General features: G+C 35.6%; 4 protein-coding genes across 4 annotated transcripts in view; 1 reads left to right on the forward strand and 3 right to left on the reverse strand.

Annotated features, from left to right (window-relative positions):
• The first annotated feature begins 24665 nt into the window (after nucleotides 1-24665).
• LOC123664607 (photoreceptor-specific nuclear receptor-like) lies at nucleotides 24666-87424 on the forward strand. Its single transcript, XM_045599124.1, is given in 11 exon segments — nucleotides 24666-24726; nucleotides 33607-33735; nucleotides 35664-35778; nucleotides 41459-41562; nucleotides 55478-55592; nucleotides 68981-69129; nucleotides 69928-70018; nucleotides 70848-70956; nucleotides 71619-71751; nucleotides 79259-79372; nucleotides 86772-87424. Coding segments are annotated over 11 exon segments (1359 nt in total). The 3' UTR covers nucleotides 87011-87424.
• Nucleotides 56755-58267, reverse strand: LOC123664685 (serine protease inhibitor 77Ba-like). Its single transcript, XM_045599194.1, has one exon. The coding sequence runs from the start codon at nucleotides 58194-58196 to the stop codon at nucleotides 57027-57029; it is 1170 nt and encodes a 389-aa protein (XP_045455150.1). The 5' UTR covers nucleotides 58197-58267; the 3' UTR covers nucleotides 56755-57026.
• Nucleotides 87425-96540: 9116 nt separating the features above from the next.
• Nucleotides 96541-98858, reverse strand: LOC123664545 (serine protease inhibitor 77Ba-like). The gene has a single exon (XM_045599078.1). It carries the CDS (start codon nucleotides 98345-98347, stop codon nucleotides 97112-97114), a length of 1236 nt encoding a protein of 411 aa, XP_045455034.1. The 5' UTR covers nucleotides 98348-98858; the 3' UTR covers nucleotides 96541-97111.
• Nucleotides 98859-115837: 16979 nt separating this feature from the next.
• Nucleotides 115838-144179, reverse strand: part of LOC123664721 (ATP-dependent RNA helicase DHX30-like) — a 42593-nt gene continuing 14251 nt past the window's right edge. The window contains exons 8-23 of the mRNA XM_045599219.1: nucleotides 143664-143805; nucleotides 138661-138856; nucleotides 137668-137785; nucleotides 136252-136408; nucleotides 134607-134766; nucleotides 133393-133547; nucleotides 132748-132911; nucleotides 131385-131465; nucleotides 130115-130187; nucleotides 129546-129682; nucleotides 125566-125754; nucleotides 124845-125009; nucleotides 123918-124119; nucleotides 117338-117533; nucleotides 116808-116875; nucleotides 115838-116055 (exon numbers count right to left, since the gene is read on the reverse strand). Of these exons, the coding sequence (XP_045455175.1) occupies nucleotides 115857-116055; nucleotides 116808-116875; nucleotides 117338-117533; nucleotides 123918-124119; nucleotides 124845-125009; nucleotides 125566-125754; nucleotides 129546-129682; nucleotides 130115-130187; nucleotides 131385-131465; nucleotides 132748-132911; nucleotides 133393-133547; nucleotides 134607-134766; nucleotides 136252-136408; nucleotides 137668-137785; nucleotides 138661-138856; nucleotides 143664-143805 (2402 nt within the window). The 3' untranslated portion in view covers nucleotides 115838-115856. The remainder of the gene's footprint in view (nucleotides 116056-116807; nucleotides 116876-117337; nucleotides 117534-123917; nucleotides 124120-124844; nucleotides 125010-125565; nucleotides 125755-129545; nucleotides 129683-130114; nucleotides 130188-131384; nucleotides 131466-132747; nucleotides 132912-133392; nucleotides 133548-134606; nucleotides 134767-136251; nucleotides 136409-137667; nucleotides 137786-138660; nucleotides 138857-143663; nucleotides 143806-144179) is intronic.

Raw genomic sequence — 144179 nt, forward strand, 5'->3', positions numbered from 1 at the left:
CGCATTATTAGATATAATTCGAAAAGTAGTTGTTAGATCTCAAATAAATTTAAATGGGACCAATCGGCACACACCACCTTTCGATTAAAACAAAATTTGTCGAAATCGGTCTACCTGGTCAAAAGTTCTGATGTAACATACATAAAAAAAAAAAAAAAAAAAAAAAAAAAAAAAAAAATACAGTCGAATTGAGAACCTTCTCCTTTTTTGGAAGTCGGTTAAAAAGGAGATAGTACACAATTCGACTGTATTTTTTAGTGACTAAACAAACTCGTTACTTTTTAGTGAGTGTAGCGAATTTGATTGTTTTTTAATTGAAAGTTGGTGCTTGTCTTGGTGGTCATTTTAAATTTGAGCGAGATCTGACTTGATATCTCCAAAAATGCATATTTAATAAACTTCCGTTATGTTAATCATATTCTCATTTTATTACTTGACATCCAAACCGGAAAGAGATATTTGTACAAGTACAAATGTCCATCCCGAGCGGGAATCGAACCCGCAAACCGTAGATGATTTAGGTGACTACTTGCACCACTACACCAGAGCGGTTATTGATATATATAGATTTATCTAACCTCATATTCCTCATAGCGTAGAACGGCGCTAATAAAGGTAGATCAAGCATAGGCGAAGGCAAAACCGGCGGCGGGACATGCGGTGGGCTGGGTCCTATTAATGCACCGAGACCTATAATACAAAATATGTTGTAAAGCAAGTTTATTTGTTTTCTATGTCTATTGTTCTGATTATAAATCCTTTTTTTTTTTCAAAAAGTATACCATTAAATAACATAAAAATATATTGCTATGATTAATTTCAATAATGTTGTATCTTCACGTCTGAATAGCATCTTAGACAAACCAACTTAATAGATCTTGAAAAAGGGCAAACTTAAAAATTGAAGCCAAAAGGATCCAAACTAATTGCAATCGCATTATCTATGTACTTAGGGTATTTGACTTTTTAATTCATTTACTTTAAATACATCACAATAAACAATACGTTTTAGACACATGCAAATATAATATGTAAAACTCTAGCATACCGAGATTGAATGGCGTGTTTTCGTGTAAAAAAGACACATCCACGTTCAATGGATTCGGAGGAGGTCGGTTTCTCATCAACAAACTCATCTGTCTCGCCAATTCTTGCTGCCTCATGAGAGCTTGTTGGGCATTATCTCGACCCAAACTATCGAAATTAGTTCGTTCAACATTATTACTATTCTGAAAACCCTCCCGAGACAATAATTGGTTAACATCACGTCTTTGAACGAAATCATTCTGTTGGTAACCGTTTAACTTGAAATTCATCGAATTCGACTGGTTTGGGAAATCGTAATTCTGACCTACATTTCTGTCAGACATTTGCATCAGATCATTTGCGAAAAAATTATCTCCATTAAAACTCTTATTCGGAACTTGGTAACTTCGGTTATTGAAGAAAAGTTTGTTCCTTTCATCTTGAATCTTATTGAAATCTTCATTTTGGTAAGGGCTATTCATTTCGATTGGTAGCTTAAAATCACTAAGCAAGGGATCATCCCTTGTCCTATCATTGGACAAGTTTAACTGGTTTAAATAGGCGAGCAAATCCGTCGAATCCTGGCTCTGATCTTTCATAAAACCATTCTCATACTTGCTTGGGTATCTTTGCGCATTGTAATCGAAATTTGAGTTGAAGTTCATATCTAAATTGAGGCTGTTCGGTCTATTGTAACTTCCGGAAAACATATTCGTTTCCGGGAGGGAATTTCTTTGGTTTGGCTCGAAGAAATTGTAATACTTATCGTCGAATTTATTTGGACTCGTAAATTGGGCACCACCGATCTCTTGGGCCGCCAATCGTAGGAGATTCAATTGTTCCGGAGTAACAGAGTCATCACTGACTGTGTCTAAACCTATGAGCGAATTTACATCGTTTTCTGGATAATTGACGAAACCGTTCGAATTAAAGCCATTCGGGATGTTGAAGTTGTAACCGTTTTCACTTTGGTTGAAATTGTACAGATTATTGTTATAGTTGTATGGTGAGGATGGCATAAATGAGTTGGTCGTGTCATTTTTGGGATATTGGCTTATACTTGGTAAACTGTTTATACTTTTTTCCGGTGGTGGTATAGAACTGTAATAAAAAAAAACAACATAATTGTAGCCTACATGCAATCATTAATGTACAAAACATGAAAGACCTACTTAAAAATGCTTTTTACAGAAATATTGTAAGTATTTTACGAATTCTGTTCTATGCTGTTTATTGATCTACAATCTTGAAGTAAGTTATTTTTAACACTAGTTCAAGGATTACATGAAAGAATACTTTGTGCATATATTTGGCGTTGCATGCGTCATACTTTGTAAGATGTGTGATAACAGTAAGGCAACAATGTGTACCATAGAAAATAACTATTATCAGAATACATTTATGTAAAATAAATTCACATAACCTATGTTATGTCTTCTGACCTATTTACATTACAAAACCAATGCGTTCGTGAATCAACAAACTAATGATATATTTTTATTGTTTTGAAATTTTCTTTATATTTCTTTGTTGAAAAACAAAACAAAACTGAATTAAATATGGTGTTTGACTTCAAACTACGTTCCTTCAAATGGGGGGGTTCTGTAGGTGTAATAGATCATTTCCACGTGAAAAATATAAATACCTAACCTAACCTAACCTAACATAACCCATTTTTAAAAGATTTTGTTTAGAGAGTCTAGCTACTTGGATTGACTCGTTCCGCGTGATATAGTTCGTGAACACGTTAGCACGGCTATAATTTACAATTCTACGAGAAAAAGAATTCGTTTCCATATGCGTTTCTTTAGTTGTAGGTATAAAGCAGTATTAATATTTCACTTTATCGACTCTTTTAGGGTACAGAAAAATTCTATTGGACGGTTATGCAGAAATACATTGCCAGAGTGGTGTAGCGACATCATCTCGCGACATACAAAAACTAGAGAAAACTGATGTATCCTACATCGCGCTATCAAAGTTATCAGAGTGGTTGAGTATATATACAAGAACCCGACAACAACCGTTGGGGCAGTAGCCCACCCGACACAATAACCATCTGGTCGGAGGATCCTCCCTTTGCGATGGCGGACGAGGAACTCAACACCTTGTTCCTCCGCATCCCAAACTGGTGACCCCGACGTGATCACACCCCGATCCTCAATTCCCCCAAATTGGTGACCCTGGCGTGATGACAACCTTGATATAATACCCTACATGGATACGTCAGGTTTCTCTAGCTTTTGGATGTCGCGAGATAGATGTCGCTACATCAGCTAGCATAATAAAACAAAAGTTAAATTTTTAAAAGGGCTAGAATTTTTTTTTCACAAGGAACGTGATCTTTAACACAGAAAACCCCATTTGAAGCAACCCACTTAGCAATCGGACGCCATATATTTTATAAATTTAAATTATTAAACACTAATAGTAAAAGAAACGCCAAAAATTAAATTCAACGTATAATTTTCAGAAGTAATCAAAAAAATAATTCTAAGTTCCTGTTTTAAGAAGTAGCTTTTTACAAACAAGTTAACTTTTAAATGTTGTCATTAAATAGAAAAGGAAACTAAAATATACGAACCTGCTTCCTTCTGTGGTCTCATCAAGGATCTTTGTGATGAGATCCCGGACCATAGAATTCTCTTCCATAATACGTTCCGACTGGAAAAAACGATAATGAACATTATAATTATTAAATTTAAGAACTAGCTGAGCTGAAAGGTATTTTTATATACAAATATCTATAATTTCAGCATAAGCACATTATCAAAAATGCACACGTCTACATGAAAAAACATTCATCTTTGCAACACACACACTTCCAAACCAAATTGAATAGGATTAATCTAACTAATATATTTGATTAAGTCTATAAAGATGACAAACAAGCGTACCGTCCATATGACGGTAAGCAGAAACTGTATCTAGGGACGGATAGGGGGGACACCGCGTTGGCGCAACGGTCACAGCCATGGATTGTACCTGTTGCGCTGGCGGTTGCGCGTTCGATCCACGCACATGACAAACATTTGTATTGACCATACAGGTGTTTGCCGCGGTCTGGGTGTTTGTGCAGTCCTTGTGGGGTCTCCCCACCGTGCCTCGGAGAGCACGTTAAGCCGTCGGTCTCGGTTGTTATCACGTCCACCTGATAGCGATCGTTACTCCTAGTAGGGAATATATCCGCCAACCCGCATTGGAGCAGCGTGGTGGATTAAGCTCTGATCCTTCTCCTACATGGGGAAAGAGGCCTATGCTCAGTAGTGGGATATTACAGGTTGAAGCGTATCTAGGGACGCCCGCAAAACTAGATGTATTGCAAACGTGTTGACGACCCTAAACTCTCCCCCAGAGCTCCGGCTACCCTACTCATCACATGAACAAATACTACTTAAAAGAAAACTATTTAGCAGTTATGTTCTATATCTATCTTCCGTAAAGTTTAGGTATTTCCATAGTAGAGGTCCTGCAAATTTTTATCAAAATGCTCTGCCTGACCTCAATAAAGGATTAATAATAAATTATTTATCAGTATATTCAAAAAAATGAATTGTATTGTATCCGTTTTGAGTATTTCATAACATATATTTACGCATTAAGTTTGAGGCTTAATATTATTAACATTTCTTGTAAGTAAATCCATAGTAAAAAATCTTTATTAAAAGTCATAATAATGGACCCAAGTGATATAGACAATTATAAATTGCTACAAAAACATTACATACTTGTACTGTGTAAATCAGTTTTTTTTTGAGTTTAAGAAAATTTGCCAATTAATAATAATAATAATGATAATAATATTCTTTACTACACACCATTAAAAGATACAAACAAAAATAGTACAATTAGAGAAAGATGTACAAAGGCGGTCTTATCGCTACAAGAGCGATTTCTTCCAGACAACCTTTGGGTATAGGACCGGGCATAGAAAAGCAGTTAGGAAGTGTACAAATAATTGTTATAGAAATTAGAATAAATTACAATAGAATATAAAATTATACATATATACATACATACATACTTACATACACTCACATATACACATATACGTATATATATAAATATAAACAATTCATACATATTTATATCATCCAAAGGTGAAATCATGGCGAATTTAGCGACAAATAGTAATTAATATATATTCACTTTTTTTATATTCTTATTTTATATTAATTTTCTAGATTTAACATAATGTTACTGATCCTAAGATAGGCAATTTAATATTTGTTTTAAATAAAAGCCAACCAGCTGACACAGATAATTCTCTTTTAAATTTATGCATAAATGAATATATCTTACACTCAGACTCGGGTGGGAACTAAGCCTTCAAACCCTAGAGCAGTAAGTAGCACTACCAAGTGTGCTAATGAAAAAAATCAAAATCAAATACAGTGTAGCTGTAGACTAATAATAATAAATAAACAAAGGCCTTACACTTATCGGGCCCCATATACTAGTTTTTTCCCCATATCAGTATTTAAATTATAATTCACAATCATACTAAGTAACGGAATATAGAAACAAGTCAACACATTCCAACCGTAGAATGTCTATAGAACCAACATAGTTGCATGCTAATTTCCTATTATCACTGAATCCTAGTTTGATATTTATATTGAACTACTTTTGTATGTACTATTATTAAACTGTGCTGACCATTTTTAATTAAAGTTATTTTATATACTTAGTTTATGTATAATTATGACTAGCTATTGATAGTGACTGCTTTCCACTTTACAGGTTGTGGGTTTAATTACCACTCTGAGCCTGGTCTGATATTATATATTCGTATGTTATTTATAAGTATATTAATGGTAAAAAAGTGTGTGTCAAATTTATACACAGCAGAAATCAAACGTCTGAAGTCATAGGAAGGTAGGCCGTTGCGATTTGTTTTATCGACAGTGATCTCGGTCTCGTGAAAAAGGTCATAAGCACCATGCAAAATAATAATAATAATAATAATAATAAACATTTATTCATACTCACACACATTCATCGATATACAGTAAAGACAAAAAAAATAGAAATGACAACATAACAATTCTATTACAATATAACTATATAGATATGACAAATAGCTAAATTGGAAACAATGAACACAATTTACAACCGAAATAAAAGACAATGAAATTAAAAACAATAATAATAGGTAACTACCCACATAAAATCAACAATAACAATTAAAAAAACAAAAAAAAACAAAATAATGAAAAATAAGCAAAATGTATATAAAAAAAAAGAAAAAAGCGGCAACCTGTATAGCAATGTACTGATGGGAGCATTGAAATGGATGACGCTCGGCATTTGTTGGAGAATCAAGACTCCAATGCCGATTTTCAGCGTCACCCGTAAAGAGATAGGCGGAAAGCAGTTCTTATATAAAATATATTAATAAATCTATAATAATAATAAATTTTGAACATTGGTACACATATAATAAGATACTAAAATTATATACATATGATAAAGCAAAACAATTGATACGTCTTCACTTTAATGAATAAAAAAAAATGGATAAATAAATATAGAAAAATGGATTGGTGTATTAATTTTTGTTATGTAATAACACATAAAGTAACTCCTTAAACAATGACAATTCCAGTTGCGCATATTTCTGTTAACTTGTGTATATATATTTTAATACTACCTTACATATTGTCAATTACACATGTTCAAAACGCTTCGTTTACTCTTTGAGCAATAATGTATTCTGTCTATTCTGACGCCGCGTTGGCATAACTGTTACAGTCATGGATTGTGCCTGTTGCGCTGGTGGTTGTGGGTTCGATCCCCGCACATGACAAACATTTGTATTGGCCATACAGGTGTTTGCCGTGGTCTGGGTGTTTGTGCAGTCCTTGTGGGTCTCCCCACCGTGCCTCGGTGAGCACGTTAAGCCATTGGTCCCGGTTGTTATCATGTACACCTGATAGCGATCGTTACTCGTAGTAAGGAATATATCCGCCAACCCGCATTGGAGCAGCGTGGTGGATTACCATGGAGAAAGAGGCCTATGCCCAGTAGTGGGATATTACAGGCTGAAGCGTATTCTATCATTTTCTCTTATACATTTTTGTGTTTTCTTTTTTTATCATGACACATTTTCGTTTTGTCAAATTTCAACACACAACAATACCAAAACAGTTTCACTTCAAAATGTTGCTATATCAATCAACTGTTACCTATAACACAAGCATTGAGTAGCTTTAGTAACAAACAACTGTGTGTGTACATTAGAGATATTAATTTTTTGTCTTTTTTTAACATCATACTATTTTATGCATCATAAATTTAAGCTTATCATAAATATTTGTTTTGCTATTATTTAATAAAGAATTGTTTGTTTACAATGTCTATCTTGATCTTAATCTTGTTGGTTTAATATTAATTTATTTATTTGTATTAGATAAGCTACTTACTGATAAACATTTATAGCTTAAAGATAATATATCAAATATTTTTAAATGACTTCCAAAAAAGGAGGAGGTTCTCAATATGATTATAATTTTTATAGAAGAAGAAGAATGATAATTATAAATGTTATAATACTTGTTTATCACCTATTGGTATTACAGAAAAATCAAGCATTGTGATAAGGATTGTAATTGAAATGATAGAAACCCAACAAAACAAGCACAAACATCCAGAACATGGCAAATATATGTACCTATGTCCAAAACAGATGTTTATGATAAGTGGGAATTAAACCTGTGACTGCTAACTCTACAGCCAGTGCTGTGACTGTTGCACCATCAAGTTGGCATTAATTTGTGGTGCTATTAATTCTTGTTGCGTGTCTTCAATAATTTGTTATTTATTGAAATGTATTAATTTGAACATTATATATTACAGTTACCTACACTACTACTATATACATAATTTTTATTTTACTTTACAGTTGCCATATTATTATGTTCTTTAATTATTGTCATAAAACAAAAGACATAAAAAATTACTGTGTATTTAATTTTTACTGCCAAACGTGTAAAAAAAATTACTTAATAGCATAAAAAAATATATATAACACACTTTAAGTTCACTATGTTATTTATTTGTTGTATCTACAATTGTTTGACTTGATCAAGATAGGACCAGTATTATCAATGAAAACATTTCTCACCACTAACAAGATAAGTATACACTAATAAATAAAATACATGCTGTACTGTTGATCTATATGCCATATACATTTGGTTTGTGACTATTGTTGTTATTGACTTAGCAATGAAGGACGTCGTATTGTAAAAAATTGTCAGAGAAAGTGTACAATCTAACGCGTAGTACCTACACAGTTATAGAAGCAAAATATCGACGACTATTGTTAGGAACTGGCACATTTTAACAAGAATTTGATCACTATCTAAGCGCCCACGGTTGTCGGCTATACCTTTTATTATGTCCTCTAAAGAACAAACAGTATAATTCTAAAAATATTGTATGCAGTATTCATATGTCATCGTTCACCTCGAAAAAGTAAATAGGCGTTTACGGAGATTTCACAAGCATAGATTAATTTAAAACATCGTATACCTCTGACACGTATGTTTTCAAATATCAAACGTAAACTCTGGCTATTATTATTGAGGTTTTCATGGATTATGGGTCAGATTGACAGCTCCAATTGGACATTTACAACACCCATGGGAAAAGGCACTTTTCACAAACACACTCGTACTTACCTGATCAGGTTCATTTTCGACGGCTTTAAACGCGTTACTTATGTGACATAGATCACTGAAGGCCATTTAAACTTAAAAATTATGTTTTTTACCACAGTAAATAGGAGCTACGAGTGCTAAGCCATTTTTTCTTTGACCTATATGTATATAAATTTGCTATAGCTTAAACTCGCAAGTTGCGCTGGTGTTGCTGTCACGTAGTACATATTTAACCACATATCGTAACTAAATAATGAATTTAAGAAGAATAAAAATATAATTAATTATTTGTAAATGAACTCACTTTAAAAAATATTATTTTCAAGTGTAATATTAACTATTTGTAAAATGAAGCTGAAAATATTTTAGAGTTTTCGCGCGTTTACTATTTCTAATATTTTTTTTGTTTAAGAAAAAAAATTAAAGTGGCAATGAGTAAATTTCATAGATTCTACTTCTGGTAAGATTTACTAACACATATATATATATATATATATATATATATATATATATATAATCATCATTACAGCCTATACAGTCCACTGCTGGACATAGGCCTCCACAAGTTTACGCCAAAAATAACGTGAACTCATGTGTTTTGCCCATAGTCACCACGCTGGGCAGGCGGGTTGGTGACCGCAGTACTGGCTTTGTCGCACCGAAGACGCTGCTGCCCGTCTTCGGCCTGTGTATTTCAAAGCCAGCAGTTGGATGGCTATCCCGCCATCGGTCGGCTTCTTAAGTTCCAAGGTGGTTGTGGAACCTTGTTATCCCTTAGTCGCATCTTACGACACTCACGGGAAGAGAGGGGGTGGCTAAATTCTTTAGTGCCGTAGCCACACAGCACATATATATGTATATATATATATATATTTATTTATTTATTTATTGTATAGTGTACATATTAACATACTGTAGAACAGATTTATTTTAAATTTAAAATATTTCAAGATTTCTTGCGGAAGCCAGTATTTTCCCCCTGATATATGTCTGTGCCCTTGATTACGTGTAACAACAAGTTATGCCCTTAGGAATGAATTATTATTATTTTAATAGTACAAAAAAGAGCTAACAATATGAAATTTAAAACTAAAATTAACATTTAAGTGGAAAACATAAGCTGTGTCCCGTGTGTGTTCAGTTATGTGCATGCTTATGTATGTGTGTATATATCACGTCAAATTATGATTATTATTTATCTGTAAATATATTATTTTCTGGTATTTAGTATCATTAATCACTATAATCTAGCATTTTAACCAGGCAAGTTATTTTTTTTTTATCAATTAGCTGTTAAATGTTCTTTACTGCCGTAAAAACACGGTAAAGAATATAACTACCCCCTCTCTTTCCGTGGGGTCGTGAGAGGCGACTAGGGGATAACGCAGTTTCACTACCACCTTGGAACTTAAAAAGCCGACCGATGGCTGCATAACCATCTAACTGTTGGCTTTGAAATTAGCAGGCCGAAGACGGGCAGCAGCGTCTTCGGTGCGACAAAGCCAACTGCGGTCACCAACCCGCCTGCCCAGCGTGGTAAATATGGGCAACACAGATGAGTTCACGCCATTTTTAGCGCGAACTTGTAACTTGGTAGATTTTTTATGGGGGGTTAAATTTTTGTTATTTCTGACTCTACCTTAATTCCGGTGCTGCAGGAAGTGTACTCATGCTCCGTACTGCGACTATCACGTGTTATTTTCGAACAAATTTACGTAAAAATGATCTTTACTGCCAGATCAAAATACAATACGAACTGACCTTTAACGACTGACAAATAGACACTTTTAAACAAAATATCGCGTCAGACATAATATTCTAATAAAATTAGTAACATTGCGTGCTAGAATATAGGAATAGAAATTTGAAAAATACCCTAAACCGAATCGGAGCACCCCACTGTCCACGTGGTCTTGGTCTGCCCTATCTCTAGAGTGTTTTTTTAAGCCGGAGGCGCGGAGGGAGGGCAGCCCTCGCCCGCCGTGCGAAAGCGCGCGAACGAATGCGTAGAGGAGCGGCTGAGGCTGGTCCTCTGCGGAACGGAACATGAGTGAGCGTGCTTTCACACGCAAGGGCGGAAGGGCTGCACTTCCCACAGCGTCGGAGCCAAGCGTTACTCTAACCTTACAGGTGGTAGGTTAATTTTTTCCGATTTAAAAGTTGAACCTCAAAACTTCAACCACGATATCTTTATAACAACGGGGTTTACACGAAAATAGTTGTCCGGGGGGGTTAAAAACCCACACTAAACCCCCTTTTTCCCCCCAACCCCATAAATTTCTCGCCGGGATTGTACATCATTAGCGGCCTATGTCAAGCAGTGGACTGCGATAGGTTGAAATGATGTTAAAAAACGAAACTCTAGTTTTATAAAAAAAAAATCTATTAGTTTACCGTGCACTAGTCATTTCATCCACAGACATATAAGCGAAATTTCTTCTTATATGTCTGTGAAACAGATTTACCTACTTTCCGTTTTAATGAACAATACACTTCCTTACTATTTGTTATAAATATAGAATTTACGTGTTACTTGTTATTATAGAAACGTTACCATAATTAAACCAGCAATGTAATTTTAAAATGTAATAATGCTATCAACTATTTTAGGGAAATTTCACATTTTACAGACTGGCACCACACATAAATACGTCAATATCACAACATGCAAAGTGCCGCCATCTCGTGATCCACAACTAAACTCATTAACATAGATGATAATGTAGGTGTTACAAACCATACAGAATGATGTCGTGAAAATGTCGATAGATGACAGTATAACACAAAATTTTGGAGATATATCGTCGAAATTTATTATATCATTTATCTCTATTTTACGACTTTACGAATATGAAAGTCTGTGCGATCATATTATATTGTTTTTATTAATATTTAATAGAGGTAGAGCGCAGCAAGAAATATCTAGCTCCAAATTTGGAGAAAAACGACTAGGAAAGTACAACATCAACCTTATATTATATCATCAACCTTATGTTATATTCTTGATTAAAGTAAGGTAGCCAGAGCTTACTTATGAAAACCAATACATGGGTAAAACAGGTTGGCGGACTTTGTCAATTTATAATACTTCTTATTATAATAAGTAGGTACTATTATGGTAATATTATTACTATATGAGGTAGGGCATAGCAGTTTTTTTTTTTTTTTTTATATATACAACGAAGGGACTTCCGCTTGAGGCTGAGTGCTAGTTGTAAGGATTTGATAGTAAGTGTTTACGTTATTGTTGTTGTGTTTTGTATAGTTACCTGTCAGTTGTTTGTGTTGTATTATATATTGTTCACGTCATATTGTAACTGTACTCGTAAGTAGTCTTTGTTTTTTTTTAAAAAAATACAGTCGAATTGAGAACCTCCTCCTTTTTTGGAAGTCGGTTAAGAATGGATACTGATCCGCCGGACCCCGGCGGTTAAGGTATTCCACCACATTTGACCTTAAGTGTAAACGAGAACTCAAATAATCGTCTTAAACGCCCAAATACAGTATCTCTTGATTCATTTAATACTGTTAAAAATAGCTTACATAGCCCGGCTTCTTCCGTACAACTAAATTACTTAAGACTAGAATTTTAAAAAACTTAAATACAACACTGATGATCGAGCCCCTTTTATTGTACACGTCTCAAAACCTGAACCGGAACCTCGGTCTGGCACGACTCTCCATCCAATGGAGTTTGGTAGCTTAGTTTTTAAAGATAATTTCGAAAATGTGTCAATGGATGGCTTAAAAAAGATTGGCCGTAACCGAGTGTCAGTAGAGTTTAAGACAGTAACTGATGCTAATTCTTTCATTGACTCATCTGTTCTCTTAGAGGCAGGATTCTCCGCAGCTATGTTCCGTCTTACAGTGTATCTCGCATGGGCTTAGTTAGGAATGTTCCAGTGGAATGGTCAATGGAGGAATTAGCTCAGAATTTAAAAGTTCCAATGGGTTTTGATGAGGTTGTACGCGCTCTTAGATTGAGCCGTAAATCAGTCTCTGAATCCAACACTACTGTGTGGATTCCCACACAAACCATAGTCATAAATTTTTCTGGTCAAAAACTCCCTCCTCCAACGGAAGCCAACGTATACATTGGCTTCCTATATAAATAAATAAATAAACACTGCTTGAAAACAGTATTATTTATCTGTGATCTTCTGTAAGGTAGAGGTACTACCCCAGTCGGACTGCTCCATAATTTAAAAAGGAAATCTCATGCTATGCCCGCCAAAAACTCTCAAATCGACTAAGTCTAAAAATGATGTAAACTGCCGTCTATAACATACGTCACGAGGAATTTTACCGTTTTGGACCGCTATTCCACCCTCGCCCACTAAATAACTCTAAGTCATGATTTCAGTGACCCCCTACCAAATATTACGGCATAATATCTAGGATCTCCCCCATAAATAATTTTGTGAGGTAGGACACAGGATATACCTATGCTGTTCAAAATCTAGAGCAGATCGTCTGGGAAATGTTAATATTTACATTATACAAAAGTCTACTTACACGTCTTGTACATTGTAGTAACTTTTTCAAGCGAAGATTTTTTCAATTTTTAACTAAAATTTTATTGAAAGAGCATATCTATCCTTCTATTGATATAACATATATACATATAACATTTTTGTATTACTTTCTTTTAAATTATTATTAACAAAACTACAGCGTAAGCGGATATCACCGCAATTGTTTTTTTTACTCGACTTCCTAAGAAGGGTGGTAATGTTTTTCGAGTGTATGTACGTATGTAGATTTCTATGTTTCTCACTGCAGCCTAAACGGCTTGAAGGATTTAAGCGTTTTAGAGAGTAGCGTTGGAAACACATTAAAATATTTGTGTCCTGTATACACTTCACTCTAAATTGTAGAGCTTCTTTTTCCTTTGTGGTTATTTGTCGGAGTCTATAGTCGGATATTTTTTTAATAATTATTTTTTATCTGTTGACTTGTCCTTCAACTGAACTCTTTTGCCTAAAATCTTTTTATCATAACAGTTAAATACATATCTAAATATAGTCTGTTACGCTCAAGAAAAATGTAGCTTTCTGTTAGTGAAAGAATTTTTTAAATCTGTTTAGAAGTTCCTGTTCTTGTGTGATAGACCCTTATAAGATTGTTTTCCAATTCTAATTTAATAAGTTTACCACTTTATTATATTAGTCTAATCCTATAAGAAAAAGTACACACACCACCACCACCAGATGAGCTGTATACTAGAACTTTTGTGTTAAATTTTTTTGAAGGTAGTGTGTAGTTTCTGATATCATCTTTTTTTTAGTATTAAAAAAAAATTAAACTTTATTTAATGCTTTTTCATCGCTACTCTCATAAAAATCGTACTAAATATGTATTTTTTGCTGCTAAGTAGACTTTGGTAAGTTTTTTTTAATATTTCAGGCACTTTTAATTGAAATTGACATACCTACTTACAATTAGTAGTACCTATTTGCTTTTTAATTAAATTATGCTGCGGAATTACATTATTATAATGACGAAATTTATAGTGAATCGCACCAACAGTTAAGTGTAGTTTTATACAGACTAACAGGAATTATCTTATTTATTTGATTCTTTTGATCCCCAGAGAGCCCAAAAAAAGTAATTGAACATTTCACTTTTCATTAGCGTTACCACTCCGATATACTTACGGCCGAACCCAATATTCAATCTAAAGATAGAGATAGGTAGTTATCATCGACTGCTAATAACTAACTATCTATCCTTTGTAGTTGTCCCAATAATTCGCATAGGGGACTACTATCTCCAGTTAGCTGTAGATAGACCGGCTACCTGAGCTCTTCCTTACATTCCAGTAAACGCAGCGTCACAGACGGCCTCAGTTATGTTACACAGATGTTTTGTAGTATTTAAATTTGTCATACAAATTTTATTCATATTAAAGTTATCTTGTTTTATAAAAATATGGACAAATTAATTTTTACACAGACTTTTTAATTTATAATAAATGATATTATTTTAATATGGAATCCATGGTAAATCTAGTAACGGAACGTTTTAACACGACACGAAAAGACGCTACGACGCCATTACGCTTTATTGAATCGTTGTTTCGTTTGAATTTGTATAATTTTTTTACAAATCAAAATTCAAATTATACAAATCATTGCAAATTATAGGTACAATCATTCACCAAATTGTTTGTTTTATTCACAAGATGAGTAAAGTAAGTATTATTTCACAAGAAACATATTATTTTTATTCAATTAATTGTTGCAAAAGAGCAATATCATTTGAACTGCTACTTGAACTTGAGTCTGCCATTATTTTTCACTCGAAATTAATTTTATTTTAAACAAAGAAAATACTTTTTCAATTAATAAATCTTAGTTATCCCCCGAAAACTATAGATCGGATATTGTTGTTACTAAAGATAACCAACGTTACTGACAGATAGAACTCTATTATTATTGGGACGCTTACACTGTCATTTTCATACGAACTGTTATCTCTAGTAAGCTATCCTCCCTCTCGTCGATAGACAGCTTTGAAGGATAAGATTGCCTATCGTCGACAAGTTTATTGGGACAGTAAAATGAATGATAGATAGATATTTCTGTCTCTAGTAGGACATAACCAGAGATAGATTGAATATTGGGTTCGGCCGTTAATCAAACTTATTCTTATAAGAAACGCACCTAGTGTGCTATATATCTATAGTTTAAATTTGTATGCGTCATCATCATCATCATTCACAAATGTACATTTTGTGAATTTTAATCTGAGACCCTCTTTTTTATTGCTTCCAAAACCTGTGATGTATGGTTTATATGCGCAGAATAAGATTTAGAGTATATCAGAATGTCATCAATAAAATTTACTGTAAAATCTGTTAATTTGTGCTTTCTTAGTCAACTACTTAATATTCTTTGAAAAATAGCTGAAGAGGTCTTCAAACCAAAAGGTAAGCATGTCCATTGATCACCTTCCTGTGTTACAAAAGCTGTTTTTTTTTTCTATCTTTGATTCGCAAGGGAATAGACCAGAATGCAGAGTTTATATTAAATGTTGAAAAGTACTTCCAGTTTCTGGTTTTTATCACTAAGTCCTCGATTAATGGAAACGGTTGAGCCTGCGGTACCACTATTTTATTTAAATCTCTGAAATCAATACACAATCTGGTTTTTCTATTGTCTTCTTTTTTGTAAGCTAAGTTTACCGGTGCTGCAAATGGACTGTATGATTCCTCTATCAGATCTCTTTCTAGTAATTTTCTTACTTGTTCTTCTATTTCTAACTTACCCTCTATTGAACATTTGTATAGCCTTTTACCACAGTATTTGTCCACTGTCAGATCAATGCGTGCCTCGTAGTCTTTTACTGTTCCAATGTCATATTTATTTTTTGCAAAGCTTGATTTATATTTATCAATCACTTTATTTATTTCAGATTTTTATTGATTATTTATCTGATGATGATGATGATGTCTAAAATAATAATAAAAAATGTTTTTTAGTTGGATAACGAAAGATCAATAATTGTTAGTAATAATAATTGTGTTTGCTACCAAACGAAAAAAAACCGACTTCAATTACGTCAACAAGTAATACAACGTAAGTGGGCGAAAAAAATTAACAAACGCACTAGTCGCCACTACGATTTTTGAAGATACCTCTCGATTTCTCTAGGATGCCATCATCATATCCTGGTTTCTTTATCATGGACCACCCTTCGGATACCCCCTTAATTCTAATAAAAAAAGAATCAGCAAAATCGGTTCATAAATGACGAAGTTACCAGCAAACACACATAAAAAAATATATACGTCGAATTGCGAAACCTGCTCCTTTTTTGAAGTCGCTTGAAAACAAAAGATAAAAGTAATAAAAATAAAAATAAAAATAAAAATAGATAAAAAAGTGTATGTGTGTGTGTACTTATGTAGGTATGCACACACTTCACTTCATTGGCTAGCTAACTTCACGTTGCTAACTTTTTCGTTGACTAGCTAACTTCAGGATGTCGCTATTTTGTGACGATATGCGCGCGCATCGTAAAAATTTACTCTTATCAATTATCCCTAACGCGCCAAAAGACGTATAACTTTAAAAGATAAAATAATAATAATAATAATAATCTAATATATAAAATTCTCGTGTCATGGTCTTAAAAATTGAACTTCTCCGAAACGGCTTGACCGATTTTAATAAAATTTTGTGGGCATATCGGGTAGGTCTGAGAATCGGCCAACATCTATTTTTCATACCCCTAAGTTATAAGGTGGGGGGGGGGGGATTAAGCGGGTTAATAAGATATATGGCAAAGCAACGTTTGCGGGGTCAGCTAGTAATAATATAAATCTTCATAGGTATATAAAGTGTAGGTAGTAAGAATTTGAATATTAATTTTAAATATCTACTAGAATAATCCTTTTGACTACAGACTCAACAAGTTACAAAACAAAACTAGCTTTAAAATATAACATAAGTACATTACACAGTACACTCCAATGACCGTATTCCAACAATATGACGCGTGTTCATCAAATACGTGCACAGAGGTATGCACTGATACAATTTCCCCTCAATCTGGACACAAAGGGAATCCAGACCAGTGACGATATAATTTCAGTGCAGTGGCTAACCGATTAATATTGTTTATAAATCATGCCGAATTGATCATTAGCGCAATCCGATGGTCACGCATTTAGCGTCTTAATGTAGTCGATTTATGGGGTATCTATATTTTGTTTACTCGTCTATAGTGAGTAGTGCACTTCTTATTTTATTATGGTAAAATAAGTAAGTGTGTGTATTCGATTTGATTAGGTTTTTACCTATATTTTGATCAATATGATTAAAATAAAAAAGTTGACTAACATTATATCTTACATTTGAAACTAGGTAATAAAAAATTATTATGATGCACAAATATTCTACTTCTGATATTTCAGGCGTCCAAGGGTATCCGCTTACCACCAGCTGGAAACGTATGCTTGTTTGGCCTCTCTGAATCATAAGAAGAAGAAAAAATTGTGATTTCATGTTTATAAAGGAAACGTTACCAAACGTGATAGGCAGAACATTATAGCTTTTTTTATACCACTGGGTCGACAAACATGCGTACGGCTCACCTGATGGTAAGAGATTACCGTAGCTTATGACGCCTGCAACACCAGAAGCATCCCAAGCGCGTTGCCGAGCCAATCCCCAATCCCCCCCAGGAGCTCTGGTCACCTTACTCACCAACAGGAACACAATACTGCTTGAAAAAAGTATTATTTAGCTGTGATCTTCTGTAAGGTCGAGGTACTACCCCAGTCGGGCTGCTCCATATTTTGAGTAGGAAATTCCTGCTGTGCCCTACCTCAGTTATTAAATTTTTAACTCTAGTAGCTATAGTCAAATGTAGATACTTATATCCTGTATGGTTATATAATATATGATATGATGAATGTATATATGATATAAAAAAAGTTTGTGATGGCATATACCTACATATCTAATACTATTAAACGAGCAATTCTTGGATATAGATATTTGAGGGGTGTGATTTTCATGAAATATAGTATGCGTGGATTTCGGGGGCGATAAATCGATATAGCTAGGATTCATTCTTAGAAAATGTCGTTTTACCCCTGTTTTTAGGCAATGAAAAAATGGCTACAATATCGTTAGAATACGACGCAATCGTCAATAAAGTTATAATAGCTAAGGGGATATTGGCCATCGATATATTTTTATTTAAATAACCAGTTCATATTTTTTATTATTATGTCGGTAAAATCGGAAAATATTATTCATACGTTATCAATATGTAATTCGTATTTAAATATGATTTCCAAAAACACGATTTACTAAAAATACCGAGCTAAGCTCGATCACCCAGGTACTATCCCTGATAGGTAAAACATAATACGGAAAAGAAAGGCATGTCAGGCTCATAGTCTTGATTCTTGGGTCCTGTGTCACCTGTTATTACCATCTGTAATATACCACTGCTGGCCATAGGCCTCCCATGTGAGAGAAGGACCAGAGTGTAATCCACCACGCTGCTCCAATGCAGGTTGGCGGATATATTCGTTACTAAGAGTAACGATCGCTATCAGGTGTACATGATAACAACTGGGACCGACGGCTTAACGTGCTCTTCGAGCCACAGTGGGGAGACACACAAGGACTGCACATAAGTTACGAATAGATATTAACAGCAGGGCGTAGTATAGGCTATTAGGACCAGTTTCACAGGTAGATTTTCATTTCTAGATTTAAAGGTAGCGAATAGGAATATCTCGTTAACAAAGTCAACTGAGGTAGAGTATAGCAGAATTCACTACTCAAATCTGGGGCAGACACAGAAGATCACAGGTAAATAATACTGCTCGCAAACAGTGTTGTGTTCTTGTGGTAAGGTGACCAGAGCTCCTGGGAGGATTGGGGATACGGTCGGCAACGCGCTTGCGATGCTTCTGGTGTCGCCGATGTCTATAAGCTACGGTAATTGCTTACCATCAGGTGAGCCGTTTGTCGACCTACTTGTATAAAAAAAATATAATAGCTGAAAATATCGAGAATGTCTTTATTGAACTTAAAAGAACAAAAAGTATGCTAGCCTTTTTATTAGCTTATTTTATTCGTGTTTCAAAGACGAAACATAAAATGATATTTAGCACAGCATTATGAAATATAATGATGGCAGAGATCAAATAATAGATCAAATTATGTTTTGACTAATTTTAAACCCTCAATGTATTGTTAATATATTATTATTATTATTGGGATCATGTTGATATAATAAGGAATAAGCTGTAAGTATGTTTATTAGAACATTTTAGCACTATTTGCTTTAAATCTATGCAACATTTCACTCTAAAAATTTCTCTCGCCTTAGGTTGTGTATGTAAAAGATTAATTCCCTATACAATCAGAGTGCCTTTACTTGCTGTCTGTATACCTACGTACTTTTGGTTTTCTTTTTTTACAGTTATTTCTTTTAGTTATTGTCTGTCTCTGTGTGTACTTATATACAGAGTGTCCGGTAATTAATGGCTAACCCCGCAGGTGCTTATGGAGGGTCACAGGGCCAACCCAGAAAAAAATAAAAAATAAATATATCTGTAACGGTCTACGATTTATTAAAAAAAAAATAAGTACGAAATTCAATACCTTTGTTCAAACTTTTGGGCACTACGGCTGCATATTCAATAATAACGAATTGGATAATCGGCCTTGCTAACGCGCATTACCAAATATTTCTAACCACAACTGTTTCTTTTTTTTAAATACTTAAAAATGAAAAATAGTGTATTCGATTTTTTTATGATAAAGTTTGAGCACCTGTGAAAAACCTGTCAAAAACATGCCTACTTCATGAAGTTTCTTAAATGGTATTTTACTCAATTGTTTTATTGTCAAATTACCGAGTTATTGCAACCTCTGTTTCTCTAGCTCTATTTTTCTTAAAACCAAAACAAATAATAAAATAAGAATTTTATTTCGAAAATCAGTGAAAGTGCCTTAAGGTATCGAATTTCGTACTTAATTTTTTTTTTAATAAATCCTAGACCGTTGCAGATAGATTTATATTTTATTTTTTTCTGGGTTGGCCCTGTGCCCCTCCATAAGCACCTGCGGGTTTATCCATTAATTACCGGACATTCTGTATATGCATGATGTAGTACTGAATTATAATTATTATTTGGATACAATCAACTTAAAAAAAAATGTTATATCAAAGTAATTGCTTCGTAATTCCGAATCGGTAGTAGCTTAACTTTTACAAATATAATAATTTATTTTTAAAGTTTTAATTTGTAAAAAGACGAATCGAAAGTGCTCTTGGAGCCTATTTGAATAAAGCTGTTTTTGTTGTTGATTTTGCTTATTTTGCTAGCAAAAAGTTAATTATAGGGATGTTATTATAAATACTAATATTAACAGATACATTTTTGATATCAATAAATAAATGTAATAATTATAATCTATTCTCGGCAAATTGTCTGTCAAATACCCAGTCCGCCATGACAGTCCAAACGTCACCTGTCCGTGACATCGCAGCGGGACGCGCGCGCCTCCTGCGGTGTCCATTATCCAATTTGTATCCATTGAACTGCGGAGATTAAAGTAATTGTTGATGACGTATCTATTATTATTATATTTACTTAAGATATTACGTTGAGAGAGTAATTTTCTGGCCGTATGTGTGTTCCGCCTACGTATTTGTGATAAAGGGTTTTTATTAGGAAATTTTTTATTCGTCATTTATGTATTTATAACTTAAGCCCACGATCAGTGGAGGTACAGTCATAGTAGGTATAAGTAAAATTTGTAGAAAGTAAAGTAGTAGGTGAGTAAGTAAGTAGTTGGTGAGAAAAATAATGCCAGGTAAGTATGTTCTGTTTGTCAGAATCTTTCGGATCTAGTTGCACTAGCGAGTTTAGTACGCTATAAAGCCAGCTGTCGCGTGTTCTATTCTCATTTCGAACAGACTGATAGTTGCTTGAATTATACAACTATGTACGTATATTTTGTCTGTGTGTACAGACATATTTACTAAATATTATGAGTTGTCTTAAATTCATTTTGTTTCTTTATCTGTTTGGCATGAAAATTTACTGGGAGATAATGGGACTAGGCATTAAGTCCGTCTCTTAAGCTGACTTCAAAAAAAGGAGAAGGTTCTTAATTTGACCGTATTTTTTTGTGTTACTTCATAAATTTTTTTGTGGACCGATTTTGATGATTCTTTTTTTAATCGAATTTTGATGCTTGTCATGTGGTTTGTGTGCCATGGCTTTTGTATTATCTATAATAATAAGTATTTACTTGACTATTTAATAATCGACCTGCGTTGTATCTATCCCACAACTTATTACTCATATCTAACTATTTACTGGGTGTACCGATTTTGATGATTCTTTCTTTATTCGCAAAATGGTTGCTTGTAAGGTACCACTTAAATATAATTCAGATACTAGAAAGTAGAATTCGATGGTCAAAAAGAAAAATGTATCAAAAACTTTCAACTGTCGGATACTGTCATCTGTCAAATAGCGTTATCCACAGCTGGTGAAACAGAACCTTAATCCTACAAATATCTTGCGTATTATGATACGAAAGATATTTGTAGGACTAGCATACCTACTAAGAAGAATCTTTATGTAAAGACACTACTTATTATTTCGTTAAGTTAGTATTTAATTATCTAAAGCTTTCATTTAGTAAGCGTCAATTAGCTTTCCCATTCTTAAAGAACGTCATGAGACACAGCTTACAGTCCATCAACAATCGTGCCTGTGAAGACTATGAAGTGATTGATGGGTTTAATGGCTTTCGGTTGTGCCGGAAAAGGATGAAAATCTCATCAAAATCTACTTGACAGTTACATTGACAATTGTTTTAAAAATAAAACAATGATACCTACTTGTTAGTTACAGATGTAGCATGCAAGGATTAAGTACTTCAACTTATTAAAATTGTTTTTAAGCATGTAACTTTATTTATTATATAATATAATTCAAAATATTTTCACGATAAAATAATTTGTCACAAAATATTTTTCAGACATTTTCACAAACACGCCACTTACCGCCATACCATTATAAAGAACCTAATTCCACAGATAATAATCGAGACCCGCTTAACGGGATGCAAAACAAAAGAAAATTCGAATAAAGAAATCAATCGCAATCGAATCAAGAATTCGCAGACTACGGGTGCGAGCGAGACAGACATATGCAGAATGACATATAAACAATAGAGACGGAAGTAGCGTTAATCCTATTGGCTTATACCGGGCGACGTTTGCCACGATTGGTCGCCGTGCTTTATTGAACTGTCACTGAAGACCGCGGTTAAGGGGTGAGCGGTAATTCGGGGGCAAATAGGGGGAGAAAAAGGTCTGGAAACTACCACCCTGTTAGGGGGAGGGAGTCGGGTGTTTCATAGAACGGAGTTTGGCGATTGACTTGTGGGTAGTTTTTGGGGTTCCTTCAGGAATTGTAAGTGACTTTTAAATACTTAAATAGAATTGAAAAATCGGTTTGTAAATATTTAGTAACATTTCTTAAAGAAAAGTTTTCAGTATTTTTGATACCCAGAGACAAATAGGTGCCAAAAACCAAATTAATATAAGTAGGTGTAATGAACTATAACTGTACCCAATGACTTGTAATAATCTAAAAAAAATACCTATTTAAAGTAAAGATATCCTAGTAAAAACCAAAATAGACCAACTATATTTTCAAGTGTTGCTTAATCAAATTTAATCTAAAATAACTTTGTTCAGATAGGCTTGAAGCCTCGTACTGTAGATTCTGCTGAGAAGAATTGGCAAGAGACCATCATAATTTACATAAAAACTTTAATTAAACGTGTCGTGTAAAAATTGAGACATCATAATTTTCTTCCATTTACATGTAAAAGAAAATAATATGTTTTGAATATAATTATAACAATTGTATGATCGACTAAAGCTACCAATTACCTATTTTTCTTATTTTACAGTTCTAAGTATGTATATAATTTACCTAAAGAAAGAAAAAGCAACCAGAAAATATATAATTTAATTACATTAAGCTACACTTTGAATTACGTGAGTAATATTTTTATTGTTTTAGATATTTATTTATTTCTTGATACTTTATTGCACAATACATTTAAGAATTGTACAAAAGGCGGGCTTAGTGCTAAAAGCATTCTCTACCAGCCAACCTTTGATATTGTTTAGTAGGTATCTTTGAAATTGAAATGACAAACAGTTTGTGATTGGTTGACGGTTCGCGGGAAAATTGTTGACTTTTCCTCTCTGATTCCGCGTTTCGTGACACGCCACGCCTTCGCGAATGTTCCCTACATTCGCGAAGGCTTGTCATTGGAGGGTAACCTTAGTTGTCGAGTTTTATGAAATAATATGTCAAATTATTAAAATGCCCACCGACATTACAACAAAATTTATGATCCAGCTAGGTATGTATAAGTATAATTTATGTCATATATTCTATCAACTTGGCTCTACTGTTTCAACATGTTTTTTACTCCAAGAGTACATTATTAATATAATTGCTACTTTACTTATGTCTTAACCTTTTACGTTTAGAATCTGTAATTAGTTACCTACGTAGTTATTTATATATGTGTATTCTAATTATTTTTTAAAAATGTAGATACAAAAAGAAATGAAAACGGAAAAACAAAAATTTAATTAAAATTAATAGGTACGTACCTACCTACCTATTCAAAACTTAAGAAATATCGATTATTAAAAAGTGCATATAATATGAAAAATTTGTTAGCAGAAATTTCGAAACAAAAATGAGAATTTATATAGAATATTTTATATCTATTATTAAACTAAGGTTTTAGTGCAATAAACTAAACTTCTTAAATACTTCAAAATTCAGTAAATGTAACAATATTAATATTCAAATAGAAATAGCGAAATAGCAATATAATTTCGCGGAGCGTCATTATTCTAAATGGCTGGGTGACGCAGCGGCGTAATGCCACAAATTAAAGCTTAAAATACGCTTAACAGCTGACCCAAAATCGAAGTCTCCCCCAGAGGGGGCCCGGGTCAAAAGCAACGGGGCGGAGTCTCGCCCCGCCTCCGACGCCAGTTGAGATCGAGTCAAAAGTGTCCCAGCCGTAGCGACACTAGCAACGTGCTCCCGAGCTTCGGAAATTATAAACGTCAAAAGTGACATTTCCCGCGTTATCTATCTTAAATTGGGGTTTTTATAGTGTCCGGTTTTTTTTATTATTTTTTTGTGAGCTGTTAAAAACTTTTTTTTATCTTATATTAAAAAGTAGTATTCATTTAAATAATTGTATAGTATTTGACTGAAGTGTTAATCAATTTATGTCTTTTATTTCGGTGTAATTTTTACGATAGATTTTTTATTATTATTACATATACTAAAATCGCGACCACAAAAAATAATGTTTTAAAAGGGCTTTAATTGCGTTTCTAAGTTAAGTAAAATAAGGACTTTTCGAACTCCAAATTACAATGGAAGTTGCACAAACTCCTTTGCAATTGACTCAGGACCACCAAGAAGGACGAATGACAGGTAACTATAAATATTTAATACTTACTTTTATTTTTAACTTTCATCTGTACATATTATAAAAATATTGCAGAACAAGAGAGACATTATAAAAAAATATAATTATAAGTCTTTTATATGGGAAATAAAAGTCGAAACTGATATCTTAAAATTATGGTCTGTCCGTATACTTATTTTTTGTATGCAAATCTGTTACATAAAATTAGATGCAGTTTTATAATTTGTCATTTTAAAAATCGTAACTTAAATTTTTTTAATTTATTAACTTGTAATTGAATAAAAACAATTAACGTGAAGCCTCAATGATATCGTTTTGTAGAAATTTTTTCCTAAAAGATAAAATACAGAAAATACGTTCGAAAAAGGTACGAGTGAGCAATCCGATCCGATCAGATCAGATAAATTTTGTACAAAAACTAAGACTACTATTTTTTTTAAAATTATTTCCTGTCCTTATTAAAAAATCGTAAATATTTTTTAAAATGTGAGCAATTAATCGTATAAGCATTGATTTTTTAAATAATAATTATGTGTGTAAGTGCTTAAAAATGAAAACGTAATAAAAAAAGAGTGATTAGAATTTAAAATATCGAAGTTTAGATAATACTTTTTTTAAATAAACGTAGACATACTTCCTTAAGGACGCATTTTCTGTAATTTACTGATAAACAGTTTTTTTTTATTTACTCTGTAACCTGTACCTACGAAAATAAAAAGCGCAAGTGTGTTTGTTGATTTCATTCCAGTGTCTGGTTTATACCACATTAGCCGGTTTTTATTTAAGAATATATTATGATAAAGTATATTTTTTAAATTAGAATATTTATTACAGAATATTAGAGGTCATGGTAGGCGAGCCTTTATGCGTCAATGTTCAAATTTTTTAAAGCATTTCTTTAACTAACTTCTTAACTCCTTACTAGAACTTTAAGACTCCGTAGCGTAGAATCACTCGCATTCACTTGTCATAAAATACGTACATACCTACTTTAAATTAATTCTACGTGACATTGGCGAAATCATCTGTGCTCATTTGGCAATATTGAAAGACTTTAAAGAAGAAGAAGAAGAAGAAATTTAAATGAAATTTTAATTCGTAAATTAAAAAATAAAACAACCGAATGATAATGCGATTGCTATTTTCCATACTTATTCGTTAAATTTTCATTTATTTAAATCCATTAATTTTATAAATAACTCTTTGTACTACTAACTGTTTCAAAAAATCGTACACAAATTAGATTTGTAATAATAACGTTTACGTCTAAAATCAAATTTCACTGAATTGTGTTTGCTCACAAACGAAAAAAAACCGCCTTCAAATTATATCGACAAATAATACGACGTAAGTAGTCGATAAAACGCTCAATTAAAGACGCGTTATTAAGGGTAACTCAAAAAATAATCGTCAGGCCTCTATCAAAGTTTAATGGGACCTCACAACAAGCACTAGCATTCGATTAAAAGAAAAATCATAAAAATCAGTACACCCAGTAATAAGCACATAAAAAAGTACAGTTGAATTGAGAACTTTTTTTGAAGTCGGTATAGATTTTTTTTCTTAATTTATAGTCGCAAATCAAAATAAATATCAAAAATTACGTTATTCTAGTAGGTTTCAAAAACACAATTGCATCGTCATTCTACTCATTCAAATTATATTTGCCTTAATTATTTTAAGTTAAAAGTGAAGCGACCATCGATTTAGAATGTTGATTATGCAGCAGTGCATACCCTGTATTAAAATTATTTATTATATATTATTTAATATTATTGGGGGCCCAAATAAAGGGCAAAGATTTCTCACAAAAGAAACAAAAATGCTTCTTTGCATTAAATTAAAATAAATATTATTTTTTGATTATAAGTTATAACTTCCTCCTAGAATAGACAATATTGACAAGTCTGTAGCTGTTCCTGTTCCATCGAAGTCCTTGGGTAATTTTTAATCAGTATTAGTTTTGAAAAACTTTTTTCTAACTGAAAGGGTCAAGAATAGAAAGCAAGCTGTAAAAAGTGGATGCAAGGCTATTGAATTTTATCAGCAATAATTCAATGGAAATGGAATGAATTTTCTGAATTTCGGATTTTAAGCTTATTTCAAGAGCTTTTATCTCCAAGCTGGAGATTTATCAGACTTGAGCTGGACCAATAGATACGGGGATCCTTCGCTTCAGCCTGTAAGGCTAATAATAGATGCGGGGGATTCACAGGCGCATAACCTGAAGAAGAGATCCAACGCTGCCTCCAGGTCGTACAGGAAGCAAATCGCTAGGGCAAAGTTCAAACACTTTAACAGAATTGGCGAGAGACTATTGGGCTTGCCAAAGGGAACCCGTGCCTTTTGGTCTCTTGCCAAAGCTGTCGAAGATAAGTTCTTTTAGTCTTCACTTCCATCATTGCGCAAATCTAAAGGATCTCTGGCACATTCTGCGAAAGAGAAAGCAAAAATTCTTTGCACTCTTTTTGCGTTGTATTCAACTCTTGGCGATGAGGGGAAAGCACCATCGAGCATTCCACAGTGCGAGCACGCTATGCGTAATGTGCGCTTTGAGCAAAGTTGTCAAGAAGTCCAGTGATCCTGATGGTGTCCACACCACTTGGATGCATGGGTTGCAACCAATGTTCGAGCTTCGCGCGCATTCTTTCCACGTACATCCAAACTGTGGAATGACCTTCCTCAATGAGGTTTTCCCTGATCGCTATAATTTAGAGGTTTTCAAACGTCGAGTGTATACATCTTTTCTCTAAAGGCCATGGACGACGGTAGCCGTTAAACATCAGATGGCTTCGTCGGCTTGCCCCCATTGTTATAAAAAAAGATTAACTAATTATTCATAATGATTAACTGAATCCCGAAATAAACGATGCAGGATGTTATCAAATTTTTGGCGCACGCTTAACTCGGAAAAAAGGGGATTGCTTTTTAGACTTTTGTTATTTCTGAAGTGAAAACTCTGTAGGCAAATATGACAATTTCTTTTAAATGTTTTTTCTTAGGAAGCACGAGATTAAGTGACATCGTGGATAACATTTTACTAATTTTTGCTTACACACGTTAGGGGCCCCTGTAGATAGGGGGCCCCGTATCATTGATACGGCTGATACGGCGGCAGCTACGTTCCTGTTATGCAGAGAAGACTCGACAAGAAAGTCCGCAGAAAATGTTAAAAAATGTGTTTTAATATAAAATTTTGTTTTAAATTAGTTGTTATTTATTATAAATTATTTTTTTATATTTCTATTATAAGTTGGTAAAATCGTGCATGAAATACAGCTTCAATAAATCCACACATCTTTATCATGAACATACTTTTGTATATTATATCTTATCATCATTGTTATCTATATATCTTTTAGCTATTAAATTCTCTTTAATAAAACAACTTCTCAAATATTCATACAATTCGATTGTCATATTCGATTCCATGTTTTGGTTCGCCATATTGTTATTCAAGCCGCGTGATCGTAGCTCGGGTTCTAAATAGACCCTCTATTTGACTGATTTTCAGCCGCTCCATGATTTGCCACTTTACCCGGTCAGTTTACGTTTTGAATACAAAACAGGCTTGTATGGGGATTTGAATTTCATTTTCCAATAATGGTAACGCATTTTGAATAACGATTTATTGAGTTCTTACTCTGTCATTGTGTTTTATCGGTGTTTATTATGTTGTTTTAATACTATTGCTTTTAACCGACTTCCAAAAAAGGAGGAAGTTCTCAATTCGACTGTATTTTTTTATGTATGTTACTTCAGAACTTTTGACTGGGTGGACCGATTTCGACAAAAAAAAATTTAATCGAAAAGTGGTGTGTGCCAATTGGTCCCATTTAAATTTATTTGAGATCTAACAACTACTTTTCGAGTTATATCTAATAATGCGTTTTTACTTGACGCTTTTTTCCGATAAAAAATTATAAATTTAACATAACGTTATTAGAATACAGCTGATATATTTTCATTACACCATTTACATTGTAAAAGAAAGAATATAGGTACCTACAGATAAAATATTAAGTAAACAATAAGCCTGCGTTCGTTTTACCCAATTTTATTTCAATTAAATTATATAATCTATTTCTATTTTTACCGTATTAGCACTATGGCGTTGTTTTTTTTCAGAATTTCTGATCTTAATCTTATTCTTCTAAAAAAAAATAACTTAATTTTTTTTAATCACTATTGATGTAAAAAAAGTAACCTAAAAACGCCATCTTAAATCCTGGTAGACGCATACTTAAAAGAAACCTTAAAACGTAGCATTTGAAAAGCAAGGGAGGAAATTAATCAGAGCGGCTCAAGAGCTCTCGCGTCAAAAGAAAACCAAATAAAACGGCAAGCGACAAAGTTTTCCGACTCGACTCGTGGCTTCGGAATCCTATAGAGCTTTCTTACTTATTTCTTATTTAGACTAAATGATTCAAGCAGCCTTACCAACATTTTGAGTATTTTTACTATTCATATACTGTCGTTTCTTTGCAAAGTTTTTTTATGCATACATACACACACTTATACACATACAGTACATACTTACACATATAGACCTATATAATTACTCTTTTTGAAGTCAAAAGCAATCGCAGAAGTTTATGTACGCGCAAAACTGCCCAATTGGATATTTTTTTGTCCGTTATTGTAATGATCGCTGAGCCGATGATCTACGTAAGATCGCTGGCGGGGGCTGGATGAGGACTGCAGAGATTTGGAAAGTTTGGCGCGAAGTCGGGGATGCCTACGTCTAGCAGTGGACTTCGATATGCTGAAGAGATAGAAATAGAAAGAAAATATTAAAATCAACATTTTTATGAACAAAAAAATATGGTAATATAAAATTCGCCGAGTCAGCCAGTAAAAAATATTTTTAGCGACAAGTTCAACTCCACAGCGCTTCTCTAAGTGCCGTACTCGGAACAAACATTGATTTATCTTGATACCGGGATTTACTTCGCTCTCTCCCGCGACTTCCAATTTCCCAAACTGTTCTTTTTATGTGTCTCATACAATTTTCTTTTATGTCCCTTCTTCGTTTTATATAGCAATTTTATTTGCGCTATTCCTCCGCGATTTTTATGTTTTATTTGTATTTTTAAAACATTTGTTATGCTGACGTTATTGCTTAGGTACCATGTTGTATGTTTTTGAAGTAAAACTTCTTTACGCTTGACTTGGAGAGTAAGCTGGTGAATGCGAGACGAGAGCGTTACGAAAAGTGTGATCGGTTGAGGCAAACGGCGTAGGAAAGAGGCGTGAAACACATTTTCTTTCTCTCTCTCATAGCCAGTAACGTTTTGTATATCTAAGACACAGTGCAGGCCTATTGCTAAAGAATTTTTACTTCAGTCGTGTGGTCTAAAGCACATTCGTTTTTTTTGTATTCTTCCACATATGAATACTGCGATACTATATCTAGTATCTAGTACAATCAAGAAGTATTTTTTTTCTAAGTAATGAACTAATTAGTTATTTTTGGCGTAAACTTGTGGAGGCCTATGTCCAGCAGTGGACTGTATAGGCTGTAATGATGATAATGATGAACTAATTAGAAAATAGATACCATAGAGGTACCTTACCGTACAATTTGTGGGAGTAAAGTTATAAAAAAAATTTCTTAACAGTTTTTGTTAACTAAAAACTATTTACTATTAAGTAAAAAAAAATACACGTAATATGTAAATTAACTACCAATCTTGTGAACTGTAATTGCAATTGTTCTTCTATAATGCTTCAGGGGCATAAACTTTTATATATCTTTTATTATAATACCTCATTTATGCAAAAAGAAAGTCTGTACGTTCCGATGTGAGTAGATATTTGCATGTGTATATATATTTATTTCTGGTCTGGGAGTGTGTATAAAATATCTTATGTTGCTGAGTAAGCAATTTAAACAATGCTTGTGTAATACATAATAGCCGTTTGATAGTTTATTAATAGATAAATTATCTACTATCCCACATTGGAGCAGTGTGATGGATTACGCTCCAAAGCTTTTTCTATGCGGGGAAAGAGGTTTTTGTCCAGCAGTGAAATATTAAAAGCTTAATGAATAAATCACATTTTAATTGAAATATTTCTTATGACAATAAATATTTTTAAATCTGACGATAACAATGTTTGGTTTATTAAGTGTGACGTCAGTGGATTTGTATTGCAGTGATGATATAATTGAATAAGCCCTCCCGGAGAGTAATTTTTTTTTTAAATCTAGTAAGCTTTATTTACTTTCAAACAAAATAAAAAACCTAATTGGACCTAATGGAATAAACTATTGATTTTTTGTAACAATAAAAAAATTAAGAGTTTCTCAGTTCGACTGTATTTTCTTTTTTTTTATGGGTTTACCTCGTGACTTTTTACTGGGTATACCGAATACAAGGATTCTTTTTTAACCAAAAACTGGGGCTTGTCTTGTTTCCTTTTAAATTTGTTCGAGATCAGACGATAACTTTTTTAACTATCCGTAATAATGTTTATTTAGTTCACCATTTTCACGAGTACCTACGTTGTGTTACTTGTCGATATAAATTGAAGTCGGTTTTTTTTCGTTTGCGACTACACACAATTTTTTTTTTTACTTTAAATACTCTTTAGAAGGTCGTAATATATTCAATATGCACTCCTACGAGCACGGGAATTCCGGTAGCCCTTTACCAGTAAATCGAGTTACAGAGACGGTAGTTGGACATAATTGCCATTCGACAATCAGCGCCGACATTATTGTGTTTGTTTATTTACCCACGGGGGATGTGCACTTTATCATATCATAGACAGAGCTATATAAATATTTTTATTTTTTTTTTTGTAATATCCGATTTTGTGTTTTTATTTCTATCTAATTTATATAAATGACTACTAACTGTATTGATAGGAAAAAATGTTACGTATACTGTTGTATCTATGCGAGAATAATAAAAAAAAACAAAAATAGAATAGTTATAAAATTCGACAAAAAAAAAAAAAGAAAAACACAAAGTAATATAAAGCTAAAAATTATTTAATTGCATATTAATGTAGACACTACATTTTTTATGAATTCAAAATATTATTATTTATTATTTAATTCTAAGCATATTCAAGTCGCGTATATTGTTTGAATAAATTTAACAAACAACCACAGTCCGACTACAATCTGAACATCTTCCAAACGCAGTCAATTAAAATACAATTATATATTTGAAAACAGCAAAACAATTACGCTTATATTCATCGTAAAATAGAAAATTTGTGTTCTATATCATTTACAACATGTCTAGCGTTCTCTACGAACGTTACTCTACGAACAATAAGATAATTCAATAAGCACAGAGTACGGTAACGTCAGCAACAGACCCCATCTGTAACTACATTTGCGAGCCTACTCATTGTTAACGAATCCTCCTATTATTGTCACATTTTGACACTTAGTTCGTGAACATAATCAAAAGAGGATTTAATGGTTTCTTTTTTTATTGTTAAATAAATGTTAAAAATGATTTTAATTTTTTCATAGTTTATTTTATGCCAGTGTCATTATTGTACATTTTCGTTTCTAGAAAGTGAAAAAAACGCCAAAAAAAAATAGATAAAGTATTGGTTATTTTCGAGTTACTATTAAAGAAATCAATAATTATTATTAATAAAAGGTTATATTATTGTTCAAAAGTTTTGTGGTTGTATTGCACAATTTATGACAAATATTCTGAAAATCTAAAAAAATCAGATAAAAATAATGTCAATAGGTATGATGCCTCTGATAAAAATATTGATCTAAACCAACTTGACCTCTTTCATTATCATTTTCAAATCTAACAGCCCACCCGAATACATGACGAATTAATCACAAAATCAAATCGCCTTATCCTTAAGGTCGTACCCATACCAGTCGCCAATCACTTAATTGTTTCATCATATTACCTCCCGCTGTAACTTGACATTTACTTGACACTTAGCAATATTTGCATACGGTTTGTTATCGCGTGTAACATATCGCTAGCATTGGTCGCCATCCCCTATTTTACTCTGAAGTGAAAATGCTATTAAAGCGAAATGGTGAGATTGCAGTGGTTATTCTATTAGCATTATTGATATTAAATGTTTATTGTTATTACTTTTGGGTATCGTGATAGCTAAGAGCTATTAGGTTATTTTAAACCACTAGGGTTATGAACTTGCCTGTGATATGACTGTTGGTAAGAGGTTGCCGTGGCCTATGGACACCTGCAACACGAAAAACATCACAAGTGCGTTGTTGCCCTGTATTTTGGTATTTATTTATTGCAAAAAGAACTTTGTATTTGCATTTCGCATACTTGCTAAGTCGTTTTTTGAAGACCAGTATAAGCCTACATAGTAACTATTGTTAACCATTTTTTTTAATACTTTGAGAATAGTTTATTTAATTATAAATCATTTATGATCCGTTTTAGTAGAAAACAAATAGATGCTAAATTTACTTTACGAGCTATTTCACAATATACCCCATATGTTATGGGGTAACTCCACCTAAACCACCTCGTATTACCTAATGTTTCTATAGTGCTTGTGCATTAAGCCTGTATCATCCTACTGCTGGGCATAGGCCTCTTTTTCCACGTAGGAGAAGGATTGGGGCTTAATCCAGCACGGTGCTCCACTGTGGGTTAGCGGTTATGTTAACGATCGCTATCAGGTATTTATGATAACAACCGGGACCGGCGGCTTAATATGCTCTCCAAGGCACGGTGGGGTGACTTAATCCTTCTCCTACATAGAAAAAGAGGCCTATGCCCAGCAGTGGAATGTTCATGCTGAATGAACCTATAATAATAAACAAAACATACTAAACGCAAATAGTTGTGTATTATACGAGTAGAAATGATATGGTTAACTAAACGATTCTAATGAAATCCGTTTCGTTTCAGGAGAAGACAGCACATCCCCACTGCGCTGGTCTCCCCCTACGTCAGCAGCGCTGGTAGCCGCTGCGCTAGCTCCACCAGCGTTACGACCCTGGCTGCCAGATCCACCCGTTAAGAAGACTAATCACTTGGGTAAGACAGGTCGGCAGACTTTGTCAATTTATAAAATTTACGACTATAATATTACGAGGTAGGGTAAAATCTTGAGCAGCCTTACAGAAAATCTACTAAAGGACACTGCTTTCAAGTAGTGTTGTGTTCCTGTGGTGAGTAAAGTGACCAGAGCTCCTAGGGAGGGTCAGGGTTAGGGTTGATAACGCGCTTGCTATCCTTCTGATATTGCAGGCGTCTATAAGCTACGGTTACTACTATTCATCATGTGGTCCGTACGCTTGTTTGCCGACCTAGTTGTGTGAAAAAAGTTATTTTAGCTATAAGTAAGGGTTATGTGTATTAAGGCGGCATACACAGCACAACTAAGTGGTGAAAGGTCAGGAACAAGTGGAGACTTTTCTCGGTAATACAAAAAAGTTTTCTTTTCGAGTGTTGACTGTTCATATTTATGTTTAGAAATAGGTGAAATTGATTTTTAACACTTTTGCAATATTTTGAAGATTATGAGCCCATTGACATAAGCCCATTACTATCCCCCCCCCCCCCCCAACCCGCCTGCCAGCGTGGTGACTATGGGCAACACATATGAGTTCGCGCAATTTTTGGCGTGAGCAGCCAGTGGTCTGCGATAGGCAAAAAAGAAGATGAAAAGATGAAGCCCATAGCTAAGAGATGAAAAAAGAAAATAGAGATTTTTGACGATATAGAAATTATTTCACGGCATCCTATAGAACTGTTAGTTAATTTTAAAAATATTTTTGAATATTTTTCGACGCTTTCATACTTTTCCCTATCTTCGTTTTTATAAGTAACTCTTTCTTGTGTACCAAGTGTAATGTATTAGGCTGGTGAACCCTTTATACGAGGTGAAAACTGTTCACCCGTTTGTTCATTATTCGCATATAAATACAGCCGTTCTTAGGTAAAAGGCATGATCGTTTTTTACTGTTTTCGACAAATTTTGAACTACAAAATTTGTTTTACGATTACAATTGTAAAAAATAACATTAAATCTACGGTATTAAGCCTTTGTTAATATTATAATACAAAATATTAAGTAAAGAAATCTAAAACATTTAACTGAATTTTCTTAGATTTCAATGAATTTCTTTTACTGTTTTAGCTAAGTACTTACGGCAGAATAGTGCTACATATAATAATGGCTAAAGGGAAAAGGGGTACTTTAACCAAACCTTTAGAAGAGCCACCTTAAGGTTGAGTTAATAGTCAGAACTATCCTACAACTGCAATAAATCCCTAATATATCTTATATATAAAATTCTCGTGTCACAATGTTAGTTACCATACTCCTTCCGAAACGGCTAGACCGATTTTTATAAAATTTTGTGTGCATATCGGGTAGGTCTGAGAATCGGCTAATATCTATTTTTCATACTTCTAAGTTATAAGGGGGGAGGGTTAAAGGGGTTAGTAACATATATCGCAAAAACATTTTGCGGGGTCAGCTAGTATATTATAAATGTGAATGTAAGTTTGTTTGTTACGCTTTCACGCGAAAACTACTGAACTAATCATCATGAAACTTTGTAAACCTATTCTTGGAGGTATTAATTGTAACATAGAATACTTTTTATTAAACAAAATTATTGTGAGCGACGCCGCGGGTAAAAGGTAGCAATATATATATGAATTCAATTACAGAATAAATAATTTCTATTATTTGTGGAATATTATTTGCTTATTCCTAAATATTAGTTACTGTATCAATGTGAATGGGGAAAATGGGTCCTTTGCCACTATTCTCAAACCAGTTTTTTCTGTGACTATATAGCTCTTTCCCACATACTATGCCACATGCACATACTATGCCACATCCACATGATATTACTCATCAAGATTTTTAATGATCAATCAAAAATGTATATTTCAAAAAATGAGACTTCAATCTTTTGCTCTGGCCCTTCATATGTTATTGATTTCACCAGGCCTAGTCTGCGTGGTGTGCGGTGACACGAGCTCGGGCAAACATTACGGCATCCTCGCGTGCAACGGCTGCAGCGGATTTTTCAAGCGATCGGTCAGACGGAAACTTATATACAGGTATATTTTATTTAAAACGTATCAGTTTTATATTTGCTAATAACTCTTTGTTAATAAAGAAATAAACTGAACATGGTACACCTACGTCTCGTAGTACGAAAACAAAATTACAAAATTCGTACTTGTCAATTTGGATGACATTTTTGGTCTGTATTTTTATTAGTATTGCAATTCAATACACCTACAGTTAGTTTATTGAATGACAAAATCACAAAAAAATATAATTCAGTGAAAAGTATAAAAAGGCACGCTTATTGCTAAAAAAGAGATCTCTTATCGACAGGATTCTTTTTTAGAATTATAAAATCGTAAAATATCGTAGTAGTTAGAAATAAATCTTTATGATATTAGTATAGATTTTGCAATATTACAAAATTGCTCCAATAATACTACAGGAATCAATATTCTTTCCCGCGAGGACAAGGGCTTGAAAATAGTGAATATGTTATTCCGTAGCTTTCTGTGTGGTTACGGCAGTAAAGAATATAGCCACCTCCTCTCTTCTCGTGGGTATCTTAAGAGGCGATTAAGGGATAACACAGTTTCACTACCACCTTGGAACTTATTAAGCCGACCGATGGTGGGATAACCATCCAACTTCTGGCTTACAAAAATACACAGGCCGAAGACGAGCAGCAGAGTCTTCGGTGTGGCAAAGCCAGCCCTGCCACCAACCCGCCTGCCCAGCGTGGTGACTATGGGCAAAAACCCATGAGTTCGCGCCATGATGCTTGGCGCGAACTTGGGGAGGCCTATGTCCAGCAGTGGACTGCGATAGACTGAAGTTATATCAAGCTATCTATGTATCAAATTTCATTGCAATCGTTTCAACAGTTTTTATATGTAAATTAATAAGAGTTCGTCTAAACGTATCGCATGCACAATATTAGTAATATTACAAAATTGCAAATGTACTACGTATGTATTAGATAAGATAAATGTGAATAAACGCCTAGCAGAATGTGAATCCTCTGTCTGTGTACTAGGGTGTGGAAACCCACGTAGCACTAGCACAAACGCCAGCATGATACGGTTTCGAACCAGCGACAGCTAGCATATCAGTCAATTGTAACCACTGCGGTAACGTACCGTCGTGACAATTAAAAGGAGAAAGTTTATCTTTCTTAATTTGTGTCACATGTGTGACACATTTCCCATTCTGTAACCGTAACACAGGACACACTTGTGTCAACAACCAAAAAGCAATATTTGGCGACGTATGTGTAACGTCTTCATTGTTGAAATTGGGCTACTGATTCACAATCTCCTTTGTTCACAAATGTGTGTCATACTATTGCCTAATTTTTATCAATAAATGCAATCGATTAATGATCAAGAAAATGTTTTTGATTAGATAATATATAAATAAAGTTCTACTCCAATAATTAATCCAACAATTTTATTTTAATTATCCTCCCGTATCCCAAACAAAAACATCAACATTCCAAAAACAAATAACCATCCCCAAAATAAAGGAACAACACAAAATACACTATTAATATTCCCGATAAAAAAAGAGGAATATCAAAACACAGAACACCCTAAAATTAATTTACAATCAAGAATATCAAACAATCCCTTAATCCCCATCAAAAACCTGCCACCAAATATGTAGCAGTCACATCTGTAAAGAAACGCCACGACGATGGGGGGACGCGCCACTCGAATGAGATTTTGATCCACTTAATCCTACCCGTGCATATTTCTAATTCTTCTTGCATCTGGGGTTTTTATTGGTGTGCATAGACGGAGCGGATGGTAGACTGCTTTTAGTGATTCTTACTTTTTAGCATCCTTACTAATATCACAACGAGAAGTTTATCTTACTGAACTTGAGAGAGATTGATTGAGAGAGATTTGAGAGATTTTGAGAACTTTTATCTTATGCTACAAAAGGTGGCAAACAATCATATGGTTCTCTTGATGGTAAGCAGATAACTATAACTTTTAGACGCCTGCATTATCTGGAGGATCCGCCAACCCGCATTTGAGCAGCGTGTTGTATTCCTACATGGGGAAAGAGGCCTATGCCCAGTAGTGGGATATTACAGGCTGAAGCGATTATCTGGAGGATACCTTGCCCCGACTCTACGTGCTCTGGCTATCTTACGACAAGAAACACCATCACTTGAGAGCAATAATATTTAGCTGTGATATTCTGTATTGGGGTACTTCTTCAGTAAAGCTACTCTTAATTTTAAGCAAGGCTTAGGTTAGGATTTGCTTGCTCAAAATAAATTAATAAAGCCTGAAAATACTATTTTTTTTCCTTCAGAGGGAAAAATAATATCTAAAGGTATATAAACAGGCTGCGTTGTAATAATATTTGTGTTTGATCGCAAACGAAAAAAAAAAAAAACATATTTCGATTATTCATCGACAAGTAACACAATTGTGATGGTAGATGAAAAAACAGTCAAGTAAATGCGCATTATCAAAGATTACTCCAAAAGTTGTAATCAGATCTCGATCTGAATGGTGCTTGATTTGTTATCTAAGGCTTGTTTTGTGGTCAAGACAAGTATCGGCTTTCGATTTAAAATAAGAGAAGGCTATCGGGCCACAAAGTTAGCCGGACATCCGGTATCCAGCTAAACTGCTGTTTCATCGCTAATAAATAGCCTACAATAGCAACGATTTTTATCGAATGTTTATGGTAACAACCAGGACTGATGGCTATAAATGGTCCTCTAGTTAAGCTGAAGATATTCATAAAATAAATAAATATCTTATAACATTCACACATAGTCGTCTGTTCCTAAGATAAGCGACTTAATGTTTGTGTTATAGGTAACAGTCGACTGATATGGCAATTTTGTTTAATATAAATATATACATCTATAATATAAAAATGAGTCGCTGAATGTGTTGCTAAGCGCAAAACTCGAGAACGGTTGGACCGATTTCGCTAATTATTTTTTAAAATATTCCTTGAAGTACGAGGATGGTTCTTACGGAGAGAAAAATTCTAAAAAAAAAAAATTTAAAATTTCCTGAAAAAGTTTATAAACAACACTTTTCTATACTCCCATACAAAAGATTTGTGATAATACTTAAAAATCAATTTGAACTTTAATACCATACGATAAAGTTTGTGTTAGGCGATACGAAGTTCGCCGGGTCAGCTAGTATTATATAAATACAAATGTTAAGGGTAAATATTAAGACACTCATTTCGAGCGTATATCGAATCCTAGTATCGTCTAAATTATGCAACCTCTGGTAATATTAAGGACTCGAGAGTGGTTATTATTTCAAAACTTTACAAAATTGATTACAGTAAAAACCTATATTTAAATCATAAATCACTATGCAAAATAAGTTATCACTGTCACAAAAAATGCTATATTCTTTAATATTACAAACAAAACGCTCTTGAATTTTTTTTAAATAAGTATAAAATCACTTAACATAAGGGTAGATTTACGGATAACATTAAAAACAGTTTAACATTTGGCCCTCTCCAAGCCCCATTCAATTAATGTAGCACCCGCTATAATGTTATTAATATTACGTACGAGTATGGTCAAGTGTGACATGTGCTTCTTTATAGTTACAAATTGATTTTCGGGTCTTTTTTCTATAACAATGTTAAATCTGTCTTTTAGCGATCATTGGACTATTAAATTAATGTATGTCTAAAATCGGTAGCGAATTTATTTTCGTTTCTTGAATAAAGAACACGTTACGGATTCTTAGTATTACTTTTTGTTTCTTTTTGTTTGCAAAGGAGGGCTATAATAATAATAAATAATAATAATAAATAAATATCATATAATATACTCGTCGTCTGTTCCCATGGTAAGCAGCTTAATGATTGTGTTACAGATAACAGCCGACTGTTATAATTTTTTTTTCATAAATATACATAGAAATAATACATATTTATATAAATATATAAATATAAATATTACACCCAGACTCGGGCGGGAAATGAACCCGCAACCCGCGGAACAGAAAGCAGGGCAACTACAAACAGCGCCAACGGGTTAGTCGTTAAAAAGTTTTTATATCTTTAAAAAACTAAGAGTTTATGTTATTACGATTCAGCCTGTAACATCCCACTGCTGGGCATAAGACTCTTGCTTAATTTACCACGACGAATGGGTTGACGGATAGAAATAGGTTTATCCTATAGGTATAATGGGTAACGATCACTATCAGGTATTTATGATAACCGACAGCTTAACGTGCTCTTCGAGGCACGATAAGGTGACCCTCAAAAACAGATATCTAAACTGGAAAGAAATATTTGTCCGAATACAAATATGCGTACCGAGCCGGAATCGAACACGCAAAACTTCGGTGTGTTGGACGCCTACTCGCACCACTGCACCAGACCGATTATTATTTAGCATTATTTAAAATTATCTTTTAAATTTAATATTTTTTTTTTCTACTATGATTAATATTATATTTATTGTATTTTTATTGACATACGTGAGATTTTATGTTTCTTATTGCCTTCGTAAAATCATATAAAATAGGGTGGTAATTTTGATCAACTAACATCTAGTAAAACAAGGGCATTTTTAACTTGATTTTGTTTTAGTCTAAAGCTTTTTGATTACAATAAAAGACTGTTTATCCCAAATATATAATTTAAAGGAAGAATGGTATACCAGTTACATAAACGTAATAAAACATTTAACATTTGTTATTTCTGAAAACAAAAAGGTTTCGCTTTATAAGTTGTTATTGTTAAGGTTTTGTTTTAATAAGAGTCATAGTACATTATTTAAGCATTTCAAATGCTTATTATAATTCTTTACTTAGCCAATTTGAAGATTGGACAGACGGATGGAAGGAAAGCAGTGTCTTCGTAATAAGGTTTTATTAGTAGCAAGTGTCGATACTGTGAAACATTTATTGTAGTTGTAAATAAAACTAAGATTTCTTAAGTTATTCTTAGGTACAACAAGTAAAGCATTCTATCTAATTGTATTTCACCCTATCATACAAATAAGAGTACAACTAGGTACAAAACTCGATCCGCGGCTATTCATTCTACACACGAAGCATTTTTCCCTCCGAAAACCGATTGCAACAAATGTCAACCAACGTAAGCCTATTATATGAAGGATTACGTATAATGAAATATCTTTAATCTTTATTAGACTCCGTCCGCAGATTGTTGGCATTCATTTTGATTGAGTAGTTTTTCCTCATAAGACGGGCTTGTTTGATTTGATTGGTTTTTCTTAATGCTTTCGCTTATTTTTTACGTGAGTTTCTTATAAAATACGATTGTATTACAACACATATTATATGATGTTTACAATTGAATATTTATCTAATTCTTAATGTCTAATATGTAATCTATTATTTTCTATATGAATGAAAATGAATGTTGCTAAGCGCATAACTCGAGAATGATTCAACCAATTCGGCTAATTTATTTTTGTATGTTCCTTAAGGCGCACGGAAGGCTTTAATACTTTAAAAAATATATATTTTTACTATTAACTTTTGAGAGAACGAAGTCCGTCCGGGTAGCTAGTTGTTTATACATTTATCTAATATTGACATAATATATTACAGTTTTACTTAGTATGTTACCTATTTTATGTATATATAATCATAACTTAGCGATCAATCTAGTCTTTGAGTCTGTTTCCTTAAGCACAGGAATAGGTGTCATCTAAAGTTTTAATATTAACCATTTTGAATATGGCTACAGATGTCAAGCTGGTACAGGAAGGTGCGTGGTGGACAAGGCTCACAGGAATCAGTGCCAAGCGTGTCGTTTGAAGAAATGTCTCGCCATGGGCATGAATAAAGATGGTAAGTCAAGTATATAATATAAGTGCAATTATTTGTATATCTATGTAAATTCAAAAACTAGTAGATCGATTTATTGTTTTCGGTAGGACCTCTCTTAACTTTGTTGCTGTAAAGTATCCGAAACGTCGGGCATCTAAACCTAATAAACTGATCGATTTAATTATTACTTTAAATATTTTATTTGTCGTTTAGTAGTCCGCTGAGCGACTCGCTGCCACTCATGATTTCCGCTCCAGTTTTAGTTTGATTTCAGCCTTTACATTTCCGTTCAGGTTAGGTTTAATTCATATTACATTTATTTCTTTAAAAATACTGTCATGTATAGTGGTTGATTATATAATACTTAAATCACAAACATTACTTACTTTAAAACAGACCACGCACTAATATTAAACAAAAAAAAAAAAAACGTTATCTGCGATTAAAATGTCTAACAACTAAGTAAATAAACAAACACCCGTAAAACGGAACAAGTCATCATTCCCACGCGCGCGTCACGTCATAACCTATCAAAACATATTCAAAGCTAACAAATCTCCGCTGGCCGACCCGTCGCACGCAGAATCAATTAGGCATGGAGATATTCGTCGAGACAACCCTATTTGCTGTTACATCTCTATTGACTGTACTCACATATTGTAAAAGAATATTAAGTAGTAGCTGCGCCCTGCGGTTTTCCATAGCAGATTTTTGTATAACGTGATTTCGTTACGATTTTGTTACAATTTTTTATAGAGTAACAACTATTTGTTTACTACTAGATTAAAACCATTCCAGATTTTATTCGACTTTTAAAATTATTGTGTATTTGTTATTTAGCTTTGCAGGAAGTTTAGCGCGATTAAAAAAAAATATACCAAAAAGCAAAAAAAAATTGTAAAAAATAATAATTTTGTCTTTTGTTGCTATCTGAGGTAACTGAGGTAGGGCACAGCAGGAATTTCCTGCTCAAAATATGGAGCAGCCCGACTGGGGTAGTACCTCGACCTTACAGAAGATCACAGCAAAATAATATTGTTTTCAAGCAGTATTGTGTTCCTGTTGGTGAGTAAGGTGACCAGAGCTCCTGGGGGGATTGGGGATTATGTCGGTAACGCGCTTGCGATGCTTCTGGTGTTGCAGGTGTCTATAAGCTGCGGCAATCGCTTGCCGTCAGGTGAGCCGTACGCTTGTTTGCCGACCTAGTGACATAAAAAAAATCAAGACCCCTATACTTATTATTAATTTCAAATACGTACTTTTATACTGCTTTAAATAAAAGCTTCACTTCAGCCTATCGCAGTACACTGCTGGACATAGGCCTCCCCAAGTTCGCGCTAGACATCCCGGTTTTCCGCAATTCTCACCCAGCCACCACCGGCAGGCAATCTTACGTAGATCCTCGGTCCAGCGGGCTGGAGGGCGTCCCACACTGCGTTTGCCAACACGCAATAATAGCTTACCTAAAACTAATCCTATGCTACATTTAAAAAATATATCACGATACTAGCTTTAAATAAAGCAGACATTGATTAAACGAAAAAAAAAAAAGAAAAACATCTTAAGGGCTCCTTCCTCCTTTTACCACCGTTTAACTTTCTAACATCGCTAACAACTCGACTAAAACTGCATGCATTAAATTATTACACCAGAACCATTCAACTAAACTAAACTAACAATCGTATGCGCGACTAAACCGGAGTTTTTAAAACAATTTTTTTAAGGGTTGCAAAGCCCTAATTTGTATACGGGCGGTCGCGGGCACGTGGCGACGCGTGGCTGAACACGTTTGCTAAACCCTTGCCATTATCCAAAACATTTTTCTTAATTACGAATTATCTTACGAAGTTAGCGAACGAATTAAATGATTCTACCACAGGATTGTACATGTAATTTTAAAACACGATTGAAATCAGATTCATGCAAATTCATTCTACTTACTTCTTCTTTCCACTATGGAATATAATTTCCAAAATTTTCAAAGTTTTGAAAGGACTTTGCTGACATTTATAGATACTTCGTGTATTTTTTTGTATCATAGGTAAACTTTTAAAAATATTAGCTTTTCGCTCACGACTTCGTGTGCTTAGATTACAAAATTTGGATTGGATTAGTCCAATAAAATAATTATAATTTAAAATGCCAAAGTTTGGATGGACGCTTGTTGCTCAACCACATCGATACAATTGAACGGATCTCGGAAGTTAAGAGGCTCTGGGGATCCAGAATAACCTCACGTTACTTATTATTGTGAGTTTCTCAAAAGATGCGAATTTTCGGAGTAAACGGTCGTCTGTTCCTACGGTAAGCAACTTGATGCTTGTGTTGTAGGTAACAGCCGACTGATACAGCTATAATTTTTTTTATATTATACATTGAAACAATAATAATAAATGAACACAAATATTACACCCAGACTCAGGCGGGAATCGGACCCACAATCCCTGGAGCAGAAGGCAGGACCACTACAAACTGCGCCAACGTGCTAGATAAAATAATTAAAATAATCAACATATAATGCAGGATCATCATAATCACATCAACATATGTGCCTCCCAATGTGATAGCACTAATTATGATCTTCGGTATTGCACTAATTATGATCTTCGGTATTGCACTAATTATGATCTTCGGTATTGCACTAATTATGATCTTCGGTATTGCACTAATTATAATCTTCGGTATTGCGCTAATTATGATCTTCGGTATTGCACTAATTATGATCTTCGGTATTGCGCTAATTATGATCTTCGGTATTGCACTAATTATGATCTTCGGTATTGCACTAATTATGATCTTCGGCATTGTAGTAATACTTGTATTGCAGATGTAGCTTAATTTTCTGGTAACTAAAGTGATTCGATATTACATTTGTACATTTTCATTGGAAATTAACTTGAACACGTACGTGACTTTGTGTTTATTTTATGTCTTTATATTTCATTTACCTATTTGAAGTAAAACTTCTTTACGCACGCTTGATTTGGGGCGTAAGTCGGTGAAGGTGTGACGAGAGCGTTACGAAAAGTGAGATCGGGTGAAGCGAACAGAGCAAGAGAGAGACGTGCTAGCACAAATTTTCTTTCTCTCTTCCTCTAATAGCCAGTTACGTTTCGTATATCTAAGACAGTGCATTGTGCCTATTGTGCAGAAGTTTTACTTAACTCGTGTGGTCTAAGGCATCATTATAAAATTAGGTCGGCATAATGAAACATGATGAGAAAGTGACAACTGTGTTGAGTCCTTTTATGTACTCGTAAGTAGGTACCTACTAACTGCCCCTCGCGGTTTACCCGTGATCTCTAATTCATCAATAAAAACCCTTTTCATCACAAAACCAATTTTCCGTATAAGTGCAGTACTCCCGAAGTAAGACAAGAAATATATCAATTCACTATATTTAGATTTACATAGTAAAAAAAAATACCATTTCAAAACTAATTCATACCATAGCTAAAAATCTAAAACACTAATTTCATTAACTAAAATCAATTACAAAATTGACAATTAAATAAATTATCGCATAAATAATAATTAATAACGATAATGTGGTTCTAATATTCGCTAGCCACAAATCCGTAAATATCTAAATTAATAGGAATGTGGTCAACTGCGTCTCCCGGCGGGGGCACTCATTTGAATGTGAAGCGTGAACCGCTCGGGGCACTGCTTTGTAGTTTTTGCTTAATTATCAGTATTTGTGGGAATGTTGCGTTCATTATAACGAAGGCGTGTTTCGACTTATTAAATACGGCTTAAGGGTATTGCGATTTTAAATTTTTATTCGTTATATTGTCGCATAAATTGTATGTATTATCTGTGAATTTAATTTTTTTAAAGAATCACTTGTGATCGATGTTTTTTTCTCTGATCCATACATGTTTAATAATTGTGTGGATTTACCTGACAGTAATTTTTATTATTAGTTTGCAATGACTTTAACTGAGGTAGGGCACAGCAGGAAATATCCTGCTAAAAATCTGGAGCAGCAAGACTGAAAGTACCGTCCTTACAGAAGATCACAGCTAAATATTACTGCTTTCTAACAGTTTTATGTGCCTGCTTCTGGTGTTGCTAGCGTCTACAGGCTACGGTAACTGCTTACTTTTTACCGACCTAGTTGTATAAAAATAAAAAAGTCACAGCGTGTTAATACATTAAAATAAGCAGTGCTAAAACCAGGCGGGGTAGCTTAGTCAATTACATTAACTCACAATTATTCACCTGGAGAAAATGTATCTCGTTTAAATTGGAAGCCTTAACGAACGGCGTCGTTTGACAAGCGTCACCCGACTTAATGAGATTGTCGCGACGTCTCAAAGCAACGGAATTAAGTTTTCCTTTTCACGCGAGCCGAGAGCAAAATAATGAAAAGCTTAAAGCAATAAAGTCCCTTCCTCTAACTCTTAATGGTGAATGTTAAGTGGGTCGGAAGTGGCATCAGATGTTCGTTTTGTTTCTTTGTCAATTTCTATTTCGTTTGGGTATGTTAATTTTTAGTTGTTAACGAAATCTCTTATAAAATCAATTTCTTATAAAAGTTTATGTATTTTAATAGTTTCTTTTTTTTATGGAAAGATTAATACAAATATTTGTACAAATATAAATATCTATCCCGAGCGGAAATCGAAACCGCAAACCGTCTTTGTTTTTTGCGACCACCCACACCACTACACCAGAGCGGTTGGTATATTATATTATAAATATAATATTTTGATTGTGAAACAAGCCATTTCCAAATTCCCCTGTACTCCCCGACGCACGATCCTACTTCTATTGTGGCAACTCAGAATACTTTCGTCAGTTTCTTTTCGTGTTCAATTGGATCAACGTTTCATTGTTCAAGTTATGGTAATTCCGTAGTGGAGTTTGATCGGCAATATTTGTTTACTGTTACCAAATTGAGTTTTGGAATTATTGAGCGAACTTTGTTTAACGTCTTTTGTTTTTTTCGTATTTTTTTTTTTTTTTTTTTTGGAATAAGACCGTTGTAAAATAAGTTAAAGTTTTATATATAAACATATAATTTGAAACGAATGTATTTTTTTTTAGATAAAACTGTTATAGAGCAAGCGTAGATTTTTACATAGTTTGAAACGCTCATCTATACATTTATGTACTTAGTTGTTATTTATTTCTAGCCTCCAATATAATTTGGATACTAAATACTCGTATGTTACAGGCTTAGTTTTATTTAAGTAATCGTTAATTACCTACCGTTTACATTTATGTCCTAGAGCTACTCCTTATTATTATGTACTAGCTACCCGGACAGATTTCGTTCTGTCAAAATTAATAGTATTTTTTTTTGTCTTAAAAATTTCCGTAAAAAATAAATTAGCGGAATTAGTCAAGCCATTATCGAGTTATGCGCTTAGCAACATTCGTTTTTATTTATATAGATTACCTATAGTTCAATAATGTTTTCCGACATGTCTATTATTATTATTTTTTCGTCTTTTAACTGAGTTGCTAACCCTAACTCATTTCGAAAATATTACTTTTATTAGGATTTGTATGGGAAACTAAAAAACCGCATCTAACATAGCTATCTCAAATTATATTTTTTACTATAGATCATTGATCATACAACAACAGAGCAACAGCTAAAATAAAACGACCGAAGTAAAACTTACGAAACGTAACTCTCTCTCTTTCTATCCTCACTAACTCATATCTCACTCTCAACTTCCGTTCGCGTCGCCCGATCACATTCATAACGCTCTCGTCAAGCATTCACCAGCTTACTCCCCAAGTCAAGCGTACGTAAAGAAGTTTTATAGTAGATATAAAATTCATTCGCTTGACGTTAACTCAGAGAAGAGTTTATAGTAGTTAGAATCTTTTAGATTGTAATAATCTAGGAATCCAGGTGTATGAATTAGTAACTCTACATTCATACAAATTGATCGCTCCGTCCAAAATCGCGTACCCTAACACTTAACTGTTTATACCCGAATTAAAGCTTCAGACACTGATTAATGCGATTTTAATCCTAGCACTAAACCCCCAAAATCCGACCGTATTAATCGCCTATCTTACCCGTAACATAACGTCACTGCGACACACCACTCGAATACGAACTCTATCACCGAATAATAAGTACAAAATTCAATTAAACGTATAACCTAGCGATCAAAGCGACATTTCTAACTTTTAAGCTGTACAAGTATGAGTTCAAATTCAAAAGGCTTAGGGTCGCGTTTTCAACTGTCAAAATATAAATCCATCGTCTGCATTTCAACGAATTTCAATCTTAAATCAAGGTCAGAGAGCTGAAATTACATTGGGTTCGGTTTATGGAATCAATAACCACTAAAGTGGGATCAGAGGCAGCGACTGAAACAGGATGGAGCGACTAGTTTTGTATGTGAGTGAAAGAGATAGATATAAGTTAGTAAGGGTTGTTCGGAATGGGTTTAGGGATGCGAGGCAGATGAGGCTCGCACCTGATCCGCTTGATTTTATTTTTCAATTATGACTCGACTCAACGGGTAATTTTATTTTCGGTTCGCTTTATTTGATTTATATTTTATTAGCTAAAGTTTTATACGTGAATATTCATTAAACGTGTTTAACTTATTTTATAATTTATAACTAATGGTGAATTTTAATTAAATATGTATTATCTCATATCTATTTTAATTAACAGCGTAATCCATGTATGATTATAACTCTACAAAATTACACAAATATTCCAGAGAACACTTTTTAAAAAAATATGAATGATTTTGTGATTATAGATATGTCTAATGATACAATTTTATTCTTAAACATAATATTATCGAATTAAAAAATAAAATTAAAATATTTTATTTCAGATTAAACTTTCACAGAGTATCAGTATGGTAGTGACAATATTATTTTTTATCAAAATGAAAGTATATTAACTTAGTATCAAGTTATTGAAGTTCAATTAGTACAGGAATTCGTGTCAACTATCTCTTTCCCCCGGAAGTGTGACCTCAAAGATGGCTGCGGTCGGATGTGGGAGGGGCTTTTGATTTATAGTGGGGGGATAGTGCGCCTGTGTAGGTTAACTCTCGGTTAACTACAGTTTCATTCGCGGTTACGTTTTACGATTGATTAAAATCGATTGATTGATGCGGTTAAAAGTTTCGCTCGAATTTTTTTATTTTTTTTTTATTTTCATTAAGGATATATGTTGTTATAATATATTGATATATGAATGAAAATAATCGTTTGTAACAAGCAGGTTTTGTATGATTCGTTTTTAATTTTTCAGAAATTTCTTATTTATAAATATTTTATTATCTACATTTAATATAAAGTTTTGAGAATCGATTTTATAAGTAGGTAATTAATACGTGCGGTCTCAAGTAAATTTAGCATGCAAAATATATATGTTTTGAAATATTTATATATTTTGTTTTCAATTCTTTTGACGTTCCTCTCCTCGGTACAAAAAATATATTTTAATAATGAACAATGCTGATGTAGTCGCGGTTATTGCCTATATAATAACAAATTATAAAAAAATTAGTGAAACACATTACGTACCTGATGCTATATATCGAAGTTCACTGAAGACGATCGACGCGCGGCAATAAAATCAAATAGAAGCCTCCCGCGGGGCGAGGGAGGCTGTGTACTGTGGAGGAGAACTTCGTATGTGGCGGATGATTTAAATTTATTTATATCTATCTATCTTCTATCTATATACTATATAAAGCGTTAAGCTGTCGGTTCTGTCTGTTATCAAAAACATATAATAGCGATCGTGATATCGAATCAATGAAAAAATATCTTTAAAACTCATTATACAGAATGACACCCGTATTTGAATCTAATTTTAGAAGATAAACTTTTATGACTTTATTTAAAAATCAATAAAAAGTTCAATATATGCGGAATATTTTTGTTATTTCTCTTTTCTACTTTTTATCTCGTATAATATATTTATTCTAGGTAGTATGTACTAGTTATTTTCAAATTAAAATTATAGTAGGTACTTTTTTAAATTGTGTATTTGTTCGAATTCGTAACCTTATTACATTTTAATCCACGTGATATAGCAGAACTTTATTTTGTGTGTAGAGATTTTACGTCGATTAAAACATTATTATTATAAAACTATTCGAAAACGGGATATTAACCATGGTTTTTAACCGACTTCCAAAAAAGGAGGAGGTTCTCAATTCGACTGTTTTTTTTTTTTTTTTTTTTTTTATGTATGTTACATCAGAACTTTTGACCGGGTAGACCGATTTCGACAAATTTTATTTTAATCGAAAGGTGGTATGTGCCAATTGGTCCCATTTAAATTTATTTGAGATCTAACTACAACTTTTCGAGTTATATCTAATAATGCGTTTTTACTTGACGCTTTTTTCGTCGACCCACGTTGTATTATACCGCATAACTTGCTACTGGATGTACCGATTTTGATAATTCTTTTTTTGTTGGAAAGGGGATATCCCTAGTTTAATACCATGATAAGGAAACCAGGATCTGATGATGGGATCCCAGAGAAATCGAGGGAAACTCTCGAAAATCCACAATAACTTTTTACTGGGTGTACCGATTTTGATAATTTTTAATTTAATCGAAAGCTGATGTTTATCATGTGGTCACATATAAATTTTATCGAGATCTGATAACTACTTTTTGAGTAATCTTTGATAACGCGTAGTTACTTGACTATTTTTTCGTCGATCTACGTTGTATTACTTGTCGATGTAATTGAAGTCGGTTTTTTTTTCGTTTGTGAGCAAACACAATTATTATTTTCATTTTGCGGAACTCAATATTTCGACATTAACCGCGAATGAAGTGACAATGGTAGTGGTAACCAGTGTTTACACAGCAAACGTATGAGAAAGCAGGTAGTCCGCTATGGACACCGCTAAAGCGGTCAAGATCTACCCGCAAATTTCAGTCTCTTGACCAAGACATTCGCAGTTAATTTCGAAATATCGAGCTCCGTAAAATGAAAATTAAAAAAAAAAGGTAAATATCCCGTTTTCGAATAGTATTATTATTATTATTATTCATATCTCGAAGACAAGATTAGAAATAAGACTATCCGCGAGAGAACGAAAGTAAAATTATCGCTATAGTAGGCATATCTTGGAGTGGAGCATCGTTTTTTCAATCGCAGTGTGGGATATCCTCAGGCCCGCTGGACCGATGACCTACGTAAGACTGCTGGTGGTTGCTGGATGAGGATTGTAGAAAACCGGAATGTCTGGCGCGAACTTTGGGCGCCGCATGTCTAGCCGCGGACTTAGATAGGCTGAACTGACCGACTGAAAACATTTCTTTTACAAACTAAGTATCACGGCACATTACTCGTACTTTATGTAAAATATGATTTTAACAAATACATCGGCACATACCCACTTCTCTGCAAGAGTGTGCGCGCCAACGTCGTCGCTCGATGTCGGGGGTCGGATGAAAGACTACCTATTGCTTTATTTTGTGAGATACGTGACTGTACTTGATATTTTGTACCTTAGAAGCTTTTTCAAATATTATACCAATTTGTGGATTTTATTCAACTTTGTACGAGATTTATTCTTTCGATATTAACGTTTTGTGTCCTCTTGTAAAAGGTGTATGAATAAGTTGTTAGTATTGAAGTGAATTTGTTGGTTTTTCAATAGATTAAAAAAAAAAATGTCTTATTGTTTTATTCACATCAATTTATTATTTTATCTGTATCCTAATTTATTTTTTTGTTAATTAACTGGTATTATAATACATTGCTTATAATCATAAGTAATATGTATGTATGTATTATATAATGTTGTCTGTATTATCCGATGTTGTTATTGTTGAATCCCCAATAGGGAAAGGCAATGGACTTTATATAGATACTAAGGACTATATCCATACAGCCTAGTCTGAACTTGTGTTTCATTCCGGTATAACCAAAGGCCGGAGCCCAAGTCTGAAGTGATCTGTATTATTTGAGTTACATAATTATTTAAGTTTTATGTTATTATCTGTCATAATACGAAATTGGCGCCAACAACTAAAGGATGAAAAGCCTTTTAAAAAATATTAATTGGAAAGCGATTAAAAATATAAAATGCCCGTTAGAAATCTACACACAACTTAATAAAAGAATTAACGATTGTTATGATAAATCAAAAGTCGAAATAAAATTAAACACCAATCCGAAGCGTAGGTACTCATAATAATTGGATAAATGAAAGTGTAATCAAAGCATGTAAATTTAGAGATAAATTATATAGAAAATGGAAAAAAGATGTTAATAATATGATATTAAGAATTGAGGGTAAAAAAAGCAAGAAATAATGCTATTATAAAATAAATTACTTTAAAAATAAATACTATAAAAATAAAATTATTAAAAATAAAAATGACCCCAGAAAATTATGGCAATTGTTAAATACACCGGTAGGATAAAAAAATCTTTAGATGAATTTATACTACACGCCTTCGATAAAAAACATGCCTCGATCAAAGATATTTGTAATAATTTCGCAAAATCTTTTAATAATAACGTTAAAAATATATTAAATACATGTCAAGTACCATTATTTGACAAAAATATTTATAAAAATTCAATTGATGTTACATGTAGATTCATTAAAGCCGACAATTGTAATATATCTAAAATAATAAAATCAATCAATATTAAAAAAAACACCCGGGATAGATAATATTCGCGGAATTGATATCGTAGAATTATGTGAAAAATTAACTCCAATTCTTGTGAAATTTATAAACGGTAGTGTCATGTTAGGAATGTACCCTAAAGATTTAAAAACAGGTACTGTAAGACCTATAATAAAAAAAGGAAACTTTGACTCATATGATAATTATAGACCTATAACTATTTAACCAATAATTGATAAAATAACGGAAAAATACATTCATCAACAAATTCAAAATTTTTATAATAAAAAAAACATATTATATAGTAATCGATTCGGTTTTCTGCCAAAAAAAAGTACTACACAACTTTTATCAATATTTTCAAATTCTGTAAATAAACACCTGAACGATAATAATTGTGTTTGCTCGCAAACGAAAAAAAACCGACTTCAATTACATCGACGAGTAATACAACGTAGATCGACGAAAAAATAGTCAAGTAACTACGCGTTATCAAAGATTACTCAAAAAGTAGTTATCAGATCTCGATAAAATTTATATGTAACCACATGATAAATATCAGCTTTCGATTAAATTAAAAATTATCAAAATCGGTACACCCAGTAAAAAGTTATTGCGGATTTTGAGAGTTTCCCTCGATTTCTCTAGGATCTCACTATCAGATTCTGGTTTCCTTATCATGGTATCAAACTAGGGATATCCCCTTTCTAACAAAAAAAGAATTATCAAAATCGGTACATCCAGTTGAAAGTTATGCGGTATAATACAACGTAGGTCGACGAAAAAAGCGGCAAGTAAAAACGCATTATTACATATAACTCGAAAAGTAGTTGTTAGATCTAAAATAAATTTAAATGGGACCAATCGACACACACCACCTTTCGATTAAAACAAAATTTGTCGAAATCGGTCTACCCGGTCAAAAGTTCTGAAGTAACATACATAAAAAAAAATATAGTCGAATTGAGAACCTCCTCCTTTTTTGGAAGTCGGTTAAAAAGTACATTTTAGTAATATTTATAGATTTATAGCAAAGCATTTGATACTCTACAACATAACATTCTTCTTGAAAAATTAGAAAATAACGGAATCAGGGGCCCACTTCTAAATTGGTGTTATAATTATCTTTCAAATAGAACATATCGCGTTAAAATTACTGATACCCTCAGTGACGAAATACCAATAACAGAAGGAACTGCACAGGGTTCAGTTTTAGGGCCCCTTCATTACCTAACATATGTTAACGATCTTAAAAAGGTTGTAAAAACCTGTGAAATTTATCAATATGCGGATGATACATGTCTTCTTTCGGCCCATCATGATATAAAACAAGCAATTAAAAAAATTTAATATGATTTGGACCAACTTTCAAAATGGTCCCATGATGTTGGCCTAGCCATCTATATAAGCTCAACGCAAAATAGATTCTCTGGGGACATACAAATCACTGCACATAGCCATCAATGTCTTCATAATTCATATACTGGTACCTGCAACTGTAACCACATTGACTTTGTTAAAACTCAGCGTTACCTTGGTATTACTATAGACACTAACCTCAATTGGAAGGAACATATAAACAATGTTTGTGACAAATTACGTGCCCTTCTAGGCAAATTAACCATAATTAAACCCAAAATTCCATTCACAATACTATTAATGTTTTATAAATCTTTAGGTGAATCTATTATATCTTATGGACTAGGCACCTACGGTCTTACATTTAAATCACATCTCGATAGAATCTATCATCTCCAATTACGAATCTTAAAAACAATTGTACCCATATACATAAGAAATAAATACAAAACCAACTCCTTGAAATTATTTAAATACTGCAAAGTAATGCCAATACATACTAAAATAAAATATACATTATTAATAGAACAATATTTTAATTCAAACATTCAAATAAAAATGAGTCACTATAAACTAACAAAAACTATTACAAATCACACATTAAAAATACCTAGGCATAGTAATTTTTATGGAAAACGTACGCTTGAATATATTATTCCTTTCTTAATAAATAATCTGCCATCGAATTAAAAAAAAATCAAAAAAATAACTATATAAACATATTTAAAAAATTCTTTTTAGACCAACATAAAGAGAGAGATTGACATGACCGCATTTATTATTTTTTTATGTAATTACTATTTTTTAACCACTTAATGTTTTTTTTTTTTCAATTATATTCACATGTATAATCTATATTTGTATAGCTTTATATCATATTTTTATGTTAGTATATAATATCGTATCTACTTTAGTATTATTACTTCAGAAACACAGTGCACTGTTAAACTGTTCATTGTTTTTGCACTTTTTATCACATAAATTGTATCTTTTTTTCTTCTGTAAATAAATAAATAAATAAATAAAAAATTAAAATATTGACGGCGGCCGTGACCGCGTCCATTTTTAATACTAAACGAGTTGACTTCAAGATTATTTTAAGTAACTGCTTTTTAAAACAGTAACTAACTGCGGAGATTTTTTACGATTCTTTTCTACAGAATATTCATTCCGAATCGGGGGTAGCTTCACTTTTAACTATAGTTAATTAATACAAATATAATTAATAATTTGTATAATTGTATTTGCTCGCGAAAGAAAAAAACCGACTTCAATTACATCGACAAGTAGTACAACGTAGGTCGACGAAAAAATAGTCAAGTAAATACGCGTTATCAAAGAATACTCAAAAAGTAGTTATCAGCTCTCGATGAAATTTAAATGTGACCACATGATAAACATTTGCTTTTGATTTAATTAAAAATCATCAAAATCGGTACATTCAGTAAAAAGTTATACAACGTAGGTCGACGAAAAAATAGTCAAAAACGCATTATTAGATATAGCTCGAAAAGTAGTTGTTAGATCTCAAATAAATTTAAATGGAACTAAATGACACACACCACCTTTCGATTAAAAAAATTTATTTCGAAATCGGTCCACCCAGTCTAAAGTTCTGAAGTAACATACATAAAAAAATACGACATAAAATAATAAAATGACGATGCCAAGGTGCTTTTGAAGCATTTTTTTTTTTTTTTTGCTTTTGAAGCCTACTTGATTAAAGTAGGTAATTTTTTGGTTTTGATTTTGATACCCCGCTAGCTGTTACTGGTTGTAGATACCTACTGCTAAATTTTTGACATATTTAACGGTATATATGTAGTTATATATAAACAATTCTGGATCTGTCCGTCAAGCCAGTGTTCAATGCTGTTTGAATAATATGACGATTATTGGTATTCGTTCATGGTTCATTTAAAAAAAACCTTTTTCTTAGACGACTACTTAACGTTACTTTGTTTCACAGCTGTCCAGAATGAGCGCCAACCTCGAAATACAGCAACGATTAGACCGGAGGCACTCAGAGATATGGACCAAGAGAGAGCTTTGAGGGAAGCTGCTGTCGCTGTCGGGGTATTCGGGTGAGTATTGACTCTCAATCTTAGTGGACAAACGCATTGACCAATACATATGGCAATACAAATGTTTGCTGTGGTCTGAACTGTTTGCTGTGATCTGAGCGTTTGTGCTTGTGTATTGCGTGTTTCCGGAACCCGACACAGGAGTATATCCTAGTGGGGGCCGTTAAATGGGAGTCGTTTTTTATTTTATCTATTCTGTCTTCGGGTTTATACCAAAGTCTACTTATACCTCAGCTGAAATGTTCCAATGTGTAACATTGATGAGTTTTATTCAAACTATATGCTAGACCAAAGTATAAACGTCTACTATGGAGCATTTCACTAATATTGCGTGAATTGAATTCTTCTTGATGTTATTTGTAAAATAATAAATGTCACTCACGATGTTTTCGCGCCATGGTCACAGCACCATGCTTTAGCACTTTATGCCAAGTTATTATAAATATTTAATATACCAACAAAGGTTTGTTATGGTCTCGCGTTTGTCTTTTGTTTCATGACGATGTTTTCGCGGTACTTGATTTCGTCTTAATAAAAGTCGATAATCAACGAATTATTTCTATAAAATACGTAGCCGTCTTAGACTTCGCTTACTAGATATACAATTTTAGAAGATTAATACTAATTGAGCAAGGTGTTGAAGGTTGTGGGGATATGTTCTTATTTACCTACATGAAATTGTTTAACATTCAATTTTCAGTATTATCGCAAAACATAAAACAATCTTTCAAACTAGTAACAGAAGATCTTCTATTCAAACCCTTAATTTGACTTTGTTCATTGAGATATATATTTTAGAGAAAAAAATATATTATCACAATGAACATCAAAACCAAATGATTGTTCACTGCAGATTTCGCAATGTTCATTATGATGAGCATCCCATTCCTGAAAACCTCAACGTTGCTGATATTTTTTTAAAATTTATTTTCGTATTCAAACGCTATGAAATATACATAGTTACTTTTTATAAATAAGACATTTAAATAACTCTGCCAAATTAAATTTAACCATTATTATAAAAACTCATACATACATAACAATAAAATAATACCATACTATAAATAAAGCTAGTAGATAATTTTTGAAACAAAAAATATATAGTAGGATGTAACCCATTGTAAAAGGAAAAGAATATAACAAAAATGAAAGAAAAAATAAGTTACGGGCAATACATATATTAGCTTATTTGAAATTTTAAACCAAATTTATTTTATTTTGTAATTTTTGCAGTGAAACTTCTTAAGGCGCATGCGAGTAAATTTTTTTGGATGAAACGGCAACGTTTTTTTTTTTGATGGCGCTGAAACGGAAATCTACAGTTTTAGATTTATATAAATATAAACGAGACTTAAAAATTAGTTTGCCAAAGAAGTTTCCCTTCTGACATGACTGTGTACTTTTTTACTGTTATAATTTAGATTAGAAAAACTGCTAAAAAATCCCAGAAAAAAGTACAGTTGCTGTGGACTTTTCCATTATGAATAAAATAAGTGGTGGTAAAATATTAGTTTCCCTTAGACTAGAACTTCCACTGTTGAAACCCGGCGTGGTTGCGTACGCCACAGTTCCAGTCTCCGTAACTATAATCACAGCATTGTGTTCAATTGTTTCAATATAAATCGGTTCTCTCGACATTTTACCGAATCTAGCATAAGTGGGATCAAATGCATCGTAGATTCCCATATCGTTTAGTGGTTTTTGCAATTGAAGGTTAGAAATTTTTACAAAACGTGGTAGCTTCACTTCAACTTCTTTTAGGCCAGATTCCTCTACGTCGCTCTGTAGCTTAGCAAATATTTCCCTAAATGTGAGTTTTTCAAAGTTTCTGAACACTTCGATTGTACTTACATTAGGATCAGGAAATAATAGTAGCATACAGTATTTTCCATCATTTCCAAATGGCAGTTCCATCGCAGATGCCTTCATGGCTTCTATGTGGCTATAGGGTACTTTGGCCTGCAAGTACATCATGTTCACCGAGCCGATATCACCCTGAGACGTACTCAATTCTTCCTTTCTTGTGTTCGAGCTATTAAAAGGAAATGACCAATTGCCTTGGAAAAACAAAACATTGCACATTATAATCGCTGTTTCTTTAAAATCATTTGCATTAAAAATATTCGTGACGGGCGGGGAAAATTCCTTGATTTTCTCATTTATTATAGATGCTGTGTTTCGATCTTGAAAATCCAATGTATAAACTCTAGTATCGTAATAGTTTACCAACATGGATTTGAAATCTCGCAACACTAAAGTGTTTGCATCTAAATCTAATAAGAAATAATTTTTATTCGACACACGCACTCCGGTCAGATCACCGTCGAATAGTATTTCTGTTAAGTTTTTATACTGTGTGTTAAATTTTTTCATATCCGTCAATAAAAGACAGCCTCTAAATATTTGCTTATATGTGTCACCGTGAGCACCGAACGAAAGGCCCGCCATCAAGCTCCATACTCCAAACGTTCCTAGGAATGTCGGTCGGTTCAGCTCTTTGTAGGTGAAGTGTGTGAGGAGAAGACTGACGTTTGTTGGTCGCGAACTAAACTCGGTTGCAGCGTGACATGACGTGACACTCAATATTAATATTACTATCCACATTTTAACTGTTCATGTTTCGATAGAATTTATTAAACTGAGTAAGTGACACACTCAACGCTCGTCTTCAAACTCGACTCATAAGGAAACATGTTTTGTTTTTTATCTCTGTCTTACCAACAAGGTCAAACACCGCATATCGAGTTAATTTTAATTAAAAATTATTTTTTTATAATAAAGTTACTTTTTTATTTTTATTAATTAATTAGATTGCGTATACCGTATTAAATGTGAACTGATGAGATATTTCATAATTAAAGGAAATAAACGTAATTAGGTACTCTCTAAAAATAGCTTAGCTGACATCATTGCGCAGTAAATAATACTAAAATGTGCGAGTATGTGTTATAATAATAATTAACATAAAATAACGACTTTTGTTAAATAAGTTAACAATTTTCGTCTAAAATGCCATCTAACAATTACTATGTTGTACAATGATAAATTAATAGACCAAATATGCTTGCCTTTGAAAATGGTAAAAAGTAATAAAAAAAATTATAGTAGGATGAAACCCATTGGAAAAGGAAGAGAATACAACGAAAATGAAAGGATAAATAAATTACGGATGATCTGAGGTCGGGAAGTGGTAGGGGGTCGGGGAGTTTAAGGGAAAAAATGGTTTATCTCGATTTCCGGCTAAACTACAAGTCCTACGAAAAAAAAATTCAAAGTTGTAGGTAATAAAAAAATCTATAACTACTGTATTTACACTTTTTTTGACATAACCTCAAAATTCATGTAAAAAAGTTCAAAAACCATGTTTTTTGGTTTTTTTATTTTTATCTTTTACAAATATAAATATATATATAATATGCTGTAAACTTACCTATGTTCCGAATACGCTGTAATTATTTTGATTTAAAATATTTATTTTTTCACCTTATTTTGACCTCAATATCGAAAAAGCACCCTCATTTTAAATCGAAAATTCACACGTCGATATATCAGCTTTTTTTAAAAAGTCGGTAGGTTTTTTGTTCGTTGAAATCTCTACTTTCTGAATGTGTAGAAAAATACAATACTATGGCAAAAGTTTTCAGAAAATGCAAATAAATAACATCTACTTACCCACCTCAGATCGCCCGTAATTTATTTTCCTTTCATTTTCGTTGTATTCTCATCTTTTTACAATAGGTTTCATCCTAATATACTTTTTTTACTTTTTAAAATTTTCAAAAGCATAAGCATTGGTCTATAGGTCAATCGTATTAATATTTTATTTTATAATAAATGTTAAGTATAACATTTAAAACGTGTTGTTAAAAAATACTTTTCCAAAAGAACCCTATTCTTTGACTCTTCTTTCGGAAACGCTAGCACATATTACCAACTGTTGTGGAAACTTGTTCCATTTCTTTGTGTTTACTTCAATAGGAAAATCACATTATTATTGTCCTCGGTGGAAATTTATGTGAAATTTTATATATTTAATTGAAATATTAAATTCAGTGCAATTATCATCTCAATAATTTCAGATAATAAATATTTTATGAAGAAATTTTATATCCACAATACATTTTTTGGTGTTCCATTTTCGTTCCTTAAAATACAGTAGTCTATATTAAAACTTAATATAATGTAGCCTGTGCCATTACAATATTAGTAAAGACATTTCGATATTCTTAAAAATATTCTGAAACTGACTTTTACCCACAACTTCGTACGCGTAGAAACTAGAAATGTTTCCTATCCGCCATCTATCATGTTATTATATCTATCCATGTAAAATGAATTTGATAGTCACATAAAGACAATTCTAAAAGTGATAAATTTTATATATTCAACTTTCAACCATCATTTTGTCATACGAAAAATAGGTTTTTCAGAAGAAGGACATACACACACAATAAATAAACGTGACTTTAAACCTAGTGATAAAAAAGTAGTACAACAATATTAAATTATACTATAACCAATTTACGTGAATAGAGCGATAGAGCATGATTGTAGAAAAATTAAAAAAGTGTGGTTTTCAGCTCCGACGCACGACTGGAGTTTACTCTTTCAGATCGACTGTCTAAATAGGCAAAAAAAAGATTTTTTTTTTTTATAAAAAAATGTAATTTATTCGTAACAAATAAAGGTACAATTCACACTTTTACAATTAAGGTTATATCAATAAATGTGTTCACAATTAAAGTGCACCTGTTATCTGAACTAGTAAGATAACTGTATCTCAGAATAACAGGGTAAAAGATTACTAATCTAAGAAAAAGATTAATTCCATATTAAATAAACGAATCAAATAACATCATTCGTTCAGTAGATTTTACTCCTCATATTTCATGCCGGGGCATGCACGGGGAGGGGGCTTATATGAAAATCGATTCTTAAGGAGTTAACTCCAACAAAAGAGTTTTTTTTTTTATTTTGATGATACCAAAAAAGCGAATCTTTTTTCACGTGAACAAAAAATAGCACAGGATAATAACCGTGTTTAAACACGCCGGTTATAAATATGTGATTATTATAAACAGAAAGCCAATGTTAATAATAGGTAGGGTCAAGCCCTGACGTCAAGCTGCTCAGACGTGTAAATCAAGCTTCGAGACAAGTGATCAAAGGTTGGGAGCGGGTGACCGCCTGCTCAACTGAACATGTTACATGGTCGGAATGATATACTGTGATTGATGATACAGTCCTATGCTTTCTTCCAATTGATAGAATTTTATCAAGGAGTTGATCGTTTGAGAGGATTTGTCTGAATAGGTTTCGTATCTTCGATGACTTGATTGTAATTGGTTTTTGTAAGTCGTTAGCTGATATTTACTCGCTTAGTTATTTATAGTTTCCATTTTATTCTTTACAATAAAACACTTAGCAGTAGCGGTAGAGGTGTAAATGCCTTAATATCGAACTCCTTTTTTCTGTTGTTTATTCAAGATGCTTATGCTCAATATTAAGGGCGATTTAAGGTCAACGCGGTTAATACATTGATGTGCTTGAAAGAACTTGTAAATTAAAATATCTTTTTTGTAGATTGTAATAACATAGTAATAGTAAATGGTAAACCATATACATAACCTGAGTAGATCTGAGAAGGAGAGAAGAAGAAATTATTTATGAAACATTTTTCTGACAACATCAGATATTTTATTAGTACGATAGGTTGTTTTATAAATATTTAAATGGCGGGAATTTGTTGTTTTATTTAACCATCAAAAAGTATAATAATAGATAATAATAAGTAAAAAATGAAAAATAACATACACGAAAAACAACCAAATCTTCTACTCCATTATTACAAACACAAATTACGTACATACGCTTCAGCTTGTAAATATCCCATTGCTGGGCCTCGTTCCCATGTAGGAGAAGGATCAGAGCTTAATCCACCACGCTGCTCCAATGCGGGTTTGCGGATATATTCCATACTATGAGTAACGATTGCTATCAGGTGTACGTGATAACAACCGGAACCGGCGACTTAATGTGCTCTCTGAGGCACAGTGGGGAGACCCACAAGGACTGCACAAAAACCCAGACCACGGCAAACGTCTGTATGGCCAATACAAATGTTTGTCATTTGCGGGGATTGAACCCGCCACAGCCAGCGCAACCGTCGTTTAAATAATACAAGAAATTAGGACAATTTTTTTTATAAATTACATATCTTAATTTGTATTTAAAAACATTACAAATATTTACAATTCACAACTTAAGAACTAAATATTTACAGATAGTTTTGGTATAAATCATATCCGCGTGGAATTGTGCCAAGAATGCTGGCAGCATTTCCCCGTTGAATCGCTATGCCGATTCTCTGGGCAAAAACTGCACCAGCCCTCTTGTCACCAGTGGAGACAATAAGGCGAGGAGTTATCTCATTTAAAAAGTTTTTAGCACTGCTACTCCAAGGAAAAAAAACTGACCAAATTCAAAATTCAAAAAAATTCAAAATAGTTTATTGATAATAATAAGTTTTAACAAACAAGTCGCAAGGGCCCCTGTACTGGGTGGTGTCCCGTATTACTGGGTACCCCGCTCATCCACCAAGGCTTACAATATTAATCAATATCAGACAAATAATAATTAAAGAAAAAATGACATGATAAAAAATGATAATTTTTATGTGTGTGTACGTGTGCGTGTGTGTGTGTGTGTGTGTGTGTGTGTGCGTGAGTATGTGTGTGTGTGTATAAGTGTGTAAGTGATTGAATAAACTAGTGAAATATATATAAAATAAACCCCGGAGTTTGATTAGGTATGGGACGGTTAAACTAAAGAGTGGATCAAAATGGGAATTAAAAGTAAATATCATACTATATTCCATGATAAAATTTAAACTATTATGCATTAAAAATTTTGCCTTTCTAATAACATTTCAGTTTCATTGTAATTTAACGATAAAAGAAGTTTAGTTAACGCGAGAGTAGCTTTAATTTTAGTTAGTGGGTAGATATTTAATTTGTTATTTATCCTATTATAAAGTAATGCAGACTGACATGCGAATTGGTTTTGTTTAAATTTAGTATTTCGTGAAGGTACTTGGCAAGCAATAGTATTTCTACGTTTATTGACAGATATTTTTTTATAGTATAATTGTTGATGCAGTTTTTGAATTGCCCTTAAAATGTACAATTGACGAATAGTTAGAAAATTGTAAGAATTATACAGATCAAAAGTCGGGTACCGGGAGGGTTTGTTAAAGGTAGCTTTAAGAAGGGCACGTTGTCCTCTTTCCAAAGTCAGCAAGTGGGTTTTGGCTGCTCCACCCCAGACTGGAATGCAGTAACTAAGAATAGATTGGGCCAAAGCTTTATAGGTCGTTGTTAAGATCCTATCATCTGCTACCTGTTTCAATTTTCTGAAAACCCATATCAACTTCCTCATTCTATCAGCGATCATTCGAATATGACGGTTCCAGACAAGGTGTTGGTCAATTATTACTCCAAGATATTTTATATGATCACAGCTACCAATATTATCGCACTGGCAGTCTTCTGAGATAGGGGTTACGCATGAGTGGACTTTCAGGGCGAAACTAGTGTTGGGCAATGTGTTTTTCCGAATCGAAAATGGAACAAACTTGGTTTTGGTAGTATTTAAAGACAGTAGGTTGAACCTTAACCAGTGAGAGACATAAAAGAGTCCCTCCTCAGCCGTCACCTTCAACTTGTCCCAAGTCTGATCATGAAAAATTAAGGCAGTGTGAAAAATTTCATACATACATAAATATATAATAGGTATACGTACGTATACGTCTATACATATACTCGTATACCGTCATTGCGAAATAACCATTTAGAAGAAAGAAAAGAAAAAAGTACAAACTAAAAATAACATTCCCGAGTAAAAGATTAAGTAGTTTTAAGTATTTGATTTTTAGATAATTTCCATGATGAGCACAAATATAAACCAAATCTACATCTAGTAAAAAGTACGACAGTTAATAAAGTAATAAAAAAATTTAGCCTCATCATTTCATATTCAATTTAAGATAATGTTAGTATAATATCATAAACATTTGGCAGTCAAATCTTACCAATCGAGGGGAGTGCACATTTGCGTTTCCACTAAATCATGTATGAGCATTCGTTATGCTAATGTAATATTTGTAGAGCTTTGCCGCGTCGACTATGGGAGTTTTATGGGGTCTAGGGGCCATGGTTCGAGGTGAATGGTAAAGTAAACAACAGAATACCATCTACTAAATTATCATTTTATTTGGGAAATTGTATTGTTTTCGTATGAGTCGTTATGAAGTGTATAGAAAGGAGTCTGGTGACCTGATGCATAGGGCCTAACTTTTTCAAATATATATATATATATATATTGTAATAAATTAAATATCTGTATATATATGAAGAACAGTGATTAATTTTATCATTAATAGGTGTTATTATAGAACACTTGAAAAGGAATGGCAAGTCTGGTATTTGATTGAGGTTAATAAAACGTCATTAAATGTCTGAAATACTAAAATATTCTAGGTTGTAAATAGTGATGGTAAGACGATATTGTGATCCTCAAAACTATTTTGAGTACACAATATTGTTTGAGATAATGTTTATTAGTAAAAGTAACACAAGTTTATCGACATAAGAGCGGGAAGTCCCAGTTTTGAACGGAATATTTGGGAATCTTCATAACGTATAAACTTCCGTCCAGGGTAAAAACCCATTCCCTAGACACAATTTCAACTATCTTAAATAATTTAATTATAAGTTATACGTGTCTTATTACTTTTTTCTCTTAGTTGATTTATTTTTGATTTATAAATAGGTACTGCTATTTAAGTGTTTTTAAAAAGTTTAATAAAAAAAAAACTGTTTCCATATGGATCGATACTAACTCTTTACAAAAGGTAATTTCTAAGTAAATTTGAAACCGTAGAAAGCAGCCAAAAGTATGACTGACAACTTCCAGCCCGAGTTTGAAGACTCAAAACTGTATTTTGTATAAAAATGTTAGAAATCAATTTACGCAAATCGTTTAGTAATTGACATGGGTTACCACAATTTGTTCTCATTTAGCGACACATTTGAAAGGGATAATAACATACGTACTTTTTAACCGACTTCCAAAAAAGGAGGAGGTTCTCAATTCGACTGTATTTTTTTTTTATGTATGTTACATCAGAACTTTTGACCGGGTAGACCGATTTCGACAAATTTTGTTTTAATCGAAAGGTGGTGTGTGCCAATTGGTCCCATTTAAATTCATTTGAGATCTAACAACTACTTTTCGAGTTATATCTAATAATGCGTTTTTACTTGACGCTTTTTTCGTCGACCTACGTTGTATTATACCGCATAACTTTCAACTGGATGTACCGATTTTGATAATTCTTTTTTTTGTTAGAAAGGGGATATTTCTAGTTTGGGACCATGATAAGGAAACCAGGATCTGATGATGGAATCCCAGATAAATCGAGGGAAACTCTCGAAAATTCGCAATAGCTTTTTACTGGGTGTACCGATTTTGATAATTTTTAATTTAATCGAAAGCTGATGTTTATCATGTGGTCACATACAAATTTTATTGAGATCTGATAATTACTTTTTGAGTAATCCTAGATAACGCGTAGTTGCTTGACTATTTTTTCGTCGATCTACGTTGTATTACTTGTCGATGTAATTCAAGTCGGTTTTTTTTCGTTTGCGAGCAAACACAATTATTTTAAGTTTGGTGAGTTGGATTTATCCGTTTAAGTGAATTAATTAAACAAATATCTTAAGGTATTTTTCCTGCTTTATTTAACAAAATCGCTTTCAGGAGTATCTAGGCACTTTTCGCTATTGAATAGTTTTTTCATTATAGTTTCTCATTAAACATTCTGGTGTGGTTGCATTAAGGTTAACAGCCGATTTGTATTACATATAGATTTGCATTTCTACATATATTCATTACCGTATATTCTTGAGGTCTCCTTACCGCAAATAGATGAGCATATCACTATCGGTCACAGCTGCTATCACAGACACCTGATCGCAAGCTTTACCTAATCATCCATCAGCCTTTTACAGTCCATTGCTGGACGTAAGCCTCCCCCATGGTTCTGCACAAGCCCCGATCTCCCGCTTTTCCCATCAGCCATCACCAGTTACTCCTTGAGTCGTCCATCCCTCTGGCTGAACGGCGTTCAACACTACATTTGCCGAACTTAACTTATGATAAAGAAAAAATTTCTGCTTACCCGCAGTAAACCAGCGTAGTGGATTAAGCAATAAAACATTATTTTAAATGGAGAAGAGGTTGATATAGTTCATTTCATTATAGTTTCAGAATTGGACATGTACGATCAATTGTATGTAGTTATATGTTCTTGTAACTATTTACGTAAATGGATAATCCCATGATCATTTCCATTAATTACAACGTAATATTTCCTCTTCTATATTTTTTATTAAATAATTGTTGAACGAAAAAAGTATAGGGTAGGCAAACACCCTAAAATAAAATGAATGAACGGCGTATTAAAAAATACGCGCTTGCGATGCTTCTGGTATTGCAGAGCTAAGCTACGGTAATAGCTTACAATCAAGTGAGCCGTACGCTTGTTTGTCGACATAATTGTTTAAAATAAAATAACCCTGATCTTAAGTTATATTGTGTTCCCGTGGTAAGGTAGCCAGAGCTCCTGGGAAACGTTGGGGATAGGGTTGACAATGCGCTGGCAGTGCTTCTGGTATTGTTGAAGTACATAAGCTACGGTATTCACTTGCGATCGGGCGGATCGTATGTCATGATCTTAAATATATATTTTTAAAGGCTATAGAGATTTAGTTTTGAAAACTAGCTTATTTCTTGTTTGGGGATGTAGTCTTTAATATGTAATTAGACAGATATTTGTACCTATAATTCTTACTGTGATGTTGCGTATAATCTGGTCGATGTCATTGTCAAATAATTTACAACACAGATGCTTCCAAAAAAATACATATAATAAGAAAAATTTATTTTATTAAAAATGTAAAACTATAATACTCTAAAAAGTTTAAAAAACTATTTGCTTTTTTATGATTTTTAAATTAATATAGAATAAGCCGATAATTATCACAAATTTTTTTTTTTCATACTCAACCCTAATTATTGACTAATGAGGTTGCATCACAGTGTTTGATTGGGAAATCCCTTACGTCAATACCGAACAAGGCAACGATCGTTCATTGATAACACATAAATAATTTATGTTTTTATAAGTTACTATAATCGATATGATCGTTACTCGTTATAAGTAATTGCAAAACTAAATTACCTAACACATTTATACTTTTATAATAAATACTAACTGACTGATCAAGCTAAGCTTCTAAATTTTGACTAGTAGAGTTATTTAATAATTAGTAGCTTTTAAGATTTTTGTTACTACATGGAAGAAAAGGGTTAAATTTTGTTTAGACTTGTCGGACTAAAATAATTTTTTTTAAAGAAATTAAAATGTAAGTAGGTACATGGTTATATACGCGAACCTTGCTTTTACGATGCTTTAAGGTTTATTTATTTTATAATATAAATTTATCTAGTAGATAAGGGCAATGTATAACAGAGTACTTTTATTGTGGGTCGGTGAAATTAATATCTTATCAAAAATTAGTCATACTCTAGAAACATCCATATCTTAGTTAGTCGCAAGCATTACCCATTGACAGGAAATCTACCGGATTGGCCTGAAAACTCTGATTACTTGTACTTGATTAAATTAATTTGCTACGTAACAAATTATGATTGTTAAATTATACCTCTTAACCGACTTCCAAAAAAGGAGGAGGTTCTCAATTCGACTGTTTTTTTTATGTCTGTTACATCAGAACTTTTCACCGCGTGGACCAATTTCGACAAATTTTTTTTTAATCGAAAGGTGTGGTGTGTCAATCGGTCCCATTTAAATATATTTGAGATCTAACAACTACTTTTCGAGTTATATCTAATAATGCGTTTTTACTTGACGCTTTTTTCGTCGACCTACGTTGTATTATACCGCATAACTTTCTACTGGATGTACCGATTTTGATAATTCTTTTTTCGTTGGAAAGGAGATATCCCTAGTTTAGTACCATGATAAGAAAACCAAGATCTGATGATGGAATCTCAGAGAAATCGAGGCAAACTCTTGAAAATCCGCAATAACTTTTTACTGGGTGTACCGATTTTGATAATTCTATTTTTGTTAGAAAGAAGATATCCTTAGTTTAGTACTATGATAAGAAGACCAGGATCTGATGATGGGATCCCAGAGAAATCGAGGAAAACTCTTGAAAATCCGCAATAACTTTTTATTGGGTGTACCGATTTTAATAATTTTTAATTTAATCAAAAGCTGATGTTTGTCATGTGTTCACATATAAATTTTATTGAGATCTGATAACTACTTTTTGAGTAATCTTTGATAACGCGTAGTTACTTGACTATTTTATCGTCGATCTACGTTGTATTACTCGTGGATGTAATTGAAGTCGGTTTTTTTTTCGTTTACGAGCAAACACAATTATTTCACTCTCTCTCAACTCCAAAATCAGTAAAAATTATTGAATTTAAATTGTAATATTGAAATGCTATTGTATTGTTTTTAAAATTCATCATCTGAAGAGTATATTTTATATTTGTAAAGAGCGTGTTGTAATGTTTTGTCTTCAGACATTTTGAGTGTTAAGTACACTGCATAATACTGATACATACACATTTTCGTTAAATTTTTGTCGAACTTCCTGGATGTACATAATTTTTTTTCTCTAAGACAAAAATTTGGAAAAATTTACCACCCTTTGCCCTAACCTACTCATCGTACTGGTAAATCCGCCACTGCTAGGACTACTTCTTGTAATTCGACGTTATTCACTATTAGATTTATTAGATCATTCGCTAACGAGCTTAACAAACTGATTTATTTATTGATAACAAATAGTTATTTTTAAGAAAAAGATTACGAAACAGTATATTATTATTTCTTAGTCAATTTGCTTGTAAATACCAGTTTAGTAAGCCCGTACAACTCAAGAATCGCATAGCTCTTAATATGAAGATTATATAATAGCAGTTAGAATGAAAAAAATATTGGCCATTTTGACCAAAATTCTGGTAAAGATTGTATTAAAGTTATTAATGATTACTACAAGTGAGAACGTAGAATTGCTACTGCTCTTCGACGGCACTCGACTTCATCTCGCTTCATCTTCTCCTTCTCTTCATTTTGTACTTTTACGCCGTCCGCTGTTGTAATTTAAACCCCCTACGCTACGTCACCGCCTTCTCCTACATGGAGAAAGAGTCATGTGCCCAACAATGGGATGTTACAAGCTGAATAATAATCGTTGATCGTACAATTAACTAAAACCCACCAGACCGCCAGTATCTCTCGCGATGGCTCTGTCCCCGGCGCGCTACCCGCTGCTGTCCCCGCACTACGCGCCGCTACCGCCGCCCCAACCAACACAGCCGCCCCAACCGGACTCCTCGCACGACCACGAACATGCTCACACTGACAGCGACGGTAAGATACTTTGAAATTTTTTATTTTGTCATACGCCGATCATACACTGCCTACAGACACTGTCCTATAAACTATGAGACATATAACATACAAACTTACAAAACAAATAACAAATTATATTAGCTATGGACTGGTCATTGGTGCAACTCGCAGTGATACTGCTTTTTGCTCCAGAATTAAGAGCTTCGGCGTTGTGTCTGGGTGTGACATTTTTTTTGTCAGTACTCTTAGTAGGGTCATCGACTCCTAACTGTGTTCCTTCGAATGGGTAGTTCTATTGTTGTAGATATATATTGTAGATAGATTCCATGTGAAAAAAAACCTTGTTTTTTTTTAAATTTTACTTTGTCTTAATATACAACAACAATAAAAAAAACGAGTGTGCCTTAGACCACACGACTGAAGTAAAACTTCTGCTCAATAGGCCTGCACTGTGTGTTAGATATACGAAACGTAACTGGCTATAGGAGCAAGAGAAAGAAAATGTGTGCCACCTACATCTTTCTTGCTCCGTTCATCTCGCCTGATCATACTTTTCGCAACGCTCTCGTCACGCATTCACCAGCTTACTCCCCAAGTGAAGCGTGCGTAAAGGAGTTTCACTTCAATAACAAACATTTTACTATTTAAGGCAGTCTGTATAAACAACGGTCATAAATATCATGTTAAATCATATATACAAGTAAATAACTTTCAAATTTTTAATTTCATTTTGACACAAAATTCTACATTGTAACAAATTCTAACAAATATTAATTTAAAAATATTATGTTTGATTCATATTCTATCACATTTCAGACGACAGCATTGATGTAACTAACGAGGAAGACTCCACGTCGTACTCGCCGCCAGCCGCTTCTGGATACCCTCAGAACTGTATACCTTATGGGTAAGAATTTTGTTTTGTTGTTGAAGAGTTTGTTTGTTTAAATGCGCTAATCTCAGGAACTACTGGTTCGAGCTAAAAAAATATTTTTGTGTTTGATCCATATACCGAAGAAGCTTATATGCTGTATAACATCACGCTACAACCAATAGGAGTTGAACATTAAGAAATACGAAAGCAGGAAATGATATTCTTTTCTGAAAAAAAAAAACGAGTCACGCTAACAACGCAGTGCATAGCTCATCAGCGCTGAGGATTAATGTGTGTGGGTGTTAGTGTTGCGATAATCGCCGCTGAATACAGATAAAAAAGAATGTGAATGTGTTTTCTGTATATAGGAACTGGGCATTAGCTAACAATACTTTTGGGTCTATTCCTCTATTGATGATATGGTTATAATTAAAATTGTTTCTGCTGTGTGGCTACGGCACCAAAGAATATAGCCACCCCCTCGCTTCCCGTGGGTGTCGTAAGAGGCGACTAAGGGATAACAAGGTTCCACTATCACATTGGAACTTAAGAAGTCGACCGATGGCGGGATAACCATCTAACCGCTGGCTTTGAAACACATAGGCCGAAGACGGGCAGCAGCGTCTTCGGTGCGACAAAGCCAGCCTTGCGGTCACCAACCGCCTGCATAGCGTGGTGACTATGGGCAACACACATGACTTCACGCATTTTTGGCGTGAGCTTGTGGAGGCCTATGTCCAACAGTGGACTGCAATAGGCTGCAATGATGATGATGATAAAATTGTTCCAGTAGCTTAAGATTATTCATTACAAACGTATTATTCCTATTTATAATGTGTTTTTATATGTTGTTTTATTACAGCCCACTAGGCGTAGAGAGTGCAGCGGAGACGGCGGCCCGGCTCCTGTTTATGGCTGTCAAGTGGGCGAAGAACCTGCCTTCGTTCGCGAGCTTGGCGTTCAGAGACCAAGTACAAAATTTATAAAAATAGTCTTTGTAAATTATGCAATTCGCACCCCTTCTCTATAAAACTACTAGCTGACCCGGCAAACGTTGTCTTGCCGTTAAACGCTAATAAAAAATAGGGGTTGGTGGTAGAAAGGTAAATTTTTTGGGTTGTATGTATTTTTTTATGTTAAATCATAATAAAGTAAAAACAAAGAAAATGTCAAAAAATGTATTTATTATGGGTCATCCTAATCATTTAGGGGTATGAAAAATTAATGTTTGCCGATTCTCAGACCTACTCGATATGCACACGAAATTTCATATAGTTGTGTTTACTCACAAACGAAAAAAAACCGACTTCAATTTCATCGACGAGTAATACAACGTAGATCGACGAAAAAAACAGTCAAAATCGGTACACCCAGTAAAAAGTTATTGCGGATTTTCGAGAGTTTCCCTCGATTTCTCTGGGATCCCATCATCAGATCCTGGTTTCCTTATCACGGTACTAAACTAGGCATATCTCCTTTCCAACAAAAAAAAAAGAATTATGAAAATCGGATACCTAAACGATAAACGACGGAGTTATCCCCGAAAATACGTTAAAAAATATATATATATGGTCGAATTGAGTAACCTCAGTGAGTAGGTAGAGAGTGCCAGCTCACGCGTGCCGTGCCGCAGGTGATCCTGCTGGAGGAGGCGTGGTCGGAGCTGTTCCTGCTGAACGCCATCCAGTGGTGCGCGCCGCTGGACGCCGCCTGCGCCGCGCTCTTCGGCGCCGACCAGCCCGACCAAGGTTCCCACCTACCATAGTGTTCATTTATTTATTTATGCATAAAAAAACTTAGAACTAACATTACAGTAACCAATGCGTTAGTTAAGTTGATCACAACAAATAACATTAAATTTAACAAACAATTTAAACAATTCAATAAAAACAAAATAATTAAAACATATAAAATAATTGATAAATATAAAATAATCAATATATAATCACACTTGAAAAATTCATAAAATTCATAAAAACAATCATTCAATAATAATAATACAAATTAGTACATTTACATTAATAAAATTAAAATCAAATTCACTATGTAACATTAAATTTATCAATTAATTAAAACAATTCAATAAAATCAATTGAAAAATCATAATTTGATACATCTTAAAAATACTCGAATCTTCGCTTTTATATATTATGGAAGTTGATAAATATATGTTAGCGAATACTAACTTTGTAGTAGAAATTTCATGAATGTAGGAAATAGCTGGATATATCCTATTTAATCTCAGGAGTGGCTCGACTGGGGACGTACCTCGACCTTACAGAAGATCACAGCTAAATAATACTGCTTAAAAGCAGTGTTGTGGTTCCGTCGTGAGTAAGGTGACCAGAACTCCTGAGGAGAGTATTGACCCAGTATCCCAAACGCGTTGCCGGTCCTATCCCCAATCTCCCCGGATCAGGAGCTCTGGTCACTTACTCGGTCACTCAATACAAGAATGACTGTGATATTTTGTAAGGTTGGCGTACTTGTCTATTCGGTCTGATTTAAGCAAGATATTTCACGCCGAGCCCAACCTCAATACAGATTAATTAAAATTGAAACCAAATCGAAATAGCCTTATTACTCGTCTAATTAAAATAATATGACGAAGGAACACGATAATAAACGCTTCACACTCAACGGCCTCCAGTAGAATTTTCTCCTGTGTTGGGGGTCCGGAAACACACACAATACAACGCCCAGACCACGACAAACATCTATATGGACTATAAAAATGTCTGTCGTGAGCGGGAATCGAACCCGCGACTGTCAGGGTAGCAGTTAAGTTCGCTGCGCCAACGCGTCGTCACAACACAAATACATGTCTCATGCCTTTCTAACTCGAATTCAATGATTAGCTTATATCTTAAGGTTGTAAATTAGTCGGCTTTGGTTTCGTTAGTTATTCAAAATTTTAAGAAATTATTATAACAATTAAAAAACAAAAAAAAAAAATCTTAAGAATAACTAATATAAAAGCAATTTCATTTTTAAAATTAACATTTATTTTTGTAATTGCCAGTTAAAAAAAAGGTTTTTGCTGACCGTTTTTTTTATTATTTTGAATTTTCTTACTACAGATTAAACTTTGTCAATAAATCGATACTAATATTATAAAGAGGAAAGATTTGTCTGTTTGTTTGCATTGAATAGGCTCCGAAACGACTGAACCGATTTGAAAAATTCTTTCACTGTTGGGAAGCTACACTGTCCGCGGGTGACATAAACTATATTGTATTTAAAAATAATAGGGAGTGAAAAAATATTTTTATTTTTTTTAAATACCTGTGCGAAGCCGGGCGGGCTGCTATTATATAATAATATAGAATAATAAAAATAACTTTACAGCAGTTTTAAGCATTGACGTAATTTGAAAAATTGAAAAATCGTCACTGTAAAAGAGGAAAATGTGTTCTATGAATTTGGAACTAAAATATATACATGTATTTACATCCGTCAATATCCGCAAACGCAAATTCGAAACCCACTCGAAGTGGTCACAGTAAATGAGTAAACATATCTCAGAAATCCTTGCGATGTATAAATAATTAAATATTATTTGACGATGTTTTTCCTCAATCCTCGCGTGAGATGAATTACAAATATAACGTCAGTAAATGTACTTTGTGTACAAGCGACATAGACATTTAACCACATGTACTATATACCTACTATTTCTAGCCATTTTTCTTTCTTGCTTCTTGAAGTAAAACTCCTTTTACCTGGGATTGTCTGGAAGAGATTGCTTAAAGCAATAAGACCGCCTTTGCATGCTGTCATTGTAACTACTTTTTGTTTAATTTTATTTCTGTTCTGTGGTTTTTTTTTTCTTTTTTTTTTTACTTCGTAAAAGTTTTTGATTATATGTATGCAAGAATAATAATAAATAAATAAATAAAACTTCTTTACGCGCGCTTGATTTGGGGAGTAAACGGTGGTTACGAAAAGTGTGATGGGGCGAGGCGAACGCAAGTTGATAGGGAGATATAAGTTAGTTGAAGCTAAAGAGTTTTCAGTGATTTAAAAAAAAAACTGCGGAGTTTCTCGCCGGTTCTGTTCTGTATTCCGAACCGGTGGTAGATTGGCTTTTTAAATATAGTTAAAATTTTAATTTTTAAAATGACGAATCGCTCGTTTCGACTATAATTTTGAAAGCTGTTTTTAATAAAGATATTTTTGATTTTGATTTTGATCTGAAAAATCAATAAAATTTGACTACAGATAAACGACTGCTTCAATTAAATAATTTGACCTGATTGATTTAAATTTCTAAAATTTTCAAACAGAGTAAATACTTAAATCTCGTGACAAACTTGTGTATCGTATAAATTGTGTTATAAAATTATATGTTATTAGTGTGTTTTATTATATTTAGTTAATTCCCGCCTGAGTCTGGGTGTGATATGTGTGTGTGGGTGGCTGATATTTGTATTTATATATTAGCTACCCGGACAGACTTCGTTTTCTGTCAAAAGTTAATAGTAAAAATTTTCTTAATTTTGTTTAGTATTACCTTCCACAAAAAAACAAATTAGCCGAATTGGTCGAGCCATTCTCGAGTTATGCGCTTAGCAACATTTATTTTTATTTATATAGATTTATATATGTATTATTTCTATGTGTATATATATAAAAAAAAATAGTTATATCAGCCGGCTGTTACCTATATAACACAAGCATTAAGTTGCTTACCATAGGAACAGACGACCGTGTGAATGTTATAAGATATTTAAAAAAATATTTAAAATCAGATTAAAATTACTTGTATAATTATTGACATAGTTATATCACTCCAGTCTACTGCATTATTTTTTTTTTTTCGTATTTTGAGCGAATTAACGTCACCTTGAATAAAAAAATATCTCTGTTCACAAGCAATTCAACACAATGGGTGTTTACGATAATTAAGCAATACAAACAATAAGTATATAGGGGAGAGTGGGGTAATTACGAACACTTAAGGGAAAACTGGAATTGAACAAAACCAGATTGAGTCACGAATGTCATTTATTAATTAACGTTTACTTTAACTAATCAACCTTAAGTTCTAATAAGCAACATACATAAATTTTCAATATAAAATAAAATTTTAATATGAAAACAAAACTATGGGGTTCGGGATTACCCCACAGTACGGGGGGTAATTACGGACATAATCTTATCATCAAATGTAAAACCTTTTGATGTACTTTCACCACTCGTACACTTTTCATGGACCCATAAATTACATTTTCAGCATTTTATCCAATCTTCATGTGGAGGATCTTCATTTTTTTCATCACAAACTAAGCAAAAATACTCAGTTTCTTTCACATCTACTTCTTTGGCTTTTTTTTTTGCGCGGCACGGCCTTTCATTAAATCTTCATCTTAATATTAGAATCTGCAAATGCTTGACAAACGCTTCACATCTTTCTTGGAACCTTTAGTGAAACTAGCAGCTTTCGCTACCTTTGATGTGCTCCTTATTTTTACTTCTTTCTTCTTTTTCTCCTAAAATTTTTTTCATATGACTACTGGTTTCTATAGCTGAATGTTTTCTCTTGAAAGATTTTTAATTTTTTAGTTATGATACTAGTAATTTTGTGGCACCTGAAACATTTACATAGTAGGTATAAATAAGTTAGTAAAGGTACGGGACTAAAAGCAAAGAAACATACAAACAAACTTCCACAAATGGACATAAACATGCTGGACATAAATTATAAAATAAAATACAATAATTCAATTGTTTAGGGATAATTACGAACGTTCAGGATTACCCCACTAAAATCGTCCGTCATCACCCAACAGACACAGTAACACAAAACTATATATTTTTTATCACGTGGCAAGTCCTTAAAAACATTCTTGAATTAGACGTTAATTAATATGTACGATTTTTTATTTTTGTGTTACCCACAATTAGGAATTCTAAACATTTTTGAATATCATATCAAAAATTGACCGCTCCAGCGGGATTCGAACCCGCGTCTTCGACATACCGTGTCGACGCTCTAGCCAATTAAGCTATGGAACGATATACTCGCTAGAGCGAAACTTTTGATATGATGATTTTTACTTTCGGTTTAAGCGAACCGTGGCGCCGTCTATAGTGAGTTCTTTACAGAGACTCGTAACTATTCAAAGTTTCATATTACAATGAAAATCTTTGACAGGAGACGACACCATGCTATTTTTAATATGTACGATTTTTATTTTTGTGTTACCCACAATTAGGAATTCTAAACATTTTTGAATATCATATCAAAAATTGACCGCTCCAGCGGGATTCGAACCCGCGTCTTCGACATACCGTGTCGACGCTCTAGCCAATTAAGCTATGGAACGATATACTCGCTAGAGCGAAACTTTTGATATGATGATTTTTACTTTCGGTTTAAGCGAACCGTGGCGCCGTCTATAGTGAGTTCTTTACAGAGACTCGTAACTATTCAAAGTTTCATATTACAATGAAAATCTTTGACAGGAGACGACACCATGCTATTTTTAATATGTACGATTTTTATTTTTGTGTTACCCACAATTAGGAATTCTAAACATTTTTGAATATCATATCAAAAATTGACCGCTCCAGCGGGATTCGAACCCGCGTCTTCGACATACCGTGTCGACGCTCTAGCCAATTAAGCTATGGAACGATATACTCGCTAGAGCGAAACTTTTGATATGATGATTTTTACTTTCGGTTTAAGCGAACCGTGGCGCCGTCTATAGTGAGTTCTTTACAGAGACTCGTAACTATTCAAAGTTTCATATTACAATGAAAATCTTTGACAGGAGACGACACCATGCTATTTTTAATATGTACGATTTTTATTTTTGTGTTACCCACAATTAGGAATTCTAAACATTTACAACAAACACGTCTCCTGTCAAAGATTTTCATTGTAATATGAAACTTTGAATAGTTACGAGTCTCTGTAAAGAACTCACTATAGACGGCGCCACGGTTCGCTTAAACCGAAAGTAAAAATCATCATATCAAAAGTTTCGCTCTAGCGAGTATATCGTTCCATAGCTTAATTGGCTAGAGCGTCGACACGGTATGTCGAAGACGCGGGTTCGAATCCCGCTGGAGCGGTCAATTTTTGATATGATATTCAAAAATGTTTAGAATTCCTAATTGTGGGTAACACAAAAATAAAAATCGTACATATTAAAAATAGCATGGTGTCGTCTCCTGTCAAAGATTTTCATTGTAATATGAAACTTTGAATAGTTACGAGTCTCTGTAAAGAACTCACTATAGACGGCGCCACGGTTCGCTTAAACCGAAAGTAAAAATCATCATATCAAAAGTTTCGCTCTAGCGAGTATATCGTTCCATAGCTTAATTGGCTAGAGCGTCGACACGGTATGTCGAAGACGCGGGTTCGAATCCCGCTGGAGCGGTCAATTTTTGATATGATATTCAAAAATGTTTAGAATTCCTAATTGTGGGTAACACAAAAATAAAAATCGTACATATTAAAAATAGCATGGTGTCGTCTCCTGTCAAAGATTTTCATTGTAATATGAAACTTTGAATAGTTACGAGTCTCTGTAAAGAACTCACTATAGACGGCGCCACGGTTCGCTTAAACCGAAAGTAAAAATCATCATATCAAAAGTTTCGCTCTGGCGAGTATATCGTTCCATAGCTTAATTGGCTAGAGCGTCGACACGGTATGTCGAAGACGCGGGTTCGAATCCCGCTGGAGCGGTCAATTTTTGATATGATATTCAAAAATGTTTAGAATTCCTAATTGTGGGTAACACAAAAATAAAAATCGTACATATTAAAAATAGCATGGTGTCGTCTCCTGTCAAAGATTTTCATTGTAATATGAAACTTTGAATAGTTACGAGTCTCTGTAAAGAACTCACTATAGACGGCGCCACGGTTCGCTTAAACCGAAAGTAAAAATCATCATATCAAAAGTTTCGCTCTAGCGAGTATATCGTTCCATAGCTTAATTGGCTAGAGCGTCGACACGGTATGTCGAAGACGCGGGTTCGAATCCCGCTGGAGCGGTCAATTTTTGATATGATATTCAAAAATGTTTAGACGTTAATTTATACAAACGATACCGAATTTTTATGTCACACCTAAAATATTTTACATCTATTCAATTTTAATCGAAAATTATATGAAATTGTCGAAAAAACAAAAAAGTAACATACCTTGTACACCGAGTGCGTTGTTGCTTCGCCACTCTTTGTTCCGCACTACGTTGAGGATAGATTCTCGATTTCATCACTCGAAATATCTTCTACCCTTTTCTAACATAGCCAAACGAACTGTTATAGCTAGCACATGCACCCCTTTGCGCTGTGGTGCAAGCCTTAGGTACTGCATCAGCATTTTGTCTCCAAAGAAGCAGTAGGGACGGGACCTCGCAGTCAGTCTGCTCGGATCCCTTATATCGGTCACCCATCTTTTTCCATACCAGTTCCCGTGTATTTTATTTTATTATTTTAAAAGAAATATTGTTCAAACCAAATAAATAAATTCTGTAATTTCTAAAAATCTTTTTTTAAAAAAACTGTTTATTCGGAACCCGTGTAACAAACGTTTCCGCGATTACCCCGCGTCCGTGATTACCCCACTCTCCCCTACTTATGTATTCGAATGAAATGGAAGTTCTTATTTCTAATATAATGTTAGGTTATTAAATATTACCAGCAATACCCGTGCGAATAATTCGCACTAAGTAAGTAAAATATTTACCGACCGTCAATCATGTTGACGATGTTTTAAAAAAAGGGGTCATAAATATAATTTTGATAATTAATTAATTTACAAAAACAAAAGCAAAAATAAATTTATTTGTAGGGATGCGGTAGAGCAAACAGTTATCTATAAAATGATATATAATTTATGTAGAGTAATTGTGAGTTTTTTTTAAAAATCAAACATAACCTTAGCGTATTATTATATATTAGTTGTGCCCGCGACTTCGTTCGCGTGGAATTTAACAAAAAGTTATTGTTCAGTTTGCAGAGTTATTCGAGTTATAAATAAATTTCTAAAACAAAAGTAGCCTAGGTCACTCCTTACTACATCAGTTATCTGACAGTGAAATTCCCGTCAAAATCGGTCCGGAGCCGAATAAGCCGGAGCAAACAGACGGACAGACAAAAATTGTAAAAAATATCATTTCGGTATATGTGCCGTGTATATATCCATTTGCATTTAGTAAAGCGGTTATTTATATTAGCGGTTATATATATTATATTTATGTAACAAATAGACAGTGCCATTATATCAAGTTGTTTATATGTGGCCCAGCGGCGAGCGCGCCGGAGCGCGGCCGCCTGCGCGCCGTGGTGGCGCGCTACCGCAGCGTGCTGGTGGACCCCGCGGAGTTCGCCTGCATGAAGGCCATCGTGCTCTTCAAGTCCGGTGACTACACGCGCTCACTTACTTGTATACATATATATGTGGACCCCGCGGCGAGCGCGCTACCGCAGCGTGCTGGTGGACCCCGCGGAGTTCGCCTGCATGAAGGCCATCGTGCTCTTCAAGTCCGGTGACTACACGCGCTCACTTACTTGTATACATATATATGTGGACCCCGCGGCGAGCGCGCTACCGCAGCGTGCTGGTGGACCCCGCGGAGTTCGCCTGCATGAAGGCCATCGTGCTCTTCAAGTCCGGTGACTACACGCGCTCACTTACTTGTATACATATATATGTGGACCCCGCGGCGAGCGCGCTACCGCAGCGTGCTGGTGGACCCCGCGGAGTTCGCCTGCATGAAGGCCATCGTGCTCTTCAAGTCCGGTGACTACACGCGCTCACTTACTTGTATACATATATATGTGGACCCCGCGGCGAGCGCGCTACCGCAGCGTGCTGGTGGACCCCGCGGAGTTCGCCTGCATGAAGGCCATCGTGCTCTTCAAGTCCGGTGACTACACGCGCTCACTTACTTGTATACATATATATGTGGACCCCGCGGCGAGCGCGCTACCGCAGCGTGCTGGTGGACCCCGCGGAGTTCGCCTGCATGAAGGCCATCGTGCTCTTCAAGTCCGGTGACTACACGCGCTCACTTACTTGTATACATATATATGTGGACCCCGCGGCGAGCGCGCTACCGCAGCGTGCTGGTGGACCCCGCGGAGTTCGCCTGCATGAAGGCCATCGTGCTCTTCAAGTCCGGTGACTACACGCGCTCACTTACTTGTATACATATATATGTGGACCCCGCGGCGAGCGCGCTACCGCAGCGTGCTGGTGGACCCCGCGGAGTTCGCCTGCATGAAGGCCATCGTGCTCTTCAAGTCCGGTGACTACACGCGCTCACTTACTTGTATACATATATATGTGGACCCCGCGGCGAGCGCGCTACCGCAGCGTGCTGGTGGACCCCGCGGAGTTCGCCTGCATGAAGGCCATCGTGCTCTTCAAGTCCGGTGACTACACGCGCTCACTTACTTGTATACATATATATGTGGACCCCGCGGCGAGCGCGCTACCGCAGCGTGCTGGTGGACCCCGCGGAGTTCGCCTGCATGAAGGCCATCGTGCTCTTCAAGTCCGGTGACTACACGCGCTCACTTACTTGTATACATATATATGTGGACCCCGCGGCGAGCGCGCTACCGCAGCGTGCTGGTGGACCCCGCGGAGTTCGCCTGCATGAAGGCCATCGTGCTCTTCAAGTCCGGTGACTACACGCGCTCACTTACTTGTATACATATATATGTGGACCCCGCGGCGAGCGCGCTACCGCAGCGTGCTGGTGGACCCCGCGGAGTTCGCCTGCATGAAGGCCATCGTGCTCTTCAAGTCCGGTGACTACACGCGCTCACTTACTTGTATACATATATATGTGGACCCCGCGGCGAGCGCGCTACCGCAGCGTGCTGGTGGACCCCGCGGAGTTCGCCTGCATGAAGGCCATCGTGCTCTTCAAGTCCGGTGACTACACGCGCTCACTTACTTGTATACATATATATGTGGACCCCGCGGCGAGCGCGCTACCGCAGCGTGCTGGTGGACCCCGCGGAGTTCGCCTGCATGAAGGCCATCGTGCTCTTCAAGTCCGGTGACTACACGCGCTCACTTACTTGTATACATATATATGTGGACCCCGCGGCGAGCGCGCTACCGCAGCGTGCTGGTGGACCCCGCGGAGTTCGCCTGCATGAAGGCCATCGTGCTCTTCAAGTCCGGTGACTACACGCGCTCACTTACTTGTATACATATATATGTGGACCCCGCGGCGAGCGCGCTACCGCAGCGTGCTGGTGGACCCCGCGGAGTTCGCCTGCATGAAGGCCATCGTGCTCTTCAAGTCCGGTGACTACACGCGCTCACTTACTTGTATACATATATATGTGGACCCCGCGGCGAGCGCGCTACCGCAGCGTGCTGGTGGACCCCGCGGAGTTCGCCTGCATGAAGGCCATCGTGCTCTTCAAGTCCGGTGACTACACGCGCTCACTTACTTGTATACATATATATGTGGACCCCGCGGCGAGCGCGCTACCGCAGCGTGCTGGTGGACCCCGCGGAGTTCGCCTGCATGAAGGCCATCGTGCTCTTCAAGTCCGGTGACTACACGCGCTCACTTACTTGTATACATATATATGTGGACCCCGCGGCGAGCGCGCTACCGCAGCGTGCTGGTGGACCCCGCGGAGTTCGCCTGCATGAAGGCCATCGTGCTCTTCAAGTCCGGTGACTACACGCGCTCACTTACTTGTATACATATATATGTGGACCCCGCGGCGAGCGCGCTACCGCAGCGTGCTGGTGGACCCCGCGGAGTTCGCCTGCATGAAGGCCATCGTGCTCTTCAAGTCCGGTGACTACACGCGCTCACTTACTTGTATACATATATATGTGGACCCCGCGGCGAGCGCGCTACCGCAGCGTGCTGGTGGACCCCGCGGAGTTCGCCTGCATGAAGGCCATCGTGCTCTTCAAGTCCGGTGACTACACGCGCTCACTTACTTGTATACATATATATGTGGACCCCGCGGCGAGCGCGCTACCGCAGCGTGCTGGTGGACCCCGCGGAGTTCGCCTGCATGAAGGCCATCGTGCTCTTCAAGTCCGGTGACTACACGCGCTCACTTACTTGTATACATATATATGTGGACCCCGCGGCGAGCGCGCTACCGCAGCGTGCTGGTGGACCCCGCGGAGTTCGCCTGCATGAAGGCCATCGTGCTCTTCAAGTCCGGTGACTACACGCGCTCACTTACTTGTATACATATATATGTGGACCCCGCGGCGAGCGCGCTACCGCAGCGTGCTGGTGGACCCCGCGGAGTTCGCCTGCATGAAGGCCATCGTGCTCTTCAAGTCCGGTGACTACACGCGCTCACTTACTTGTATACATATATATGTGGACCCCGCGGCGAGCGCGCTACCGCAGCGTGCTGGTGGACCCCGCGGAGTTCGCCTGCATGAAGGCCATCGTGCTCTTCAAGTCCGGTGACTACACGCGCTCACTTACTTGTATACATATATATGTGGACCCCGCGGCGAGCGCGCTACCGCAGCGTGCTGGTGGACCCCGCGGAGTTCGCCTGCATGAAGGCCATCGTGCTCTTCAAGTCCGGTGACTACACGCGCTCACTTACTTGTATACATATATATGTGGACCCCGCGGCGAGCGCGCTACCGCAGCGTGCTGGTGGACCCCGCGGAGTTCGCCTGCATGAAGGCCATCGTGCTCTTCAAGTCCGGTGACTACACGCGCTCACTTACTTGTATACATATATATGTGGACCCCGCGGCGAGCGCGCTACCGCAGCGTGCTGGTGGACCCCGCGGAGTTCGCCTGCATGAAGGCCATCGTGCTCTTCAAGTCCGGTGACTACACGCGCTCACTTACTTGTATACATATATATGTGGACCCCGCGGCGAGCGCGCTACCGCAGCGTGCTGGTGGACCCCGCGGAGTTCGCCTGCATGAAGGCCATCGTGCTCTTCAAGTCCGGTGACTACACGCGCTCACTTACTTGTATACATATATATGTGGACCCCGCGGCGAGCGCGCTACCGCAGCGTGCTGGTGGACCCCGCGGAGTTCGCCTGCATGAAGGCCATCGTGCTCTTCAAGTCCGGTGACTACACGCGCTCACTTACTTGTATACATATATATGTGGACCCCGCGGCGAGCGCGCTACCGCAGCGTGCTGGTGGACCCCGCGGAGTTCGCCTGCATGAAGGCCATCGTGCTCTTCAAGTCCGGTGACTACACGCGCTCACTTACTTGTATACATATATATGTGGACCCCGCGGCGAGCGCGCTACCGCAGCGTGCTGGTGGACCCCGCGGAGTTCGCCTGCATGAAGGCCATCGTGCTCTTCAAGTCCGGTGACTACACGCGCTCACTTACTTGTATACATATATATGTGGACCCCGCGGCGAGCGCGCTACCGCAGCGTGCTGGTGGACCCCGCGGAGTTCGCCTGCATGAAGGCCATCGTGCTCTTCAAGTCCGGTGACTACACGCGCTCACTTACTTGTATACATATATATGTGGACCCCGCGGCGAGCGCGCTACCGCAGCGTGCTGGTGGACCCCGCGGAGTTCGCCTGCATGAAGGCCATCGTGCTCTTCAAGTCCGGTGACTACACGCGCTCACTTACTTGTATACATATATATGTGGACCCCGCGGCGAGCGCGCTACCGCAGCGTGCTGGTGGACCCCGCGGAGTTCGCCTGCATGAAGGCCATCGTGCTCTTCAAGTCCGGTGACTACACGCGCTCACTTACTTGTATACATATATATGTGGACCCCGCGGCGAGCGCGCTACCGCAGCGTGCTGGTGGACCCCGCGGAGTTCGCCTGCATGAAGGCCATCGTGCTCTTCAAGTCCGGTGACTACACGCGCTCACTTACTTGTATACATATATATGTGGACCCCGCGGCGAGCGCGCTACCGCAGCGTGCTGGTGGACCCCGCGGAGTTCGCCTGCATGAAGGCCATCGTGCTCTTCAAGTCCGGTGACTACACGCGCTCACTTACTTGTATACATATATATGTGGACCCCGCGGCGAGCGCGCTACCGCAGCGTGCTGGTGGACCCCGCGGAGTTCGCCTGCATGAAGGCCATCGTGCTCTTCAAGTCCGGTGACTACACGCGCTCACTTACTTGTATACATATATATGTGGACCCCGCGGCGAGCGCGCTACCGCAGCGTGCTGGTGGACCCCGCGGAGTTCGCCTGCATGAAGGCCATCGTGCTCTTCAAGTCCGGTGACTACACGCGCTCACTTACTTGTATACATATATATGTGGACCCCGCGGCGAGCGCGCTACCGCAGCGTGCTGGTGGACCCCGCGGAGTTCGCCTGCATGAAGGCCATCGTGCTCTTCAAGTCCGGTGACTACACGCGCTCACTTACTTGTATACATATATATGTGGACCCCGCGGCGAGCGCGCTACCGCAGCGTGCTGGTGGACCCCGCGGAGTTCGCCTGCATGAAGGCCATCGTGCTCTTCAAGTCCGGTGACTACACGCGCTCACTTACTTGTATACATATATATGTGGACCCCGCGGCGAGCGCGCTACCGCAGCGTGCTGGTGGACCCCGCGGAGTTCGCCTGCATGAAGGCCATCGTGCTCTTCAAGTCCGGTGACTACACGCGCTCACTTACTTGTATACATATATATGTGGACCCCGCGGCGAGCGCGCTACCGCAGCGTGCTGGTGGACCCCGCGGAGTTCGCCTGCATGAAGGCCATCGTGCTCTTCAAGTCCGGTGACTACACGCGCTCACTTACTTGTATACATATATATGTGGACCCCGCGGCGAGCGCGCTACCGCAGCGTGCTGGTGGACCCCGCGGAGTTCGCCTGCATGAAGGCCATCGTGCTCTTCAAGTCCGGTGACTACACGCGCTCACTTACTTGTATACATATATATGTGGACCCCGCGGCGAGCGCGCTACCGCAGCGTGCTGGTGGACCCCGCGGAGTTCGCCTGCATGAAGGCCATCGTGCTCTTCAAGTCCGGTGACTACACGCGCTCACTTACTTGTATACATATATATGTGGACCCCGCGGCGAGCGCGCTACCGCAGCGTGCTGGTGGACCCCGCGGAGTTCGCCTGCATGAAGGCCATCGTGCTCTTCAAGTCCGGTGACTACACGCGCTCACTTACTTGTATACATATATATGTGGACCCCGCGGCGAGCGCGCTACCGCAGCGTGCTGGTGGACCCCGCGGAGTTCGCCTGCATGAAGGCCATCGTGCTCTTCAAGTCCGGTGACTACACGCGCTCACTGTTCATTGCACTCAAATCACGCACGCTCCACTTAGGGAGTTGGTGAATGCGTAACGAGGGCGTTACGAAATGTGTGATCTGGCGAGGCGAACGGAGCGAGAGAGATGCGAGCACATTTTCTTTCTTTCTTTCTCTCATACGTTTCGTACATCTCGGGCAGAGCGCAGGCCTATTGTGCAGTTATGTAGTTTAAAGCACAGTCATTTTTCTATTCGATACGTCTAAGTCAGCCAACAAGCATATAGTTTACCTGATGATAAGCGATTACCGTAGCTTATAAACGTCTACAACACCAGAAGCATCGCAAGCCTGTTGCCGACCCTATCGTAAATTCCCCCATTTTGAGCTTTTGGTCACCTTACTCACCAACAGGAACATAAAACAGTATTCTTTAGCGGTGATCTTCTGTAAGGTCGAGGTATTGCCCCAGTCGGGCTGCTTCAAATTTTGAAAAGGAAATTTCCTGCTGTGTCCTACCTCAGTTAAATTTTCCATTACTCGGTATAGAAATCCATGTAAGAGGAAGAGAACTTAATCCACCACGCTGATCTACTACGGTTTCACTGATATATTCCCTACCATAAGTAACAATCGCTATCACATATGATAAAAACCGGTACCTACAGCTTAACGTGCTGACAACGTGGAAACAGATTTTGTCCAAACTCAATTATCTATCACAAACGGGAATCGAACTCACTGAATACTATATAACGTCTCATCATTAAGTAACAGGATATTATGTTTGTTCTCAAGTAAATTAGAATCATCAGCATTTTTATATTATTAAGAAACATACTTACAAGCTACACAATAGAGTTATAATCATTTGTATTATCTTTTCCTTGTTATTCTTATGTATTATTTCCTTTGTGTTTGTCTTACAAAAACATTGATAAACTTATGTAAACAAATCCTAATCTATTCTACTAAAATATTAACAAGTTTTTATTTACAACGAAACAAAGTTATTATTACAATATACGTATATATATATATATATTGTTTTTTATGCTGTTAAAATAATATTTCTTTGCACGAGTTGAAGAAAAACAAAACAAAGTAAAAATTAGATGTTAAGAAAATAAAATTAAATTTGATTTATATTTGTAAAATGATAAATTATAATGGATTCGATATAACGATAAGTTAATTATTAACATACATTATTATATTTGTAAATTTCATATAAAGTGAAATAAATTATTTTTAAATGATTGTTTCAAAACGACGCTAATAATTAGTTCGTTGTTATTGTTATTATTGTAATTTAGACAAGTTTTATAAAATTATTAATTTTTTTGTGATCTTAATCGAACATAATCCAAAATTTGTATATAATTTTGCACGAAAATCACAAATAAATTAAATTTTAGCATAATAAACAATTCGAAATTATGGAGAAATATAAATAGATATTTAATATATTCTTGCTAAGTACACATTACTCATAATTAAGCAACAAACAATGGTCGATTCAAGCATTGTATGTAAAAAATACTAAACAGTTAGATAATTTATAATTGCTTTTTTTTCAGAAACACGAGGTCTAAAAGACCCCCTCCAGATAGAAAACCTCCAAGACCAAGCGCAGGTAATGTTAATGACGCATGCGAGAACAGCCCACGGCGCCGCCCCAGCAAGGTTCGGCAGGTTACTCCTCTTACTTCCCCTTCTGCGGGTAGTCACTCCCCAGCAACTAGAAAGGGAGTTTTTCTCCAAAACAATAGGACAAACGCCCATGGAAAAGGTTCTGGCTGATATGTACAAAAACTGATCCGGCTTGAAGGACCATTTTTTTGTATTATAACTTTAATTTTTAGTTGAAGTTTGTTTTTGAAGTATTGTAAATATAGAATAGGAGTAGGTGTAGAATATAGTATTACTATATACTAATTAGTATTTGTATTTGTATTCTAGAATATTCTAAGTTTTAAATCACATTTAAAGGCCTAGTAAAATACATTTGCAACAAGATTATATCAACAAATTTAATATGTATAACAAAATACGAGTAAGTAAATGAAATATGTAAAAATGTATTATCTAAAGAGTCGACATGTAAAACAGTTTAATTTATGCTTTAACGCTTATCCTTTGTATAAATGATATTAGCATTAAATGTACATAAATGTAGTTATAATTATTGATATTCCAATAAATAAATTACAATAGTTTTTCAATAATATAATAACGTTTGAATCAATTTGAAACTAGTTTAAGTCATTAAAGAGGATCTTTCCTTCTTTCTTATTTACTTTTTAATATTCAACATAGAAAAAAATATTATGTTTTACAATAGTATGACGCACACAAGCAGAAAATAAAAATAAAAAGGTTAAAAAGTCTAGGTTATACTCAGTTCTGACTCAGTTTGATACTTGAAAAATAATTTTATGATATTTTTATATTGGTTATCTCAAGTATGTTATGAGAAATCATCAGAAATCCATTAGTATCAATAATAAGAACTTATAAAGCTTAAAATGGACTACTTATTTTGAAGATATATATATGATGTATCAATCTATTCCTTGAATATGTGTTTTAGTGTTACCAGGTAAGTTTCTATAAACTTTTTATATACCAAAAATGCCGTATTATCCAAAATTAATTCTTAAATATATTAAATGAATTCCTCGCGAAAAGTCATGGGCTAAATATATGAATATTATAAAATAATGAAAACTCTACATTATTATTTATAATTTAATGTAAATATACTAATATATTTAGTTATTAGGATTAATTTCTAGTCATTATTAAGATTACGATGTGTAGGATGTACGTATACACGATTACGCTTTTAAAACGTCTGAAATGTCTGATAAATAAGTCTATAATATAAAGCATGTCGCTAAATAAATAAATAAAATTATTGTTTGTTATTATTCTGTTTTAATTTTTTTTTTTTAATAATTAAAATATTTATTTTATTAATTAATAAAATTATTTTTAATGTTTTTTTTTTTGGTAACAATTTTTTATCTGTATTTATTGTAAGTAAAAATGCATGTTTGAATTCAAATCAAAAAAAAAAATCAAAAACATGAGTTAAAAAATAAGTTATAAGTTATCAAAACTCTTTTGTTTCTAATTAAGGTATTTATATAGGAATTTTAAAATGTGTTATAGAATATTACATCTTACTGCCATGTATGCTAACATTGATGCTATGTTGTATCGTCAACACAAAATTAATATTGAATCTCGACCACAAGTACCTTCTCTATCGACCCTTGATGACTTTGACCAAATAGTTTGTGCCAAATTGACATTTAAAAGTCATACTTGTATACCGCAGAATTTATAGATGGGTACTTTTTATTATTTTGTGACACAGTTATATAATAGCTTAGATGAGATTAGAAGAGTATTATAAAAAATACTAAGAATACCCATTTAGTATATTCATAAAAATTCCACTACACAAATTTAATATTATATTATTGTAGACAAGAAAATACACCTAATCTGTATAATTTTAATACAATAACAATACATAAAATGATATTAATTATGCTTTCGCCAGAACTGCCAGCTGTAACCAAAAAATAGCGAAATAATATTAAAATAAATGTTACACACATGTTTTTTTTTCCTTCCTAAACAGTCATTGAATACTTTTAAAGGAGAACGAATGTGGAATTACTAGCCGAACTAATCCGAAACGTCGGGCATCTGAAATCCGAAAAAGTTATTTCTTTATAATATTTCAGCGGAGTTTAGTGGACTGTATGCGTACGTAAATAAAAAAAAAAAATTATGGTATATCCTAATGTTTGAAACGCATTCATAAAATTTATTACATTAAAAATGAATTGCCGAAATGTATATACGGTCATAACTTCCAAACGACTACACCAAATTGCACTAATAGCTCCTTTTTTGTCAGGATAGAGTTTGTACCAATCTAAAAAAAAAAAAAATTAAAAAAATTTGGGGGTCAAAGTTCACCGGGTCAGCTATCGTATGATAATACTCACTAAAACAAAACAGAGCGTTAAGAAATTACATATGTTTTACATAACATTTTCATCACAAACTATATATTGTCTACTAAGTATGTAGTTATACATTCGACCTCGTGTCACAAAGTGGTATCGAAAGCGTTCAATGAAACAACAAACTGTTCCCGAGAATGAGTTCATCGAAAACCACAAAAACATTTGATTGTTTGGAGAAAATACGTAGACACTCTTATAAGTGAATCAGTTTCAAAACTGGTTGGCGAACGACCGCTATAATTAGGTGTCTATGATAACAATCGGGGCAGACCGCCTTTACTCTGAGGCTCGGCCCACAAGGTCACAGTAAAACCAGAAGTAAGTAATTGTACATAATTATACAGATATTGACCCCAAGCGCGTTCTGAACTCGCGACTATCGGCGTTAAAGTACCTACTTCTGCCCTATTAAATCTAGGGCTGGATTTAGAGAATTTGAAGCCATGGGGGCCTGGGGGGCTGAAGGCCACTAATTATTTTCTAAATATATTGAATATTTTTTTTTCACTAAACTATTTTTTTATAAAGGCGACTCGTTTTTTATATTTAAGAACAACATAATCATGTTTATACCACAGATGATAGTAAGACTGTGAAAAAAATGTCAAAAGTAAAATTGGTGACTAGTTTACTCATAGAAATTTGGAACATACGCTTCAGCCTGTAATATCCCACTACTGGGCATAGGCCTCCTTCCCCATGTAGGAGAAGGATCAGAGCTTAATCCACCACGCTGAGTAACGATCGCCATCAGGTGTACATGATAACAACCGGGACCGGCTTAACGTGCTCTCCGAGGCACGGTGGGGAGACCCACAAGGACTGCACAAACACCCAGACCACGGCAAACATCTGTATGGCCAATACAAATATTTGTCATGTGCGGGGATCGAGCCCGCAACCACACGCGCAATAGGCACCATCCATAGCTACCATCCATCCATCCATAGCTGACCGTTGCGCCAACGCGGCCTTTGGAACATATTGGCATTTGGAACATATTTTTCCGGAAAACTTTTTAAATGATGAAATATAAAACGTGACCGTGACCGTGTTTTATAGACACTGTGACGTTAGTATGACATTTTATTCAAAAAAAAAAAAAAAACTGGTATTATTGAACTAGTATCAAAAGCTATTTTTATTACTTCAACTAATGACATCACACAAAAGGTGTTTTGAAATAAATGAGGAACTTTTACATACGTCAGACTGATGTAGTATCATTCAAGTGACGCGTTGGCGCAGTAACAGCCTGTTTCGCAGGTTACCGCTATCGATATTTGACACATCACGGTATCAAACAGAAATGTTTGCGAAGTATTTTTCTTTTTCACCACCGTATTCCAGATTACATACGCGAAATTTTTATTTGCAATTCTAATCTAAATTCTCTCTAAATCTAAGAGTTGTAGTTTATTAAGTGAAAAAAAAATACAAATAGTTTATTGATAATAATAAGTTTTAACAAACAAGTCGCAAGGGCCCCTGTACTAGGTGGTGTCCCGTATTACTGGGTACCCCGCTCATCCACCAAGGCTTACAATATTAATCAATATCAGACAAATAATAATCAAATAAAGAAAAAAAAATGATGATTTTTATGCGTGTGTTCATTTGTGTATAAGTGTGTAAGTGAATAAAGGAGTGAAATATATAAAAAAAACCCAGAATTAGATTAGTGAGGAGAAAGGTTGCTTAGATTATTCTTTTTTTATTGTCAATCATGTATTTGAAACTTTTTAGTGATAAAATAAATAAATCAACGCTTTGCACTCAACAACGCCAAGTAGGATTTTCTCCTGTGTCGGGGGTCCGGAAACACGAACAATATACAAGCACAAATGCCCAGACACCGACAAACATGTATATGGCCAATACAAAATTTGTACGGGGAACGAACCCGCGACCACTAGCGCAACATACAGTGCTTTGACCGCTACGCCAACGCGTCGTCAAATATAGATAATAGCCTTATTTATTTAAGTAAAGTAAGAAAATAAAATCAGTCGTCAGGATTTCTTTTCAATGCCAAAAAATGAAGTAGTCATTAGTCTTACCAGAAAACATAACTTTGTTCAGAGTCAACACTATACTGATACTGACTGCGGTTCGATCGATGCGTGATTTGGGGCATTTGGGCGTTAAATAAGATTTACCAAACATATCGATAGCATAATCACATCAGCTACAAAGTCACTGGGTTTTCTATTGCGGAATTCCAGATTTCTGTAAGCCATTTATTACGATTAAACTTTACAGTAGTCTGGCCAGAAGTAAGCTAGAATACTGCAGTGAAGTCCTCACTGCAAAATCCACACGTATCGAATTGAAAAAGCGACTGCTGCGTCATCTCGCGTACTTTTCGAAGGGCATTAAAAGTAAGTAGTAATTCCTACGAAAGACGGTAGATGGTGGTTCAATACAATATGTCGTCACTACTATCGCGCAGAATTTTTTCGAACATGATATTTCTGACAAAACAGCCAACAACAACATTGATTGTGTACCAATAGACGACGACGCGTTGGCGCAACCGTCACAGCACTGGTTTGTATTTGTTGCGCTGGCGTTTGCGCGTTCGATCCCCGCACATGACAAACATTTGTATTGGTTATGCAGATGTTTGTCGTTATGGTCTGAGTGTTTGTGCAGTCCTTGTGGGTCTCCCCATCGTGCCCCGGGGCCCGAAGAGCACGTTAAGCCGTCGGTCCCGGTTGTTATCATTAACATTGAGTAAAAGGTTGTCTTATTTATTTCTAATATCATTGCAATGTAGTATCTATATATCTTTTGCAAATAACATGAATAGGTAGGTAAATCGAAAGACTTTTAAAACAAAATTGATATAAACACGTAAGTGTTAAAAATAGACTAGCTAATATGTACATCTATGAATACAATTCATATAAATTATTTTCTTACATACAATATGAGATCAAGAAAATACTCTCGGTATTATACTCGAGGTATTAGTTTACTTTTATGTACTTTAACTCGCAGATATAATGGTACTTAGGTTTAAGAATATAGAATCTATTTTACTGTGTTTATTGTAAAATATATAGCCTTGTTTACGAAGTTGTACAAAAAGTTTTATTTATCGATATAAAAACTCTTTTTTCAAATCTAGATGTTGCTTTAAATATACTAAAAACATCTATATAACTAAAAATAAATTGCCGAAACGTATGTAGGTAAGTATGCGCCGTGCGCGACAAACTTTTGAACGTCTGCACCAAACTGGGCAACATTTCAAAACAATCTATATATTCACAGAGGAAATGCTGTTTTTACTTGAAATTTGCTTGTGTAGTTGTACATACATTTTTAACAAGGCGTGCGGTTCCCTGGGTAATCTGGAAATAATTGGACTATTTAGCTTTAACCTCTAATATCCCACTGCTGGTCATAGGCCTCTTTCTCCATGTAAGAGAAGGATCAGAGCTTAATCCACCGCGCTTTTCCGATGCGGGTTGGCGGATATATTCCCTACTATGAGCAACGATCGCTATCAGGTGTACATGATAACAACTGGGACTGACAGTTTAACGTGCTCCCCGAGGCACGATGGGGAGACTCACAAGTACTGCACAAACACCCAGACCATGGAAAACATCTGCATGGCCTATACAAATGTTTCTCATGTACATGGATCGAGCCCGCCACCGCAAGCGCAACAGCCACAAACCAGTGTGCTGTGACCGTTGCATCAACGCGTCGTCACTCTCCATTATTTGCCGACCTCAATACGCCCGTAATTTATTTGTATATAGTTGTAGTTTTCTAATTGGAATTTTTTTTTTCTCATAAGTTGTCTACCCTGGTAACATGAATGAATGGTATTTTAATTGTGTCACTTACGATGCATCACGTGTTTAAGTTCTACGTGTCATAGTTATGTAATTTATAAGATATACTAGCTGACCCGGCAAACGTTGTCTTGCCGCTAAACGCTATTTAAAAATAGGGGTTGATGGTAGAGGGTTGAAAATTTAGGGTTGTATGTATTTTTTAATGTTGTATCATAAAAAAATAGAAATTAAAAATTTTGTCTAAAAAATAAAAATAAAAAATTTAGGGGTGGACTACCCCTAACATTTAGGGGGATGAAAAATAGATGTTGGCCGATTCTCATAGATACCGGATAAGCACAAAAAATTTCATCAAAATCGGTCAAGTCGTTTCGGAGGAGTATGGCAACGAAAACTGTGACACGAGAATTTTATATATTAGATATTAGATGGATGATATATACATACTGTATTGTAACATCTCTTAAATCAAAATCAAAAACAACCTTATTCAAATATGCTTCAAAAACGCTTTCGAATCATTTTACAAATTGAAATTTTTATTTGATTATTATTTTTAAAAGTGAAGCTACCACCGATTCGGAAGAAGATTCTGCAGAGAAAAATAATATATAAACTGTGTTTTATAAATGTCTTCCAGAAACAAGATCAAAGGAATTTTTCGTTAAGAAGTTTTAGCTATATAGATGTTTTTTGTGTTAATTGTAATTATCTCAGAAGTCTATCAGGATATTTTCATTCTCCTCAGGGACGTAGATGATTTGAACCCACTACCAGCGGTCTTAGCCCATACATGTAGTTATGTAATAAATAATTATAACGGTACGGAAACTATTATTTTCGTATATATATATATATCCATCATTATTTCTTTCGTTAAAACTTTGTTCTGGCAATAAAGAAACCAAAAAATGCAAAAAGTGTGCGATTGCTCTGCAGTTATCCGAGCCCATGTCGGCGATTCATTTTGATTTAGATGTAATAATAATAATAATAATAATATTCTTTATTGTACACCAAAATATAAACAAACAGTAGTAATTACAAAAAAAAAAGATGTACAAAGGCGATCTTATCGCTGAAGAGCGATTTCTTCCAGATAACCTTTGGGCACAGGACATGATATAGTAGTGACGGATAGGAAGTGTACAATATCCTTAAGGATGAATAAAAAAAAAAAATAGTGGATAATAGATTCATTAATTCATACACATATAAGTACAAATATCCATACATAAATAAACAAAATAGTATTAATATACGCGTATATTTGCAAAATATATATTGATAATATGAAAAGTACATGTTAAAATTCTGAATATTATTGTATGTTAAGGGACATATAGTACTTCTTTAGACGTTGCTTAAAACAGGCTGGAGTAGAAGCACGTCTTATTGAAAGCGGAAGAGAATTCCAAAGGCGGACAGCTTTAGCAGTGAAAGAATTAGAATAGAAGGAGGATTTATGGGAAGGAACTTTTAGAAGTAAATTGGAATCAGATCTAAGGGAACGTTCATGGGAATTGCAAAGATACGTGAACCGTTCTTTAAGATATTGAGGGGCATGTACTTATTTAAATAACACAAATCAAATCCATTCAGTAAAAATACATTACTTTTGACGTTTATCGAATTGTTTAGAAAAATAATAATACCGAATAAGCGATAATGATATCAACATTGAAGTTTATTCCATAATTGCTGATTGGGGAGTAAATTGAGATGAATCTTGAAAATTTGTGTCATTAACTCCAACATATTTTTATTCATATAGTAATACTTTTAAAATATTATTTTAAAGAGTAAATATTGTATTTTTTGTGTAATGGATAAACTCAAAAACCGAATATGACTGTTAAGAAGTTTTATAGCAAAGCTAGGAACACTAGATTCCACGGGACATGTGCGATTGTTATTTGAAAACTCCCGATATTGTGGCGTCGACGCACGCGCCCTGGTCGCGGGTGATGCATGTCCGTAGTATCAAAAGTATTATGTAATATTATTTTAATAAACTAAAATAAAAATAAAACTTCAGTGCGAGAAACGTAACTCTCTCTCCGTTCGCCTCGACTGATGCCCGAAAAGTGTGATCTGGTCCCGATCACACTCTTCGCAACGATCTCGTCACACATTCACCAGCTTACTCCCCAAGTCAAGCGTGTATAAAGAAGTTTTTCTTCAAAAAGTTTTCATCAGTAGAAAGCTAGATTATCACCGAGTGACATACAGATTAAACTAATTATATACAGAGATTAAACTAATTTAATCACAAGAATTTCATACAATTCTTGCGATTAAATTAGTTTAATCACTACTTAAATTTTAATTTCTTTTCGTGCAACTCGGCGATAAACTATAGGTATTTTAACGGGAAAACGGAACCGTCAAAAGTCAAAATCGTGATTCGTGTAGTACAGGCGTGCGAAGCCGCAGCGGAAAGCGAGTTTTATACAAAATTGTTACGTTGATTTGATTACGTGACTAACTTAAATAAATAATAAAACAATGATATATTAATAAAAAATTTGTATTTTATTCTTTCAGATGTCCTGTTAAAAAAATGACGATTTTAATATTCCAGTTATATATTATTTAATATTTACAGTAGTATGAACTAAAAAGGTACATTTTGCTTCATAATCCAGAATACTAGTCAGTGTTATGGTTGCCATCAACATTACAGCTGCACACAAACTTATAAATCCCTAAAGGTAGACCTTTAAGCAAAATATTTATTGAGAAAACAATTATATTCATTAGTACATATATTTAATAAATTTATTTCAATAGATTGTAACAAATTGTACCTATTATCATTTTAACGCAATTTTTCTGAAAAAACCCCCCTCCCCCCCATTAGCACAAACGCTATTTCAAATAGACAGGCTGGCATAGTAAGTACTAATGACAATATAATTATCAGTGATGTTTCTACTGATGTCACTGGTTAATTTAAGATGTCATTAGAACTGATTAGTATACTAGACTACAATACAAATAATATTTTAATACAGCCTGCAATCACAGCATACAATACATCACACATTTGAACACACAGTACAGTTATACACATTGATTTTTGTTAAATATCATGCATTACAATGAGCGTTGTACTGACTGGCTGAGTTGTACTATTTAGTTTTGAATTTTTACAATTTTTGTACATATCTACTATTACAAGTCAGGAGGCAATTTTACATTAGTGGTGAACTCAAAATTTAAACTTATTTTTAATAAATGGGACCAAGATGGGATCACGCAAAAAAGGCGCACCAAGACGTCGAGTTGCGGAAAATAGCCCGTGTACAACAACAATGGGACCAACTGACACACACCACCTTTCGATTAAAAAAAAATTGTCGAAATCGGTCCACATGGTCAAAAGTTCTGATGTAACATATGTAAAAAAAAAAGAAAAAAAAATACAGTCAAATTGAGAACCTCCTCCTTTTTTGGGAGTCGGTTAAAAATTCAAATGCTTCTACTAAGTCATTGAAACCAATTTAATTCCATTTAAACTAAATCTACTATAATGTAAATTACTATAAAATAATTTTAAGATTGACCATATTTTAAAAAATAGCCTTTTTACAAAGTAGTTTACTTTCGAATATTGTAGGACGAATTGTGGAATAGTTGGGTTGACTAGTTTTCGAAATTTCCTCCTGATGTATGGTAAAATATTCATAATATAAATAGTACATCACAGCAAATATCTTTACTACTTGTAATACATTTAATGTAACAAAAGTATGCACTCTGTAATAGTGCATAAGATCTTTTTGCTATACTGTTGATACCATAGTATTACTTATACATATTGATGGAATAAAAATGTTTTAATAAGACACTTTTTTCGGATTCAATAGCATACAAAGTCAATAAAATAATTCAAACAGACAATTTACACAATACACATTTTTTACAACAATTTGTACAGATATGAATGATATTCAAAAAATAATTTGATATACAAAACTATTTACATTCATTAGAGATAAAATATAAGGTTTTAAAAATATTCAACAATCAATAATATCTCTATAATTTTGTTTAGAATAGTGACGGAGTATTATAGAAGCCACCGAATGCTACTGTGTTAGTAACTTTTTCTATAATCAAGTAACAGAAAGGCCTATTAACTTCAAATTTCATAGTGCTAATACGATTTGCAAACTCCGAACTAGTGACTGCTGATGCTGTTGTTCCCTCCTCCGTCACCTCTATCTCTGCCTTGTGTATTATTCTAGACACATACACGGGAAACCGCGTCATGTGAGGCAGTCTCGCTTTTCTCGGGTCAAACAAATCACTAATGCCCATTTTCATTAAAGAATCCTTCAAACTAAGGTTTGTTTGTATTTTAAAACGTGGTAGATAACAATCTACTTCGTCATCACCGTAATCCTCTTTCGAAATTTTTAACTCATTAAACACAGTGTCTAATGAAATATTTCCTAAGTTATAAAACATTTGATTCAAAGTGACCCCTGGATGTGGTAACATTACAAGCAATGATAAACGGTTATATTGCCCGTAAGGGATCTCGAGCACTCGTGCTTGTAAAGCTTCTATATTTGCAAATGGATAAGTAAAGCGGTTGTACATCATGTTGACGTAACCCAGTCTATTTCCGTTACTATCGAAGAATGGTTCTTGTTTCGTCAGAGATGCTTTAAAAGGTACTGTCCACTGTCCTTTAAAATACATTGCACTTAGTAAAACTAAATTTGAATTTTCTACGGCACTACTGTCTATGATTTCAGGTATGCGATTGTGTGTCACAGTCGATATAAGAGTATTAATTAATTTAGATGTTTTTTCTGGCTCAGTGAAGTTAACAGCTATCATTCTTGTATCATACTCTTTCGCTGCCTTCTGGAAGTCGATTAAAGGGTAACTAAGTTCCTCGACAAAGAGAGCATTAAACTTTTGTAATTCCACAGTGGTTGTGTTCACTTTGAGCCATTCAATGATGTTTTGATAGTCTTTCCTGATCGTAGCTCTCGTTTTAGCTGTTATTCGGATCGACCGATTTATTTGTGTAAGGGTCTTCTCACTTGCTCCTTCAGCAATAACAGCTAAAACCGTCCACACGGTAATCGGTGAAATAATTAAATTTGTACCTTTTGGCTGTGACTGCGCTGTATGATAAAGTAATTCCAAGGAAAAATTTCCTATTCTTTCCGTCAAACCATGGTGCAGCGTTTCATGTAATGGTACAATTTGCTTCTGACTATCGCACAAAGTTAGTAAATATAAACACAGCACTGTTATCTGATAACGCATTTTGATATTTTCGAGACAAAAAATTTTATTTTTATTTTATAACGTTTTTAAAAAGTTCTTAGTTTGCGTTACTCAGCACTCATTTTATAGGCCACACAAATGAGACTGACTGACCATTAAGCCATGCGCAATGTCGCGACTCGCGAGTGACTGAGCGAAGTCGTCACGGTCAGGAAATATTTAAATGGGAAAAACCTATTAATAATGTTAACCGGTTTTGTTCTTGTGTTTATAACTTTATAATATATCATATCAAGTTTATGATGAAATTAAAAAGGTCTGATAACGTAAATCAGAGAAGTGGCCATAAACATTTTATAAAGATCTCAATGAATTGTTGTTTCATTCATTTGCTGTTACCGTTGTCAAAGAGTATAAATTATAAAGGTAACCGTTGTCTAATGCAGAGGTCTAATCTAATGTCTTGTCAAGCCTTTGGATCATGGAACTTTCCAAGCTCCATGGTTTGATTTTGACCTGTGTTTTGACCAAATTGGACCAAACTACCAAAGAGTATAATTATAGAGATTTTGTCAGTCATTGTCAAGCTCACGGTCTTATATACAGGTCATGCAAAGGAGCCCAATTTCATATTTCAATGGTGAATTTTGAATCTGAATCTATATGGTTCTGAAATGTTCGTCGTTCGTTCGTTATTCTTTTATTTATTTTTTAATTAGTTAATAGAAAATCAATTATAAAATATATAATCACTTATTATACGATCGATTTTCAAATTGATTTTATTATTTTTCTATTCGATTTTCTATTAGATTTACTAATCGATATTTAATTTCAATTCGATTTTATATTGTAAAATCATATAATCGATTTTCTATCTTATTCTACTCGAATCTATTCGATTCTACTTGAATCTACTTTACTCTAACAGAACAAAGGGTCCTATTTTGTTCTATTTCGTACTATTCTACTCTATTTCTCTACTCTGGTCTATTCTATTAATTAATCCAGACAAAACAAATAAAATTCGAATGTTTTACTAAATGTATATGGATGTGTACACGGTACATATACCAAAATAACATTTTTTACGATTTTTGTCTATCCGTCTGTTTATTTCGTCTAAACTGGTGTAATAAGGAGTGATTGCGCTAGTCAGTTTTATTCCATTCTATTCTACAAATGCAATTGGAGTGTCTGTTTGTTATATTAAAATAATTGCTTTTACTCAATGCATATGGATGTATACACAGTACCTACATATACAAAAATATTTTTTTACAATGTTTGTTGTAATCTGTGAAATAGACACAAGAATAGAAAGACGAATAGAAGAAAGATAACAAGCTATTTTTATTTTAGAACTCTGCGAACTGAACATTAACTTTTTTGTTAAATTCCACGCGGATGAAGTCGCAGGCACTGCTAGTCATATTATAAATGTAAATGTAAGTTTGTTTGTTACGCTTTCACACGAAAAATCATCATGGATGTTTGTACACATATTCTTGGAGGCATTAAAAGTAACATTTTTATTTAAAAAAATGCCATGCGAGCGAAACCGTGGATAAAAGTTAGTATAATTAGTCTTGGTTAAACGGTACAGTTGTTTATTGCACCGTTTTATCTACAAATAAAACGTATATTAAACATACCCACTTATCTTATTCGAAGCCTTATACGTTAATTCTGCCTGGTGGCAAGCAATAAATGTGATGTAATTTTATTATTTACTCAGATGGCGTCATTGAAAGTATAAGGATAAAACAATGGGAAAACAGATAAAAAATGGAACGGAAGCGATGGCATATCTCATAAGTAGGTATTCCGTGAATTTAATTTAACAATAGATATTTGACTGTCGATCACTAGTCACCGCACTGCATTGTACGTGACCATTGTTTTAGAAGTAAGAATGATTGTCCTATATAAAAAAAAAATATCTATCCTTGAAAGATGCTTTCGCTACAAATGTTTTCGCGGACTTTTTTTTTTATTTAGGCAGTACTCTCGATGTGAATTCTCAAGTAGCTTTTCGTTTTCAGTAGTTTTTGAGTTTATAGCGAAAACATAGAGACAGACGCGTCGGAGGGTTTAATTTTATAATAAATAATTATGTTAAGACGTATTGCGCATATTTATTTATTTTTTTTTTTTTTTTTTAGTTATGTGATATATCCACAGGCTTATTATGCCCGTGCTTTTGTTATTCCATATATTGCTATTATTTTTTTTTTTAACATGCATCGGTACTTCACCGCAACTTAGAATCTAGAAGCATTAATAACTAATCTTAAAATTTCAAATTTCTAAAAGTCGACGCGAGTCCACTGACCAAGACTATTCTACATATTGCTTATTTTATATTCTTATATACTAATTATTTTTATTATATTTACACTTATTTGCTAACTACAATATATGTACACTTATTTTCTAACTACAATATATGTACACTTATTAGCTACTTACAATGTACACTTAACCTATGTTATTGTTAGTAGTTAGGTACTTTTTTTTTGTGGTTAGGAATCGTTTTATCCATTTAAATTTTTTTTTTTTTTTTAATTTTTATTATTAATATATTATATGACTAATCCTATCTTATTAAGTAAATATATAAAGCCTTATCATTACAATTACATTATCCTATTCCTATACTATTACATTCAATTTTATTATTTATATTACTTACTTTACACTTTTATCTACGCATAATTTATACTTACAATACAATAATGTCTTCACACCTCTACATTTTTCAACATTTTGAGCACATTCTCAATGACGGCAGCATCTCTATGGTGAATGGCCATCTTGAGACTATGCTCAAGGATTTTCTTGTCCGTCATCTCCGCTGCCCTCGCCACAAAGCGACCAATTGCGTCGTCACGGTCGTCGGTGTAATAGACACAGTTGTTGGTGTGTCTAGTCACCGCGACTACAGCGTGCGAAACGCTGTCGTGGATCTTGAGCCTCCTTGTATTTGTCTGGAGGACGATGACGTCCTCATAGGTCTGGCCCTGCGCCTCATGAATGGTTAAGACGGGCGATCCCTCACCGGACCCGTATCCCTGGTCAGTCAGCAATCTCTTCTCCTCTTGCGTAAATACCAGGTACAGGGTTCAGTCCCTTCCTACAGGAATGCGCGCGCCTGTGAGACTCTCCACTCGCAAAGATCGGATCTTTGTGCTTGAGCTGTACACGGACTTGTAAACCTCACTGATGGCAAAGGCGACATCTTTGGGGTTACGATGCGTGCACGACAACTCGCACGAAATAGTCGTTATAAGAGTTGGTCTACAATACCGCATTTCGAACAGGTTATCCCTGTCGATGTACGGCAGTTGGTTTATATCTCCGATGAGGACTACCTTCTCAGCTCCCGATAGTCGGGCGGCCATTACTATGGCTCCGAAATGGTTCATGAGGGCTTCGTCCACCGTTAGGCGGTTGATTTTTGAACCCTCACGGAAGCCATTTACCAGAACGGAGGCCATAGTACGCACCCTTTGCTTGACCTTGTTGCCATAGCGGTGCACCAGTTTTTCTTTTAGATCTTTAGCCGCCTCGACTGTGGTCGTAATCACGACTTCTGTGTCCTCATCGAAGTACCTGACTATTCGGGTTGTCTTGCCGCATCCCGGTACCCCGTTTATCCACTCCAGTGATGGTAGTTCCCAGGCCACGTACGGTAAGCCGGCTTCGGCCCGGTCGCCCGTGATGGTTTTTGCCATCCGTAGCATCCGGTCACCCAGCATTACTTTCGTGCATCTCGCCACTACCACCACCGGGTCCCCTTCGGGTGTTGCAAAGGTTTGTGACTCCTCGTCATTACCCTCAGACTCGACCGCGCTCACGAAGCCTGCTGTGATGTTATATGCGGCCATATACCTACCCGACATCTTGCCCTTGAGTATTTGTCGGGTATCACTGTTGTATATGGCTGCTTCGGCTTCTTCGAGTTCCACCTCCAGTAATCTTTGGTGATCGTACTGGTAGGCCTGCATGATCTTTTTGCAGGTGGCCAAGCTTACCTCGCGGTTTGCCTTAATAATGGCCAGGAACTCGATTAGGGCGTTTTCCGCGTGTTGAAGCGGTGTGGACGCCCGTCGATGTCTCGGTGGTGATACTTGTCCCATATCGGCCTTAGTTCGAGCGGCCGGTGACGCCGCTGGGTGCCTCGGACTATTGTCTTTGGTGAACCTGCTCAGCGCCTCCGATAGTCGCTCTCCCTGTCCAGCCTTTTTGGGAGAGGGGTGATGGGGAAGCTTACTTTGCTTCGGGGAGATGGTTGCCTGGATAAATGTCGCCAATGACATCGAGCTCGGCTTAGATTTGGGTGCGGCCGTTGCCCTACGTTGTTCTACCTTCTGGGCCTCGACCTTTAGTTGTAGGCGCTCCGAGTCGCTCGGTGCGGCTTCCCCGAGAGCCGGCGATGCAGAGGGTGAAGGTGATTTTGATTTTGGTCTTAAGTAACCAAGGTCCTCCCCCCTGTCTTCGTAGACAATGACCTCACTGTTCTTGGAGGCCATTAGGCAACCGTACCTATCTGATACGTCGCCTCTATCATAGCCGACTCTCATCGAATCAATACTGATTTTTCCGGGGATTCCCCCGGTGATCTCGCTCATCCGCTGTAGCCACAAGCTGGACTGCGCGAAGGCGGACGTCTCTCCCCATTCGAAGAGTGCGATCTCTTTGTTTTTTAACCGCAACAAACGATAGGTCGGGTCACCCTCCTGTTCTTGCGCTAGCGCTGTAATTTTTGTGCACCTTATGCTTGTCTTTTGAGTGCTACCGTTTATCAATAAGGCGAGTCCCGGCGAAATCGCCAGCCGATTGAGTTCTTCGGAGCGACAGAAGCTTATCCCCATCCTCTCCACTTCGCTGTCCATGAATAGAACCACGCATCTGGTCCTAATACCAACTTCTCCACTTCCATTCACTTCACTGGTCGAGGCTTGTGTCATCCTGCTCTGAGTCGGCTGCGGAGGTGCGTTTTGGTTGGCTCTATTCCTGAACAGGTCCTGGAGTGAGGAAGACATGGTCCTAGTTATTTGGCCCAGAAGGGTGCGGCCAGGAGACATCCGCGGAGCTGTTGTGTTATCTCGCTGAGCGGCTTGTTGGACACGGTTTTGCTCTATTTGTGCTTGTGTGTAGTGTATCTGAGTGTGTGTTGTATGAACGACGGTGTTGGCACTCTGCGCAGGTGTTAAAGCCGGTGATGGAGAAAGCGTGCTGTTCCTCTTTGCGGCTGTATTGACGGCCTTTCTCGCGAATGTGAGGAAGGACGTTCTGCTGGCCTCGCTCTCCAGGATGGTGTGGAGCGATGGCTGGTCCAGTTTAATCTGGAGTTTGAGTTCCAGATCCAGCCTTTCCTTGCTGAACCTCGGGCAATTCAGTATAATATGCAGAACTGTCTCCTCACAATTCGGGTCGCAGATACACGAGGGACTGTCAGTGAGGTGGAATCTGTGAAGATACGCCGCAAATCCTCCGTGGCCGGTCAGAATTTGCGTGTCGACAGATGTTGGTGCCGATTTCCTTACCAGTCTGTAAGCGGTCTTTACATCCGGTAGGAATATTTTCGTGACCGAGCCAGTCTTCGAAGAATTGTATCTGTCCTGCCAGACCCTGACAGTCGCTTCCCGGATCTGCCTTCTGACATACGAGATTGGTACTCTGTCGTAGTCAGGTGCCGTATTTTTTGTTAAAGCCGCCCTTTTGGCCAGCTCGTCCGCTCTCTCATTGCCCGGTGTTCCAACATGGGCCCTCAACCAAAAGAACCGCACTGTCTTATTTTCCTCCCGGAGCTGTCTGATTCGACTCTTCATTTCCACGGCCAGAGGGTGAGTCACTGAGGGGCTCCTCAGCAGATCCAAAGATGACCTCGATTCGCTCAAGATGTTGATGGAGCGTGACTTTGAGGTTTTTGCTATTTCCACTGCTCTGAAGAGTGCGTACATCTCGGATTGAAAGACAGTGTTGTGCGGCTCTAACCGGAAAGTGGAGTATCTTACCTCCCTGTCTTGGTCCCAACATGTGAGGGCGGCTCCAACTTTACCCTCTATTTTGCTTCCGTCGGTAAAGATAAGAGGCCCGACGATGCTGTGTTCCTCAAGGACTTCGGGGTTCAGACTCTCTAAGCGCTCGTACTCCGTTGTCATGAGTAGAGAAGGGTGGGGGTTTTGCATTGGTCCCACCTTGCGCTCTAGCTCTCTTCCCGGTGGAAGAAGGTCCGTGCTGTAACCCTTTTTGGTCTCAAATAGTATGGCCGCCTCTCGAACACGAAGGTCTAACGGGAGCAAACCTGAGAGGACTAGTGCCGATGTAAGCGACACCGTTCTGTACGCCCTGCACATTTTCAGAGCAAATCCTCTCTGCAGTGAGTTTAGTTACTTTCGTACCGTCAACTTCTCTGCTGCAGAGGACCATACGCTCGCTGCGTACAGAACAATGGGCTCTATCACCGCCAGATATATGGTCCGTACGATCTCTCCGTTCAGACCCCAAGTCACTCTCGCCGCGCGCGCAAGCTGTTTATAAATGTCCGCAGCTTTTTTGCATACTGCGGATACGTGCGCGTTGAAAGTGAGCTTCGAGTCCAAAATGAGCCCCAGCAGTTTTATTTGACCTACAAGCCTCAGTCGAGTGCCGGACATATGGAATATGGGGGTATCGTATTTCAGCTTTTTAGTGAGCACCATCGCGTTGGTCTTATGCGCGGCGAAGCTCAGTTTGTTATGTATACCCCACTCTTGTACAGCAGCTAAGGTGGTTTCGGCTGAGGCCTGTAGGTTGCCGGATTTTTGGCTGGAGAAGACGAGGATCACATCGTCCGCAAAGGCCTGGCAATACGCTCCCATATCGCTGATCTTTCTCAGCAGCGAATCCAGTATGAGGTTCCAGAAGGTTGGCCCGCCAATGGATCCTTGGACGCAACCCTTCGTGGTCTCCTTCTCACTGGTCGCTCTGGCGTAATTAACAATGACCTTTCGATCCTGGAGGTATGAGGCGACCATAGCAAATAGGTTTCTCGGGCAATGCTTGTCCACCAGCTGTTTTTTGAGAGCCGGCCACCATGCATTATCGAAAGCGCGCTCTATGTCAAGCGATACCAGAAGTACTATCTTCTTAGAGTCCATTTCCTGCCTGATATGCCTGACGAGATCGTAGAGGGCGTCTTCCGTTCCCCTCTGTGGCATGAATCCGTACTGGCTTCGGTGCAGCGTAGGGAAGAGCCTCCACTGAAGTCTACCCACCATCATTTTCTCAACTGTCTTTCCTAGGATCGACAGGAGTCCGATAGGTCTATCCGATAGGTCTTCGGGTGAGTGTAGTCCTCTTTTGCTGGTTTGCGGAGGATGCATACGTGGGCGACCTTCCACTGCTTGGGGAAGTAGGATAGCGATAGGCATTTGTTCGCCAGCGCTAGGAATAACTCCCTGTTGCAGTTTATTGCCGCCGCGCATATATCCGACGTTAACCCGTCTGGGCCTGGAGCTTTTTTGGGATTTTGGCTCAAAAGAACCTGTTCCAGCTCTGCGGCCGTAAATGGCGGGTCGTCGTCGGACAGATCTTCTAACTCCGCGGGAGTTCTTCCTTCTACGGCCTCTCGGATCTATTTGTGATGGGCGGTTTCGGTCTCTACAGAGTCGTCAGGGTAGAACGTTTTTGCTAGGAGTTTAGCCGACTGTTCTGGTGACAGTGTTTCGCCTGATTCGTTCCTTAGCAATGCGTCCTCGTGTCTACGAGAGGTCTTCCTGATGACTCTGTAGATGCCGTCCCACACGCTTTCACGGTCCTGTGCCGTGCAGAAGTCTTTCCAGCTCTGAGTGGCTGCTTCGTCTGCCGCCTGTTTATATTTTTCCTTGGCCCGTACGTATTCTTCGATGACGCCAGCCCTTCTGCAGGGTGCAGCATTTCTGATGCGACGTTTGGCTCTTAGTTGCTCCCTTTTCAGGGAATCTAGCTCTACCGACCACCAGGGCGGTCGAGGGTCGCCTTTCCAAGGTTTTATCTTCGGGATGGTACTCTCGCACGTGCGGTGAATGATCGCGACGTATTTTGCGATTATTACATCGAGATCGTCCTTGTTCGAGACATTTAGGACGGCTTCCAGAGTGACGCTTTCTTCCGCGAGGCCAGTTGTTAGGGTAGCGGAGAAATCTGTCCATCGCGCCTTTTTGGTGTTGTATCTGCGCGTCGAGATTGGGACCAATGGTTTTAAGGGCCCCTCAGTGCGCAGACTAAACGTTATGGCGTTGTGATCAGATGTGATCAGATTTCGTTCCACTTGCCAGGTTTCTAGTCTCGCGAGAAGGGACTGACTGGTTAGGGTCAAGTCCACGCAGTTCGAGTATAACCTGTCTCCTCTATAGGTCTCGAATGTGGGCACATCGCCATTGTTATGAATGTGGAGGTCCATTTCGGTGATAAAACCGTGGAGTTGTGCTCCGCGATGGTCTTCCGAGCTGCTGCCCCACCAGTGACTCCAGGCATTAACGTCACCGGCCACTATGTGATGGTGTGTGGGAAACTTCGCGGTAGCCGTTCTCACCTGTCTGAGATATGGTTCCATATCTTGGTCCCTTGGTTCGAAGTAGACGGACAGTATGCCAAGCTCGAGTCGGCCGGCCTTTACGAAGACGGCGGCCACGTTCTCGGTGACAATTTGGGGGTCATGAATGACTTCCACGTTGTCACCGAACACGATAATCGCCGCCTTTACTGGTTTCTGGCGGCCCATGGTGCACTGGATGGTCTTCGTGCCAGGGTATTGTCTCATTTCGCCCGTTCTTCCGGTATACGGTTCTTGTACTAGGGCGAAAGAGATCCCTTTTTTCTGGGCCACCTGAAGCAGTTCGCTCGTTGCCAACTTTGAGCGCTGCAGGTTTGCTTGTATAAAGCGCAAAGCGCATCCTGCACCGTCCGCCTCTCTGTTAGGGACCACAACTTTGGTCTCCGGGTCGCCCTTAGCAATATTGCACCCGTGATCTCGCTATGTTGTCCCATTTTATTCTCTCTGGGCACCCAGCGCTGTACGCGGTATGTTCCAGGTCAGGACTGGATCTTTTGGCTCTGAGACAGTTTATACACTTGGGCAAGTCACTCTTCGCTTTCGAGGGACAGGTCCCCCCCGTGTGTTCTCCGGCGCAGTAGTTGCATGTGTTGTTGTCCTGTTTGCAAAGTGCCCTGGTATGTCCGAAGCCAAGGCACCATGTGTGTGCATGAGCACTGGACGAGGGGGGACTGATCCTCGACCGTGCATCTACTGAATCCTACATAGATCTTGCCCTTGTCTATAAACTCTCTCCAGAGCGACGGGGAAAGCTCGATCACAGGGTGACATTCGTGGGGGTTTCGGGCGCGCATCCTAAACCGCACCTTCATTTTAAGTGCCGCCTTGTCTACTCCTTCGAGGATATGACTATTTTGGGCCTTGATAAGGTCTACAATCTCCTCGTTGGTGTAATTTGACAGCACTCCCCGCACGCAGACCAGGGGGTCCTGGTTTGTGGGCTCCCGCACCGTCAGCTCTGTATTTTTCTGGACCTGGCCCCTGATCTTAACCATGTCCTCTTTTGAGGCGCACCTCACCACGACTTTCTGGTCGCGAGCCTTACGGACCCTTTCCATCCTCGCCCCAGACTTCTTTAAATCCAGCGAGTCTTTGATCTTGGTAAGCACTTGCTCGCTGGTCTCCTGCGGGTTCCGGGACGAGATGATGAGAGTGTGGTTGGGTCTTTGTTCCACACTCTCTGTTTTTAGTCGGGCTGCGGCATGGGCGTAGGTTGTCGGCGCCAAAGGAGCTAATTTCGTGACTCCTTCTTTAATAGTATTGAGGGTCTGCTTGACCTCCTGAACCGCCATCTCCGTCTCCAGTGTTGGTTTTTTTGGGGATGCGGTGGTCTTGCTAGAATCCCTCAGGGTGCGCAGCTCCGAGGACATGATCTCGACCTTTTCATTTAAAACTTCGAATAGGGGGGCCAGATCTTGTTGTGGGTTTGACTGTGTACTAGATGGTTGTGTATTTATTGACTTTATGTGCTGCTTGATCTCATCCAGATGGGTTCTCCATGCCGTGTCCTTGTTTACCTGTGGGCGGCTTTCGTCGTCCAAGGTCAGTGGGATGTCGTCAATTTTCGCAGTGAGGAAGGTCTTGGTATGTGTTAGTTCGTCTTTCAGCTTCTCTAGGCCACTTGAGAGCGATCCTATTTTATTCCCCACTGCCTTAAGTAGCTCCTGGACTTTACTGTCCGTCTGCGAAGTCACTTCACTGCCGTTCCTGATTGACGAGACCACCCTATGGAGCTCGCTCAGCTTTTCTTCTAATTTGACTTGCGTTTCCCAGATGTCACGGATCCGCCGGAAAGGCTCCACCGTCTCGTACTCCAGCCAAGAGCGGACGGCTCGAGTCTCCCTCAACGTCTCCACCAAGTCTGTCTGAGTTTTTTGCATCCCTGAGAGGAGCGTCTTTTTGAGTTCAGTGAGCTCTTTAGCATGAGCTCTTTCGACCCGCACCAATTCTTGGGCGTGACGGGCGCGCTCCTTCTCAAGGTTGCACTTGTGTCGGCTGCGCGAGTCCGAGAGCGACAGGACCGTCTCGTAGAGGCCCTGCAGACTCTCATAGGCGATCATTTTCACCCCACGTTTCATATTGCCGCTATTTTCTAAAGCTTCCTTGCCGCGTTGTAGGAGGTCGTTGGCCACACCCGTGACCATTTCCATTTCTACTCCTGTTCCTCTCTTTGGGGTGGTGTAGAGGAGGGAGGTCCTCCTGCTGTTTTCGGAGGCTACAGAGCCCGCCGAGGACGTCTCACTGTCCTCCAGATCCGATAATTGGGGCTCCGAGGCTGTGTCGGTGTGGATGACAGTGAATTCCGCTACATTTTTTGGTTTTTCGCTTGATGTCGACGGCAGCGGTGCGGCAGGTGTACTAGTTCCGGTTACGTTTGCAAGCTTTTTCAGAACTTTTTTCCGAAGCGAGACCGATGATTTTGAAATCACCGATGACGCCTCGGTTGTCTTTTTGTTGGTGAGTGAAGACATCTTTGCTTGCACTTATGTACTAAAGATATGTATACAACTAATAACTACTTTCAAAATATACAGCGATGATTACTTTTAAAACTAGATTTGGTCAGTTGGACTCACGTGGCGAAAGGATGTGATGCGCCGATGATTCCGCAAGTGTCCCGTAGTTTAGTCGTTGCAGCTGTTTTTTCACGTGTTCTTCGCGCGGTCTTGATACAGTATTATATTTGATATTATTTTATCTTGATATAGTTTTACTTTATTTGAAGAAGCAGAGTCAGGTGCAGTTTGCAGTCTCGCGATGTCCGAGCCGCGACGCAACGTAAGTGTTTTTTTTTGTCGGTCACGCGCTTAAACTAGGTCGCGAGATTGATGTGCGCTTCGACTGTTTTATTTGCCTTGTGTTGCTATGTGAATTTTAAATAATTTGTTATGTAACGTTCCTTATATGTGTTTCTTTTCTCTGCTGTCCTTCCACTGAAGATGGTATGGATGGTGTCGTTGCAAGGGTCTTATCACCAACTCTCTGTTGATCTAACTCTCAATTTATTGCGAAGTTCCTTTCTGCTTGTGTCAATGATTCAAAACTTGGGTCTTGTTACTCCGGTTCCCTTAGGGTTACGGGTTTGCCCGCAGGGTATGATATGAAAAGCACTTCCGGAAATCACTTGGCACACCCACTGTGGCGCTTGGCTCAAGATTCTATTTTTGCAGAATTTTTATTGAGAAGCCGATGTTGTTAGTGCGATGTATAAGCGTTGATTATATTTATTTATTTAAAATGTAATAAATAACTTGTTGGCATAACTGCGCTAATGTGTCGTTAAATATGCAAAAAATTCATCATTAGGGCAATTTTTTATTTTGTTGTCGATGTTGCAAAAAGGTTAATTTTAAAAAAAGTTCGTATTTGTGAGGATAAAATAACTAAGTTTGATATGTTAACAAGGAAAGTACGTAAAAAGGCAAGAAAATCTACAAATTAATCAATATTTTATGAAATAACTGAATTTTCCTTTACTTTATTGGGAGTTATTAATCCATTGAGTTACGAAATGTTAAACATTATAAACCCTATAATATAACTCAGTATGCTTAAATGAAAGGTTTTATTTTAGAAATAATAAAGTACTTTTCAGTAACCATCAAAGAAAACCAAGAAAAGAAAGAAAGATAGCTGAGTATTGATATCAGTAATTCCTTTGAGTTACATTACTGATATGGCCTAACTATTATAATTTGCATAGCTATTAAGTTAAAAAAGCTCAATATCAAATATTATAATTATCTATAAACCAACATCTTCTAATATTAAATAACAATCGTAAAAAAGTCGTACTAAACGTAGGTATAACACAAATTAATATTATTTACTTACTAAAGTAGAGGACAATTTCTCAGTGGAACGTAACAAAATTATAAGGCAATGTTCACTATGGCTACCAAAATGACTATAGATTTAAAGTTATAAAAATAAAAGTCAACTTTAAAACTAACAAAAACAATTTTATTCTTCTCATAAAGAAATTTGATTAGAAAAAAATTAAACAAACAAAATTAACGTAGGTTTTGCCTCATTTTTATCAATGTTCTTAGTCTAACTAAATTCTGAAAAGTAATCAAATTATATATATTAAAAAAAATCCTTTACTTACAATAACAAATAAAATCTCTTAATTTATTATTGCACAAACAACCTGACAGTTGACTTAGATAAGATGTTACCTACTTATTCTATCAGTCTTCAAATAATAAAGTTATTTTAAGATCAACTAATACTTATTCTCTAATCCTCGAATCATTACAATTATAATTAATCAGTCTTAGGTTTTAGGCCATACCTACTCATACCTACTCGTGCCAACTCGTCTAGGCATTATAAAAAATATTTTACTCACTTCTGCACACATGTATCACAGACATAAACATCATCAACTTCTAATTTTGAACTTGTGATGCATTTTCCACAGTAAAATAGTTCACATTTAGAACATTTCGTCATGCAATTATAAAAAAAAGATAAATATTTTTACATTTGTTGCACGACACAGTGCGTTTAATCGTCGTTTTAAGTGCTCTTGAACTTACTGGATTTTGTTCAGTTTTACTTTTGACGATCTTCATTTTATTTGGTGTTAATAATATCCTATTCTTTAATATTTCAATTTTAACTTTTTTTAGAACAGGCTCAGCAGAGGAACATGCTACCGTTGAAACACGCTTATTTCTTGGTCTCGGAGTTTCCGATTTATCATTCATCTGGATAAAAGTTTTGTCTGCAACACGGTCAGTTTCAAATGGCTTTGAGATTATAGAATTATCAAACAATAGTTGAAATTTACGGTCTGCAGTATTGTCCGTGCTAGATGTCGTAGTCGCATCGTCGTTTGCATCAAAATAGGGGAGGTCGTAAGTAGCATTTATGAGTTTTTTTTCTTCCTCATCCAGCATCAAGTCTATTACAATCCCATCTAAATCTTCTGGTGTGGTGTGTGCCGGGTAGTTATTATCATGAGCATATATGACGTCGTCAACATTTTGCAAATTTGTATCTATGTTCCTAATATCAGAATTCACGGGAATTGGTAAGTCAGCTTGATTGATGTCCACATTTTCCTTGTTAAAAGCCAGTACATCAGGAATTCTAAGTTTTGGTAAGCAGTCTAAATTGTCAACATGAATATCAGCTGCAAATGTAATCACCTCAAAATTAGAATTACATTTCTTGGCGACTTTTGGAAAAGATTTTTCTTTCTTTTTAATGTTTAGTGAATACTTGGGACAGTTTGTTCCGTCAGTTACAGCATCATCAGAGATATCAATAACTGTAGACTCGGAATTAGCAACTTCCAGGGAAGATATGTTGTTAAAAGCATGTGTTTTTGGATCAAAACAATTACACAAACCCCTATTAGTGCCACAAAAACAAGATAAATTCCTGTACTGGATGAGGCCTGGTGAACAAGATGAGAGCTGATGAATTTTCATAGTGCCAATAATCGTTTTGAGGTTTTGTGGCACAAGTTTTTGTATATTTTCAATGTCATTTTCGGGTATGTATATGATCTTTACTAAATTCATACATTTTGAAAGATGCTCGTATGCTTGTGAACCGTTCTCAACATCCCTGCCAAATGCGACTTGACGATTCAACGCTCTTTTAACAGAGGCTCCGATCCCATCAGCTACTCCCTTTCCATGACCTGCCTCGGAAAATGACCAGGTAGTATAGTCAAGTTTTAATTTTTCTGTGAATAAATTGAGCAAATAAAAATTTTTTTTTGCCTATATTGGGATGTAGGACCATCTGAATAAAAATGGATCACTTTTGTTAAATTATCTATTTTTCTCACCTCATTTATTACTGGCAACAAATGTGCCCATATCGCTGCAGGTTCATGAGAATTGTTGTCCGATATAGTACAAAACGAAAGTGATTTTTTAGCCCAATAAATCATACCGGTGTGTAACGTGATTTGATTTTTGCTGGCCCCGAAATGTGTTGCTTGTATTTCTTCACCCATTTTACATGCGTAATTTTCCGAAAAATCACAAATAATTAGCGCTTCGTGTCGTTGAAGGTTCTTAACACACTTTTGGTACTGTTTTTGCTGGTAAATCCAGTTAAAATGATGCATTTTAAATGTTTTTAGATTTTTTTCAAAACAAGACCTAAGATCAAGAATGCTTCCTACTTTTTGCAATTTGAGCGTTTTATTTTTGTTGCTAATTCTTTTGTGCTCTTATTTTCCGTTTTCGTGTATTTATGATCAATTACTTCCCATTGACTCCACTTAACCTGATCTTCTTTCTTTTCTTCCAAAGGCTCGTAGCAAATAGTCTTGTCTTTACATTCTTTACATTCTTCATACATGCATTTCTTTGAATTTATGTCGCAGCATAGATTTTTTATAACTTCCAAAACAGTGTTGAAATTCTTTAGTATTCTGTATTTCTTCAAAGCATAAAACATCAACTGCATATTGTTGTGCTTGATGCACAAGCACGTTTCTCTGTTTTGCACGGCAGGGGATAGTACATAAAAAGGTTTATATTTGTTAAAAGTTGAAAGGCTGTATTTTCCTCCCTCTTTACGATACATTGTATATAAATTACGAACTGTGTCGGTGAGATATCGAATTTGCTCCTTTTTTTTTCTAAATGTACGACATTGCTTTTTTCCGGCAGTCATTCTGCTTACGTCATCTCTGACATAAAAATTTTCAATTTCTTTACGTATCTTGTTTTCGGTTTTATTTTTATTTGTTATTCTTACCATTCCTTTTAATACTAGCAGCTTCGACACGAAAGTCTTTTTAATTATGCTCTGGATATTCTCCTTTAGAACAACATTTTTTAATGTTTGTTTTTCTTTTACGGTTTGACATTGTTTATAAGAAGTTTTTAAAGTTAATTCTAAAAGTTCTGTTCTTGCTTTCAATTTTAAGTTGTCTTTTTCAAGCGTCTGAATTTTTTTTTCTGTTGAAATTTTTAAACGGTAAAGTCTTTTTTTATAGGTATTTACTAGTTTTGTCAATTTTTGGTTTCTTTTTAAAGCAGTCTTATAATTCTTAATCAATTTACTTTGGTTTGCTATTTTTGGTTTCTTAGTACCTTTTTCTTCCTGAACTAAAAGCTGTTTTTCTTTTGTTTTTGCTTACGTTTCTGATTTCTCCAAATTTTTCGTTGCTTTTCCTTTTCCTTCTCCGTCAGATCTTAACTGTTTTGCTTTTAGATTTTACATATTCAGCGTGTTTCTTTTTAATACTTTCCAATTTTTCTGGATTTAGTTTTAGTCGTTCTCGATACCTCTTCATACGTTCTGCTGGTGTCAAAGCCATTTTTGTAAAACTTTACTGTCTAAAACAAAATTATTAAGTAATATAGTAATATTTTTATATAAAACACGCGGACAAAAGTCGTAATAATACTTTATGACACCTTAGTGAAAAATATTAATTTTACGTACATGTATCGCGCCTTTACCCTTACATTGAGTTACAATTTGTTCCACTAAGTTACAAAATTTCTCAATGGAACGTAACGTTTTGTGTGAGTATACAAAACTATTACTTAAATATTCAATGTTAAACTTGTAATTAAACTTGTTTAGCGATAATTTAGGAATAAACACAATAGGAAACCAATTGCTTTCAAGCAAGTACATAAAATCATGCAATTCACCCGAGAAAACTACGTTTTTAAATGGAACAAAATTTTTACACTGCAACACGTCTTCTCGCCCAGCCGCTAGTTTTTGTAACATAACGCTTTGCTTTCAAAATTGCGGACAAATCAGACTGTTTGAGAGTGTTTCCATTTAAAAGAAAAGGATATTATTTGGTAGTTTTCGAAGAGAGGTAAGAAAATAGCGTAACTCAATAGGAATTTCCACCTAGTTAGATTTTGTGCCCTAGAAATTAATTGTAATTAATTTTGTTTAATATTAAAATAAACGAACGTGTGTTATTAAAATCATTTTAAGATAAATATTCCTTTCTTCGGAGATATAATACTCCATCACATGCTTTTTTTAAAAAAATTCTTTAAGGTAAAACATTATGGCCAGTGTGTGGTGGGACATAGGTTTAATAACGATTTAGTAATCATAAATAAAGTATTTTTATTTAAAAAATAGAGTAACACTAATAATTTGTATAAATTCCGAAAGCCAATAAAGTCTACTACAAAGACAAAACATACGTTTAAACTAAACACTTTAAATGTATAAGAAATACCTTATGAACTGGGTAGGACATGCATAAAAATCATAGTGACAATGAAATAAAAAATTGCCCATTAACGCTTGTGAAATATGGTACAGTTAATGCTTTTGTATGATTTAATAACAATTTCCTGTTTTTTTTTTTTGTTGAATGAAATGTTTTGCAGAACTAGTTTATCTCATTTACAAGGTCGATATGATTTCGTTCAAATTATATTGTTATTTAAATTATTTAGTATCTAGTGATTTGTGCTGACGCTGGAATTGTTAACGCTCATAGCCACAGTACAGTCATTTATAAATAGCTGTACCCGCGACTTCGTCCGCGTGGAATTCAACAAAGAGTTATTGGTCAGTTCGCAGAGCTATAAAATGGAAAAAAAAAAATCTAAAATAAAAGTAGTCTAAGTTACCCTTTATTACACCAGCCATCTGCCAGTAAAAGTCCCGTCAAACTAGGTCTAGCCATTTCAGATTTTAACCGGAACGAACAGACAGAAATTGTAAAAAAAAATGTTATTTTCGTATATGTATCTTGTATACATTCATATGTATATAGTAAAAACGGTTATTTTAATATTACAAACAAACACTCCTATTTTATTATTTGTATTGTATATAGATTTATTTTTATGTCATGTTTTTGCTTTTTTTTGTGTTCATGTATTTGTAATATGCAACTTTTATGTACCAAAATTTTTTTTCTTTTTTATACTAAATTCTTATATACTAAAAAATTTCAATTGGGAGGAAGAAAACAACACTTTAATCTAAATAATCTATTTATCTACCAGTATCAATTTCTGGTACATATTCCTTATGACCTTCAACTAGGATTCTGCCTAGTGCTTTCACGAGTCTTGTCTTAAATCTAGATATTAAAGTTAAATCATCGAATTTAACTTTTCTTATATCCCTCTCTATGTAGTATTGCAGAGTTGTGTGTAGCATTTCTCTTGCTTTCAGGATTAACTCCGCTTGACTGTAAATAAAAGAATTTTTATTAGAAATTTGTCACTTTTATTTTTAAACTGCCAATATTTATATTTCTGTATTGGATGACTGGAAAACAGAACTAGTGTGTTTATTTGTTGCTTATACATGTATTATTGTTTATAGGTACTTATACTTATATATAAATCTGAAATGTTTGTTTATTTGAACGCATTAAACTCAGTAACTGCTGGTTGTCATATTTTTTTCATAAAACTAGATTGGCAAACAAGCATACGGCTCATCTGATGGTAATCGATTATCGTAACATATAGAAACCCCCCTACCTATACACCCCATTGCAAAATTGCTTGCAAGCAGTTTTACACCCCTACCTATACCCTCCATTGTAACATTGCTCAAAAGTAGTTATAGACTAACTCGTTGGCGCAGTTTGTAGTGATTTCTGCTCCGAGTGTTGTGGGTTCGATTCCCACCCTGAGTCTGGGTGTAAAATATATTTATATATGTATTATTTATAAGTATAATTATCAAAAAAAAAAAAAAAATAGCTATACCACTCGGCTATTACCCATAACACAAGCATTAAGTTGCTTACTTTAGGAACAGACGTGTGTGTATTGTGTAGATATTTATTTATTTATTAGCTGTAATCTTCTGTAAGGTCGAGGCACTACCCCAGTCGGGCTGCTGTTGTGGGGCTCTTAGTTCGTATGTTGCGCGATAGATTTGATGTTATTATATTTGTTTATTTATTTATTATAGGTAAAAACGACTAACCTAGTAGGCATGTAGATTTTGAGGTTGTGTTTTGTTAGATGTAATTCACTTGTCTCCCCATCACTGCCGTCCTGTAATAGTGAAAATTATCGATTAATTTGTGAATAGGTTTACTAAGAATAAAAAAATATAATAATTAAGGAACTACTAGCTATAGGTCATGATTTTGTTTATGCATAAGTATATCTTATAAAGTATTTCAGACCTAATTTCAATCTCTTGAGGGGAAAATTTCTAAAAAATGCTACGATATCTTTTTGTTTACTTACTTTAAATCATATTTCCATATTGATATCACAATTAAAGTTTAAATGTATATTTATAACTATTTCAAACAAAAAGTACTGAAACCGCTTGCAATAAAACTTGGTAGGTTAGACAACATTTAGAATAACATAGGCTAATTTTCGTACACATATTCATACATAATGGTAATCAAGCATCTAAAGCCACGAACCTCAGCTAGTATAAAACAAAGCCACAAACCCCAGCTAGTATAAAACACAACAATAAATATAACATACCACAATTTCACGTTTGATATCCCCATTAGAAAACAATAAAACAGTATGGGGTGATATCAACGACGTCTTGTGAACAACTAAAGCTCGTCTTTCCACTGAATGGTGTCCGCCAAAGTAGGTTAAAAGTTGCGTGTTGAGTTGTGGGGACTTTGTTATACCGTGGTTGACGCTGTCACTTGCTATATGTGCTCTCTCGCCTTTACTGTGAAAATATGAAATATGTATAATAATCAGTATAAAATTGTATGTTGGTGACATAATTAAAAATTGCGTGCATATCATATAGGCAGAAAGGCACTGCCTACCCTGGCATGTTACTAAAAATGATATATAAAACATGAACATTACAATTATTTTTGAATACATATGTTTGAAAAAGACATAAATCATAATGCAATATAAATCCGCTTCAAAAAAACCCGCCGTCATACATGCGATATCAACGCTTCGTGCGCGTCGACGACGGGCCTTTTATTAAGAGCCATTTCACAAAAATCGGTAACAATCCGCGAAATTGTAATATTTTGACGTCGTTAATGTCAGTGTTGGATGCAATAATGTAATTTATATTCTTGAAATATAATAGAGCAACCTTTGTTATAGTCCATAGTCAGATCAGAATTTTGATTTATATTATGTGTATAAAATTATTAACCTTTTCATCAGCCTCCTCCCCGGGGTAAACGGTCGCAATGTATACTTTGAAGTCCTACTTTTCAATAACCTCTACGTTGAAACCATTTTAAAAAAATACGTAATATGTGGAATATAATTTTGTTGCGCACTATCGCAGATTTTTATTCAATTTGTATCTCTATTAACCTTTTGACCGCCGTAGTCACCTATACTTGACAAGGGCTCGCGAGTCCTGTGCGCCAGCGACGTCTATAGGTGACAAAAAACCCGGACCACAAAAATATTAAATAAAATTATTAAAAAAATATTTCTAGTATTTTAATTCAACATTTATGAAAATAGAATATCCCCGCAACATTTGAGTATAAAAAACAAGTCTTTTAGAGCTACACGTACTGAGAAACATTGAAATAAAAACATGCATTTTTATTCCACGTAAATGATATGTCCAGAACGCCGAAGTCGTCTATAGTTGACCGTTAGGGATGTGACGCTAGAGGTATAAATAAATAATAAATAAATAAATATTTACAACATACACACACGGTCATCTGTTCCTAAAGTAAGCAACTTAATGCTTGTGTTAACAGCTGATGGGTAACAGCTGACTGGTATAGCTATTTTTTTTTTGATAAGCATACATATAAATAATACACATATAAATAAATATATATTATACCCAGACTCGGGGTGGGAATCAAACCCATAACCTCCGGAGCAGAAAGCACCGCTGACCTGTAGTCACTACAAACTGCGCCACCGGGCTAGTCAAAATGGTATAGATGATTTATATATTCTTTATTGCACTTTAAAAAAATCATAATTACAAGTCATTTTTGCAATTAGCTATTCAAAATTCAACTCAAACGTGTTATATTTTCTATAAATAATTTAATATTTGAATAAAACAAAAGGTAAAAAACATAAAACTATCATCAGCTAACACATAAATAGCAAATGAATAAAAAATCAAATCAACTAAAAATCAATCAAATCGCCATAATAAATCTGATATCTCAAATCTGGCGCATCTCTAGCGCGTAGTCATTAATCCGTTCTCTACACGCCGTTGTCAAGTATAGACGACACGCTGATGACGTCATAAGCTAATAGCGAGAAAACTAGTGAAGTGCAAGACGAGCGATACCTTAGAACATCGTCGCATTTTGGAAGGCGTCGATGATTTTAATAATATACAATAAAAAAAGAAAATATTTTTTTTATCTAAGGTTAAGAGCGAAATTACGATTTTCTTTCTCATTCTCAAAATCATCTGGCAGCATCAATATCATCTCTAACCCCCACTCTCATAAAAGCTTTTTTTCTAAGACCCATGTCGTGTCGTGTGTCGTGAAATATTTGATTTGAAATATTGCTACTTACTCAGTACTGTTTTAGTACTATTTGCTACCTAAGCAAAAAAATATTTAACGCATGTAAATATTTCTTTTAAACTAAGGCTGGCATCGACCGCACCGATTATATTAATTTGCTTAATCGGATCAACTACTGAGTTGGGGAACAGTGGAACACGGGGCACTATGGAACAGTGTCGATAAAAATTTGAATTCTAAACTAATCCGTGTGGTAACGCTTCGACCAATTACAGCGCGTAGGGACTCTTGAAAATCCGTAATAACTTTTTACTGGGTGTACCGATTTTGATAATTTTTAATTTTATCGAAAGCTAATGTTTATCATGTGGTCACATATAAATTTCATTGAGATCTGATATCTACTTTTTGAGTAATCTTTGATAACGCGTAGTTACTTGACTATTTTTTCGTCGATCTACGTTGTATTCGAGCAAACACAATTATTCTTGTTCAAAAGTTGAGTACTTTCTTTTTAGTAAAAAAGTTAAAGAATAGGTAAATGATATTTTTTTTTTTCATTAATTTTAATCATTTGAAACAATTGTGTGGAAAGTTCAAAAAATAACCTAAGTTTTTATAAAACTCGTTTAAAACGTTGACCTTATGGGGCACTATGGAACGGGGCACAGTGGAATACTGTTCTAATGAACCTTAAATAATAAACTATTATCTAATAAGATAATAATTGTGTTTGCAGGCAAACGAAAAAAACTAACTTCAATTATATCGACAAGTAATACAACGTAGGTAGACGAAAAAATAGTCAAGTAAATATGCATTATCAAAGATCAATCAAAAAGTTGTAATCGGGTTTGGATGAAATTTAAATGTGACTACATGATAAACATCGGCTTTCGATTAAATTAAAAATCATCAAAATCAGGGTACACCCAGTAAAAGTTATGCAGATTTTCGAGATCTCATTATAAAATCCTGGTTTCCTTGGCATGGTACTACACCGGGGTTATCTCCTTTCCAACAAAAAAAGAATTATCAAAATCGTTTCATAAACGACAAAGTTATCCCCGAACATAAATAAAAAAAATATAAAATATATATCGAATCGGTCGAATTGAGTAACCTCCTCCTTTTTTGAAGTCGGTTAAAAAATTACAAATTTGAATTAGGTTAATTTTTTTCTAAATTACTTTTCATGTCTATATCGATTCGATTCGAAATCGATATATAGCCTGCGGCTTCCTTGCGTGCGACACAGCACGTCTCTAAAGAGAGTTTCATAACCGTAGGTCAGCTGCGCCGTAGTCGTCCAGTCGTGACAATGACGTCATGGCGATAGAAAAGAGTGTTGTGCTTTACTACGATTATTTTTGTAATGTTTGTTTTTTATTTATGTTGTTGTAAGTATATATAACGAGTGCAAGATAACACAAGAAAAATATTAAAAAATAAACCTTCCTAGATTATATAAGTAGTCATTTATTGCATAAAAACCAACAAAAACAAGTCACTGTGTGGTACTCGATAATGACTCTTGGCAGCACTATTTTTTTCGTAGGTATTTTTGTTTATTTTATGCCTTGGCGTACAGGGCACGGGAATGGTTTTGAGGCGTGGCGGTCAAAAGGTTAAACGATAAAAAAAATTTAAAGTTACGAATATTTTCCAAATAAGTACAATTTTAAAAGCGATATTTTTCTTAGAAAACTAAGAAATTTTAACAAACTATCTTCATCAAAGTAAACTTACATCATTAAGGAATACAAAAAAAAATAATTAAAAGATGTAATCATTTTAAATACATTTTATATTAAATAATAAAAAGATAGTATATATTACCACGCATCAAGCTCAGTAAATCAGTCGAGCGCTAGCGTTCTTAGAGGTAAGGTCCACGCCAAATTCTGCGGAGCCGTCTCTTTCGCTCACACGCGGCAAGCGCCTGTTGTTATAGCGGATAAACGGCATTTGATACTTTTATAATAAAATATAAATAAAATAAACATATTACGAAAATGACTGTAAAATAATATAATGATAATTTCTGTAAACAAATGTATAATGTAATTTTCTTTTCTCACACTATCAATACAAATAGGCATTTCAATCTGTTTGTCTTGTTATTTGTTAATTAATATGTTTGTCGGTCTCGATGTCATAAAATGCTATTTTATTCATATCGTAAATATTAGATTCATTCGTAAACTGAAAAAACTAAATCAATTTAAAAAAAATTGTTTCATAAAATTGATTTTTTATTTTTATTTTAAATTTATTGACTGTTGTTATATAATTAATTATGTAAAAAAACATTTTATACCATAGTTATAATTTTTATTATACATCAGAAAATGATCAAGATAGTCTTTTGGTTGTCACACTATACTTACTAGCACAAAGATCGCGCGGCTCGTACGACTCGCGCGATGCGACCAAATTTACCTAAACTTGAAGAGCGTAAAATTGTGAAATGGCTCTTAAACTTCTGCCTACAGCATAATAAATGTTAGCAATGACAGTAAGACATTATATAATCCTACAATTTTATAATCGCGTTATATGGAATACGAAAAAATTATTGTTTTTAACATTGGTCGGTTAACAACGAAATTAGGCACAGGCTAAGAATAACCTGTCAAATTAAATTGTCTTGAATTCGATACCGTTTGTACTACTATAAAAAAAAAATAATTATGATTTTTGACACGGTCGCGTAATCGCAACATTCCACAGAGTAATATTGTGACAATTCACTTTTAATTTTTTGAAAATATTAATTTAATAGTGATGATAAGTTTACTTGATGATAAGTTTACTTGATGATGATAAGTTTACTTGTGAAATGATAATATAATATAAATAATGTGTGATGATGATAAGTTTACTTGTGAAATATGTAACGGAGACGTGTGTTTGATGAAAGTCAATAGTGCATTGAAATTTCAACACGTTCGATTTTACAGATAAAATAAAAATTGTTCAGGCGTATCTATTTAACACATAAATAACAATGACGTTATAATTTTTCATTTATAATAAATAAACAAGTACTTTCGTATTATCAATGATAGTGTTATCAATGATTTCCTGTTTGACGCAAACGAAATTATCAGAGTGCCGGCTTTATGACGTCACTGTGTCTATCCAGTAACTGATTTGTTTGATGTTTCATTTGTATCACTCACTCATGAGTTACCCAAGTCTAATAGGTATCAGTTGGTTGCTGTACGTTTATTTGTATGCCTGCATTATTAGTATAAATGCACTTTGCGTGTCCAATAATTTACTTGTCTGTTCTTGAAATTATCTAAAAGCCTCTATTCCCAACAAAATTAAAATAAACTAGGAAAAAATTGCGAGAAAGTAAGTGCAGAGTGGCTGTTCAATTTTTTTTTTGACTGCCTACCCTGTCTACAATTTTTATGAACTCCACTGTATAAACATGCTAAGGCATAAATATATACAGGCTGATTGACTCCTAACTACGTTCCTTCAAATGGGAGGTTCTGTAGGTGTTATAGATCATGTTTCATGTAAAAACAAAAATTTCTAGCCAACTTTTAAATTTTGTTTTATCAATTTACGAGCTACTCGTGAATATTCAAACACACAAATTAATATAAACGTTTCACATAAAACTACCCCCCAGTGGGGTATAATCTTTTGTGTGGATAAGAAATACAAATAATACAAACAAACACCCAGACTACGACCAAAATGTGTATGAAACATACAAATATTTGTCGTACAACAAGCCGTCGCTAGGACAAAAATATATTGGCTTTAAAAATGCTAGTTTTAATAAAAAATTTCTCAGAGCCAATTTAACATCTCAAGAGATCCATTTTTAACAAAACAACAAAATATTATATTTTACGAAAGGTTTATCGTTCGATATAAATTTTCTTATAGTCTACACCTTAAGACATTATTTAAGACCCTGGGTTTGAGAATATGTGGAGTGAAACAGTAACGCTGACCTGCTCTGGGACTGAGTTTTACTGCACAAAGTTGTATTTTTTTTTTTTATTACAAAGAGATAAATACATTTTCAAATGATATGGTAATAGTTCTTTAGGGGTAAGCTTCAGTCATATATTAAACTTGACACACATTTTTGAAGTAAAACATCTTTACGCACACTTGTTTTGGAGAGTAAGCTGGTGAATGATGAGAGCATTACGAAAAGTGTGATCGGGCGAGGCGAACGGAAGTTGAGAGCTAATAAGCTAGTGATTTTTGATATGATATTAAAAAAAATTGTTTAGATTTTCCTAATGTGTGGGTAACACAAAAACAAATCGTAAGAAATAAGCTAGTGATGTTTGAAAGAGAGAGTTACATTTCTTAAGTTTTACTTCAGTCGTATGCTCTAAAGCTCACACATTTTGACGTGTCAACGTCTAATCAATCGATGAACGCCGGCTGCATGCACGAAAAAGAACTCATTGTCCCGTTGTGATCATTGTACGCTTGCGTCGTATCTATCTCTCTTTCACTCAATTGGCCTATGCGTCCGAGGAGATGTTTTGTTATGACGTTATCACGTTAAACTATCGTCCGTAAACCAACTTTACAGACAACCAATTTTTTTAACACCTAAGTATTTTACTCACCTAGTAAACACAGTAACAACAGTCTTCAGTTTGCCCGTCGTTTCAACATGTTTCTTCGTGACCAGTAGCGAGTTAGAACCGGATAACAAGACAGCGGACGTCAGTTCATCGATGTCAGAGAACCGGTTAATTTCATCGAGTTCTGTCGTCCGCTCTATTAGACCGGTTTTTAATAAATGCTCCAGATGAAGTTTTGAGAGTACTGAAATTATAAAAATATATCATTGGTTTCATTTTATTACACATACGTAATTATATACAATATTTGTTTGAAAGTAAATTTTGTAATTAATATCTGTAACGCCACACCATATTACCTAGCCGAGCCTTATGACGCCACGCCATAGCCAAGCGAAAATGAGCCAAAGCCATACGGTTCGTTAACGATCTTCCGGTTGTGAGTGACATTACGTTCAACCGCCAAATAAAGAGGGTATAAATGCCCCGATTGTTGATTTATGTGATTATTCTTGTGTTAGCATTCAAATAAGTAGAAACGCTGCCAGTTTGTATAAGTGTTTATTAATAAAGTAATAGTTGTATAAAGTGCTTAAGTATTTGTTTTACCTCTGCCGTTTTATATCACTTGTTAATGTACTTTGAATGTAAAAAAGCTTTACGATTATTATTGTTATTTGAAGTAAACAAAATAAAAATAATTAAATGAAGATGGACCTATTCCTAAAAAAAATTTTTTTTACAGGCCACCCAAAATGAACAGTAATTAGAGGAGACAGAGCTATAAGAAACCAAACAATCCCATATATTATATCATACATACATACACACTTAAGTTTTCATAAACAGCTTTACTTACAAATGTTACACAAATTGTTTTTTAATTAAGTGCCTAAACCAAGTGATGTCAATTAGCAGGTAAGTGGTATGTATTTTTTAGCCCAGAGGATTTAAAAAAAAAGTACTCACACTTGACATAATTCAGCCTATCCTTCCGCAGGCCGTATTTATCGCACCATACATCCACACCTGTCCAGCCCGACTCTTTTAACGCCTGTTCGAATTCGTCTTGTATCCAGTCGACTGCTGCGTGGTCTGATGTTTTACTGAATTGACGTTTTATTTCACGTATTTCTAAAAAAAAATTATAATTAAATAATAAATTTAATATAATATTTAATTAAGTAAGAAATTACTTTTTAATGCCTTTCATTTAATAAAGTACATTAATTTTTATCATGTGTTTTATTTATCTTTTATTACTACTATTCCTTTTGTCATATGTATTGTCGTTATGTCAGTTTTGTGTCTGTAAGCAGCGCATTTTAAATATCATTCGATATTTAAATTTATAACTTAAACGTAGACAATTGTATTTTTTTTTAAATCAGTAAATAGAGAAATAACCTGCTTGGGACCCCATTACTAATATAATTAAATCAAAAACCAAGCATAATTTACCACAGATTAAAGATTCAATTAGCACATTCTGCGTAGATAGGACTAAATAAAATATTGATGTATGTCGGGTAGTTTCGAATAACTTTGTAACGTTGGGACGTCTGACACCTCAGTCCTCCCGTGACCATGGTTGCTGTAAAGTATCCGAAACGTCGGGAATCAAAAGTTAATAATAAACCGCGATAAAATCCGAAAAAAGTGTTTCATTAAATAGAGAAATAAAGCTTACCATCGCGCCTATCAGCGGAGTTATTGAACAAATCGACGCTAGCGGAATCGTGTGTGGCCACGTTGATAGCGGACAGAACGCAGCCGATAATCGCAGCGTTCAAAACGCAGCGGCCCAGACGCGGGTGGAGCGTCAGGCTGTTCAGCAGGGCGCCCAGGCGGGTCAGCTGCTCCGACGACGTCAGCGCCCCTGGAATAGTTATTAGTCTGGTGTAATGTGGCGTATCCACAAATGTACAAACTTTGTCTTTTTTTTTCTTAAGTTATTCTTAGGTACAACAAGAAAAGCATTCCATCTAATTGTATTTCACCCTATCATACAAATAAGAGTACAACTAGGTACTAAACTCGATCCGCGGCTATTCATTCTACACACGAAGCATTTTTCCCTCCGAAAACCGATTGCAACAAATGTCAACCAACGTAAGCCTATTATATGAAGGATTACGTATAATGAAATATCCTTAATCTTTATTAGACTCCGTCCGCAGATTGTTGGCATTCATTTTGATTGAGTAGTTTTTCCTCATAAGACGGGCTTGTTTGATTTGATTGGTTTTTCTTAATGCTTTCGCTTATTTTTTACGTGAGTTTCTTATAAAATACGATTGTATTACAACACATATTATATGATGTTTACAATTGAATATTTATCTAATTCTTAATGTTTTTTTTTTTATATCACTAGGTCGGCAAACAAGCGTACGGCTCACCTGATGGTAAGCGATTACCGTAGCTTATAGACACCTGCAACATTAGAAGCATCGCAAGCGCGTTGCCGACCCCATCCTATTCCCTCCCAGTAGCTCTGGTCACCTTACTCACCAGCAGGAACACAATACTGCTTGAAAACAGTATTATTCAACTGTGGTCTTCTGTAAGGTCGAGGTACTACCCCAGTCGGGCTGCTCCATATTTTGAGCAGGAAATTCCTGCTGTGCCCTACCTCAGTTGTATATCACAAAATAATCAAACCGCATTTTATGTTTTTATATTTTTTATAAAGATATTTTTGATAAATGTCAGGAATTTGTATTTTAAACTTTTCTTTATAATTTGTATTTAAAAATTTATTGATTCTATTATTCTTTAATAACCAAGTCGGTGGGGATATCGATGATTTTATCATTACTTCATTCGTTAGATAGCTCATTCTAAAGTTGATGAAACGAAAATACGTCACGATACAGAAACAGACAAATGTATAGGATTAAGTCGGCGAAAGAATATGAAACAAGACATTACAAAGTATTTTATTTTCTCGGTGGAAAAAAAATCTCTCCTAGAATACTTTTCAGAAGTTTCACTTCTGCCGTGTATGACACGCACACGCACACACACACTTTATTTGATCATGAAGGTGTCGACGATTTTATTTTTGTGTTACCCCCACATTAGGAATTCTAAACATTTTTAACCGACTTCCAAAAAAGGAGGAGGTTCTCAATTCGACTGTATTTTTTTTTTTTTTTTTTTTTTTTTTTTTTTTTTTTTTTATGTATGTTACATCAGAACTTTTGACCAGGTAGACCGATTTCGACAAATTTTGTTTTAATCGAAAGGTGGTGTGTGCCGATTGGTCCCATTTAAATTTATTTGAGATCTAACAACTACTTTTCGAATTATATCTAATAATGCGTTTTTACTTGACGCTTTTTTCGTCGACCTACGTTGTATTATACCACATAACTTTCTACTGGATGTACCGATTTTGATAATTCTTTTTTTGTTGGAAAGGGGATATCCCTAGTTTGGTACCATGATAAGGAAACCAGGATCTGATGATGGGATCCCAGAGAAATCGAGAGAAACTCTTGAAAATCCGCAATAACTTTTTACTGGGTGTATCGATTTTGATAATTTTTACTTTAATCGAAAGCTGATGTTTATCATGTGGTCACATATAAATTTTATCGAGATCTGATAACTACTTTTTGATTAATCTTTGATAACGCGTATTTACTTGACATTATTTTCGTCACCTTACGTTGTATTATACCTCATAACTTTTTACTGGGTGCACCGATTTTGACGTTTCTTATATAAATTAAAAGCTACTATTCGTCACGTGGTCCCATTCAAATTTAATTGAGATTTGATTCGTAATTTGTGAGTTATATCTAATATTGCGTATTTACTTGACGGTTTTTTCGTCACCCTACGTTGTATTATACGTTATATCTTTTTACTGGGTGCACTGATTTTGATCTTTTTTGTATAAATCAAAAGCTAATACTTGTCATGTCGTCCGTTTTAAATATGATTGAGATATAATGAGCAATTTTTGAGTAATCTTTGATGACACGTATTTACATGACGATGTTAAGACGACTGTGGTCATGTTCAATACTTTGCCACAACGCCATCTATCAAAATGTTATGAAATTACTTCGTTCACTATCGATCAAATTACAATATTCCACTAGAGTAGAGAGTAGCAGTTTATTCGTTATAAATATATTTGAGCTTTTAATTTTTGAGTTATTGCTAATACTGGGTATTTACTTGGCTATTTTACGTCGACCAAAGTTATATTAACCTCATTACTATTTTACTGGGTGGACCGATATCGATGATTCTTTTTTTAATCGATAGGTGGTGCTTGTCATGTGGTCCCATTTAAATATAATTGAGATTTGACTCGAACTTTTTGAGCTATATCTGATATGGCGTATTTACTTGACTGTTTTTGGAGTTTTCTCCTTAAGAATCGATTTTCATTTAAGGCCCCGGAATGAAAAAATTGAACAGTAAAATCTACTGAACGAATGACCTTGTTAGAGATGGCGTTCAGACGTTTTCTAATAACGCAATTAGGTTCCGATAGATGGCGTTATTGCATTCATTTATTTACAATTTGATATAGTAATAATATATTTCTTAGACTAGTAAGCCTTTTTGTGCCTATTTAGACAGTTGATCTGAAGGGGTAAACTCCAGTCGTGCATCGGAGCTGTGTGAAAACATGAACATTACATATTTTTAATAAAAAAGACATAAACCGTAATTCAATATAAATCCGCTTCAACTAAAAAACCCGCCGTAATAAGCGATGTCAGCGCTTCGCGCGAATCGACGACGGGCCTTTTATGAAATTTTTGCCTACAATCGCTAACAAAATGTTAGAAATAACAGTAGGACATTATATAATTCTACAATTTTATAATGTCGCGTTATATGGAATACGAACAAAGTATTACTATTTTTTCGTCGATCTACGTTGTATTACTCTTCGATGTAATTGAAGTCGGTTTTTTTTTCGTTTGCGAGCAAACACAATTATTGAATATCATATCAAAAATTGACCGCTCCAGCGGGATTCGAACCCGCGTCTCCGACTGACCGTGTCGGCGCTCTAGCCAATTAAGCTATGGAACGATGTACCCGCTAGAGCGAAATTTTTGATATGATGATTTTTATTTTCGGTTTAAGCGAACCGTGGAATGAAGTGAAAAAAATAAAATCGTAGGTATTAATAATAGCATGGTGTCGTCTCCTGTCAAAGATTTTCATTGTAATATGAAACTTTGAATAGTTACGGGTCTCTGTAAAGAACTCACTATAGACGGCGCCACGGTTCAATATGATATTCAAAAATGTTTATGAAGGTGTCTATTTAGTTTTATTAAAAATTTTGTTTTACTGCAAAAAGTTCATACGAATACAAAACGAAATTGAGTCTTTATGGCAGTACGAAGTTCGCCATGTAAGCTAGTAGTTTATATAGAGGAGTGCAGAATGCTATTAATTTTTTTTTAATTATGCATAAAGATACATTAAATCAAGAAAAAAAAAACATTATACACACTACCGTGTATTTGACACACACGCATATATAATCTTTTGTTTATTATTATAGAAGTATAGTCTTTGACAACAGAACCTTAATAACGTTCAAACTTATAATTTTAATTAATTATGGTCGAATTTCGACCACTGGGCGACCACTAGATTAATTTAATACCTAAAAAATATAATTACCAAGATCGATGAGATCGTTGACGGCCATCTGTACGGCGTATTTGTTCGGCGGTTCCGGTAGTTTAGACAGGAAACTTTCAACTTTTTCGTCCGGAGCGTAGGACTTACTCTCGAGCACTATTTGTTCTAGAGGTATCCTGTGGACGGTTATTTTAAAATTAATTAGTGACTAGTTCGATGGCTCAGTTTGTAGTGACCCTGCTTTCTGCTCCGTGGATTGTGGGTTCGATTTTGGACTTAATATAGGTGTAGTATATACATATTTATATCAGTTGGCTGTTTAAACAATCATTAAGTTGCTTACCCTAGGAACGACCAACCTATCAAGAATTTATGATAACAACCGGGACCGAGGGCTTAACGTGCTCTCCGAGGCACGTAGCTCCGAGGCTCAGAAGGACAGACATAAACCCGAAAATATAAATATTCATCCCGAGCGGGAATCGAACCCGTTAACCATCGGTGCTTTAGGCGACTACTCGTACCACTAATCCAGAGTACTCCAAAAATAATAAAAGATATAATCTATTAGGCAGTTTCAATTTTAATGTATAATAAAGAGACAATACCTGAGTATCTCAGGCGTTGTGTACGGAGCGAGCTCCATTTCCTTGCGTTCCGTGTACATTTTGTAGCAGTAGCCTGTGAAGATATTTACATATGAATTAGTACTCCTTATATAATTGACTGCACTATCGTGTTGTATTTGTTCATTCATTCATTCATCCAGAATAATGGGCACAGATTATTGAGAATACGGCATCAATAGACTTTTAAAGGTCGTAGAAATAGTAGGAATTTTATAGTTAGCCCGTAACTAAGAACAACACAAACGTTCAGAGTACAACAAGTTTTGCATTTGTTCCCAGAAACTGACACACCGACTTTTATGTAACTATTAATTAGTTTGCACAAATTAATTATCAAAAGCGTCTAGGTTAAACTATTAGCAGGATACAACATCTGCAGCGTGCCAAGGCAAGACTGCTTTAGCTGCTTTTTTTCGATTTGTAAAGTGCTTTAGCCCTATCGGCCTTTACAGCGTCACTGGTGAGAGGGGCCGGGTACTAAAGACACCAGCCGTGATAGAAGAAGGGGAGACCTCTGGGAGGGCTCGGGGAGGCCTAGGCGCGTGTGAGCTTTAGCTGCGGTTGCTCCGGTTGTGTTATACACGTTAGAATGACTCGAGCAATATAATGAGTGAGGGTAGGTGACTATCGAACGATGTGCTAGGTGTGACGCCACCGGTCGCCACGGTCGGTGTATCTGTTGTTTATAAATTCCTTGCTAGTTGTGTATTGCCTACGGCAGCGCAAGTGCTGACAAATATGCTATATATATGCTGTCTTTTTCGTTTTCAAATAAAGAAAATGGCAGAATGCTTATTGTCATAATACAAGTAATCTGTTTGTTTTTAATACAGTTTCCTGCTGTTATACTCTACTTCATACTCAATTGCCTTCGGTAATATGTAAAGCCCTACTCAAGCACAAGCGGCCAGGCATAGACACAGAATTATTCTATGGTTCAGACATTTATATGGTCCACAGTTACACACAAATATTGATCATGAGTGGATTTTTAGCCGATTTAAAAAAATAAGGAGGTTCTCAATTCAATCGAATGATTAGCCATAATATTTTAATTTTACGTAACACATATAAACTACGAAATACGAATACGGACTGAATACATATAAAGTGGACAAGTCGACAAACGACAAAATATGTACATTGCCCTTGGCCGAACAAGTTTGCCGAGCGCTGCTATATGCTATATAAGAACGCGGGTGACGCCGCGAGATACAGCTAGCGTTAGGTATAAAACAAGCCATCTCACCCGGCTTCACTCGGCCCGCTCTACCGGCCCTCTGTTCTGCTCCAGCTTGAGACACCCAAACGGTTTCTAATGTTGTCGAACCTGTAAAAAGTTATAATAATACGATTATTCACAATAGGCATACATATATAAATAAAAAATGAATCGCTAAATAAAGGTTCATCATCATCATCATTTCAGCCTATCGCAGTCCACTGCTGGACACAGGCCTCTACAAATGGCGTGAACTCATGTGTGTTGCCCATAGTCACCACGCTGGGCAGGCGGGTTGGTGACCGCAGTACTGGCTTTGTCGCACCGAAGACGCTGCTGCCCGTCTTCGGCCTGTGTATTTCAAAGCAAGCAGTTGGATGGTTATCCCGCCATCGGTCGGCTTTTTAAGCCCCTAGGTGGTAGTGGAACTGTGTTAAAATAAATAACCGCCTCTTACGACACCCACTGGAAGAGATGGGGTGACCATATTCTTTAATGCCGTAGCCACACAACAAATAAAGGTTATCTGGAAGAAATAGCTCTTTAGCGATAAGATCGCCTTTGTACATTTTTTTTTAAATATATAGACTAGCGCTTGACTGCGATCTCACCTGATGGTAAGTGAAGATGCAGCCAAGATGGGGCGCGCTTGCCTAGAAGATGCCTATTCACTCTTGATTTGAAGATACCCAAGTTATAATTAGTTGGAAAAACGGAAGCCGGAAGGGCATTCCAAATTGTTCTTGGCATCTTGTTCTGTATGTTTTCTATATGTGTCTGTATTTCGGTGTTCTATGAAGAATAAATAAATAATATGTTACTTTTTTTTTCAAAATTTTGCAATGCTTTGCAGGTTTTTACGAAACAAAATGTAGTTACAGCTATCTCGCAACATACGAATTAAGAACCTACATTGCGACATTAAAGTTATCGGAAGATTGAAGATATATACAAGAATCCGAAAACAACCATCGGGGCAGTAGCCCATCAGACGCAACACCCGTCTGGTCGGAGGATCATCCCTTTACGATGGTGAATGAAGAGTTTTAAGCCTATTCCTCACGCCCCCCAAAAAATATCAAGCAAATAACGCTAATATTTAAAAAATAATAATAATTAGAAAATTTATGGTTATATCAACTTTATACATTTGACAATTCACGAGACAGATGACGTTTATGGAGTTCAAATAAGTGAATAACTATCTATTACATACAAAGACGGTCGACTGATATAGCTACATAGCTGGAATTATACTTACAGATTTATACCCACATTCAGGCAGGGATCGAACCCAAACCTGCAGCAAGCCGGGCCATTAAAACTGCATTAATATGCTAATCACAAGTAATTAGTAATATATAAAAAAAATACAAATATAAATTCATACCAGTGATTTCATTGATCCTGTTTTCCTTTTGAGCTCCACCGTCTATGACGTGAACTACGTCGGGTATAGTTATTGATGTTTCAGCTATATTAGTGGCTAGTACTATCTTGCGGATACCAGGAGCCGGAGTTGCGAACATTTTGGTTTGTTCCTCTGATGATAAACTATGGAAAATGCGGTTTTTATGAGTCATTACATTTATATATTACTTATATTAGTGGCTAATACTATCTTGCGGACACCAGGGCACGAAGTTCGGAACATTTTTGTTTCATTCTCTGTTGATAAACTGTGGACATACAACTCCGGTCTAAAGTATTTAGGCTTTATACAGATTTTTTTTTGTATTTTATGGATTTTCATATCAATTAGAACCAACAGCTATTTTTTTTATAACATTAAATAAATAGTTTTAATACATTTTCCACCCTATGCAAAATAAAAAATCAAAAAAAATCCGTCAAACTGTGTAAACAACATATATTAAAAAATATTACTTTTTCGTTTGTTATAATTATATTATGAAATTGTATCGAGGATTAATATCATACAATTTTTAACCGGAAAAGTATGCGCCAAGTATTTAATTGACAATTCACAAAGGGCACAGATAAACCAAAAGATGTAGTTTTATTGTGAACTCACCTAGAATGAACAGGCAATATTATGTGTAATGTTGAGTCTTCGTATAACTCGTCGAGTAACATCTTCGTTTGTTTAATTTCGGCCCAGCCGGGCAGGAACACTAGTATTGCGCCTTCTTGTTGAGTTTCGGCAACGGCTTCTATCACTTCCACAATCTGGAAAATTAACAAATTTATTTATATTGAAAACCCTTTTTTATTTCATTTTTAATTAGTCAAAAAAGGAGGTTCTGAGTTCGACGGTACTTTTTTGTGCTGTCAACTTATTACCGAGTGTTGAATTTGATCATTATTTCTATGTTCCAAAGCTGGCTTGTCATGTGGCTACATTTAAATTCGAGTGACATTTGAAAAAAAAACTAATATTTACATCGACAGCAGGATTTTCCTGCTCAAAATATGGAGCAGCCCGACTGGGGTAGTACCTCGACCTTACAGAAGATCACAGCTAAATAATACTGTTTTCAAGCAGTATTGTGTTCCTGTTGGTGAGTAAGGTGACCAGAGCTACTGGGGGGATTGGGGATTTGGTCGGCAACGCGTTTGCGATACTTCTGGTGTTGCAGGCGTCTATAAGCTACGGTAATCGCTTACCATCAGGTGAGCCGTACGCTTGTTTGCCGACCTAGTGCATAAAAAAAAAAATAAGAACATCATTGGCGAAATCATCTGTGCTCATTTGGCTCACTCGCTCTTTAATTTTCTTGTATACAAATTTTGTCTTGACAATAAAGGAAACGACAAATAAGTAAATATACAATTTTTTGCAGTATGTTGTTCATAACTGAGATACACAGGAGGCAATTTCCTGCCCAAAATATGGAGCAGCCCGACCGGGGTAGTACATCGACCTTACAGAAGATCAGAGATAAATAATACTGATTATATGCGATGATGTGTTCCTGGGATGAGTTAGGTGACCAGAGCGAGGGGGCGGGGGTAGTCGGGGTAGATCGGCGACGCGCTAGCGATGCTTCTGGCGTTGCAAGCGTAATATGAGGCGTAAATATGAACGTCTGTGAGGATGTATGTATTATATATGTTTGTTACTCTTTCATGCAAAAACTATTGGACCGATTTTAATAAAACTTGGTTCGTAGACAGTAGGTCAAGAATAACACATAGGCTACTTTTATCCCGACATTCCCACGGGATCTGAAAATACGTGGGTGAAATCACGTGGTGCAGCTAGTTTCTACATATAAATCAACATACCTCTTGACAATTAACCCGAGGCTTTTTGTAATCTCCATAGGAGTTTTCTAAGCTGTTGGGCAGGTCCAAGTCGAATTTCCGTCGAATATCCGGCAAGTGCAACTCTTCCACAGGGTACGTCTTTCCCGGTACTTCTATTATGGGGCAGTCGTCGAAATAGCTGGCATAAGAAGTATTTCAAAATATTAAAATAAATGTTATGAGAGTATTGAACAAACTTTAGACCACACGACTGAAGTAAAACTTCTGCACAATAATCCTGCACTGTATCTTAGATATAAGAAACATGTATTGAGAGAAAAAGAGAAAGAAAATTTGTGCTCGCATCTCTCTCTCTTGCTCCATTCGCCCGATCACAATTTTTATAACGCTCTCGTCACGCATACACCAGCTAACTCCCCAAGCCAAGCGTACGTAAAGAAGTTTTACTTCAAAAGTACAATTTAGAAATTTTATTTTCAGAATAGCGCCCGTTTTGAATTTACTAAGGTACTAAATTTTAAAAAGTAAAAAAAAAATTACAACCTTGAAATTATTTCTTAAGAAATTACATCATATTAGACTCGGTTGAAAGAGAATTAAATCGATTCCAACCTGCAGTGAAAACATATAAATTTTGTTTAAAACCTTTATAAACTTGGTAATCACTAGTGATGTGCCGGATCACCAAAAATGCATATCCACGGATACGGATATTTAGCGTCAATATCCGCGGATACGGATCTTTATTTATTCACTCAATCGGTGTTGGCGCGTGACCTTGAAACGATAGTTGACGTCATGTCAACCACAAAGACGGGCAGGACAGGTTTCGACTTGCACTGCGCGCGTATTACTTTTGTTTAGCAACCAGATTCAGAAAACGTCGAGCATCAAATAAACATAATAAACCGCGATAAAATCCGAAAAATTTGTTTCAATGAAGAATTATTTGTTTCGTTTTCTTATATTTATAAAAGTAACTAGCTGTGCCCGCGACTACGCCTGCATTGAAATCAATGTGTCACAAAGTTTTCCAATTCACACATCATCACAAGTGAGGAGTGAGTGACCTTTCGCTTATATATATGTCATAACTTTCTATGTGTAATGGTGATTTTGATAAGATAGGTAGTTGATATAGTATCTTTGAGTTATATACTATTAGTATGGTAACTTACTAATATTTATATTTGCAATAAAAGGTGCCAAATAGTTGATTTTAAGAAGTATTATTATTTTAAGAAAAATAATCAGAATGTAATTTTTTAAATTATACTACTTAATCACCTAATCTAAGTTATTATGAAGCATTTTATCCTGTCAATTGAATTTGGAAATTAATAAAAGATCCGTAAAAGATCCGCTAGAAAAGTTACGGATACGGATACCAACCTCATTTTTGCCGCGGATATACGGATACGGATATCCGGAACATCACTAGTAACCACTTATCAAAATTGTTAATGACAGTAACTACTTAACGCAAACACTTTCTAATAGATACACTATAAAAATAACTACAAAAAATATAACTAATGTTAGTCTCAACGCTGTTGATAAATACATTTTTAAGGACTTCACCTACCGTTAGTTTCCCGAAAAATATGAAAATTTTTCATGTAAAACTTAATTAATTATGTGATGTAACATAAAAAAAACTTACTTAGTAAAAACCTCGGTATCCAAAGTGGCGCTCATGACAATGACTTTTAATTCGGGATTTATGTCGAGAGCTCGCTTTAGTAGTAATAGAGTTATGTCTGTGTTGACATCGCGCTCGTGAGCTTCGTCGATGATAACGTGCGAACAACCGTGGAGACCTGCGAAGTTAATGAATGAATGAATGAATGAATGAATGAATGAATGAGTGAGTGAATAAATGAATGAATTAGTTAATGAATAAATGAAAGAACGAGTGAACGAATAAATTAATGAATAAATTAATGAATGAGTGAATGATTGATTGAATCAAAAATCAAAATTTGCTTTATTATAGGAGGGTTCGAAAGCACTTTCATATCGTCATTTTACAAATTAAATTTAGATTTCTTGTAATTTATCATAGTTAAAAGTAAAGCTACCACTGATTCGGAATGTAGATTCTGCAGAATGAATGGATAAAACAATCAGTATTCCAAATAATGAATGCAATCTGACCCTCCCTTCTTTACTGAGAGTTGGAAGAGGTAGAAATAGTTTAGAGATAAAAACATTAAAAAAAAAGATAAATATTATATATTACACACCGAGAGTACTGCAATCTGCGCCAACAGGCTAGTCAAAATATTCAAACGGACATTTGGTTTGGTTACATATACGCAAAATAATACTGTTTTCATGCAGTTTGTGTTCCTGTTGGTGAGTAAGGTGACCAGAGCTCCTGGGGGGATTGGGGATTAGGTCGGCAACGCGCTTGCGATGCTTCTGGTGTTGCAGGCGTCTATAGGCTAGGGTAATCTCTTACCATCAGGTAGTGACATAAAAAAAGACACCTGCAACACCAGAAGCATCGCAAGCACGTTACCACCCACCCGTTACCAACCCTATCCCCAATTCCCCCCATGAGCTCACCAACAGGAACACAACACTGTTCGAAAACAGTATTTCTTAGTTGTGATCTTCTGTAAGGTCGAGGTACTTCACTTACCTGTTTATAAATAATATTAAAAAAAACCTGAGTTATGGACGACCGCCTTATATTTCTAATAAAGTTCTAATGTAACAAATAAAACATTCATTCATTCATTACAGCCTATACAGTCCACTGCTGGACATAGGCCTCCACAAGTTTACGCCAAAAATAACGTGAACTCATGTGTTTTGCCCATAGTCACCACGCTGGGCAGGCGGGTTGGTGACCGCAGTACTGGCTTTGTCGCACCGAAGACGCTGCTGCCCGTCTTTGGCCTGTGTATTTCAAAGCCAGCAGTTGGATGGCTATCCCGCCATCGGTCGGCTTCTTAAGTTCCAAGATGTTTGTGGAACCTTGTTATCCTTTAGTCGCCTCTTACGACACCCACGGGAAGAGAGGGGGTGGCTAAATTCTTTAGTGCCGTAGCCACACAGCAAAAAAACATACCTGGGTTAAATTGTAATCTTCTCAGTAGAACTCCAGACGTACAGTACAAAACAGCTCCACCGGGAGGTCGGGGTGGTTTGGATTGGAGACGTACTTGGTATCCAATAGATTCCCCTACCTGGAAAATTAATTCATTTTTGAAGAAAATATTGTAAACTAATAAGCAATAGTCAGAAAAATAAATAATTGTATTTGTTCTCATACACGAAAACAACTAGATGTACTACAACAAGATATAATAAACTAGCAGTGCCCGCAACTTCGTCCGCGTGGAATTTAATAAAAAAGTTATTGTTCAGTTAAATAGATTTCTAAAACAAAAGTAGCCTAAGTTACTCGTTATTACATTAGCTATTTGCTAGTGAAAGTCCCGTCAAAATCGGTCCAGCCGTTTCAGAGATTAAGAACAAACTGACAGACAGACAAATAGATAAAAATTGTTATTTTGGTATATGTGCCGTGTACATCATACATCCATATGCATTTAGTAAAAAGCGGTTATTTTAATATTACAAACAGACATTTCAATTTTATTTATTTTTATTGATATAGATTACCAATACGCATTTTTTTGGGGATAGCTCAAAAACGATTTGTCAGATCTTGATCAAATTTAGACACTGACTTGACGAAAGCACTTTTGAAATTTTTAAAATAAAATATTTGCTAAGGTTTTAGTTCCATATAAAAAACACGTGTTTTTTTAGAAATCGCGAGTTCAACGAAAAATAAAACTTGATATATTCCCCTCTTTCGAGCGTCACGTGATTAACGGACTACCCCCAAAATAAATTAAAAAAAAAAACGAGCGCGCTTTAGACCACACGACTGAAGTAAAACTTACGAAACATAACTATCTCTTTCTAGCTTCACTAACTTATATCTTTCCCTCTCAACTTTCGTTAGCCTCGCCCGATCACACTTTTACTCATCAAGTCAAGCGTGCGTTACGAAGTTATACTTCAAAAATTACAAAATAAATAAATAACATACCTCTTCACACATTTCGTCAGCAACCCTCTGAGCGAGCCCTAAGGCGGCAACCCGCCTGGGTTCGCTCACTATAACTGTCGTTTCCGCCCCGCAGTGCTTCAGTATCGCAGCGGGAACCCGCGTCGATTTACCGCAACCCGCCGAACCCACTATCACTACCACTCGAGACTTGTCAACCATTGAGGTTATCTGCTCACTGCAAATGACATACACATAAATAAATCGTTTATTTGCAACAAATTAACAGGTACAAAGCAACACCGGTTCTAGTGTAGTGTTGCGTGTGCCCCTAAACACCGACGGTTTGCGGGTTCGATTCCCGCTCGTGATAAATAATAAATAAATATCTACACAATACACACACACGGTCGTCTGTTCCTAAAGTAAGCAACTTAATGCTAGTGTTATAGGTAACCGCCAACTGGTATATAGCTACATTTTTTTTCGATAAATATACTTATAAATAATAAATATATAAATAAATATTCATATTACACCCAGACTCGTGGTGGGAATCGAATCCACAACCCCCGGAGCAGAAAGCAGGGTCACTACAAACTGAGCCAACGGGCTAGTCAAATATATCGGTTTCGAGGTCGATCCTTGTTAGTCACCAACCGTGTATCGGAGAGCACGTTAAATTGTCGGAAAGTCAGAAAGTCAAGTCAGAAAGCGACCTAGCAGTGAGATGTTACAGGCTGAATCAATCGAAAGTTATAGAGCACATGTAAGACACTATAATTTTACCATTACGATATGAATCGAATAAAATATTATTTGGATTGTTATCTTTAAAAAAATAATGGTACATAAACAATAATCAAGGATTAACTTTCAAAATTGGTCATTTTCAAATTTATTTATTATTTGACAAAATTCTTCAAATTGTTTTCGTAATGATTGATAAATTATGACCATTGGATTACCTTAGCTTTGACTATTTGGCAAAAATTAAGAATAAAAATTGAATGTTATAATGTATTAGACTTTCCCTATGTCAAAGGTCCGCTGGCTAGAAATATTTGTTTTACGAGTTATATAAATTATTTTACGAGTAGTTCATAACAGTCTCCGACATCGTATTTTTCGGTGCATTCATAATAATAATATAATAATCCTTTATTCGCTTACCCGTTGATGTATATTTGACTTAGGCCCGTGTCATCGACTACCCGGCTTAGTGGCTATTAGCCGAGATTATAGAAAAAATATAAATCATAATAAAGAATACTCTGTAAAAAAATTAAAAATCCTTTATTCACTAACCCGTCGATGTACATTTGTTAATAATCCTTTATTCACTAATCCGTTGATGTACATTTGGCTTAGGCCCCTTTCATCGACTACCCACCCGGCTTAGTGGTTATTAGCCGAGATAATGCAAAAAATAAAGAATAAAATAATAGTATATTTTTTTTTAATTTAATATTCACCCTTATGAAAGCCGAATAGTTCTTTAATTTACCGAATAGTTTTTTAATTTACTATAAACTTCTACATAATTCAACACATACAAATTAGTTGAAATGAGCCCTTCTTTCACTTACAATTTTTTAGTGTTTATTGATAAAATGACGATGTAACAATTGAAAAAAATATATAACAACATAATTTTCCTGTTTGTGAGGTAAATAATAATAAATCACAAATATTTTTAAGTAAATCAATTCCACAAAATAATTGCATCATATTTACTTGATATCTTAACACCGGGAATAACCAGTTCCAAAGAATATTTAAATAAATTCGCTGGAAATTCGTAAGATAAACTTCGTTTGAAATTATGCAACGTAAACATGTGTAAATATAGTTTCAAATTTTTTATTTTTTTTCCATATCATTTTAGATATACGAGAAAATTTGAATTGAATTTTGAGATACTCTATTATTGATACCTAATAATTGTGTTGAAATATGATAGTGTCATTATAAGTAGTCAGTTTAAAAATACATTAAAGGTTTTAATGCATACAATAAATATTTTTTCGACAAATGTTTTAGCGTTTGTGCGTTGTGTCTCTTTCCGGACACTCAACACAGGCTTGGCATCCTCTGGAGGCCGATGAATATGAAGCGTTTATTGAAAAACAAAATGTAATGAGATATTGATGATCGAAACTGTGTGTCTGAACAATATTCGATCATATTACGACACACAAATTATTTATTAGAAAGCTTGCGTTACACTAGTATTACATTTTTAGTTTAAACAATAACAAATAAAATTTAAGTTTAGCAAACAACTAACCCAGAACGGTGAAAAGAAAAACAACAGTAAAACGACAATAAAAATTTTCTATAATATAAACTTCGCTTTTATGACCCACTATAAAAACTATTCTAGATTACATGGCGTCATCATACGACGATAGTAAAAGTAAAACAGCTAGGATCACTTTTTACCTGACGTCGACTGTGACGTCAAGCGAGCGTCATTTGACGTAAGAGTGACGTAAAAATCGTGTGACGTGACGTGTGAACTTTCCGCGAAACCTAGTACTATAAAAGTTTACTCTATAGTGACAAATGTTTATGGCTTATGAATATATTAGTGGATATTGTGCTTCTTTTTTTAAATACCGGAATTACGGTATTCAAAATAGATTTTTTAAATTTGTAATTGTGATTGTTCGCAAACGAAAAAAAAAACCGACTTCAAATAGTAGGGCTTAAGTTTAAATTATTTAAATTATTGGTTTTATAACACTGCGAACTGAACAATAACTTTTTTGTTAAATTTTACGCGGACAAAGTCGCGGGCACAGCTAGTAAATAATATGTTAGTAAAACAGTCTCGAAGTCGCTAAGAACTATATTAAAACTGAGCAAGATCCCTCTATAGTGTTAAATTAATCTCTATGTAGTAAAATAAAGTAATAATAATAATAACAAAAAACAGCCATTACACACACCAATAAATATCAATACGGTGGTCCTTCGAAATTTTATGTAACATCGTACTTAACATGCACAAAGAGATAATGATTTGACTTATCCTTTAATTTCATGCCTTCCTTTGCAGTCGGGTAAAAATAACAATAACGTACAGTGAAAGCGAGAGTGATAATCACTCAGTGATTTACTTTCATTCTGACCTACATTTTACATAGAAATTTAATCGTATCTTCTTTAAAGTTAGACATTTATTTAAAAATTGAAAACCAATTTTTTAAATTGCATACCTATCGTCTTCAAAATTTTACACGTATAAATAAACATAATATTCTGTACATTGTAGAGATTTTTGTAAAACAATTTAATTTTTTTTAAACCACGAACAAAATGCAAAAAAAAAACGAAATCAAGAAAAAAAAACAAAAACAATTAGAAAGTGCGTGAAAACCACAAAATAAACATTCAAATTTAAATGTCTGAAAAGTTTATCAAATCGTTATAAATTATTAACGATTTATTTAAACAATTTATATTTAAAAATTGTTTTGAATAACTGGCCTTTGTCTAATTTTATTTTGTCTTCATTTATTTATTTCTTCTTGAAAAATACGTACAAAGGCTGATTTTATCGCAAAAAAAGAAAATTTCTTTGTATTATGACTCCAAATGTCACAGGACACAAAATGAGGTCACATCGTGACACTTATAACCGTTGCTTAGTACGACTCGACCTTGCACGCTGTATCCGCGTCCTCTTTACTGGACGTGACCTACAATATTGACCTTAGACGCCTCGAAACGACCTCGGGTGACCTTATCTGACCCATTGTATTTATAACCCGATTGTGTTGACCCGTTTCAGGTATAATCTTTATGAAAATGTTTTCATCGATTAATATGAAAATGGGATCTTTGTTAGGAATCATTTAGAATGGCGGAGGTAAGAGAATTGCTGATTGGTAAAATTTAGGAATACTTAATTTGAATGTTTAAAAAAATTTCTTATGAGGTTTGGCTGGTATATGAGATATATGATTAATTTACGAAAAATATATATTTTACTGTTAAAAGTAATATAGTTTAGATGTTTATATAACGAAATTAGTATTCAGTTGTTTTAAACAATCAAAAAATGTAAATTAACAAAGACGACAAGCTGCCCACTGTAGGTAATTATTAGTTGCACCAAGTTTTTTTGTTTGTGTGTAGGTCTACAACAAAATTTTCTGTACATTAATGATATCATGGGCGTTCCCACGCTTAAAAATACATGTAAAATTATAATGTTTTTACCGAGCAAAGGTTATTGTTATTGACTGGGTGGACCGATTTCGATTATTTTTTTTAATCGAATGGTTGGTGCCTGCCATGTGGACTCTTTTAAAGTTAATTGAGATCTGAGAAGTAATTTTAGAGTTCATAAAATAGCGCGTATTTACTTGACTATTTTTTCGTCGAGCGACCGTTTTATATACATACCGTTTAACTTTTCACTGGATGTACCGATTTTGATGATTCTTGTTTTAATCGAAACCTGATGCTTACAGTGTGGCTATGATTATTATTTATAATTTTTCGTCTACCTATGTTGTATTACTTGTCGATATAATTGAAGTCGATTTTTTTTTTCGTTTGCGACCAAAAAATTATTTACTGTACTGTGTCTGTTTTTAATTTCGCCTTCTTATCCGAGTTACACTTTACGCTAACGCTTCAGCCTGTAATATCCCACTGCTGGGCATAAGCCTCTTTCCCTAGGTAGGAGAAGGATCATAGCTTAATACACCACGCTGCTCCAATGCGGGTTGGCGGATATATTCTCGACTATGAGTAACAGGTATTTATGATAACAACCGAGACCGACGGCTTACGGTGCTCTCCGAGGCACGGTTGGAAGACCGACAAGGTCTGCACAAAAATCCAGACTACGGCAAACATATGTATGGCCAATACAAATGTTTGTCATGTGCGGGGATTGAACCCGCAACCACCGGCGCAACAGCCATAAACCACCGAACGCCAACGCGGTGTCTTGTCCGGAGCGTCTCTACTGAATTAGTGTTGTTTGAGTTTATAACAGTTTCTAAAAAATAAAAAATTGTACTTACGTATATCCGTCAATAGGTAATGGAGTCAGATTCTCATAGTATTGTTTGAACGTTTGTTCTAATGTTCGCTCGCGTTTCTTTAACGCTGTTTCGTTTGGAAACACTAGTTTGCCGAATACAGGATGGATCGGTAATTGGTTGTCTGGTAATAAAAAATATAAATGTTAAATTAATGGGATAAGAAGAGATACAAAAAATGTTAATAAAATTAAACCTATTAATTGAAGTAAAATTATAAATAACAATTTAATACTAGTAAAATCGTATCAAAAACTCTAAGAGTTACCTCGAAAGCTTGATCTATTGTATGTATACAGAGAAAAAAGAAGGAGTTGGTGTGTCACCTCCGACACGTGACTTGAGTTTTAAGAATGTTTATTGTGTTATTTATAAATTAAAACGTTTTAATCAAGTTATAATTAACTAAAAACAATAAAACTCTCGAATCGGTACAGTAATGTGAAAGAAATGTTAATTATAGTTATTGTTAAAGAGAAATTATTACTTCATCATCAT

This window comes from Melitaea cinxia, chromosome 22 (assembly GCF_905220565.1).
Source record: "Melitaea cinxia chromosome 22, ilMelCinx1.1, whole genome shotgun sequence".
Lineage (NCBI taxonomy): Eukaryota > Metazoa > Arthropoda > Insecta > Lepidoptera > Nymphalidae > Melitaea > Melitaea cinxia.

Coding starts and splice junctions, on each gene's coding strand:
- LOC123664685 (XM_045599194.1), bottom strand. CDS start 58,196: ATGTGGATAGTAATATTAATATTGAGTGTCACGTCATGTCACGCTGCA.
- LOC123664545 (XM_045599078.1), bottom strand. CDS start 98,347: ATGCGTTATCAGATAACAGTGCTGTGTTTATATTTACTAACTTTGTGC.